The sequence below is a fragment of the Emys orbicularis genome, chromosome 5 (genome assembly GCF_028017835.1).
Source record: "Emys orbicularis isolate rEmyOrb1 chromosome 5, rEmyOrb1.hap1, whole genome shotgun sequence".
Lineage (NCBI taxonomy): Eukaryota > Metazoa > Chordata > Testudines > Emydidae > Emys > Emys orbicularis.
In genome coordinates this window covers 111,658,856-111,801,445 of record NC_088687.1, presented here as the reverse complement: position 1 = coordinate 111,801,445, position 142,590 = coordinate 111,658,856, and the positions used below count along the sequence as shown (strand labels likewise).

At 42.3% G+C, this 142,590-nt stretch overlaps 1 protein-coding gene across 1 annotated transcript; it reads left to right on the top strand.

Moving 5' to 3' along the window:
- Positions 1 to 34,815: 34,815 nt before the first annotated feature.
- On the top strand, positions 34,816 to 84,593 carry LOC135879685 (cytosolic beta-glucosidase-like). Its single transcript, XM_065405734.1, has 5 exons — positions 34,816 to 34,933; positions 42,639 to 42,866; positions 48,357 to 49,162; positions 49,842 to 49,965; positions 84,382 to 84,593. Exons 1-5 carry the CDS (start codon positions 34,816 to 34,818, stop codon positions 84,591 to 84,593), a joined length of 1,488 nt encoding a protein of 495 aa, XP_065261806.1.
- The last annotated feature ends 57,997 nt before the right edge of the window (positions 84,594 to 142,590 follow it).

The window sequence follows — 142,590 nt, the reverse complement described above, 5'->3', positions numbered from 1 at the left end:
TTTAGAAAGTCTTATTTACACAAAGGAATAATTTTGCATAAATAATTTTGTCTCATTTTGGGTCTTTGTTCCTCATTGCTCTCCATATTTGAGAGTTGGCAAACTGAGAAACATGCAAGGCTATGGAGGAGGGGGCTGGAGAGCTGAGCCTGAAGAAAATGGTTGAATTACATATATAAAAGTGGACTACACTGAGAGAATCCAGTTATTTATTCTAAAAGTCATAATTAGCCTACAACAAACTGTAAAAATGATAAAAATAAAAGAACCCTACCCTATCTGTGCCTTAGTTTTAAAATACATTTATTTAGAAAGATACTCAAAAATACTATAATTTGAAATTTTACTGTTATCTCTACAAAATACAGAATAATACATCCAGCATGAAAAGAGATGGAGATGCCCTTTATAGAATCTTACATTTACATTCACTCAGCTAAAATATGATGTAATATGCATTATAATAAAGTGTTTTACATATTACAACTGTCATTTTGAGGTCTTCTGAAAACACAATTGTTCCATTTATCAGTAAAAGCAGTACATTGTCTGTACACTTATCACACACTGTTTGTAAACTAATAAACAGTTGATCAAAGTGGAAACAAAGTATTTATTCGTTCTATCCAAAGTTACCTTTAGCTAAATACTTTAGACCCTACTGCAAGCAGTAGCCACAATATGCACAATTGTTTAAAAAAAAAAGTGTAATTGAAGAAAACAAAGGCTAACTACTTTATTATTAACACATCAATTCTTATAATTGAAAAGAGGAAGGAAATGGTATTCATAGATGGTGATGATTAGATTTTGTGGGATGGGAATTCGCATTGTTATGTGAAAAGTGCATTTGAAAGAAAAGGTGTCTGATGCTTAAGAATTCAAATGGTTCAGAAGTTAAACTTTCTCATTGTTCTTCTTCGAAGATTGCTTCTCATTCCCTAATCCTGTCACTTTAGATTTTACAGAACATTACCTCTAGAAAAGTCCAAATTTCACTGCTGAATAATGGTCCCCAAAACCAGAGATTTCTTTTTTTTTATTCTCTCTGGCTCAAACAGAAAATTCAGAATGAACAGATTTTTGGTTTAGATTTTTCATATACTAGTTAAAGAATGTGAAAATGGAACATTTGGCTAGCAATGGCAAGAGGCAAGTTACACACAGAGTGGAGGCGGACAACAGCTATGCTCAGACATGCTATTGGAGCTCATCCTCAGGAGTAGGCAGAGGGAGAAGGCTGAGAAGAAAAACCCTATGCTCTGACAGTAGTCAGAAAAAGGCAGGCATAGTAATTGCCAACAGGCCTTGGGCAGGGGAAAGTAGACAAGAGGTGAAGGATTTATAAGGGCATCAGATGTGGGGAGAAGAAGACAAACGCTTGGAGAAAGAGAGGGACAGGAAGAGAGAGACTGAGGGGTAAGAAAAATGGAGTTAAACACAGTAATAGAAATGCACAATGTTTATTTCTCAGGTAAATGTTTATTAAGTAAATTTCACTTGCCATAAAGGGGAGTCGAAGGGAGAATTTTGTCATAAACTAGTGAACATCAGTTGTCTGTCAACAACTTGGCCAGTCCTTATTTTAGTCCATTTTAAGTGCTTATTTCAGTGTGGATATTTCCTATCTGGATGGGATCTGAACTATGGCAAAAACTGGTGAATTTTGCAATGTATGTCTGTCATTTCTGGACTCTTGTAGGACAGTGGTTGCCAAACCATAGTGGGTCCCCACCACTGTCATCTGTTGACCATTAATAGTCTACAGAAAATTGGCTGGTCACATGGTGCTGTCTCTGTTCCTTTATTATAACTGCTGAACTGCACTTAACAGATGCTTCCCTAATTATTTTCCATGCAGTGTTATTGATTTTCCAGTGGGAGGTGGTCTGTTCATGAATATGAGGGGAAGTGCTCCAGGAGACTGGCTCTGTAAGATGTGGTCCATACTATGAGAAAAGTGTAAGCTTTGTTCTAAAAACTTTCTTCTGGAAAGAAAGAACTTATGCCAGCTCCATAATAGACAGCATTTAAATTGTCATTACAGGTCTGTCTCTCAAAAAACAAAAAAAAACAAAAAAAAACTAAAATAGCACATTTTAAAATCAGAATTATCAACATTATGTCTTCTGCACCATGAAAGATTATTCTAATTGATATAAAGTCATTTTTTGTTGGAACTTCTGCATATGTGCTATGCAGTAGTCAAGGAGACCTTTTTGTGATATAGGGCGCCTAGATAATTCACTTTTCCTCTTTTTCCAAGAAAGTAGGATTATAGGACACTGGCATGCATGATAAACACATGGTCTACTTTTTGTCTTTTATTTCCCAGAAACTCCTTTCAATTAAAAGTCCCCAAGTATTTAATTTGGACTTCATAAAACAGTTATTGCATATTAAATAAATAAAAACTACACATTAAAGGGATATTTGCAGAGTATTAAAAACTATACAATAGGTCCATATCAGTTTCACAGTTACAAATCTATTACATAGTTTTTAGTCCTTGGTGAATGTTTAATAATCAGTATTCAAATAACATAGATTAACTGTCCTATTAAATCTAAATTAATTGTGGTTTTGGGAACATTAATTTAAAAGGTTACCTATTTTCCCTGCAGATCTGATCTTTCTGTATCACATTTTTTCATTAAAATTAGTGTTAAAGACTCTGTGTAAATTTGTTTCATGTTTCATTTAGAATATAGTTACCAGGCACTCTGAATACCTGTGAAATCACATTCTCCCAAGCTTCACTGCTAATAGAGATATTAAGATTCTCTCCTATTGTCTTCTAGTGTAATTAGCATTACCTGGTGGTAATAAAGACTTCACACATTTGTTTAAAAAAAGGTAATCCCTGTTGATTCAGGAACTGACATTCAGCAGTTCATCAGGACCAATGAGTGAAGATCTACCTCTGGGGTATGCACATTTTGAATTTACAAAATGGCTAATTTGCAGCAAAAGATCAAAAATTAGAAATGTAGTGAATATATTAATTTTAGTTTTGCTAAAAGAATTAGCATCACTACAAAAAAAAATCTACCAGTTACTGTATCCCTTGCAGTTCTTTGCCTAATAAGCAGCATTTGAAATTCTAGGATAATGCTGATTACAATTATTTTGACTCAATTACACTTGCTAAAAACTACACATTAATGTCAGTGATGATTGTCACAGCAGTTTTTTTGATCTGTGAAGTGAGTTGTTTCTTTTGCGGCAAGAAGCAAGATTCATAGAGTTTAAGACCTGAGGGGACTGTTACATCTAGTCTGACCTCAAGTATAACACCTGCCATTACATTTCATCCGGTTACCCTTGTATTGAGTCCAATAACTTGTCTGACTAACTAAAGCATGGATGTCTTCCAGAGAGACACCCAGATTTGATTTGAAGACATCAAGTGATGGAGAATCCTCCACCTTCTTTGGTACTTTGTTCTAATAGTCAAGCATCCTCACTATTAAATTGTGTCTACATTGAATTTGTCTGACTTCAGCTTCCAGCCATTGGTTCTTGTTATGCTTTTCTCCACTAAATTAAAAGGCCCCTTACTATCTAGTATTTTCTCTGTGTAAATGTACTTATACAGTGTAACAAACTCACCTCTCAGTCTTTGGAAATGTCTACACTTGGAGCTGATGGTGTTATTCCCAGCTCAAGGAGATATATTCATGCTAGAGCTTATTGAGCTAACATGCTAAAAACAGAGTGTAGCCATGGCAGAGTGACCTGTAGGATGGGCTAGCTGCTTTGAGTATGTGCCTATCCAAGACCCTAGGCATGTACTTGAGGAAGCTAGTCCATCCCACAGTTCGTGCTGCTACAGCTTCACTCTATTTGTAGCACACTAACTTGATGAGAGCTTGTGCGAATCAGTCTCCTCAAGGAGGAAATCACACACCCCAGCTCCAAGGCAGATATACACTTTTTAATAAGCTACACAGATTGAGCTCTTTTAGTCTCTTACTGTAAGGCATTTTCTCCAGCCCTTGAATCATTTTTGCGACTCTTTTTGTGCTCTCTCCAAGCTTTCAGTATCCTTTAAAAATGTGGACACTAGAAGTGGATGCAGTATTTCAGTATCAATCTCACAAATCAAACACCTACAGAGGTAAAATCACCTCCCTGCTCCTACTCACTATTCCCCTGCTTATACAACAAAGGATTATATTAGCCCTTTTTGTCACAGCATTGTACTGGGAGTTGATGTTGACTTGCTTGCTCTACTATGATCCCGAATCCTTTTCACGATCACTGCTTTCCTGGATATAGTTCCCCATTCTGTAAGTATGGCCAGCATTGCTTGTTCCTAAATGAATAACTTTGCATTTGTTTGTAGTAAAAATGCATTTTGTTTGAATGAGCCCAGTATAACAAGTGCTGGGTAATAACATCAGACTTGCTTTTGCTCTTTATTAAAAGAACAATGTACAGAAATGTCTCAGGCCTGGTCTACACTACGAGTTTAGGTCGACTTTAGCAGCGTTAAATCGAATTAAGCCTGGACACGTTCACACGACGAAGCCCTTTTTTTCGACTTAAAGGGCCCTTTAAACCGGTTTCTTTACTCCACCTCCGACGAGGGGATTAGCGATAAAATCAGCCTTAGCGGGTCGGAATTGGGGTAGTGTGGATGGAATTCGACGTTATTGGCCTCCGGGAGCTATCCCACAGTGCTTCATTGTGACCGCTCTGGACAGCACTCTCAACTCAGATGCACTGACCAGGTAGACAGGAAAAGCCCCGCGAATGTTTGAATTTCATTTCCTGTTTGCTCAGCATGGAGAGCACAGGTGACCACGCAGAGCTCATCAGCACAGGTAACCGTGATGGAGTCCCAGGATCGCAAAAGAGCTCCATCATGGACCGAACGGGAGGTACGGGATCTGCTCGCCATATGGGGAGATGAATCAGTGCTAGCTGAACTCCGTAGCAGTAAACGAAATGGCAAAATATTAGAAAAGGTCTCCAAGGCCATGAAGGACAGAGGCCATAACAGGGACGCACAGCAGTGCCGCGTGAAAATTAAGGAGCTACGGCAAGCCTACCACAAAGCCAGAGAAGCAAACGGAAGGTCCGGGGCAGAGCTGCAAACATGCCGCTTCTACGCGGAGCTGCATGCCATTCTAGGGGGTGCAGCCACCACTACCCCAACCGTGTGCTATGACTCCCTCACTGGAGAAACACACAGGGAAGCGGGTTCGGGGTATGAGGAAGATGAGGATGGAGATAATGTAGATAGCTCACAGCAGCAAGGAAGCGGAGAAACCGGTTTCCCCAACAGCCAGGATATGTTTATCACACTGGACCTGGAACCAGTAACCCCCGAACTCACCCAAGGTGTGCTCCCAGACCCTGAGGGCACACAGGGGACCTCTGGTGAGTGTACCTTTGTAAATATTACACATGGTTTAAAAGCAAGCGTGTTTAATGATTAATCATTAATTTGCCCTGGCAATTGCGGCCAGTACAGCTACTGGAAAAGTCTGTTAACGTGTATGGGGATGGAGCGGAAATCCTCCAGGGACATCTCCAGAAAACTCTCCTTCATGTACTCCCAAAGCCTTTGCAAAAGGTTTCTGGGGAGGGCTGCCTTATCCCGTCCGCCATGGTAGGACACTTTACCACGCCAGGCCAGTAGCACGTAGTCTGGAATCATTGCATAACAAAGCATGGCAGCGTATGGTCCCGGTGTTTGCTGGCATGCAGACAACATCCATTCCTTATCGCTCTTTGTTATCCTCAGGAGAGTGATATCATTCACGGTCACCTGGTTGAAATGGGGCGATTTTATTAAGGGGACATTCAGAGGTGCCCCTTCCTGCTCTGCTGAACAGAAATATTCCCCGCTGTTAGCCACGCAGTGGGGGGGAGGGGTGAAGTGATCATCCCAGAGAATTGGGTGTGGAGGGGGGAGGGGAGTTAGTTGGGTTTGTGCTGCATGTTAACCCGGAAACTGCAGCCCCTCCTTTTACATTGCAAACCCATTTTAAATGGCCAACCCAACGGGTGCTTGGTATGGGAAATGAGAGCGCTACTGTTTGAAACCATTCCCACATGTTAAGAAGGTTAAAAAAGCCAAAAGACTGTGTCTTACCATGGCTGCCTGCAAGCCGAAATCTGTTACCTGGCACTGCGTGAGTGATCTCTCACACCAAACCGGCATGCCCTCAATATAAGAGGAAAAATGCGACCTTGTAACGAAAGCACATGTGCTGTGTAATGTGAACAGCAAAATTTAACGTGAAAGAGTGTACCCATTGTTCTCTAAAATGTGTCTTTTTTAACCACCTCTCCCTTCTCCTCCACCAGCTGCAAATGTTTCTCCTTCACAGAGGCTAGTGAAGATTAGAAGGAGAAAACGGAGGACGCAGGATGATATATTCACAGAGCTCCAGATGTCCTCCCACGCTGAGAGAGCACAGCAGAATGCGTGGAGGCAGTCAATGTCAGACTACAGAAAAGCACAGTATGAACGAGAGGAGAGGTGACGGGCTGAATCGCGGGATGAACAGAGCAAGTGGTGGGCTGAAGATGATAGGTGGCGTCAGCTTGCAGACAGAAGGCAAGAGTCGATGCTCCGGCTGCTGGAGCATCAAACTGATATGCTCCAGCATATGGTTGAGCTGCAGGAAAGGCAGCAGGAGCAGAGACCGCCGCTACAGCCCCTGTGTAACCAACAGCCCTCCTCCCCAAGTTCCATAGCCTACTCACCCAGACGCCCAAGAACACGGTGGGGGGGCCTCCGGCCACCCTGTCACTCCACCCCAGATGATTGCCCGAGCATCAGAAGGCTGGCCTTCAATAAGAGTTAAAGTTTTAAACTGCAGTGTGTCCTTTTCCTTCCCTCCTCCCCCACCCATCCCAGGCTACCTTGGCAATTATCCCCCTAGTTGTGTGAGGAATTAATAAAGAATGCTTGAATGTGAAGTAACAATGACTTTATTGCCTCTGCAAGTGGTGCTCGAAGGCGGGAGGGGAGGGCGGGGTGGTTGGTTTACAGGGAAGTAGAGTGAACCGGGTGGGGGGGGGGGGGCGGAGGGTTCATCAAGGAGAAACAAACAGAAGTTTCACACCGTAGCCTGGCCAGTCACAAAACTCGTTTTCAAAGCTTCTCTGATGTGCACCGCACCCTGCTGTGCTCTTCTAACCGCTCTGGTGTCTGGCTGCGCATAATCAGCGGCGAGGCGATTTGCCTCAACCTCCCACCCCGCCATAAATGTCTCCCCTTTACTCTCACAGATATTGTGGAGCGCACAGCAAGCAACAATAACAATGGGGATATTCTTTTCGCTGAGGTCTGAACGAGTCAGTAAGCTGTGCCAGCGCGCTTTTAAACGTCCAAATGCACATTCCACCACCATTCGGCACTTGCTCAGCCTGTAGTTGAACAGGTCCTGAGTACTGTCCAGGCTGCACATACTCCAGGACAATGCGCGTGGTGTTCATAGTGCTCATAATTGCCGCGGTGATCTGAGTGGGCTCCATGATCCCAGTGCAAGCTATGGCGTCTGGTCTGAAAAAAGGCGCGAAACTAGTATCTGACGGACTGGGGGAGGGAGGGAGGGAGGGTCGAGTGACGACATGGCGTACAGGTACAGGGAATTAAAATCAACAAAGGTTGCTGTGCATCAGGGAGAAACACAAACAACTGTCACACAGAATGGCCCCTCCCCAAAGATTGAACTGAAAACCCTCGGTTTAGCAGGCCGTTGATTTCACGGAGGGAGGGGGAAGCAAATGAATACAGAACAAATCTATTTTTTACATCTTAAGCTGGCAGACGACGGTGCAGCATGACTGATAGCCCTCGGCATCTTCTGGGTGCTTGGCAGAAAATACTGGGCGCTTGGCAGAAAATAGCATACTACGACTGATAGCCATCATCATCAAGACAGTTCGATAGGACTGAGCATGTCTGCCCAGGTGCCCATGATTGACAGCCACTGCAATATGATTATGATGGATACCAGTCGTAATATACCATCTTCTACCAAAAGGCAAAAGGCAAGGGGCTGGTACAATGCAGCCCTACGGCTGCCAGCCCCACGGCTGCCAGCACCCAGATCGCCGATGAAGGTTACCAGTCATGCTGCACCGTCTACCGCCAAAAGGCAGTTAGCTGCTGCTGCTGTGTAGCAATGCAGTACCACGTCTGCCGGCACCTAGATGACATATGGTGACGGTGAGCTGAGCTGAGCGGGCTCCATGCTTGCCGTGGTATGATGTCTGCACAGGTAACCCAGGTAAAAAGGCGCGAATCTATTGTCTGCCGTTGCTCTGACGGAGGGGGAGGGGCCTGACGACATGTACCCAGAACCCCCCGCGACACTGTTTTGCATCATTCAAGCATTGGGATCTCAACCCAGAATTCCAATGGGCGGCGGAGACTGCGGGAACTGTGGGATAGCTACCCATAGTGCAATGCTCCGGAAGTCGACACTAGCCTCGGTACTGTGGATGCGGTCCGCCGACTAGAGCACTTAGAGCATTTTATGTGGGGACACACACAATCAGCTGTATAAAACCGGCTTCTATAAATCTGACCTAATTTCGTAGTGTAGACATACCCTCAGTTACAGCTAGCATTAAACCGTGTGCATACAGACTGCCCTCCTGGTGCCTCATCCAAACTCTTCCCTCCTGTAATTTATGTTCCTCTCTCTAAGTTCCATGTAGATTGCTACACATGTGATCCTGACCACTTTGTATAACTGCTCTGTCCTCATAATTTTTTTTTACCATTCCACTAATTTTTGTGTCATCTGCAAATTTTATCCACAGCAAATTCATATTTTCTTCCAGATCATTGATGAAAATGTTGGATTGTGTTGCGCAGAGGCCTAGTGCCAATCCCTGCAAAATCCTACAAGAAACACCCCATTCAGTGATGTTTCCCCATTGATTTCTACTTTTTGAGATCTGTCAGTCAACTTGTACTCTATTGATACTCTATAATGCTAATTTTTTAATCAGAATGTCTTGAGGTTCTAAGTTAAATGCCTTGTAAAAGTCTAAGTATATATCCTTTTCACAATTACCTTTATCAACCAAAATTGTAATCTCAAACAATGAATTCAGGTTTACTTGACAAGACCTATTTTCCATAAATCCGTGTTAATTGGTATTAATTATATTCCTATCCTTTAATTCTTGATCAACTGAATTCTATATCAGCTTTTCCATTATTTTGTCTAGGATTGATGTCAGTCCACCCAGTCTATAGTTACTTGAGTCATCCCATTAGCCCTTCCTGATTATTGGCATAACATTAGCACGCTTCCTGTTGTCTGGAATTTCCTCATTATGCTTAAGATTTATTAAAAATTAACATCAGCAGGCCAGATATCCTCTTTTAGGACACTTGGTCCTCCTGATTTAAAAATGTTTATCCCTAGTAGATGATGTCTAACATCCTTCTCATTTACTAATGATTTGGAAAGTACGCCACATCCTCATGTGATACAAGTACGTCATCTTGCTTCTTTCCAAGTCCAGAACAGAAATATTTATTGAACACTTCTGCCTTTTCTGCATCATTAGTAATTTTACCATCTCCATCTAGTAATGGACCTATACTATTGCTAGGATTTCTTTTGTTACTAACATACTTTAAACATCTCTTTCTTATAGTCCTTAGCCCTGCTAGCCATGGATTTTTCCCTGGTGAGTTTAGTTTCCCTTATCAGTTTTCTGCACTTCATAACTTCATGTTGGGTGTAAAGCCACAAATTCTTTTAGAAATTTATACCAATTACTGGAATGGAGAGGACCTGGTATAGTGTTGGAGTGGGTCCTTCTGAAGAACCATTTGGATCCATTTCTGTGAGGTAGTAAAGTTGATAGGAGTTGAGAGCACTCTGCACCTGGCAGGATCAGTCCTAAAGCACTCTCTAAACTAGGAAAATAGTAGTGTTCAATGTTAGCTAGCATATTTCAATTGCTTAATCCCTTGGGTCAACCTCAAATTTGCAGAAGGCGTTAAACCTAATCTACACTAATGTTTTAAAACCTGTTAGTTAAAATATGCTAGCTAACACTTGTTAAACACTAACTATTTTCCTAGTCTAGATAAATTCTAAGTCAGCTTTTCTTCTGTTGCTCATCTGATGCTAGTTATACTACATCCTCTCTGGCTCCATTCCTCACTATAGTGTTTGTAATTTTTATTTCTGCTCTTCACCCCCCAAGCCACAGTGGGGTCTATAAAAAGAACAGGAGTACTTGTGGCACCTTAGAGACTAACAAATTTATTAGAGCATAAGCTTTCGTGGGCTACAGCCCACTTCATGATCTATGTTTTTAATGCAGCTCTTTCCCTTCCTTCCTCTACTTCCTCACCCCATCCTCACTCCTTTCTCCATTCAAATTAACTGTTGATCAAAATCCGATTTTGCTAGCAAAATACTATTACTAGCATTTACTGCTATTAAAAATCTAACTGCACTGCTTTGACTCTGACAGCCAAGGGGAAATTGAAATTATGTACCCATTTAAAAGTAGAGGAAAAATGCGGGAGGTGGAGGGAGAGAGACAAATTATAGGCCACTAAATTTAACTTCAATACCTGATAAATTACTAAAACAATTAGCAAAGCAGCTGCAATCAGTCTGTAAACAGCTAGAAGAAAATACTGCAATAAATAAATTGTTACCATGTTTGTAAAAAACACAAATGAAGTGAAACCAAAGTAATTGATTTCTTTGATGCAATAATGAGCTTAGTGTGTAAAGTAAAAGTAGTAGACGTAGACTATCTTGACATTAGTAAGACACTAATATTAGTTCCACATGACATTCTCAGAAGGAAACTAAATAAATGTGGATTAGATGGAACCATTGTAAAATGAATACACAGGTAAAATAAATCAAACATTGAGAATGATTATGAATTGTTCAGCTGCTAGTTCAGAAGAGGTCAAAAGCATTTTGGATGATCAAACACCATACAAAACTCAATTTAGTACAGGAGTAATTTTTACAGCATTTAATATAAGAAACACCTAAATAAAGAAACTCAACGGACCAGCAAAAATTGACAGCCATTTCAGCTCTAAGCCATCACTAGAGTTTTTGCTACTCTACTGCATTTTTTTATTTAGGTATTTGATTTATTAAACGTTATAAAACATAACCTAAATTGAGCTTTGATTAGTATGTGATCATCTAAAATGTGTTTTAACTGCTGACTTTGGTTTTTACTTATTTGAATCCACTTATATATAAAAAATAATTTTGCTTGAGTTAAGGTTTGTGGCTTTTTGTTGTGACTAAGGGACAAGGTGTCTCGTGGAATCAGATTCATTTGGGATCAATTGTTATATTTTCATTAATAGGTTAGCAGAAGGAATATTATTTATTTGTATTACTGTAACACTTAGGAGTCCCAGTCATGAACCAGGACTCCATTTTGCTAGGAGCTATAAAATCACAGAACACTATTACTTTCCCTGCCTCCAACAGCTTAATTATAAGACAAGAGATAATAGATGAGTACAGACAGATGGGGGAGTACAAGGAAACAATGAGACAATATGAGTCAGCATTCTGGACAATGATCTCAGTATACCAGCCGCCTAACTATTGTCAAGTTTTTTTGTAGACATCATGGAAAAGGGGAGTTTTGAGTAGGATAGCGAGTTAGTTTTGCAAATGTTTACAGGGAGCTCCTCTCATGTGTGAGGGGCAGAATGGGAAAAAGCACAAAGGTGGAGAAAAGAACACTAGTCCAGTCTGAGGATTATAAGAAAATATGTTAAAGATTAGAATTAAATATTGTATGGGGAGCATAAAAATTGGAGAAAAAAGTTTAAATCCATAGGAGAGTGAATGAACAAATGTGACTAACAAAGTGGCTTACATATGTGTCATCAAATACCTTTCATGCTAAACATTTGCAGGCACAGGAGCTAATAATGTAATTAGGGTTGGAGGGATTAGATTTTTATCAGTCAATGTCAGTAAAAGTGGATTTCATCGTACACATACAAACAGTTGGAAAAAAAATTTCCATCAATAATAAAAACGTACAGATAGGCAAAATAGGAAAAATGTTGCTTGAGAAATATTAGGGCTTGATTTAATTATATTTATTTTGTATATTTTGGTGTGTGATGTTGACAATTTGTTTACCGGTTATAAAGCTTTAACTTACTGAGCGTCAGCTTCAAAGTTTGTCTCTCTCATCAACAGAAGTTGGTCCAATAAAATATATTACCTCCCCCCCTTATCTCTCAGAGGGAAGAATGGCACCCACAACCTTGCTAACAGTATTTACTGCAGCATTCTGGGATTCCCCTACAGATTTCCTGTCCAGTTACTGGCCTTGCCTAATTTTTCTTAGCTTGAGGTGACTTGGTTACAGTCAACTTTTAAAACTTCATGCTTGAGGGCTTAAGCCAATCTCCAACTTTTGGCTTTTAGGCAGGGGTGGCTCTAGCTTTTTTGCCACCCCAAGCACGGCAGGCAGGCGGCTTTCAGCGGCATGCCTATGGGAGGTCCCCGGTCCCACGAATTCAGCGGCATGCCTGCGGGAGGACTGCCTGTCCTGCGGCTTTGGCGTACCCACCGCCGAACTGCCGCCAAATCCGCAGGACTGGTGGATCTCCCGCAGGCTTGCCGCCGAAGGCTGCCTGACTGCTGCCCTCGCAGGGACCAGCAGGGCGCCCCCCACGGCTTGCTGCCCCAGGCACGCGCTTGGAGCGCTGGTGCCTGGAGTCACCGCTGCTTTTAGGATGAGACCTAAAGTAGGGGCAGATTATCCAAGATCTACATACTGCAGAGTTCTTATCTTTCCTCTGCGCATCTGCTACTGGCCGCTGTCAGAGACAGGAAACTGGACTAGATGGATATTGAGTGTGATCTGGTAATTCCCATATTTGTAACTGATCACAAGTGTTCATTACAATAAAAAATAGTGATGGAAATCTTAAAGAAACTTTGTAGGTCTGATTTGCTTGGATGATTTTCTAAAGCTTTATCCTAACTTTGCAAAACTCTCCCACAGAGTTTCCAACAGCCGTCCAAAAATCCACACTATTAAAAAGGCAATTGGGAAGCACTACTAAGTGGTGACCGTATGCCTGGCATTGTGCAAGGCACAAATGTAAAGACAGTGTCTGCTTCAAGGTGCTCACAATCTTTTTTTTTTTTTTTTAAAGCTCACTTCAAACAAATCTGCATCCATTTCCCATGTAACCACCCTTGTCTGAGCCAGTATATTTTAGTCAAATTTTATATGGCTGTCATCACTCAGACCGCTGTTTAGTTTTAATGTTTGGAGCATCACATTTGTCTGAAAACATATCCATATTTAATCTACCACAGATTGAATTCATGTTGTTCTATACAGTTGAACTACCAAATCCTTTGTGGCTTGGGAGCTGTGTAACTGAGATAAAAATCCTTTGTGTTATCCTACCAGTTGACATAACCTGGGACACTTGAGATGACAGCTCTTAGGCTATGGACACACTCAATATGGTCCCTGAGCAACATAAATTACACCTACCTAAGCGCAGCGTGGACAGTGCTCTGTCGGTAGGAGAGCTTCTCCAGCCAACATAGCTACTGCTGCTCACCGGGACTGGAGTAATTAAGTCGATGGGAGAGCTCTCTCCTGTTGGCTTAGAGCGTCTGCACTAGCAGCAGCTGCCCTCTGTAATGTACACATAGGCCTAGATCTGTTTGGCTAGGGGCAGAACTTTCTCAGTGAAAGGCTCTCATTTCTGGCATTTGCTCCCCCAGTTGTCTGACGTAGCCAATGTAACTTAACCTTCTGAGATGCTGCAAGGCCCTTCAACTTCCCAGGCTTTCTCTGATGGGGTTGATTAGTATTTCAGGGAATAACTTTGGCATCATAAACCAAGTCCACTGTTGATGATACTATTGTTTATTAACCTCACCTACTTTATATAATGTACCTCTTGAACACAAATGTGAAAAACGGAATGCTTATTTTAGTGTCTTGAGAAGATGCACAGCTGAACAACTCCTTGCTCCTCTAAATGCAAATGCTATTAAAATCACTTTTTCAGCAATTAAAGAGCATTAGGTAGAGTCTCAGTTAAGATATATTTACCTCTAAAATGTATTCATCACTCTCTTCAAAAGTAAAGCCTTAGAGCAAAATGCATGTAGTTGCCAGCAGCTTTAGTTAAAGCTAAAATTAGCCATGCTGATTAAATGGATTTTGCATAACCTTAACCATTAATCCTTCATATTGGTCTTTTGCTTTGAAACATCTTGAAGCACCAATAACTTAAAGGTGGCTTACTGAGTCACTTTTTAATGCTATTTAGTTAAGATTTAAACCTTTGTATAGTAGTTAATATTGACACCTTCTTTTACAACAGCCAACCACTTCTTACATGTGCTTGACTAACAAAACAGACCTATTTATTTCAAGGAAAGACTAGCAGCACATGCAGAGCAGATAACTTTAATTTAAAGAATAAAAAAGCATACTAATGAGAAGAAATTAGAGGCCACAATAATATATTCTTCAATTTTTGCCATTCTCAATGTACAGCATTCCCTTAAAACTTGCAAATAATATTTCCTTTCATGCTAAGTTTTCATTTGTTTTCACTTGGTGAACATAGGTCCTTATTTTCTAATGGCTAGATTGTCCCCTTATCTGTCTTGGCCAAGCAGGGGAGTAAACCCCATCTGCAGACTTCCCTGGAACTGGAACTTGAGGCTAGGTCTGTTGTGGAGCATAGCTCCTGCTATCCAGATATTCCCTGTGAGCAAGCAGGCGGTGGGGAGGAGGTTGAGCTTTGGATCCTCCTCCATCTTCCAGCCAGACATCAGAGTTGAATTAAGCCACTCCCATTAAAGCCTGCATTAACTTTATCTCACCCTAAACCAGAGCAAGAGGGGAGCAGAAGAGGAATTGTACCTCTGAAGGATGTCAGAGGGCACAATGCCTCTTGGGGTGGTGCAACTTGTGCATCTGCTCCTTGCTCAAGCTATGCCTAATGGAACAGTCTAGCTCTATCTGAGCTCCACAGCTCTCTTGGTAAGACAACATTATCAATAATGGCATCAAACATCAAGGAACAGCTGCGCATGTCAAGGAACAACTGTCACAGACAGCCTCACTTGGGAGTTTCCATATTCCTGATAGTTATTTTTTCATCCTTGAAATAACTGCGAGCAAGGCTGGGGGACTAACTGATTCTCCTTCTCCTTCACCTTATACACCTTTAGAAAATGTCTAAAAGTGAGCTATTGCAGTGGGGGTAATGATTATAGATCCCAAGTTGGTTTTGCAAGTCAGGCAACTTGAAGAAGTCAATTAGCAAGCAAATTATTAATTAATTGAGCACTTGGTGTTCTTAGTTTTTTATATCAATTAGGTTTTTCCCCTCCATGTTCAAGCATTACTTCATTATTTTTTTTAAATATCACTTAATCAGCAATGAACTCAAATCAGCTGACAGTTGCATTTTGTTTATATATTTAATTAATCAATACAACCAGCTGAAAACCTCCAGCAACATTTATCATGTTATGTTTTGCTGAGTAACTGGCCAAATGATTCAATGGTTCAAGGGTCAATTCAATAAGAAACTGAAGTTAGCTGAAATAGAGGATTTTCTGACTCTTCAGTGGGTGGCCTTGTGGATGATCCATGGTCATATCACTTCACCTTTGTGTGGGGAATCTATCCCTCTGTGCTATGCCCATTTGGAGGGCGGGCAGGGATTCTGCTAGTATAGCTCCAATGAAGGGACTCAAGTATCAGGGGGTAGCCGTGTTAGTCTGTATCTACAAAAACAACAAGGAGTCTGGTGGCACCTTAAAGACTAACAGATTTATTTGGGCATAAGCTTTCGTGGGTAAAAACCTCACTTCGGTTGCATCCGAAGAAGTGAGGTTTTTACCCACGAAAGCTTATGCCCAAATAAATCTGTTAGTCTTTAAGGTGCCACCAGACTCCTTGTTGTTAATGAAGGGACTGTGTTGGGCGGGAGCTGATACTGAGGCACAGAGCCTGTGTGTGGATGGTCCAGCTTCCATTAGATCCTGGAGATGCAAGCTGATCATGGGGAATCTGAGGGCAACACTCCCTGCTTGTTGCAGTGTTTTCTTCCCCTCTGGCCTGCTCCTGGGCTTTTCTACAAGACAACTTAATCTGGACCCTCATTCTTATTTAACACAAAACACATAAGAACCTAAGATACCATTAATATGCTGTTACATGTTTAAAAAAATTCTATATTAAGGGGGAAATAAACAAATGGCTAGAAAATTAATGGCCATAAAGTATTCAATGAAAATATCAAGATCTTGCCGGAAACAAAGGAAGTTGGAATAACATTAACCAGACCTTCTCATGAAATGTATTCCCAACCTGCTTGATTGAATTGATATTCATAACTTTCCTAGAAGAACAATACTTTTGTTTTGTTTAAATTCTCTCCTTGTATAGCCATTTACAAAGGTATGCTGAATGCAGTAATCCAGCTATATAACAATCACAGGCTTTATAAGCAATATCACATGACAGAGCATGCTGAAAGACACACATATCTTCAGTCTGTTCTAGACATTACGCCAAGTTTGAGCACTGTAACTACTAGAGAAACATAGATCTCTTAAAGTGTTCACACACATCCTGAAGTCTTCAAAAAAACCTTTAGAAATAATCTGCATTACATGAATCTGCCTTGAATAGTTAGTAGACTAAATCCTGAGAATGTGTTTAAAAAAAAAATTTAAGAAAACTTGTACGCCAGCTATCCTGGTAGTATAACCATGCCAAATGAAACCATTTCAAAAATTTGTTTTTAAAACATCAGCTTCGGTGTGCAGAGGAGAACAAGTTAATAAAATTCAGGTGTTTTAATATGCTATGACTCTGCTTCACTCAATGGTTCATTTTGCTCTTATTTAGGGCCTGAGTCAATTTCCATTTAAAAATCAATGGAAAGGCTCCTGTTGACTTCATTGAGGGGGGTTTGGTCAGATTCCTATCCCATCCATATTCCAGATTGGGACATCTTCATTCTATTTGTATGAAGTTTATTGTTAAGGAAGCTGATGCCCTTTCTGGGAAATGTGACAGCTATATAGAATAGGAACCATGTGTGCTTAAAAGAAGAGATTAGTAAACACAGGAAGAGGTGGTTTAAAAGAGCAACATGACTGTAGTTTTCTTATATACACAGTAGAAAATTTTGATGAGAATGCGTGCAGATAGTAAAGCTTCTTCAGGGCCAGACAAAGAAGCATTTACACAAGAGATCATCACAGAGCTGACTACCCTGATGCTATTCTTCAGCCCATATATTCAAAGAATGAAGTCTTCTTGAACAACTTCTTTAGTGTAATAGACATAAACATGTTTTTCTGTTGTCATGTTGGCAGGGGTGAAAGTGAGCCAGTACGGGCCAGTATGGCATACCGGTTAGAAGCTGGTACCGGCCCATATGCAGCCGACGTTAAAGCGCTGCCACGGCATCACTTTAACATCGCTGCCCCTTTTGCCCCCCCCTTTTGGCCGCCCTGCCGGTAGGGACCCTACCGGCAGGGCTGCTGACAGGGCGGGGGTGGGGGTGGGAAGGGGCAACAACGATAAAGCGCTGTCGTGGCAAAGGACCCACCTTAAAGCGCTGCCACGGCAGCGCTTTAACTTCATTTCCCCTTTTACCTCCCTGGCCACCAACAGGGGGTAAAAGAGGCAGCTGCCCCAGGGCCGATCGCCACTGGAGCCCTGGGCGGCACGGGCCAGGCAGCACGGATGGGCTGGCTGTGGGAGGCTGACCCCAGCCCCGCCCCTTCCGCCCGAGGCCCCGCCCCTTCCAGGGGCCCAGAGCCGGGCCCCTGTACTGATAAAAATTTAATATTACTTTCATTCCTGCATGTTGGTCCATCTTTTCTCTGTGCCTAGACTTTTCTTCCTCTTACTTGAAAAAACATATTATAGGTGCCACAAGTAGTTAAGGTTGCCTGAAACTTTCCATTATAAGACCCTGTTTTCAATTGCTTATAACTTTGCTAAACTTTTAACTATTTGGGCTAACCTTCTCATGCCAGGGGTCTGCCTAAGGCTGCATTTTTATTTGGGGGGGGGGCAAGTTTCAGCTAAAATGTTCAGCCATTTCTGACAGCAAGGATAGGGGGAAAATACTGTTGTTTTGCCCATCTTAAAAAAAAGTCCTACAAATTTTTTGCTGAGGAGCTTTAGTTCCTCCATGACTATGAGCAGAGACTTGAAATTTGGTCCCTGGCCACCCTGATATCAGGAAGTATCTTTTGCCATCCCTGTGAAAATTCAGCCAAATTTGGCCAAAATATAAGCCTTTGAAAAATCACAGTTGACACATGCTCAGTTAATGCTAGAGTAGAGCAGCTAAATTCTCCAAAGATCCTGTCTGCACTGAGCATGCTCCATCCCTTCACAGCTGCTATGTGTCAACTGGATTGTTCATGAACTATCCCCATAGAGAGATTGAGCATGCTCCATCCCCAGATGGCAGGACTTTTCCTGTGACTACCCCTCTTGCTGGTGCTCAATCAGCATGGAGGAGAAGAAGGAAGCAGCCTGAGTGGAATGCAGATGTGGGAAGTGTGGGGCTGGGACAGGGAAGAGATGTGACATAGGGGCACCAGGAGCAGGAGCTTTAGAGAGAGAGAGAGAGAGAGAGAGAGAGAGAGAGATTAGGGCCTGGAGCTAGGAAGGTGGTGTGAAGGATAGGAGTAGAGGCAGGAAAAAAAGAGTGGGAGCCATGGGGACTGTTTGTCTTTGTTTAGACTGCTCACAGGATTAGGCTCCATACAGGGTAGGGTAAACTAAATAGTTTTATTTACAAGGTTTTCAAATACACACTCTGCTCTCAACAATCCAGCCTAGCTCAGCATATACACATGCATGCGTGTACAAACAGACCCAGTATATGAGTCCCTTCCTGTGCCTCTTGAAGGGACGATGCACCAGTTAGCTAACAGTGCATGAATGCATCAGTTTCCCCTGTCAACAGAAGAAGGTGGGGGATGCCATTATTAATGCTCCTGCTTAATAATGGTATTAGGTCATAGTTCTTCCACTCTTTGGTTTTAAATCTTCTCATATGTCTGGAGTGAGTGTTGCTTCCTGTATTTGTAGGCACAGCCGTAGTGCCATCTGGTAATTCTGCGTGTGTTGGTTGTAACTATGTTGTCTCTTCTCTGTGCCTGGTGGGCAGTTATAAAGGGCTTGTTTGTATTGCAGTTAGTATTCTTTTCACCTTCCATTTCAGCATCAGGGGCTGTGTTTTCTCATCAGGCGTGGTTGCACTAATAGGAACATGCCTCAGGGTCTGCGATTTCACCTAAACCAACTGTCCATTCTTGGTCTGTATTACATATGACTTGGATTGTTCCACTGGTTCAATTATTGTGCTGGTGTCACTGACCCCTTGAACTTTGCATGTTATGCTATTAGGTTTTTGTCATGCTCCTCTCTGGTTACTGCCATAGACCTGAATGTCATCAATGATGATTTCAACCCCTCTCTGACCCTCTAGTGTTTTGTGCACCTTTTTCTGGAATATCTTTTGTGCAGATGATATATCAAAGGGCATTCTTTTGAAGCTCCATCTTCTGAATGGAGTGTTGAAAGTAGGTAACTTGCTATTCTCTTCATCCAGTCTGATCTGCCAGTATCCGGACTGAACATCTAGTACACTGAATACATTGGATGTGGATAGCTTGTGAGTGATGTCACCTACGGCAGGGAAGCTGTAGTGTTCCTGCAATAATGCTTTTTTGCGGTCTTAAGGGTCTATGTGTATTAGGATCACACAACACCAGTGTTTTTCCTTTCTACTGCAATCATCGAGATCACCCATTCTGATGGTCTCTCCACCTTTTCAGTTATACCCAATTGTTTCATATGCTGGAGTTCCTTATCCACTTTGAGCCTCATTGTTAAAGGCAGTCGTCATGATGTGTATACTACGGGCACTGCGCTTGTAGACAGCTTGATTTTGCAATATCCCAGTAGACATCCCATGCCTTCAAACAAAGCAGGAAATCTTTTCTTAATTTCCTTTGCTGTGAAAGGTCCTTTTATGGATTCTACTACCCTGAGGATTTTTATTGAGTTTATTGATTTTAAAGCTGTCAGTCCCAGTACTGGTTTTGCTGGTGAGTTTATTACATAGAAATTTAGATTTTAGACTATTTTCCTTATACCTGCATTTAACATTGCCTTTCCCCAGTATATGGAATGGATGCTCTGTATATCCTGATAGTCTTGATGACACCGGATATTAGTGTCCTGGTATGGGCTAGATTTTTCTGATATTCTATATCAGGGATGCAGTTTACTTGTGCCCCTGTGTCAATTTTCAAATTGAATGGGTATTTTTTCTGGATCCATTAAGATAGTTACATATATTTCATCGGTGTCCTTTTCCTTACTCTGTATTGGAGCCAAAAATAATGTTGTGTCTTTGTTATGAAACTCATCTCCTTGGAGCTGTTCTTCAATTGTATGAATTGTGTGCCCCATATTTTTCTGTTGGCCTGACCAGCATGCTCATGCAAAATTATTTGCTTTGTGGCACTTCATGTATATTTTTCCTTCTTTTGGATATTCCTCTTGCTTTGCATGCTGCAGTCCACATCGCTTGCAAAGCTGCTGTGCTGTGTTTTTGCTACATGCTTCTCTTTTCATGCTGTGTGAGATTGGACTATCATGATCAGTGAAACTGTTGTCAGAGCATAGGCTTAGACTGTGTGGGTGCTCCAGGGCTGGGTAAACTAAATGGAAAAAAAATAGTGGGTGCTCAGCACCCAGCAGCTATTGATCAGCTATTTGGTGGCCTCCGCCGACCAGCTGTTCGGCAGTGGGGGGAGGCGCTCGGGGGAGAGGGTGGAGTGGGGGCAGGAAGAGGCAGAGCGAGGGCAGGGCACTGGTGAGAGGGGGCAGAGAAGGGGTGGAGCATTCACCCAGAAAAATGAAAGTCGGCACCTGGGAGTCAGAGGGCCCATGTTCCCTTGAAGGACTGTTATTGATGAGAACACAGGGGACACGGGGAGTTAGGCTGGAAGCAATGCAGCCACATGGACAGAGCAATGTACAGGGTTTAATATAGTCCCACCTGTTCAACTTAACTGCATTCAGCTTCACTCTTTGCTACCGAAACATGGTGGCAGCAGTGGAGCTGTGCGTTCTCTGCAGTGCAGTCACTGGCAGCGTGAGCCATAGAACTTGGTCTGAAGCCCCCCAGAGCTCTGGATTTTGCAGACACAAACCTAGCCTGATGGACCAGGTGGGAGGAGTTTGAGCTGTACATGGACCTGGCTATTCAGGAGGACAATAGCAGGAAAGCAAAATTATTTAACCTTACTGGGGAACAAAGCAGAGAGAGCTGCACCACCGTGAAGCTCGCCACTGCTTCAAGCCTCACAGCAGTCCTAGGAGTGGGTAAATGAGAAGTGGCCCAAGCTAGGACAACAAAGCAGGGAATGTGGCATGTTCAACCATTTTAGTCGTGCGTGCAAGAGCAGAAGTAGATCTCAGAAAGATTCAGTCAGACTTATACAAGAGGGGAATGGCACATCAGATAGTGATGACCACATTACGACTCCTTGAGTCAGATAGTGTAACAGAGATCATTACAGAGCATAGAGACAGAGAGCCATCAGGAGCCCAACCCCATAGGGAGAGAGGAGATTCCACAGAGAGATAGTTTTCTGGAATCAGAGACAGGTGACAGGGAGACAGAGATAGGACATTCACAATGTGGTCACCTGTTGAGGAGACCAAACTATCTCAAAGACTACCTAACCTAACCAGCTGAGTCTGTGGTAAAGATGTGATTCCAACTCAGCAGTCTGCTAGCAATAGGGCTATCACCTTTGAAATGCAAAAAAACTGCCTCCCCCCACAAGGCAAGCCTGCTGCAACCTCACCCCCAAACACAAGGCAACTCCGCAACCCATCCCCTTCAAGGGCCACTTATCTAGAGAGATAAAACAAACAGACATTTGTTATCAATGATGTTATCAGCACATTTTGCCAGCCAATCTTTAGTCTGTTTTGTTTAGCCAGTTGTCATTGAATGTGCAGTTTCTGATGCAAGCTTTTTTTTTCTTTCCAGGGGGTATAGTAGGATCACTCGCACCATCACCCTGATCTTCCATTATTAAAAATGCCTCACATGTCTACTCACTCTTGTGTGACTCATCCTCTCTCTCTCACACACACACTTGCATATTGATGGGCAGACAGCTCATCAGCCAGGAATCTTAACTCTGGTTTGGGGGAGGGGGTGAAGGGATCAATAAGGTCTCCCTGCTCCTCCAGCAAATTGATGTGATATGTACATATTTCGTGGCGCTGGCCTGGTAGCCGGACCTCATAATTGACCAGCCCGATCCGCTGAGTGACTTCAAAGGGGCCCTGCCACTTAGCCAAGAGTTTGGATTCTGTTGAGGGCAGCAGGACTAGGACCTGGTCTCCATGTTCAAAGCTCTGTAGCTTGGCTCCCTTGTTATACTGTTGTGCCTGTATCTGCTGCGCCTGCCTCAGGTTTTCTCTGGCAAAGGTCTCTAGCATGTGAAGCCTCTCTCGTAGCTATAGCACATATGGACAACCACCCTCGCCTGTGTCTCTTGCCCTTCCCAGCCTTCCTTCAGAAGGTCAAGGATGCCATGAGGTTGTCTCCTGTGCAGGAGTTCAAAGGGGGAGAACCCTGTTGACACTTGGGGTACCTCCCATATGGCAAACAACAAGGCTGGGAGTAGCGTATCCCAATGTCGCGGGTCCTCTTCCATAAATTTGCATAGCATGCACTTCAAGGTCTTGTTAAAATGCTCCACCAATCCATCTGTCTGGGGATGGTATAGGGAAGTTCTGAGGGCTCGTATATCTAAGAGATGGAAGAGGTCGGCCATCAAGCGGGAGGTGTTTCCCTGGTGTGTTAAGATTTCACAGGGTATCCCCACCTGGGTGAAGACCTTGATGAATTTGGAGGCTATCTTAGAGGAAGTGGCAGTCTGTAGTGAGACTTCTTCTGGGTACCTGCTCGCATAATCCACGATCACGAGGATATATTGGTGGTCAGAGGCACTTTTTTCTAGTGGCCCACCAAGTCAAGTCCTATTCGCTCAAAGGGGATCCCGACCACGGGGAGGGGGATGAGGGATGCTTTCGGCACTCCTTTTGAGCCCGTGTGTTGGCACTCTGGGCATGAGGCACAAATAATTCTTCACCTCCTGGTGGATACCTGGTGGATAGCCAGAAGAACTGCCGCACCACCCTTTGGAGAGTCTTTTCTCTTCCGAGCAAGGTGTAAAAGGCCCTGGCGCAACTTCCAAGGAACCAGCAGCTGACAGAGTAATTCTCGAGTCTGTGGCCCTTCCACCCGCTGATAGAGGCAGTCTTGTCATATTTCGAACCATGGGCCTTGGGGGAATATCCTCCCCCTCCCCTTGATCTCTAGCGGTGGCCTGCTCTCAGGCGTGACTAAGCGTAGGGTCCTCTCTTTGTTCCTGGATAAAGTCACCATCACGTTCGAGCTCCAGCTGAGCATCATTGACGGAGGAGTCCATTTGGGTAGGCGGGGGAACCAGAATCAATGTGGACTCTGAGGGCCCTTCCCCCAGGTCATCATTCCAGTCCCTCCTGAGTAGCCCCTTTTTTGTTGGCCCTTTGCCTTCTCCTGTTGGAGGATACTGAGTGAACTCTTGCAGCAGTTCTAGGAACCACGGCCCCCAGCCCCGTCCCAGAATCACTGGATAGGCCAGGCTGGGGGGTCACACTGACCGAGAGGTCTGCGCTTTGGTGGCATATCTCCAGCGTCACGCAGGCAGTAGGATAAGAATGTAGGTCTCCCTGGACACATTGTACTTGGATGGGGGTTGCATCTGGCTTGAGGTCTGGTACCAGGTTGCCTCAGATGAGAGTTTGGCTACAGCCAGAGTCAATCAGCACTGTAGTAAGAATCCCTTCTATGAGCACCAGGACCCCAAACTTCCCTGGGCCCCTCTTCTGAGCCCGGAGACAGGCTACACAGGCCTGCCTGTCATTGCAGTCCCTATAGAGACAATCACACCAAAAATGCCCCTCTTGACCACATTCATAACAGTGGTCTCTTGCCCTTCCAGGTGACAAGTCCGTTCTGGTCAGGTCAGCTCTGTCATAGTTCTCCCAATGGGGCTGGGTGGGGTTTCCCCCAGGCTGGGCAGTCTTTCCCCTGGGTTCCTCAGGATTGTGGGGTTGGGGTTCCGTTGTTTCGGCCGCCAAGTAATCCTCCATCAGTCCCACCATTTCTGTAAGCATCACGGGGAAGCGTCTAAGCACCCACCCTTTACCCCCCGGCCAGGAGGATTTGGGTGGACTGGTCCAGAATTACCGCTTCCACCACTTGAGCACCAAACTGCTTGTCGGGTCCAGCCATTGCCAAGCGCAGTCCAGGAGACATTGAGCCACCACTTGTGATCTAGCCGCTAAAAGGTACCGTTCCTGATGGAAGCGCTGGCAGTACGTCTCGGGGCTGATACTGGTCTGGTCTAGTATAGCTGCCTTCATTTTTTCATAGTCCAGGGCATCCTGGTGGTCAAGGTAGTGGTAAGCTGCCTGGGCTGGCCTCATTAAGTAAGGGGCTAAGAGGGTGGCCCAGTGTCCTTCGGGCTATCACGCAGAGGTGGCCACCCTCTCAAAAGTCACGAGAAAGGCCTTGGGATTGTCCCCGGGCCTCATCTTCGTGAGCTGTAGTGGGAGGCCCGGTGGTAGAGATCCTGGGTCGGGTCTACTAAAGGGGTGACTGAAGGCCTGCCCAGCTGTAGTAACGCTGCCATTTGTTGGATCAGCCTTTCCTGTTGGGCTTGATGCTGGGTGACCAACTCCCACATCATCTGCTGTTGTTGGCTAGTAACCTGCTGCAACAGCTACGCATGTTGCTGTTGTTGCGTGCTGCTTGTTGTTGCTGGCTTTCCAGAAGCCATTTCAAGACCTTGTCTGATTCCATGTTGGCGTCCACTAATTTCTGGTCGCTAAAGAGCTACGGTGGTCGAGTGAGGATGAGAGTGAGGATGATCAGGAAATGATCCCCAAGATTTTGGAGGTTCACCCAGTAGTAGTGTTCTCACATCTTTATGGCAGTGCCTTCTTCTGGGTGTTTGTCGGTTAGTAGCCAAGAGCAAGCCAAAAGGGTGGCTGCAGCAGCTATTACTAGGCCTCGTCACCAGCACAAATTGCAAAAATAGCAATTCAGAGAGAGAGAGAGAGAGAGAAATGGATGCAAAGAAAAACCCAGTTTAACTATAAACTCCACTTTTCATTCCATTATATGTTTATAAATGTCTTTAGTACTTTATCAGAAGAGGAGAAATGTGTATGATTTCATCTTTACTATGCAACCATTCAATTTTCTCTGAACTGAACTAAAACATGAGGAAAGATCTAAAGAGCTGAAATTGAATGAGATGATGTATTCATCCAAGTGACTTTTTTGTTAAGTAGACAACCTCTGTGATGATAAAAAGGCCAATGCCATACCATTATACATACCATATCCTTTAATCTTTTTTCATTTATGTTTTTAAATCAAGCAAGAGACAGCCATGTCAAAGAGTGGATGTATTGCATTTTTTTCTTTTGATTCTATTTGTTTAGCTTCAGGGTCAGGTATGTGTTTTGTGATATTTCCAGAACATCATCATCATCCCCAGACATCACTGCATGTCTGTAGTAGCGCTTGGAACAACAACAAAAATATATAGCATAAGTTATTTGAAAAATAACCTGTATTTACTGGATTCCAAATAGGTATTTAGATTACTTTGTCAAATTAAAGTACTGCTGTGCTACTTATCTCACATTCCAGGTGCTTGCGATGGTGTTTGCTAATATTTTGCAGGATAAAAATGAAGAGTACAATAAACAAGTATTTCTTGCAAAAGCAAAAAAATATTTACAACATAACGGCATAGCACAAATCTTTTGAAAAGTAATATCAACTACTCTCTCTCATAGAGTGCTGCTGCTTAATAGTTGGTAGCATCATCTTGCTGATATATGGAAGTGAATTTTATGTAAATACAGTAAATAAATGTACTTATATAATGGGATTGCTTAAATCTGACTGGTGGCAGAAGTTTTTCAAGTATATTCTCTGAAGTGATAGTCAGCGTCATGAGTCATAGTCAGTGTAATTAGAAATAACATTTATATGAGAAAAGAAAACAAAAGATACAGTTTCACTGCTATAAAAACAAGCCTCGCTATTTATATCTACTTCTGAAAATGTAGTGACTTTGCAATAAATGTAAAAGATGCTGGGATCATTCTTATTGGTTATATTCAGAGTTTGCCCATTGCTGAATCAATCTTAGCAGGTTCCTTTGACTAATATAGCTAAATATGTATGACTTGCACTTGAAAAATATATATGTGAAAGCATATAAATGAAATTATTTAAAATAGAAGTGAAGAGCAGTTTTGTCCTAGGCTGCTAAACTTTGGTGAGGGAAGCTAACATTTCAATAGTGCTCATTGCATATCTCTAGTTTTGGGAATAATTTTATATTAATTGAACATTTATTTTGCTTTTATATTGCAGCAGTTCTTAGCTAGCTGAGATTGGGGTGCCATTCTGTTTAGGTCAGGGTCGGCAACCTTCGGCATGCAGCCCATCAGGGTAATCCGCTGACGGGACGCAAGACATTTTGTTTACATTGACCGTCCGCAGGCACGACTGCCCGCAGCTCCCAGTGGCCACGGTTCGCCGTTCCCGGCCAATGGGAGCGGTGGGAAGCGGCGGCCAGCATGTTCCTGTGGTCTGTGCCTCTTCCCGCAGCTCCCATTGGCTGGGAACGGCGAACCGTGGGCACTGGGAGCTGTGGGCAGCCATGCCTGCGGACGGTCAACGTAAACAAAATGTCTCGCGTCCCGCCAGCGGATTACCCTGCTGGGCCATGTGCCGAAGGTTGCCGACCCCTGTGCTAGGTCCTGTAAGACAGACCCTGATTTGAAGAGTTTACAATGTAAAAAGATAAGGCGGACAAAGACTGGGGGGGAGGAACAGAGGCACCGAGTTCATATAGCAAGTCAGTGGCAGAGCTGGGAAAGGAGCCTAGATTTCCTGAGTCTCAGTCCAATGTCCCATTCACTGGAGCATATTACCTTCTCATGCAAGTGATCTGCTTAAATCAATATCTTCATACTCTAAATCTACCAAGGGAATGTGAGGGCACTACTTAGAACTAAAATAGAACAAGGTTTCATAGGCGAAAAAAACTTGCCCCAAACACAAGCTGCTACTTACCTGTCAACAGAAGTGAAGCTACCCTTCCAAAATGACCAGCATGTTAAATAGTGACAGATACTAACTCACATTCCAACAAGTATGTATGTTGTCAAAGTAAAACACTTCAGCCTTTATCTCAGTCACCAGACCTAAATATTTAAAAAAATGTTTTTATCATAAAACACAAACAAAGCATCCTACATATCTATACGTTGGACATGTAGGATCAAATTTTCAATAAAGCCCACACCCGGCCTCCAGTTCTGTGCAGATACTTGAGCTTTGAGCTTATGCTCAGAAGTGATGAACTCTATCACTTGCATGGATAGGAGACAGCTTTCTGAACTGTAAATGTGATGGTTCTCAAAAATGAGAATGCAAATTACAAATCATAAACAATTTGTATGTGTGGTGCGCATGCATATCAATGGAGGTCAGGTTTTGAAAATTTGGACCATATGTCAAATACATAGACATTTTTTATGTTTAATTCCTCATTCTTTCCAAGCAAAGAATTAAATATCACAACCTATGTGATAAGCCAAAATCACTGACCTTGATTTTCAAAAGTGCTAAGCACCCAACAGATCCCGACTGGAGATTAGGGCACTTCTGAAAATCCTAGGAGAGGGAAGAATGAGCTATGGGTGCTTTTAGGCACTGTCCAATGTTAATTGTAAAAACATACTATATTCACATCTTTTTTCCCTCTTCCAAAAAGGAAAGAGGATTCAATCAAATCCACTTAAGGCTTTTAGGTTTCCTTGTACTCTTATACATGGAAATATGCTGGGTGTAACAGGTTTCTAACAGATCATCATAGCTGGTTACAGCAGCACACATGATTAAACACAGCAGATATTTTCCTTTAAAAGTCACATCAAGCTAGTTTGCCCATGCACTTCTACCAACTGTTTGTGCATGCTTGGAAAATCTAGGCAGCTAACTCATCTAGCCTTAGCAAATGGGTGTTGGCCCAGTGAACAGTGATTTTTTTGGTTTTGTTGTTGTTGTTGTTGTTGTTTTTTTTTTTTCCAAAAGAGGACCCTTCCCCTGGCCACCAAGGATTCTGGGATGTTTTGCATTGATTCTCAAGTCCATCAGCTGTGCTGTACATTGTTGACACTTTTAACATGACAATTCATTGTTGTTTTTATACTTGATCACTTAGAAGGTGAGCAATCCAGAAATGCTAGAAAACAGGACAATCTGAAGTGGTATATAAAAAAAGGATGGGTCTCCACATGCAGGGCTTTGTGTTTGATCTATGCATATGGAAGACTCTGGACCAAAATCCAGTTCTACCTATTAGTGGAATATTATTGTGGCAGTAGCAACCACCAGCCAGTCCCATTTTAAACTTCAGACAGAGGAAGATAGCCCAAACATTAACAGAACAGGACCACTCATTTGGGAGTATCAGTTCAAGAACAATCATGGCTTGTGAAGGCTGATTACTAACATGGAATACCACTTTGTGGCTCCTACATTTAGCATTTCAAAGTCCAGGCTAGAACATAAGTACAGTTTGTCTAGTGGTACTGAAACATGTTGTGATCACGGGCGCCGACTCTGCGAGTGCTCCGGGCCTGGAGCACCCAGGGGGGAAAAATGGTGGGTGTTGAGCACCCACCGGCAGCCCCTCCTATCAACTCCCGCTGGGCCCCTAGCACCTCCTGCCTGCTGGCGGGCCTGGCTGATCAGCGCCTCCCCCTTCCTCCCAGTGCCTCCCGCCTTCCACAATCAGCTGTTTCGTGGCGTGCAGGAGGCTCTGGGGCATAAGGGGGAAGGAGTGAGGGCAGGCACACTCGGGGGAGGGGGCAGAATGACCGAACAAGAAGCAATGATCTCAAGTTGCAGTGGGGGAGGTCTAGGTTGGATATTAGGAAACACTATTTCATGAGGAGGGTGGCGAAGCCCTGGAATGGGTTACCTAGGGAGGTCGTGGAATCTCCATCCTTAGAGGTTTTCAAGGCCCGGCTTGACAAAGCCATGGGTGCGATGATTTAGTTGGTGTTGGTCCTGCTTTGAGCAGGGGATTGGACTAGATCATCTCCTGAGGCCTCTTCCATCCCTAATATTCTATGATTCTATGAATGGGGCGGGAAGATGCGGGGCGGGGGTGGAGCAGGGGCGGGAAGAGGCAGGGCAGGGGGGGAATAGGTGGGTGAGGGTGGGGCTTTGTGGGATGGGGTGGAGTGGGGGCAGGGCCTGGGGCAGAGCCGGGGATCGACCCCCCGGCACATTGGAAAGTCGGTGTCTGTGGTTGTCATTACCATTAGGATAACCTTCCTCAGCTTTCCCTATCACCCAACCACCTTCTTGATCCTCTCCTTCATTGGCAGGTGGTCTTGCAGCTATGTCTCCCAGCTTTCTGAAGTACTTTCTGACAGCTAAACATGCCTAGCTCATTTAAATTTTCTTCATAAACAGATCCCTCCAGCTACATAACAATTTGTTGCTGTTCTCTGGATATCCTCCTGGTAGTCTGTTTTTCTGGTTGTAAGTTGCCCAGAGCTAAATTCAGTATTCCACTTTCAGTGGCACAAAAGCTGTATTAAGATGGGCCATTACTTCCTTGCTCTGTGACATGACTCTGAATACACAGCCTAAAGTTTCACTGACCTTTTTGCTGCCATATTGGATTGCAAATTCGTATCTGATTTCTCAATATTCTTATCTCTAAATCTCTTTTCGCATTATTACTCTCCAGATTTCTACCTCTCTCTAAATATTTTTCAGTTTTTTTACCCAGATATCATTTTGCGATTTTCCAAGCTGAATCTCATTGTTACATTCTGCCCATGTTTCTAATCTAACTCTGCCCCTTTGTATTTTCTCCATCTTCAGTAGTGTGCTCAGCTCCTCCCATTTTAATATATCTGCAGATTTCATTAATGTACCATTTACTCCCTCTTCTAGCTCATTATTGAAGCTATTAACCAGGATTAGAAGTAATTCCAATCTGCATACTGCACTGAACAACTCCCCTCAAAGTTATTGTTTATTATTACTCTTCACTGCAGTCAACATGACTTATCTTCAAACCAATTTGAATTAAGTTTTGAGAACAGGATTTTCAAACACTATTGTGATGCTGACAGGCCAGATGCCAGCTCTTGCCCAGGCTGCAGACATTAGCTAAGAACTAACAAACTCATAGCTGAAGACCAGACCAGTTCACCTGTATTTTAATTTTGCTTAAAGTAGGTATTAGTCTTATAAGAATGTATTTAGTGCTTAGACTCTAGGAAGTGCTTGTAAGTTGCTGCATACATTAATTTCACTTGTAATGTCGGTATTCCATGCTATAAGAAAATATGTAAATTTTGCTTTATAACTTTGAAAATGTTTGCTCCGAACTTGTGACCCCAGGCACTGGAATCATTCCCCCTGCCCATTCACAAGGATTATCAAAATCAAAAGAGGCCATCAAGGAATATTGCAATACAAAGGATTGGTTAATGGCCCTATTGCACCTTGGAAATGTTGCATTCAAGGAAGCTCATTCTGTGAACTTGAAAGCTTAATGAAGGAAATAAAACAAAGACACAGGAAAATTTTCCATCTTTCTTTGCTGTTTTGAACTCTGATAGGACTAGAGACTCTAAACTGAGTCAGAGATCCCCAGGAGTTAAGTCTGGGTCTGCCCTGAACTTTGAATTGACGGATCATTACAACTCTGTCACTCTTAGGATTAGGTAATAACTCATTTGTGTGTATATGTTTGCTTGCTTTAACCTGTAAATAACTCTCTATTTCTTTTTACTAGTTAATACACCTTTCAATAATTTATTACTGAATTGGCTACAGGCGTTGTCTTTGGTGTAAGATAAAGGGTAATTGATCTGGGGTATGTGACTGGTGTCTTGGGACTGGAAACAACCTGAATATTGTGTGATTTTAGGTGTAAGTGACCATTTATCACTAAGTCCAGTTTGTCTGGGTAGCAAGATAGACTGGAGAGCCTAAAGGGACTGTCTGAGACTTCCATGGTAAGACAGGTATAATGATCCAGGAGTGCACATCTGTTACTGGTTTGGTGATATCTAATTATAGAACACACCACCAGTTTGGGGTGTTTGTCCTGTTTTTGACAGTCTGCCCTGAGATTGGCACTCACAGTCGTGGGCCTCTCCAGACAGTGTGACAACTATATCATAAAATTTACTAAAATTCGGATACATTACAGTTTAGCTCCTGCTTGCCATTCATTAATTTATGCAGAATACAATTGTTTCTCTGGAAGTCCTGAAGATATTTAGTAACTTTGTTTTCTCAAAATCTGTTCCATTATTTTACCAGGAATAGTAATTAAACTTGAATGGCAATTTCCACTTTTCAGACAAGCCTCAGGATCTGTGAATGTCCATATTCAGCAGTTTCAGTAATAAAGTCTTGCTTCATAAGCAACTCTGGGTCTGTTCTGTTTTTGGACTGGAGAGTTGAGGAGAAGAAACTTGCATTTCCATACCAGCATAGTGAAGTGTCTGTCTAATTGTGTCATGATGAGAATTAATTTTTTTTAAATAACAATAATCTGGGATTAGAAAAGGCAGATCCAATCAGGGATAGTTCATTTTAAGGATACATCTTTGTTTATAATAACCAGTTCAGCACAACCGTACAGACAAGATACCAAAGCAAAACTCTGCTGCCTTCATCACAGAGCTTGTCTACACCTAAAAGGCTTCAGCGGCGTAGGTGCACTGATGCAGCTGCACCACTGTAGCACTTGAGTGAAGACTCAACCTATGCCAAAGGGAGGGCTTCTCCCATTGGTGTAGGTACTCCACCTTCCTGACAGGTGGTAGTTATGTTGACAGGAGAAGCCCTCCCATTGACATAGCACTGTCTACACTGGGATTTAGGTCCGTATAACTGCATTGCTCAGAGCTGTGTATTTTCCACACCCCTGAGCAAAGTAGTTATACCGACATAAATTGTGAGTGTAGACCAAGCCCTAGTGAGATACATACATACTTGATTGGGTTGGTGACTAGCCCTTCAATTAATTACTTTCAGGCCTCACTGACTCAATAAGAAAAATACCTATCTGGGTACATCGAAGTAAGGACCAGTCTAGTTCTGGGAAAGCCTGGTTCAAGTCCATCCAGCTGAACTGTGGTCTGTGCCACTGCAGGTTTAAAAACAAAAAGGAGCCTGGGCTGGAACCAATGTGAATTTGGGTATGGATGTGCAAAGTTACTAGTTAGATTCAGCTCTGGATTTGTATTAGGCTCCAGACAAAACACTGGAATATTGGATTTTGCATTGGATTGGGTTTGCTGGAGTGGGGAAAGAAAAAGCTGGGAGTGAGGCTGGAACAGTTTGCTACTAAATAGCATGGGGGCAAGAAGAGACTGTCTCCAAGTCCTGCATCTTTCTGTCTCTGCCTACTTTTCAGACCTAGTTTGTTATTTCATCATACCACACCCACTCTGATTGATTAATGATGGCAGATTTAGTGGCCTGTCTGTCCTCTTCTACCACAGCTATGTCCAGGCCCCTTTCCATGCTGCCTGTTGTACCTAGGATACCTTCCTTAAACTGGTTCCCCATATCACTGCCCTCCATGGGTTCAGATCCTTCCTTAAGACCCACCTCTTCCACAACACCCACAAGAGTCAATAGTGATTCTTTCTTAAATAACCTATTTTGTATGTTTTACAGAGCTGCATATTCTTACTCCAGGGACAACTGTCTGCCATTTCCCCACTCCCATTGTTTAGTTCCCCACATATTATGTCACGTATGAAATTGAATTGTGTGTTCTACTGGGCAGGGACTTTGTGCAATCTACAATCTTTGTGAGGCACCTAGTGTAATGTTGACTGTTGTAAAATTATACATAGTTATTCTGATTCATGCACACCCATTAATCAAGATTTATTATGTCCCATGGTGAGTTTCATAGCTAACACCTAATGCTCACCTTCTTGGATGTTGCAAGGTGCTATCTGGTATTAACTGCTGTGAACTTAAATTAACACTTTAACAATTTTATCAGTACATTTCCAAGAAGGCTGCTTCCACGGGAAGAGTTGCTAATACATTGCATCATTTCCCCCCCATTTATATAAAATGTGTAAAGGAGAATGGATGTTTGACAATACCATATATCAGCACATGCTTTTGGAACATGTTTGTATGAACTGCCTCAGTCCCCCTTAGTTCCTTTGTATTCCAGGGATATTACCTCTAAAGAGTGAGCAAAACTTTGAGAGATATTTGAGGAAATGCGCTCCTGTTGTGAAACGATTTATTTTAAATTGTATCAGCACAGTCTGGCTCTATAATGTGCACTTTTGGAATTAATTCAACTGTTCTACAACTTTATCCTGACCTTTTTTCTGATAAAAGTTGCTTGTTTCTTTAAAAAAAAAACAACACCAACAAAAAAACAGTTTTGGTAAGAGATTGCACATAACTGCATACATGCTTTTCAGGCAATGTCAATTTTTTGTCTGATTTACAATGCTATATAAATTATTATTATTGTGTATGATGCATTGCACGGGTAGATCTGTTTGTAACAGATCCCCACCTGGAAAGGTTTATAAATCAAAGGGTACAAGCAAAGGCAAATAATGCAACACAAGACAGAAATACAAAGAGCTGGGTGTCATGGCTAGCATCTGAATTTCTAGAAGGCGTATGTAGCCCAGTGGTCCAATAAATGGGGATACTGACCTTAGCGTAAATCAATATGTGTTTACTGTAATCCAGAGAGGGAAAACAGCTCTTGCAGTGCCTGAAAAATAAGTTGCAATAGTGCCATCTAGTGTGCCATGTCTGAAGTTTCACACATTTCAGTTAGCTAGGGGCTTATACTTTCAGTCTAAGAGTAAGGGAGCCTCTCTGGGGTGCGAAAAGAGGCAGAGGGCAGCAGTTTTGAGTGCCCGTCTATAGAGGGCCTCCTCAGACTCTCTTTGACCAGGTGCAGTGAATACCTAACCCTAGATAAATAGAGGAAACATGCAGCAGTCACAAGCCTTATAGTTACAATTCCACACACTGGGGGCAACGGCCCTTACCATGTGCTGCAATGTGATCAGATCAGACCAGATCTGGGCCAGGTACGGAGTGGGGACGTGGCAGGGACTCAGTGCCAGAAAAAGAGTGGGGTCCAGGTTTGAGTGACTTACAGGAAAGTGGGAGGAGCTTCTGTCTGGGTGGCTCAGAACCTTATTCTGAGTAAGTAGCTCTAGATATGGGTAGTCTGGCAGCTTACATGGGCAGGGAAGGACAGAGGCCTGATCTGGACAGCCCAGTATCTTGCACAGGAAGGAGCTACTTGTACGCGAGGCCCTTGTAGCTTGCTGCACTGCTGTCCCTCCCCTTTCAGTGTGCGTGGAAGGCTGAGCTAAGCCTCTGTGTTCAGATCATGAGACATGCAAGATATGGTTGCACCAATTTGTCCTTCAGAGAGTGAAGCTGCTCAGGGTTTACGTTTCTGTGTTTGTATTTGATACAGAATCTGTGTATGACAAGTGGAAGAGCAGTCCATCCAGGAAGCGCGGTGTCAGCCCCACAGGAGGCCCAGATCCACCAGCCACATGGCTTCAGCTGCTACTGCCTCCTTTGCTCCTGCCCCTTGTGGCTGGCACCCAGAAGACATTTCTTTCCCCAGCGGATTTGCTTGGGGTGCTGCTACAGCAGCTTATCAAGTTGAAGGTATCAGATTTCCACGTGCCAAAGGAAGGAAGAAGGGGGGTTAAATAGTTTTAAAGCACAGATGGGACCCAAGTCATGAAGTCTGGATCCAAAAATCAGCAATATTGAGAGGACAGGTGGAGGGGATGGGATTCCATGTTCCATTTTGGCCCATTGCATAGTTTTTAAGTCTTGTGTGGCTCCATGTGACATTTCTCACTTAACTGCTCCTTGCCCTGAACAGTTGGGGTGGGAAAACCTATCCCCAAACCCCAGAAACAAGACCAGATGGCAGGTGGGGAAAATAGGTGTGCGTCCTTCCTCCCAGTGATCAAGGTGAGAGAAGGAAGCAGCAGCAGGTTACATTCCCACTAGGCTTTCACTCCCTCCTTTCTGTTGGGGTAGACATGAGCAGATTGCTTGGCTTGCAAGGGCCTCTTCATGCCCTAAGAAGTGAGAACAGGTGTGCATATAGGTGACAGTCATAATTAATTCCCCAGAAGCAGGTGTTGGGGGGAGAGTCACAAGTAAGAACCCATCTCCTGGAAGCATGAAGGACAGCAAACTGGAAGGTCAGTGCTAAGCCTTTGGGATCCCCTTCCACAATGGGCAGGATTTTCCTGTGCTCAGAAGCAGCCTTGCCTACATTTGCTGGGACTTCCATGATCACAGGGAAACTCATCCACTGGTGCCGAACTTCTTCTGGGACCTGCTTTTAGTAAACAGAGCTCAGCCATCCTCAGTTTGTGAGTATGTCCTTCACATAAACATCTATAGTACCTATTCAGAGGACTGAATGACGGTGATCATCTCTGGTGAATCCCCATGAACAGATGGAGGGTAGGTCACTGACCATTCCATGAGATTGTGAGAGGGTATGGGATAAGGCTCCCAGACCTCCCACATGTTTGTGGGTGTAGCTGGGGCTTGGGAGACCAGCAGGGTAGGGACACCAGAGCCAAAGCAGTTGTTGGCTTATGGATGAGGGAGCAGTGTAAAGTAGAAGGGCCCAGCAAGTGTTTGTTAGTTGGCACCATGGGGAAGTTGGGGGCACATGGAATCCAGTGTTAGTGAGAATGATGTGTACAGAGGAGGCTAGGGGAGCAGGTTTGGAGTATATGAGGTGGGTATTGGAGGCAGTGGGGTTTGGAGAGAGACAGTGTCCCTGTAGAGATAGGTGGAAGGAGACAGTAGAAAGCAGGTTGATGAGAAGATGACAACACTTCAGGGATTTGGAGGAGCCTCAGGCAAGTGATCTGACTGGGGCAACTGGAGGAAAGGCTGCGGGGGAACCCTTGAAGACCAGAGAGTGATAATCAAAACTTGGAGCAATGGAGGGAAGGAGATTGGGGAACTATGACCTCTTCACTCTCTAAAACCCAGGAAATACAATATCAGGTTTAAAACACCATCCTTGGGGCCTAATTCTATATCCTTTTTGTATCCCTCAAGAGGGGCAGGTCTCAAACCACAGAGAGGGAAACAGCATAAATTCAGCTTTACCTGCAGGTTTGAGGTGGTGGGGAACTTGGGGAAGCCCAGCCTGCTGTCTCTTTCTTACCCATTTTCTCCTGCTGAGGACAGCTTCCATGGGCCCTGGGGAAGTGTAGGAACTACTCCTTTATTCTCTGGGCTGAAATTCACATGGAAGCTTAGTAATATATCACATCCTGCCTTTTGAGTGGCTAGATGAGTATTGGAGCAGCACTGGGTCTGCAGATTCCTTGGGTGGCAACTGGTGCCATGCATGGCATAAGAAACACTTGGTGAATCATGAGCATCAGAGGCCCACACACACTGCAGAATTTACCACCCATGGAGGGCGCCATTGACAGGACATTGCTAATTCCTGATTGATCTGGACATACTACTTTAATCTGGAAAAGATACAAGAAAGTTGTCTGTCAACTAAGTGGAACTCCAGCTAGATGCTGCTACAGATCCTGTTTCCTTATGCTGGTCCTGGTCCTGACCCCAGCATTTATCTCCTGGCTCTGATACCAAGTTTATGATTTGGTTTTGCCTTCTGCTTCTTACTCCTGGTTACCTGACTCTAGATTGACAAATGACTCTGATTCCTGATGTTTTGCCCTGTCTTTATCCACCAGGCTGGCTTTTTCTTCTTCTAGCATTTGTAGTGCTTGCTAAGCCACCCGGAAGAGGCTTCATCTGCAGAATGAAGGGCCCTAAGGCCACCATGATGTGACGGGTTGGACTCCTTGGGAAGCCACCTGATATGCTGAGATACCACTGAGTCTACCTCTTCTGCCAGCATGGGCCCCCTTTAACCTGAGCCAGGCTCTTAAAACCTCCTCTAACACACACACAGGCAGGGCCACACCCAGCTGCAGATCAGCTCTGGGAAGACTCAGCTTAAGGGACTTGCTCCAGCACTCAGATGTCCACCTCCCTTGGAGTGCAGACCCAAAGATGTATTATGAAATTCGCCCGCTCCCTCAATGTGGAGAGAGGTGTACACACTTCTTACCCCCCCAGTCAGAAATTACAGAAACTGAGTTTAATAATAAACAAAACAAATGTTATTAACTATAAAAGGTAGATTTTAAGTGGTAAAATGGGTAACAAACAGAGCAAAGCAGATTTCTAAGCAAATAAACTCAAACACCAAACTAAGCTAGTTTCACTAAAGAAATTGGTTACAAATAATATTTCTCACCCTAGATATTGTTACAGCAGTTTGCAAAGTTTCTGTGGTTCAGAGTTACAGTTATATTCCTTTTCAGATTAGACCCCTGTTTCAGTCTGGACTCCCCCCTCGCCTTTCCTTTTGCAGTCTTTCTTCTTGGGCAGACAGGCCATGGAGAGGAAGAGTCCTGTTTGCCTTCCTCCCGACCCTGAAATAGTTTCCCAAACTTGACCTCCCTTTCCTTACAGTGGAAAGTTACAAGAAGTCCCAGGTAATGTCTTAGTATCAGGTGGCAAGACCACCTGACTCTGTAGGATCACAGTGTCCGTGAGTCAGTGGCAGTATGGCGTGTCCACAGAAAGGCCAAGCTTTTCACAGTCCATTGTCCTCGCTGATGGGCCATCCGCCCTGTCTGGCTTTTCCATTGTTGTACCTGAAGCGTTAGCAGTGGGCATCACCCAAAGTAGCATAGTTGAAATACAGATACATAGTCAATATTCCTAACTTCAGATGCAGGCATACAAATTGGATAATCGCATTCAGTAAATCATAACCTTTCCAATGATATCTCACATGAGCCATCTTGCATGAAGTATATCTTATTTATGGCATATTCATATCATAAGCATATTCTCATAAAGAATATGGAATGACACTCGCACATGAAATTTAGTCGATAACATGCACCATACACTGATGAAGGCCACATTGACAAAGTGGGTCATCACGCATACCCCAGGTGTAGATGTTGGCTGCGCATATTCCTTCACCAGTACAGAACCTGTTCAGCAGAGTCCAAAGGTGATGTGGCAGGTCAAATCCCCAGCAGTCAAATGGTCAGATCAGCAACAAGGAAACTTCTTCAGCTGACCACTCACTGCTCCATAGGGTTGCTGTTGACAGATTCTGATCTGGCAGTTGAGAGAACAATGGACACCTCAACTTAAGTTGTCCTCTGGGGTAACTAAAAATGTCTGTGTACAGTGGGAGTCCTGGGTTGGCACGCAGCTTCTCCACCAGTCTGGCTGTAGACTCTCTGCAACGAATGTGTGGAGGGGCTATGTTGCTCAGAACTGGTACGGTACCTGTGATGGTATGCCTGGTCAAGCTCAATTTGACATCAACCAATTTAGTGTGAGGTGAACAACACCACACAGGGGCACAGTATTCTGCTGAGAAATAGCACAGTGCCAGAGCTGATGTGTGAAGTGTCTGTGTGCCTGTGTCCCAGATCGAACCGGCTAATTTGCTGATTCGATTATTCCTAGTCCTGACTTTGGCAGCAGTGTTTTTTAGATGGTCATGGAAAGTCAAAGTGCAGTCCAATGTGACACCAAGGTAGACAGGTTTTGCCTCATGTTTCAGTTGTTTGCCATTAAGGAAGACGTCTAACTCACCTTTAGTGCTTGTGTTGTGGAGTTGGAAGATGCTCAAAACTGTCATGGTCATACCTCATTGGAGACACCAACTGCTTCAGTAGGCTGCCATCTTGGCTAAATCGGTGTTCAAGATGTTCTCCAATTTGGTGAAAGAGAATGACTGGGTACCACAGCAGATGTCATCTGCATAGATAAACTTGCATGACTGAGTCAGTGGCAGGTCATATGTGTACAGACTGAACAGGGTGGGCACAAGCACGAAGCATTGGGGTAAGCCATTGGATTATCTTCTCCATGCATTTGTTTTGTCTCCCATATGTACCAGAAAATGATTGCCACAAAGTAGAAGTTCAACAAAGTCCACCACCCATGCTGGAAGAACTCCTAACAGTTTTACCAGAAGTCCAGTGTGCCACACTGTATCATAGACCTCTGTCAGGTCCAAGAAAACAGCTCCTGTCTTCAAATTCTGTTGAAACCCATTTTCTATATATGTAGTGAGGCCTAGGACTTGGTCACATATGCTTTGACTCTTCTGGAAGCCAGCTTGATTGACACTGAGAGTTATCTCCACCTCTGGAGACATACGCTGGAGGATAAGCTGCTCCAGGACTTTAAAGATGACAGATAGCAGAAAGATTGGTTGGTAGCTTGCTGAATTGCGTGGGTCCTTTTCGGATTTTAGAAGAGTGATCACTTTTGACATCCTCCAGATTCAGGCTGGCTGCCCATGACCCAGCCTTGACAATGAGCAACTTTAATGTTCTCTATACTTTTTGATGGAAATTCCCAGGGTTTTATTAAAAAATATTTTTAAAAAATCTATAATGTGAAAATATTCAGCTAGACACTATAGGAAATACCCTATCCCCACAAAACCGAAGAGGTCCACAGGGGTTAACTCACTCTTCAAAGCCTAGGAGCTGTGCAGCTTTTACCTGACAAGGCAGTGTGACTGAGTCAAGAGTTCTTGTGGAGTCCCAACTCAACTGTTGCACATATCACAAGTTGCACAGTGAATGAGGTGAGGTCTCAGAGTGTACTTTATTTTTCACTGTCAGCTATGTATTTATGCACAGTTCAGCCTACTTCACTCAATATATTTCAAAGTGCTAAAAAAATCATACCAATTGTACTCTGTATGCTCAAAATGCAGCTTTCAAAGGTGCATGACTCAGTCAAATCAAAATCAATTTTCACCAGAACACTCCAAGGCACTTCTCCTTACGAGGGCCATTTCTATGCTAAATTTCATCTCTGTACTAGAGCTCTTAAAAAAAGAGAGAGAGAAATTGCAAGAATTTTTAGTAATGGTAAAAACATATTTTCTTCACTCACTCTGTATGAGCGAGTTGAGCTATACTAAGCAGATATTCACCTTTGGGTGGAGACCAAGTCTAGAAAACTTCAGCCCAAAAGGTGAAGGTTTTGGAAAGGTACACTTGAGTGCAAAGAGATTAGTCTGGAAAAGCACATAAAACCTTAAAAGTAGTGGGCACTGATATTTCTGCTGTAACTTAATTTTTAAAGGAGAACTACTCCAATGCATTCCATTTTAATAATTGTAAAGACTGAGGTATGTGCATTGAAATATAAATGGTCTATAATCATTATTTTAAATATTTGAGGGCATATTAATATAGTCTAGAGTGATTTGGCCAATCATCTGTGTGTACAATAGCTGAAATGTATGACCAGATCCTGACCTTTGCTCTTGCTCAGTCCTGAAGCTGGCCTGGAGGCCAGTTCAGCCCCGGCGTATCTTATAGTGGCCTCAAACAGCTAGTTTGTAGCAGCCCACTCTGGGATGCTAACACTGGCTGAGAACCACCAAGGTGCTTCTGCCCTATCCCATCCAATCCCTGGCACTCTCCCACTTGCTGAGTAGACCGGATAAAGAAGGTGGTAGAGTTTGTGCCAGTTGGGGATTCCTACATGCCAGGGGAATTCTTAGCTGCCAAGAAGAGCACTGCAAAGGGGCCATGCTATGGCCCAGAACTGGGCACCTTGAATCTGGTTTTGGGCAAACAGAATCTGCCTTTTAAATACTCTCAATCCCTTAAATAATACAAAATAATTACTCTTTACTTTGAGTGTTTTCCTGCGAGAATAATTTGAATCTTTACTTAAAATGTAACTACTAAAGTCAAATACTACCAATGGAAAACTGTCAGTACTGTATATATCTGAGAATACTGCAGCACTGAGTCATTGTGTTGTAGGAAAACTTGAACCTTAAGGGACACTCAGAGTTGTTAGATCTAAAAATGGACCTAGTGTGAAGGCTGTCCCATAGAAGAGCTCAATTTACTGAATAACCTTATGTAGCCGTATTGGTGCTTGTGTGCTGTTACAAAATTCCGTAAAGAACATGAAATATGACAATGATCTTTCAGAAACTAGGCTATAGAAATGATATTACAGATTCTAGTAACGCTTTAAATTAAGTGTCTGCAATATGCTTAACCTTGCATTAAACTTAAATTTAACAAGACAGATGTGCATTAAGTACTGAATCTACTTTAGGGAGCAATCTCACATTGGCAGGGGATGGACTGGATGACCTCCTAATAGGGCTCTTCCATCTCTAATTTCTATGATACTAATTGATTATTAAAACACTTTTACTGAGGATTGATATGTAGCTATTATGTAGGTATTAATCTTACAGCCAACTGATATTTAATTTATACATGATTTTAACCTACAATGTCATTTTAGTTTTTAGACAGTAACCCAGGAAACATGCATTAACTGGAGCTTTGAAAAATTTTGCTTGTAAAGGAAACAAACGAGAATTTTGGCATATTCTGAGTTTTGTGATTTGTGTTGCAGGGATGGGGATTTCCAGGACTTTTCACATTAAACATTTGCACATATTACAACATGGTTTTGCAAAGACTGCAATGATTGTCATAAAGAAATCTGCATTTACTCAGTTTATACACCATGGTATCTCAGATCTCAAAATATGGCTAAATACTGAATTTTTAATGGTGATTTCTGTACCTCAGTTTTCAAAAGCACTACAAAATATCCCAGCATAATCAGAATGCAGAAAATGGTGCAGAGATTGTGAACGTTTAGTGTAAAATTTAGTTTAGTGGAAATCTTTGCAGTTTTTCCGTGAACGTTTGTCTAAGCAAAAGGCAGAAGTTTCACAGAGCTTTGTTATTAATTCATGTTATACATGCCTAGGGCCATGGCTCATAATGGCATTCCTTTCTTCTTAACAGACTGTCAGGACTTTCAAAGGACATCCAGAAAGCCATAAGTGCCTATTTGTTGGATGTATTTTTCATATCCTAAAGGCTTTCTTTGATATGGACAGATCTTTTACATTCATGGGTGGAAGTTGCATTAGCAAATACTTTTTGTTAATATCTCAGAAGATTCACAAGCATCTGATCTTTGGCTAAAAATAATATGCAGTGTGTCAGAACCTCTGTAAGTGCTGTTTGAAACAGATTTTTCAAATAGTGAGCAGTGACAAAACCATGAATAAATGCAGAACTTAATACAAATGTTCTATAGCTTGAGAAAAAACTATTCATTTTAAGTGAAAGAACTGGAGAAAGCCCTGCTTGATTTGCTTACAAGGTACTGAGATTCTTGTGTCTACTTTATGTGATAAATATTTACATTCAACATATGTCTTTTGATGTCAAAAGTGTAATGATTCAGTTTTGTTTTTAATCAGGAGGCTGGAATGCAGATGGAAAGGGCCCTAATGTTTGGGACACATTCACTCATCAGGGAGGAGATCGAGTTTTCAAGAACCAGACTGGTGATGTAGCTTGTGGCAGCTACACTCTGTGGGAGGAAGATTTGAAATGTATCAAACAGCTTGGATTGACTCATTATCGCTTTTCTCTTTCCTGGTCACGTCTGTTACCTGATGGGACGACAGGTTTCATCAACCAGAAAGGCAATTGTTTCTTAAAAATAGAAGGTTGCAGCTTTAATTCAAGGTTATTGCTGCAGTCTGGCATAATTAATCCAGTATGCTATTCTGCAGTGTAGCTTTGAAATTGCAACTTTTTTTCAGAGTAATTATGGGATGATTTTTTATAGGTTTGCAACAACTTCCTAATTAATACTCTAGATCCCCTTGGATATCGTGATCTTTTGGGATGGGATGAGTATTATGTTCCCTACCATGTATTTTTTGCCTGTTCTAAATTTTAAAAAAAGTGATTATAAGTTGTTCTATTTCATGGGATTGTGTAAAGTTACAATGAACCCCTGCAGAACTTGCTAAGCAAATAAGAGGAAAAGTTTCTTATGGAATATAAGTAAACAAAATCAGTCAATCCCATATTTGACAGTATTGGCAAATGCATGTGGATAGTGTATCAGCATAATCTACTGACATTCTGAATTGCACACTGAATAGCATACATTGTCTAAGTAGGACAGACTTTTCTGCAGGTACTCAAGCAATATACTCCTTAGCTGGCCAATGAGAGGGGATCTCACAGTTCATTTTTATTATTTGTTTTCCAGTAATGGCTGTAGGTTCATTCAGGACAGGGTAGGCATTGTGCTAGATGCTGTACAAACACACACGAGAAAAAGAGACTACAAAGAGCTCCAAGGAGACTATATAGTGTAAGACGGCAGGACAGGAATAGGGTGGGAGAAAAGAGATGCAACATATACAAAGACTGATCAAATTGATGGTTGGCAAATATGTTGGTTTCACATTTGTTCTGCTTTTTAATTTCAGAGAGAATCGGCAAGGGGAAAAGGTCATGGCTGAGTTAATAAGCAAAGGAAGGGAAAGGCAATATTAAGTGCATAGGAAAAGGAAACAGGGTGAGGAGGATTGGAGGAGAATGCGAAGACTAGGGGGAGTGAAGCTACATCAGAGAGACTGTGAGGAACAGAGTAAGAGGAGGGGTCTGAACAAACAGCCATCAGCAGAAGGAAAACGTCCCTAACAAAATAAAAAGGAAATAGAATTGGATGATAGCTGTGTCTGAAGCGTTCCTCACCCCTTCCTTGTTGCTACCTGGACTCCCCACTCCTTCTGGGAAGATGTCAATCTTTGTGCTCTTGGGGCAGCCTTCACCCTGGGTGTTCTTTCCTCTCCCAGTTCAAGACAGGGAAGGGCTGGAAATAGAATGAGGGGGGAAATTTATTAGCAAATTCCCCACTCCAGGGCTGTGCAGATCCATACACACACAGAACCAATAATGTTCTGCTAAGAGTGTTCAGGTTGCAGAATTTGGGTTGCCCATGCAGACCACTACTCACCTCTTGCATTCTGCAGATCACAGCTTCTGCCATAAGGAGATGGTGGACATGCAGGAGCCATGAGAGTGGGTTGATGCATCCATAGACAGCAGACCAACCAGCCATTTCCTTCTTCACAGCATGATGCAGGAGTAACTCCAGCCATCCGAGGAGAAACCACATCTTTGGGGTGTTCTAATAAGGACCAATTTGGCAGCAGGAGGAGGGGAGGAAAATGCACTTCATGTCACCAGCTGAATGGGAAAGGGATGGGAAGATTCCTTCCCACCACCACCAGAATTTCTAAGCATGAAGCCTGTGCCACGGGGCAGGATTCACCCTTTAGTTTGGATGCTTTTTGTGGTGTATGGAAATTAAATTTGACTGAGTATCCTTAGTTTTTCCCCCCCAGAACACAATATATTTCAGGTAGCACTACAGGCGCTATTCATGTGCCACAGAGCTGCCTGTTGAACAGGCTTTGTTATTTAGAAGAGAGGGTGGGAGATAGTGAACAGCCATAGAGTTGGTAAGAAAAAAAGCTAACAACATTTTGACCAAATTCAACTAACATTTTTGAAAATGTTCACTTGATCCCTCTTTTAAACAGCTGCCTGATTAATTTTATGAACTTTACATTTAGCGAAAGGGCACTAGAAGGGCGTTTCATTAGGCAGGAGCTCACTTGTCCTGTGCAGTGATCTGTTGAAGCAATTGTAGCTGCATATCATGGAAAGGCCACTATCTTCTGTATAAACATTTCTACAAAGAGCATGTGAAGAATTAGAAACCTTAAAGCAATGTCCTTTCAAATAAAAAACATTCACACGAACTGATTCACTACCAATTTCACACCTAAAACATGGGACATTTGGAAAAACCTTTAACATTTGTTTTCCAATTGTAAGGGGGTTTTCTTCTAAAAGAGCAATGTTGTAGGGGTTTTACTCCTATCAAATGTCAGGTTTAAACCTACTGTGAGTTTATTTTGTTTTTTATGTAGTGGCTGGTTTTTGTTTTGTTTTACAATTCTCTATGCCCTGTGTCCTCCAAGGAGTGTTGTGTATTAGCTGCAGAATGGCAGATTGCAGTGAGGAGGGAGCCAGAACTGGCAGACAGCGTGTGTGGTTTATTGGACCCAGAACATAATTCTCTTCTGTGCCTGACTTCAACATTAGAGTAGGACCAGGAGAGAAGGAGGCAGAAAAGAAGAGAGAAATGGGGCCTGTATCCCTGGCAGAATGGGTACCGCCCCCAATCTCAGAATCACATGGCAATCCATACCAGCTCCAGTGACGCGCTCTGACTCTCCTCCGGGCCTTAACCTATTCCTTTCCCAACCAGCTGGTGATATGAAGTGCATTTTCCTCCCCACCTCCTGCTGCTAATTGGTCCTTACTAGAACACCCCAAAGATGTGGTCACCCCTTCGAACACATACACACAAATTGCCAGAACTCTATATGCTGCCCTTCTTTGCTCTTTTAACTGATCCATAGGTACAAATGTAAAAATGGAGTCATCCCAGTTTTAGCATTATCAGGTCACCAGATATTTTTATGACACCGATGATTTCCAATGATATAGCTGCATTTCTCTTTCTGAATCACACAAGATTATAAGCCGTTTTCAATAATTAATTGAAATCTGAAAAATGGATATTTGATCGCTTTTAAATTTCCCAAATTCTACTGAGTAATCTGTAAAATTACACAGGCCACCTCTTATCAATTTCTAGGGAGTTTTGCTGTCAGTGTTAAAAAGAGGATGCTGTACCAACAAAGGACTTCTGTTTTGCCAACTAAGGGCTAGATGTAGAAAACACTTACTCCCACCAGAGAGACCCACATGAATAGCCCCGTTGAAGCCATGTGAGTCACTGTCACCAATGGGAGTAAAGGATTCACAATCTGGCCCTAATTGATTGTAAATTTGAACTTTGAAATTATTTTTTCAAGAATTAAAGGAACATTTTGATGAATTCTGCCCCCAGACAGACACATGCATCTCCCCAAATTCTTATGGGGTTGCAGCTAGAGAGGAAAAACAATCTGCCTGCCAAGCTTATTGTAAACAAACCCATCAAATCTTGCTGAGATAGTGAATGTGCAGGCACTGGTCTGCTTGCAAGAAGATGCACACTAAGTCTGGGGTTCTCAGTTTATTGCTGCATCAGATGTTGGATTAAAAAACAGTATGAGTAGAATCCTTGAGACAAGACCAACCATATGGTACAACTGTGAAAGCAGGATAATTTTAAGGGCTAACACTGACAATGACAATGTAGACCAGGGCATCTGTGTCTGCATTTTTTTTAAACGTTAGCACACACTGATTCCGAAAATCAGTGCAAAGAAGTAGTTAGCATAGTACCAACCCATTCAGTCACTAATACAGGTGGCCTGTTAGTGATTCATTAACATCTCCTGTTACTATATTAAAAACAAAACAAAACTCTATGAAGTCTCCAAATCATACACTTAGCTAATATATGCAACCTTATTGTCTGCTCCTTTCCTCCATTGTGTTCAAGTCTTCAAACTGTCAAGTCTTGTCCCAGGGCCTAAGTCCCATTTTCAAAAGAGATTTAGGAGCTGATGTCTTAATGACGCGTAAGTGCCTAAATCGCTTTTGAAAATGGAACACCAGTTCCTAAGTCACTTAGGCAATTTTCAAAAGTGAATCCAAGTCTCTGAGGCAAGTTCTGCCTTTTGTCTGTATGGCACCCGCATAAGGCACCCTCTGTCCTGACTGGACCCTTTCAGTTTAACTGTAATATAAATAATAATTCAAAGTTCATATTATTAGTAGGAATGCAATTGGGAAAGTCTAAAGTCAGATGGTTCTTGTGAAGGAGCAAGCTAACTGTTAGCTCATGTCTGAAAAAGTAACACCATATTTTGCATATGATGCAAGACCCAGCATTCTAAGGAGGCTTGAAAAAATCTATTTAGTTTTATTTATTTATATTTAAACAAAACTAAAAAAAATGCCCATACAAAAGCACCAAGTGCCTGGGCAGCAACTTTAATTTACAATGACCACCCAGTTGCATAAAAATAATCATACAGGAGACACGTTAACTTAGCCAACTGATAAAGCCCAGTAACTGAAAATCCCCATTCACCCTCCAGAAATATCCTCTCAAGCTTTGCCCCTAAAAGCCTGTCAAATAAATGCCTTTTGTTGCTTTCCCAGGTGATCAAGTTCAGGCGAGTTCAGTGGTGGGGGAAAGGTTCAGAGTGCCAGGATCCTCATAGCGAATGACAAACTGGCTGTCCCCTCTCTTTTATAACCAGAGGGATCTAGCTTGAGTGCCTGTGCTATCTGCAGCTGTGGCAGTGTCACAAGGAGGGAGTTAGTCTCTCAAGTGGGCTAGTCCCAAGCCACTTAAGTATGGTAGCTCAAGACCAAGACCATCTAGAGACCAATAGTAACCAATGAAAAGCACCAAATGTCAGATAGGCCTGACAAGATGCCCAAGTTAGAGAGGGAACTGCTGCATGCTGCCCCAGCTTCAGTCTCCAGATACTTGTAAGTTGTAGAATTCATTGCAATTGGCTAATCTGGAGTTGAGAAAGTCAGGGATAAAAATAGCAAGGCCCACATCCAACAGGAAATGGCTCACCCTACTGACCAGGTGCAAATCATAAAATGCAAACCGGTTACTACGTGCCTTGATCTTGGTGAATATTGCACTGCTTGCTTTTTAGTGGCTGTACAGTTCTCCGGGAGAAAAATCCCTCCATTAGACCTAGCTTTGGTATTGATCAAACTATACATTGGGAGTACACTTTTCAAAAGAGCTCAGCTCCCACATTTAGGGCCAGATTTTTGAGAGCTTAGCTCCCATTCAGCCACTAAATGAAGAGACCAAATTTTCAAATGTGATAAGCATCCAGCAGCTCCCACTGTTCTCAGTGGAAGCTCCTGTGCACTGATTACTTCTGAAAACATGGTCCCGTTTGGTGCCTAAATAGCAGCTGTTGGGTGCCCACAACTTCTGAAAATCTGTCCCTACCGTTTTAAAATAGATTTAGCATACACCTTTGAGATGATACATAATACAGAGACAGAGAAAAACAATGCTGTGGTAATAACATTATTATTTGTAAGTGAGGTTTCTGCATTTTTAAGGTAATAAAATATGAACCCAACCTTTTTTCTTTTAACTTTTTCAGGAGTTGATTACTATGACAAGATTATTGATGACCTGTTGGCAAATGGCATTGTGCCCATGGTGACATTATATCACTTTGATTTACCTCAACATTTAGAAGATCAAGGTGGCTGGAGCTCTGATGCAATCACTGAGGTCTTTGACAACTATGCACAGTTTTGCTTCAGAACATTTGGAAACCGAGTGAAACTGTGGGTCACTATTAATGAGCCTTATGTTGTTGCTAAAGATGGCTATGAAAAAGGCATTGTGGCTCCAGGAATAATGGAACCTGGTATTGGAGCTTATCGGACAGCTCATAACATGATAAAGGCTCATGCTAAAGCCTGGCACAGTTATGATTTGTTATTTAGAAAAAAGCAACACGGGCTTGTGTCTATAGCTCTAAACTCAGATTGGGCAGAACCCCTAGATTCAACTTGTCTGGCAGACCAAGAAGCTACTAACAGATATATGGCTTTTTGCTTAGACTGGTTTGCTGAACCCATATTTATTAGTGGTGACTATCCAGCCATCATGAAATCCCAGATCTCTGTAATGAGTACAAAGCAAGGCTACCTATCATCAAGGCTTCCAGAATTTACTGAGGAAGAAAAGAAGATGATCAAGGGAACTGCTGACTTTTTTGCCCTAAATTATTATACTACTCGCAAAGTAAAGCACCAAGAAAATACACGCAGTGAACCAAGTGTTTCTGGGGACAGAGAAGCTGAACAAATAGTGGACCATTCCTGGCCTTTTGCTGCTGGCAGCTCATGGCTGGCTGTAGTTCCCTGGGGTTTACGTAGATTACTGAAATATATCAAGGTATGGCGTGAGGCTCACTTGATCATCCAGATTTTTAGTTAGCTAACCACCACCAAGGAAAAGGATTTGTGCAGTGCAATATGGGTGACTCAGTTATTGGGAGGCACCCACATGCGGTAGCAAAAGGCACCGTGCAAGAGTGTAAACAAGTTGACTTGGAATTCTTTGTTTCATTTTTGCATCATAACCACTGAGAGAGTTGAAGACTTCGGGATTTTTTTGTTGCTATTATACTTGACAACTCATATTGAGCATGAGTTACAATTTGAAATGATACGTGAGTGTTCTATCATCTGTTGAACTTCAGAAATGATCTTTTGGATGCCAGCAGTCAGGTTTTCCTGGCATGCAACTCATTGCTGACAGTGGGACATGCTGTGACTGCTAGTATCAAAGGGTTAAGGAGCAGTGACAATACGCAGATGCTAATGCAGGAAAGATATTTTTGTATTCTTATTAAAATAAGTCATTTCACTGTCTTCATGGATATTTGCACAGTTTTGCTTTTCCACTGTTAGTCATGAAAGGTCAGCACATGGAAAATTAAGTTAATAGGGTCAGTACAATTTGATGAAAACTAGTTTTGGGTTGTAGCTTAGAGAAGATAGAGGCTAATGCACCTGTTTTTATGGGTTTTCTTACATCTGTTCTGAATAAAACTTCTGCTCTCTTGTTCTAGGATACATATAATAATCCTATAATTTACATCACTGAGAATGGGTTTTCCCAGAGTGACCCTGCTCCACTTGATGACACTCAGCGCTGGAAGTATTTTAGGCTGACATTACAAGAAATTTTAAAAGGTACATTTTTAAATGATGAAAGATCAATTGTGCAAACTTAATATAATTTTCCTGTGTGCCTATTTGCATTCAGCAATGGCCATTGATTCTTGAAGCTAAAACTCGTGTAAATCAGAGTAAAGTAATGTGATTAGAAAAAAATGTTTGGCAGAAAGGAAGGCAGAATATTTAGCAGAAAGGTAGCTTTAATCCTACTTCACAATCTTGGAATGGAATCAAATGAAAATGTTCAGCACTGTGTATTTTGGAATTGTACTCTTTTGATATCTTCATAAAGCAAAAATGGTGGATTTTCTATTTTCTACTTTTTTATGGCCTGCCTTGTTTAAAAAAAAATGCACTTTCAAAACTGCACATTCTAGGGCCAGCTTTGCTCAATTTCCACAGCACCCACAACTGGGGGAGAGAGATTTAAAACTGCTCAGCAGCCAGCAGCTCTCATTGCAAAGAATGGGAATTGCTGCATGCTGGGTACTTTTGAAAATCTGGCCCTTAGATCTAATATATATTCTTTGTTATAGAATACGATCCTGTTGCATATAGCTTAAGGAAGACTGCATGCAATTAGCTCCATGCAGTGTTTGGAATGTTCACACAGTGAAATTCACTCCAGTGCAGAGCTAATGCATCATATCAGTTCTGCTTCAGCCCTTAGGTGGGGATTTTCAAAAGTGCTCAATATTGGCATAGCTCTGCTTGTATTTGTGCCATTATTCTCCTCCCCACTCCCTGCCCATTCCAAATCTCAATTTGATCTGACCCTCCTGACTCAACAGGACAGGGCTTGGCTTCTGCTGAGACTTCTGGAGAGGTTGTAAAGAGATACACAGTAATAACACTTAGCTCTCTTACATTGTAAGCTGTTTGGGGTTAGGACAGTCTTTCACTGTGGGCTCAATCCAGCAAAGCACTTTGGCCCAGATCCCCAGATGTATGTAGGCTCCTTACTCCCATTCAGATCAGTGGATGTTAGGCACCTAAATACGTTGAGGATCTGGGTCTAAGCACGTGTGTAGTCCAACTTAAATCAATGGGACTACTCTTAAGAACATAAGAACGGCCATACTAGGTCAGACCAAAGGTCCATCTCGCCCAGTATCCTGTCTTCCGACAGTGGCCAATGCCAGGTGCCCCAGAGGGAATGAACAAAACAGGTAATCATCAAGTGATCCATCCCCTGTCGCCCATTCCCAGCTTCTGGCAAACAGAGGCTAGGGATACCATCCCTGCCCATCCTGGTTAATAGCCATTGACGGACCTATCCTGCATGATTTTATCTAGTTCTTTTTTGAACTCTGTTATAGTCTTGGACTTCACAACATCTTCTGGCAAGGAGTTCCACAGGTTGACTGTGCGTTGTGTGAAGAAATACTTCCTTTTATTTGTTTTAAACCTGCTGCCTATTAATTTCATTTGGTGACCCCTAGTTCTTGTGTTATGGGAAGGAATAAATAACACTTCCTTATTTACTTTCTCCATATCAGTCATGATTTTATAGACCTCTAGCATATCACCCCCTTAGTCATCTCTTTTCCAAGCTGAAAAGTCCCAGTCTTATTAATCTCTCCTCATACGGCAGCCATTGCATACCCCTAATCATTTTTGTTGCCCTTTTCTGAACCTTTTCCAATTCCAATATATATTTTTTGAGATGGGGCGACCACATCTGCACGCAGTATTCAAGATGTGGGCATACCATGTATTTATATAGATGCAATATGATATTTTCTGTCTTATTATCTATCCCTTTCTTAATGATTCCCAACATTCTGTTCATTTTTTTGACTGCTGCTGCACATTGAGTGGATGTTTTCAGAGAACTATCCACAATGACTCCAAGATCTCTTTCTTGAGTGGTAACAGCTAATTTAGACCCCATCATTTTATATGTATAATTGGGATTATGTTTTCCAATGTGCATTACTTTGCATTTATCAACACTGAATTTCATCTGCCATTTTGTTGCCCAGTCACCCAGTTTTGAGAGATCTTTTTGTAGCGCTTCGCAGTCTGACTGGGACTTAACTGTCTTGAGTAGTTTTGTATCATCTGCAAATTTTGCCACCTCACTGTTTACCCCTTTCTCCAGATCATTTATGAATATGTTAAATAGGACTGGGCCCAGTACAGACCCCTGGAGGACACCACTATTTACCTCTCTCCATTCTGAAAACCGACCATTTATTCCTAGCCTTTGTTTCCTATCTTTTAACCAGTTACCAATCCATGAGAGCACTTTCCCTCTTATCCCATGACTGCTTACTTTGCTTAAGAGCCTTTGGTGAGGGACCTTGTCAAAGGCTTTCTGAAAATCTAAATACACTAAATCCAGTGGATCCCCTTGTCCACATGCTTGTTGATCCCCTCAAAGGATTCTAGTAGATTGGTGAGGCATGATTTCCCTTTACAAAAACCATGTTGACTATTCCCCAACAAATTATGTTCATCTATGTGTCTGACAATATTGTTCTTTACTATAGTTTCAATCAGTTTGCCCAGTACTGAAGTCAGGCTTACCAGCCTGTAAATGCTGGGGTCAACTCTGGAGCCCTTTTTAAAAATTGGCATCACATTAGCTATCCTCCAATCATTTGGTACAGAAGCTGATTTAAATGATAGGTTACTGACTACAGTTAGTAGTCCTGCAATTTCACATTTGAGTTCCTTCAGAACTCTTGGGTGAATACCATCTGGTCCTGGTGACTTATTACTGTTTAGTTTATCAATTTGTTCCAAAACCTCCTCTAATGACACCTCAATCTGGGACAGTTCCTCAGATTTGTCACCTAAAAAAAAAGTCTCAGGTTTGGGAATCTCTCTCACATCCTCAACTGTGAAGACTGATGCAAATACTTCATTTAGTTTCTCTGCAATGGCCTAATCATACTACCTTGAGTGCTTCTTTAGCATCTCTATTGTCCAGTGGCCCCACTGGTTGTTTAGCAGGCTTCCTGCTTCTGATGTTCTTAAAAAAAAAAAAAAATCCTATTACTTTTTGAGTCTTTGGCTAGCTGTATTTCAAATTTTTTTTTGGCCTTCCTGATTATATTTTTACACTTCATTTGCCTGAGTTTATGTTCCTTTCTATTTTCCTCACTAGGATTTAACTTCTACTTTTTAAAGGATGCCTTTTTGCCTCTCACTGCTTCTTTTACTTTGTTGTTTAGCCAAGGTGGCTCTTTTTTGATTCTCTTACTATGTTTTTTTAATGTGGGGTATACATTTAAGTTGAGTCTCTATTGTGGTGTCTTTAAAAAGTTTCTATGCAACTTGCAGGGCTTTTACTTTTGGTGCTGTACCTTTTAATTTCTGTTTAACTAACTTCCTCATTTTTGTGTAGTTCCCCTTTCTGAAATTAAATGCTACAGTGTCGGACTGCTGTGGTATTTTCCTTGCCACAGGGATGTTAAATTTAACTATATTATGGTCACTATTACCAAGCTGTCCAGCTATATTCACCTTGTGAACCTGATCCAGTGCTCCATTTAGGACTAAATCAAAAATTGCCTCTCCTCTTGTGGGTTTCAGGACTAGCTACTCCAAGAAACAGTCATTTAAGGTGTCAAGAAACTTTATCTCTGCATCCCGTCCTGAGGTGATATGTACCCAGTCAATATGGGGATAGTTGAAAATCCCCATTATTATTGAGTTTTTTATTTTAATAGCCTCTCTAATCTCCCTGAGCATTTCACAGTCACTATCACCATCCTGGTCAGGTGGTCGGTAATATATCCCTACTGCTATATTCTTATGATTAAATGGAATTACTGTCCATAGAGATTCTATGGTACAGTTTGGTTCATTCAAGATTTTTACTTCATTTGATTCTACGCTTTCTTTCACATATAGTACCACTCCCCAACCAGCACAACCTGTTCTATCCTTCCAATATATTTTGTACCCTGGTATTACTGTGTCCCATTGATTATTCTCATTCCACCAAGTTTTGTGATGCCTATTATATCAATATCCTCATTTAGTATGAGGCACTCTAGTTCACCCATCTTATTATTTAGACTTCTAACATTGGTATATAAGCACTTTAAAAACTTGTCACTTTTTAGCTGTCTCCCATTGCATGATGTAATTGAATTAGACTTTTTTCATTTGACTGTTTCTCATCAGATCCTACCTGTATTTTATCTTCCATGCTCTCCTCCTTACTAGTACACAGAGAATCTCCATTAGTAGATCCTTCCCTAAGGGATGTCTCTGTCTGAACCACATGCTCCTCCACACCTGTTGGCTTTCCCCCAGCCCTTAGTTTAAAAACTGCTTTATGACCTTTTAAATTTTAAGTGCCAGCAATCTAGTTCCATTTTGGTTTAGGTGGAGCCCATCTTCCTATATAGGCTCCCCCATTTCCCAAAAGTTTCCCCAGTTCCTAATAAATCTAAACCCCTTCTCCCTACACAATCGTCTCATCCACGCATTGAGACCCTGCAGTTCTGCCTGTCTAACTGGCCCTGCACGTGGAACTGGAAGCATTTCAGAGAATGCTACCATGGAGATCCTGGACTTCAATCTCTTACCTAGCAGCCTAAATTTGGCCTCTGGGACCTCTCTTTTATCCTTCCTTATGTCATTGGTACCTACATGTACCGCGACCACCAGCTCCTCCCCAGCACTACACATAAGTCTATCTAGATGTCTCGAGAGATCCGCAACCTTTGCACCAGGCAGGCAAGTCACCATGTGGTTCTCCCGGTCATCACAAACCCAGCTATCTGTGTTTCTAATGATCAACTCGCCCATTACTAATACCTGTCTCTTCCTAATAACTGGAGTTCCCTCCCCTGGAGAGGTATCCTCAGTGCGAGAGGATACCACAACATCATCTGGAAGGAGGGTCCCAACTATGGGATTGTTTCCTTCTGCTCCAGTTGGATGTTCTCCTTCCATGAGGCTTTCATCCTCCTCAACAGCACAGAGGTTGTCAGACCAGGGGTGGGACCATTCTACTGTGTCCTGGAAAGTCTCATCTATGTACCTCTCTGTCTCCCTTAGCTCCTCCAGCTCAGCCAGCCTGGTCTCCAAAGCTCGTATATGGTCTCTGAGGGCCAGGAGCTCCTTGCACCAAATGCACACATACGCCACCTGCCCATAGAGCAGGTAATCATACATGCTGCATTGGGTGCAATAAACTGGGTAGCCCCCAGTCTGTTGCTGGACTTCTGCCTGCATTATCTTTTTACTCCTGCAGCTCGTTTCTTTGTTTTTGTTTTGTTTTTATCAGGGGGTGTTTATTTGACGTGTTTAAGTTTAAAGAAATTTAAGGAATGTTAAGTGTGTCTAGCCCCCCACTCTCCCACTCCCCCCTCTCAACTCCCTCACAAAACTCCCCTGTTAGCTGCTCCTGGTCGCTAGCTCCTCTGGTCACTTAGGAGTGGGCTTTCTAAAGCCCCGTTCTTCCTGAGTAGCCCTGCCTCCTGGTTAAGGGTTGATGGGTGCTAAAGGGCTTAGGGATCAAAGCCTCATTAAGAAGTTGTCAGCTCTCAGCCTTGCCTAGCAGACTGCTAGGCTCAGCACCCATACTCTCAGCACACAGTCCCCCAAACAAACAGAATACACAGTATATTTCAGTCCAGCAGCAAGCACACCACAACAAACACAAACACACACACACCAGACAATAAACTTACCCCAAGGGTCACATAACTGCTCCTCCTTCATCTGGAGAAGTCCCTCACAAAACTCCCCTATTAGCCGCTCCTGTTCGCTAGCTCCTCTCATATGCTTAAAGTTATTGTCATGGGGTTTTGTACCCAAAGGCAGCAATACTGCCTAGTGGTGATACTCCAGGCTATTTCACCCAGTGGCAAGAGTCAGTGGCTGCCTTGCCTAGTGGCTAGCATCTGTGGAAGTGTTGTCCAAAGGTGAGAGTCTCTGGCCATCTTGCCTAGTGGCTAGAATCAGTGGCAAGATCACTCCACAACTGTGGCCATCTTACCTAGCAGCAGGATCAGAGGCAAAGTCACCCAAAGGCAAAAGTCTGTTGGTGCCTCGCCTAGCAGCTAGAGTCAGTGGTAATGTCACCCCACAGTGAGAGTCTGTGGCTGCCTTGCCTACTGGCTAGGATCAGTGGCAGTCACCCAATGGTCAGAGTCTGTGACTGGGGTTGAGGAACCCAAACCCACCCTGCTCCACTGGATTCCAAACCAGGGCCCTTCAAAATAATGGTTCCAATACATGGCCTGGGGCAGATGCCCTTACGCCGGTTCCCTGGGTCACTTCCTACCCCTGCTTCTGTTCCTCCATCTGTGCCACCCCTCTGTCTTAGTGTCCCCCTTGGAGTCCTCTTGGGTCATTCTCTGGAGTGTCTTCCCCTTTCGGCAGTGGCTTGTCATCCTTGGCCGCTGCAGTTGAAAGGCCTGCGGTGGCTTGACTATGCAGTGCAATCCCAATCACTTGGAGCCCCAGCAGCTTCTCTACAGGAGGCTGCAGCACCCAACTCTTCTCCTGCTTGATCCATCCAGACTGAGCTGAGTTGCTCCTTTTGAATTCTCCCTCCACTGGGAGCAGGCTCTGCAGGAATGAGGGGATGTGGCTTCCTGCATCCAGAGCAACTCCTTAAGCCTCACTTCACCGTGTGGGGTTGGTACACCCATCACAGTTATGCATATGCATAAGGGCTGTGTTAAATCAATGCCTATGTTTGTACAGTGCCAAGCATGATGTATCCCATTTTGTTTGAGGCCTCTGTATAGTACAACAATATAGATGTTAAATACAATAGAGCCCCTATTTTACAAATTAATTGGGATTGAGGAGTTCATAAAATTGAAAAGTTCATAAAACTGAACATCTCGGAATTACAGTAGCTAGATTGCATTTGCCAAATGGTGCACTGCATTGCTCCTTGTCCTTCAAACCACTGCAAGGTGATTTCCAATGCACTGAAGGCATTGGAATTTGAAGGGATGTTGACTTGTTCTCCAACATCACTTTCATTATGTGATTTAAAAAAAAATTCCCATCAGGAAAAATTGATTTCAATGGGAATTAGGCACCTAAGTACTCTGAAAATCTTACTAGGCACCTGTCTGCATCTCTAGACCCCTACATATATTTTAAAGTCTGGCCCTTAGAAGCCTAAGTCTCATTCAAAGTCAGTGGGATTTAGGGTCATCAGTGCCTAAGTCACTTTTGAAAATGAGACTTAGGGTATGTCTGCACTATGAAATTAGGTGGATTTTATAGAAGTCGAGTTTTAGAAATTGATTTTATACAGTCAATTGTGTATGTCCACACTAAGCGCATTAAGTTGGTGGAGTGCGTCCTCACTACTGTGGCTAGCATCGACTTACGGAGTGGGGCACTGTGGGTAGCTATCCCACAGTTCCCGCAGTCTCCGCCGCCCATTGGAATTCTGGGTTAAGCTCCCAATGCCTGATGGGGCAAAAACATTGTCGCGGGTGGTTTGGGTATATGTCATCAGTCGCCCCTCCCTCCGTGAAAGCAATGGCAGACAATTGTTTCGCACCAGACACCAGGGTGATTAGAAGAGCACAGCAAGGCACGCTGCGCATCAGAGAGGCTTTGAAAATCAGTTTCATGACTGGCCAGGCTTCGGTGTGACAGTTGTGTGTGTTTCTCCTTGATGCAAACCCACCCCCTTTGTTGATTTTAATTCCCTGTAAGCCAACCACCCTCCCCCCTTCGAAATAAAGTAAATATTGTTTTGAAACCATGCATTCTTTCTTTATTAATTAAAAAAAAAAAGAGATAATGGACAAGGTAGCCCAGGTGGGGTGGGGGAGGAGGGAAGGACAAGGCCACATTGCTTATTGTAGCCACACTGTTTGAATGACAGCCTTCTGATACTTAGGCCATCCTTGCAGTGGAGTGGCTGGGTGCCCGGAGCCTCCCCCCTGCATTCTTGGGCGTCTGGGTGAGGAGGCTATGGAACATGGGGAGGAGAGTAGGCAGTTATACAGTGGATACAGCGGGGGTCTGTGCTCTTGTTGGCTTTCCTGCAACTCCAACAGATGCTTGATTATGTCCGTTTGCTCCCCCATTAGCCTCAGCATCGCGTCCTGCCTCCGTTCTTCGTGCTCACTTAATTCTTTCCTGGCCTCTTCCACTGAATGCCTCCATGCATTAAGCTGTGCCCTATCAGTGCAGGAGAACTGCATGAGCTCGGAAATCATGTCATCGCGAGTGCGTTTTTTTCGCCTTCTAATCTGCGATAACCTCAGGGACGGAGATGATAGGGGGAGCGTAGAAACATTCTATGCTCTACAATTCTGGGGGGACTGCATGGTCACCTGTGCTGCTGAGTTCACCACGCTGACCAAACAGGAAATGAAATTCAAAAGTTCCCGGGGCTTTTCCTGTGTACCTGGCTAGTGCATTGGAGTTCAAAGTGCTGTCCAGAGCGGTCACAATGGAGCACTCTGGGATAGCTCCCGGAGGCCAATACCATCGATTTGCGTCCGCACCACCCCAAATTTGACCCAGAAAAGTCGATTTTAGCGCTACTCCCCTCGCCGGGGAGGAGTACAGAAGTCTATTTTAAGAGCCTTTTAGGTCAACGGAACGGGATTGGTTGTGTGGACGCATTCATTTTTAAATCGACCTAACACGGCTAAATTCGACCTAACCCTGTAGTGTAGACCAGGCCTAAGGCTATTAAGTCACAGAGGTACTTTTGAAAACTTTACCCAGATAGACTAAAGAGTAGACAACAAAAGGACTGATATGCTCAAGTCCAACATTTAGGTGCCACTGAGATCCTAAATTTGTCCACTTAACTGCCACCTAACTCTGAAGGCACCTAAAATCCTTAGGTGCCGACAAGTCAGCTGGTAATGTCTCTTGGGACTTCTGAATCTGCCAATGAGCATGTGCACAGCTAACTCAGGCACCCCTGCGCCTAGACCCATACCCAAGCCTCAATGGGTGTGACAGATTAACCCCCCCTTCTGAGATGGTACCTGATGTACTGGGGTTTCACAGAGCCCCTCCTGCTCCACCAGCCTGGATTCCCTCTCTCTGTTTTGCTGAATTAGACTCTCCGGCCTCTTGCAGCACACATGGGTAGGACTACACCCAGGTGCAGACACAGACTAAAGTCATCTCTGTGTGAGAGGATTCACCCAGCACTCACATGGGGCAATAAACCCAAAATAATACTGTCTTGCAGTATAGAAAGATCTGCACAGCGCAGACTCATAAAAATTTGCCTCCCCCCTCAATGTGAAGAGAGATATGCACAACTTCTTGCCTCCCCAGTTATAAATTGCACAAACAGGGTTTAATAATAAACAAAACAAAATGTATTAACTATAAAAGGCAGATTTTAAGTGACTATAAGGGATAGCAAACAGAACAAAGCAGATTACTGAGCAAATAAAACAAAACATGCATACTAAGTTTAAGATCTTAAAGAGACTGGTTTCAAGAAGTAATTTCTCACCCTAAATGTTATTTTAGGCAAGTTGCAGAGTTTCTGTAGCTTAGAGTTCCAGTTATTTCTTCTTACAGACTGGATGCCTGTTTCAGTCTGGACTCACCCCTGCCTTTCCCCTCAGGTTAGTTCCTTTGTCTCTTCAGGTATTTTCAGCACTTTCTTCTGGGATAGGCAATGAAGGAGAGTCTAGATTAACCCCCTCCCCTGCCTTAAAAAGGATTTACCTGAGGCGGGAAGCCTTTGTTTTATCCCCTACAGAGGAAAAGTACCAGCAGTGTCCAAGGTGGTATTTTGTATCAGGTGATCTTATCACCTGACCTTGCAGTGTCAAAGCAACTATGAAACCAGGTTTATTTGCAATGTCCACAGGAAGGAACACCAGGCAGATGGGAGATCCACATCTTCAAAGACTCATTGTCTTTTTCTAATGGCCCATTAAGTCTGATTGCTTACTGTCTGGTGGGCGTTTCCCCAAGTACACACACAGTTGTAATTGTTACATAGTCAATATTCCTAACTTCAGATACAGAAATGATACATGCATACACATTGGATAATCACATTCAGTAAATCATAACCTTTCCAATGATATCTTACATGAGTCATCTTGCATAAAGTATATCTTAGTTAATGCCATATTCATATCATAACCATAATTCTATGAAGAGTATGCGGTGTAACGTCACAGTGGGATCCTCAAACTGGGCGTTCCCCTGCCTATCTCACCTGTGTGGCCCAAACTGGTAGGCATACTCAGAGGATGCATAAACTGAGGAGGAGATGGTGCTGCTTGCTTCCCCCTTTATCATCTTAAGCCCAATGGTGAGAGTACCCACACAAGATGTAGGATACCTGGGTTAAATTTCTCCTTCTGCCTGAGATGGAGAAGGGATTGGTCCATCTGCCTGGAGAGTGCTCTAACCACTGGCATATAGACTACTCAGTTGGGGATTGCTCTCAGTCTCACCTGTTGAAACTGTTCCCCTTTGTATAAATAATTAGTCACTGGATCAGAGTGAAAGAGAATGATAAACTATCCCAATTGTCAGGGCACTCACTGGGGCAGTGGACAGACTCATTGTTCCAGTTCTCCTGCACCAGTGAATGAAGGCAGATGAAGCCATTCAGAGTGGCAAACAAGGGAATTTGGATCTTTTATTCAGCCCACTTCTTTTAGTGGTGGAAAGAGTGAGTGAGAGAGAAAGGAGAGATTCAGGAGTGGCTATAGAGACAAATTATTATGTATTTGGAAAAATCAATGTTTTGAACCAATTGGATGTTTGTTTGATAAATTGCTACCTACATTTCATATTAGTTACTTTTTGTGATGTTTTTGTGATATCCTATTTCACTGCTTGCTTTAATGAGACTTATTGTCATTCCAAAGGTCTCAAGATGATGTAAATGCAAGTGTACATAGAGAATATTACAATGTCAAAATGAAGCAAAGTCATTGCAGTTCTATGTATATGCTCTTATAGTGTCAAGATAAAATGAAAAGAAACCACATTGATCAATAAAGCAAAGTATCAGAAGTGATTGGATAAAATGCAAACAATGCATTATCTCTAATGAAGTTTTACTAATATTAAATGAAAATAACAACTGTAGTATGGTGTTATGGCTAAGAATTTGAACTCCCAAATGTCAGGGCATGTAAAGCCATGATTTCCACAATATTTGTAACTCAGACACAATGCATGTATATGTTACATCTATGCCCTAACTGTATATACATACAATATTACCTACTTTATAATTTCCGTGGGAGTCATGCCTTTACATATTTTGGTTCCTCTGTTCAAATTCTCAACCATAACAATACTGTAGTTTATTTTCATTGAAGTTGCTCTTGTTAAAAGATTTTACACAATTTTATATAATAATAAATAGCAATCTTAATTTGTAGATTTCAGAGCACTTCACAGAGCCAGGTAATTATTTCAATCTCAATTTTGTAACTGGGGAAACACAGGCAGTGAAAGTGCAAAGTAACTATCCCTAGGTCAAGGAGCAGATCAGTGGCAGAACTGGAAACAAAACCTTAGTTTCCTGATTCTGATCTAGTGCCCTAACCACTGACCTATATGGTATGTATGTGAGTATAATATATAACTGAGATATAGATATTTATATACACAACATGCATTTTAAAATAAACACTTGTTTATTTCAGAGTGTGGTGGTCCAGATATACACACTGTATTAGAATGTCTTCATCTTACTGTATTAAAAATATTGAGTGGAAAAATCACATACTGCACCTGCATAATCGCTGAAAATTAAATATATTTTTTTTTAACATGTCAAAAGCACTTTTCCTCAGTGAAGCAAGGTGGATGTTTACACGGCATATTTTGGGGAATTATTAGGTCTATTAGACTAGAATAATTTGCCTACGGAAGGGTAGAAGAATCCCCATTTCTGAGTCTTTGAAAATAAACCTGGCAAAGGTATTAGAATATATATAGTAGGGTGCAATCCATCACAGGTAAGGGGATAAACAAGATATTATAAATCTTTCTTATCTTAGTTTGTATGATTATATAATTCTCTGCACAGAACAATTTGAAAAATTTGAGTTGGAAAAATACCTTTTTTACTCCTTCTTCATGCTGGGATAATCAAAAACTAGACAAATGGAGTTTTGCTAAACTTTGCAAAAGAATATCTTTGGGAAGAAGAAATAAAAATAAAAAAGAGTTTCAATCTAAAGGGTAATTAAATTCTTCATATCTATAAATGCTTGAAAAGAAGGCTTACTTCTCCATACAATTTCCCTACAACAGTGTTACAATTAAATATGGTTTCTACTGATTATCCCCTGCTGGGAGGAATTTTTTGTTGTTGTACTATTTTATTTTGTAAAAGTGAAGCCTTTAAAGATCATTTTTACGGTAATTTTATAGTCTACTCACAGTTTATCCCTGGGTGTTAGTCAGCACATACGCACAATGTGAAATTGGCTGGGAGCACCACAGAACCACTGAATACTCTTTTAAAGAAAAAATTGGGTGGAAAAAATTATAGGAGAGAAATAAAATAAAGCTGGAGCAGAAAAGCTTAACAACTGGCATGAGAGGCATTTTCTGGTGTAGTGCTCAAGGGGTTAATGTGGCGTGTAAATTATGCAGCTGCATGTTACTCTAGGTCACATCCAGAAAAAGAAGAAACTGAGATGGCTGTTAAAAGCAAGGATCAGGGTCAAACATTCATCTTACGATCTTTAATGGAAAGAATGCATGGAAATTTCCCCACCCAGTTGGTATTTGTTTCAGTCATTAGAAATAAGCTTCTGACTCTGGCATGTGATGTAGAGGGCACACTTTGGACTTCCTTCCCAATGCCAACAGTTCTGCATAATGAAAAACCTGAACATTAAATAAGGCTGTTTGTAAATCATAAATCTCTTCCTTCAATAAAGCATTGTTTTCACTGCCAAAGTTCTAGGTCTTGCCAGATTTATTGGGGTTTGGGTGACATTTGGCACAAAATGATTCAATCAAGGAACAAAGTTTGTAGAAATTAGTGGTTACAGGTGTTTTGGGGGTGCTTTGGTTAAGCAACAACAAAAAAGTTTTCAATTAAAAAAAGAAGGGGGTCAATTATAGTCCTTATAAGTCTTAATTGTTTCAATGCTTTAAAAATATAATCAAAAGATCAAGATATAGAGGTGTAATAACATACAGTACTTCGTATACTCAATTTCTTACTAAGAAACTTCATAAGGGATGTTATGAAAAGCTTAAATATATGTAGAGAGAGTCTACACTTATAGAGAAGTAGATTTTACCTGTTCTATATAAGGAATCCCAGTAAATAGCAGGGCTGCTTGAAAAAAAGTAAATAGAGCCAGTGCCTTCAATGAAGTTCTAGTCTAGTGTAACATAATACCATCTAAATGGACTAATACAGCCAAATTAATAAGAATCCTTGTGCTACAGCAGCTGAAGCGTCCATGTAGTCTTCAAGGTTATCCCCATGCACAGTGTATTGCAGAAACCAGTCTAAAGATTACCGTGGAATGAATAACCATGGCAAAGTCTAGAGCCAGAGATCTATCCCAAGTGTCTTACTTATGTACAGAAAGGGGGGAAAGTGCTTTTGGCTTCTGACACCACTTAAGACTTTAGTAGCAGGAATTCAAAAGCACTCACACACTGTAGACCTCTTCTGATTGCAATTCTGTACTGTACGGCCCTATGTATCTTGGGTCATGAGTCTCAGAATCAGGGCCGGCTCCAGGCACCAGCCCAGCAAGCAGGTGCTTGGGGCGGCCAACCGAGAGGGGCTGCAGGTCCGGGTCTTCCGCGGCGGGTCCCTCGCTCCCTCTTGGAGCGAAGGAGCAGCCGCCGAATTGCCACCGAAGACTGAAGCGGCAGCAGTAGAGCAGATCGCGATCACGGCTTTTTTTCTTTTTTTTTTTCTTTTCTTTTTCTTTTTGGTGCTTGGGGCGGCAAAAACCTTAGAGCCAGCCCTGCTCAGAAGGTCTGCCTTCTTCAGATGTACTGCTCCAGCAGTTTAGAGCTGAAGTAAACAGTCCCCAGATTCTACATTCTGCCTTTGTCTCAACTTCTATGGGTTTTGGAGGAGGGCCCTTGACTCTGGAATGTTTGCTTCTCTGGTTCACAGAGCCAGAGTTTGATCTTAGGGCATGGTACAAGGCCAATCTATTTCCTCAGACTTTTGCCAAAGGGAGAGAGGATTGGGTTAAATACTGCATGTGCATCCTGAGGCTTTTAAGATTGGGTTCATTTTATAAACCAGTATAAAATAGCTTATCAAATCCACCCTTCATTTTTACCCCTTTGGATACGATGGAACCTTTCAGACTTCTTCTTGCTTATATTCTTTTCCCTGCTAGTGTCAACCAACTTGGCCAAGAGTGGTGATTTGGCAAGTTCCACAAGCTGGGCCACACTTACCAGCAGGCCCATCCTGGTTTCCCTCAGCAACTTTAATTGTCCATGTTTTACAGTGTGCTGATATTCAGGAGAGTCCAGATGGGCAAACAGGGGACCCCTTGGACAACCAGGAAGGGTCACAATCTAAATAGTACAACTCTAAGCCTGTTTGGGTGCAATATTACAAGTATATCTCATCCACTCCACCCTCCCTTTGCAATTTTTGCAACTGTCCCCAACCAGGCAGGCTTCCTCATAGGGCCTGACCTGAGACTGTCTCTGTCTACCCCCATTTACAAGTGTTGGCTACTGTGACCACTCACACATTATGAAAGCGTAATATTGAGAGATAGCATTGAAGCACCCATTGGAATTCTAGGCCCTGCTTCTTTAGAATAACAGGGAAAGATGTGCCCCAGTAGCACACTGCTGTTGGTCCTAACCTGCCTTCCCCTCTGACACCCATTATAATATATGCAGTCAGTGATAGGTTTTTAAATGACTGTAACAGCTTTATTTTTAGCACTGACATTTTAAAAGGGATTATCACATTCAACAAACTTTTAAAACTAGAATCCTAATATTATAAGACCCAAGATTGGGGCTTTGATCATTTTCCTTGGGAAACTATTCCACACTAATACGTATCACTGCAAGAAATTTATCCTGTTATTCAGTGTAATTTTCCCTTTCCTTAATTTCATCCTATTATTCTTACTTCTACTCCAATGTACCACACTAAATAATGTCTCTCCCTCTTTTGTGTTTACACCCTTCAACTATTTGTAGACTGTTTCCTCTCCTTCAGCCTTAGTCATCACTTAACCAAGCTGTACATATTTGTCTTTTTTAAGCTTTCCTCATAAGTCATTCTCACCATCCCAAATCATTTTTGTTTTTCTCTGAGCTCCATCCAATTTCTCAATGTCTTTCTGGAAACATCATGCCCAGAACACAAGACAACATTTGCACCAGAGCTGCATAGAGAGTGACTGTTGCCTCATTGCTCTGACAGGTGATGTATTTGTTTATGCAGTCTGATTTTGCAAGCTCATGTCTAATTTATTGTTCACTATTAAATTCAACATTGTGAATTTAAATGCAGAACCTTTAATGCCTACCCAACCCACCCCTCCTCCGTGTATTGTGCTAAACATCCTCTCATGTCCTCATGCACATAAGGACAAACCACACTCCTCATTCACATCCATTACCACACCAGCCTTAACTCTTCCCTCCATCTCTTGTCCTCTCTACACATGGGCAGAAGAACCCCTCTCATGTTCTAAATAACAGCTTGATATATATATGGCCAATACCTCCCTCTGTGTGTGGGCAAAAGAGCCTCACTACAGCAGTCTTCCAGTGTAGGCAGGAGAACCAGCTATATTTTCCATACAGGCCACAAACCCACTTGCTCTGACCTTGAGACCCTACCCCTGCTCACACCCCTGAAACATCAGGGTGGGTTGGGAAGAGATTTATATTATTTCCCAAAATATCTTTGTCATGCCTGTATGCAAAAAGTAGTGAAGTTTGGTATGGCAATGGGGTTGAGGGGCAGAGGCAATGGGTTTATCTTGTGTGTATATAAAGGGTGAATTGGATTACGTGAGGAAGCATAGACTTAGCAGTGAAACTCTTAATTGACTATTACATGACTGTGAGAATTTCACCATGTCAACTTAACTTTGTGTTAACACAATTTTTTCTTTTCTGTGGGAATTTATATGAAGATAAAAAAATTATCAAACTGTGATCAAAGACAGAAATATGTCTGTAGGTCTTCACAAGCATTCACTTCCCTTCAAACTCTGTGTCTATCACCAGAGCTCACTTGTGTTTTCCATTTATTCTGCATCTTCTCCGTCTCTCAATTCTTGTGGGTGTATAATATACACTATATATACTGTACAAGAACTGTAAACTGGAGATGGCAGTGTTCTGCTACATCCATTCCAGATTCAGTTTTAGTCCTGGAAAGTCCACTTTAATTCTTTCAGCCCTAATCTACTGATTTTAAATCAGCTAAGCATGTGCACCTGTTGGAAGGTTGTAATTGGAAAGAAAGATTAAAATGATATGAAAAAATGTCTTTACTTAAACAAAAAGCTTTTCCGGAACCTTAGTTTTATTAATATACATGATGTTTATAAATTACTGTATATATATAAAAAACCCATCTAGGATAACATCAGTTCTGTATGCAACAAAGGCAAGTCTTGTTCTAATGCAAGAGAGACATCCCTCTTAGTCAGGGATAGATAGGAGATATGAATATGCTGCATGGTTGCTGTTTTTTCAGAAGTCTTCAATATATCTACAATCTATAGGCTGTAAAAAGAAAGCACTGTGTTTTAGCTTCCCTGCCAGTAATAACCTTAGCCCTGCTCCAGAGGTGACCTCTCTTTCCCTCCTGGGGTGAGAAGTAGTTCACTCTGAGTACTGAACAGAGACTGCTAGTCTTGCAGAATTCTACTAATTGTGAGAGATTTTGCAGGAGCAGAAGATTAGTTGTAGCTGAGCTAGAGGAATAAGTCTGTTATAAGATTCAGTTATAAGATTCCCTGTGCTTAAACACAACCCTGACTGTTCGATCCATGGTACAGGGTACCAGAAAAAAGAATGAAATCGTGGTATGTCTTTTTTTAATCTAACCAGACCAAATATTTAGTGTGTCAGAAGCTAAAATACACTAAAACATAGATCTGTCAATGTAATATATCTATTCACATTTTCAAATTACATCTTTTCTTTACCAACTCAAAGTGTAGGACCAAATTTATCCACTGATGTAAATTGGTGCCTTTCTATTGCCGTCACTAATTTACACCAGCAAAGAATTTGGCACATATTTCCCTTAAAAAAAAATCTTAATCCTTGTAACTTCTTGCAATGGCAGTCTCCAAACACCCCAACTGGGCTGTATGAAGTCTGTTGGAGTAAAAGCCCTATTAACAAGTATAGCTGTTTTGTTCAACTAGTAATTTGTTTAACAGGTTTCCACTGCAACTGCTAAACGATTTCACTTTAAAGGATGCTGTGAAAGTTAATTAAAAACATTCATTAGGGTTTTAATAATTCCTTAGAGGCTTGAAACTCAAATCTGTTTTCATACCAAAAATGATTTTCCTCTTGCCTTCCTGCACTCCCTGGCTTGTGGGATGTTATTTTAGGGTAACTAATGAGTGCTGCTGAAGTGCTAGCAAAGTTTTCACCCCTTGCTTTTAGAAATAGAGCTTTAATATATTTGATTGGCAGTGGAGGAAATAATTGTTCTAAAATCAAATTGATGTATGTAAAATAGATCTGTTATAAGGGGACAAAAAGAAATGTCAAGTTCTGAGTGTTATTTGTGACAGTGTCCCTTTAAGGAATCAGTTTTCATATCACAGTGGGAAAAGATGTATTCCCTTACCCATTCAGTATAACCATTGAAATGTTACGTTCTCTACTTTCATCTTTTCAGAAATGCAAAGGAGGTATTCCATATTTTCTTTTGCTAAATTTATCTGAAAATCTAGACACAGGGAATGTAGTAAAATGAGAACCCCCCCCCAAACCCCAATCTTTTATCAGTTCAGACATATTTTATTAGCATGTTTGCATAATGTTGGTAGCATTGCAGGATTTTATGGTGACCTTAAAGTAATTGGGGGAGTTCCCTCAGTTATACCAATACAACTCTCTTGACCCCTCTGGAATTGTAAAGTGTAGTGGATTGGCGGTCGTCCCTCGGTCCCTCAGGCTCAGATGGACGCCACTCTGCCTCATCCGGCACAGCGGTCAAAAGTCAATTAGCAGAGGATTAGCAAATCACCAATCTATAGCCCTAGCCCCTTGGGCAGGGTCTAGCAACAATCAGTCTTTATCCTAGTCTCCTGGCTAGGACGGAAAGCACATACAGTCCATTGCTCTGGCCCTCTGGGCAGGGATGGAGCAAGGAGCAGGATTTAGCCTGGCCTCCTGGCTAAGGCAGATAACAAATGCAGTCAGGCTCAGCCCTCTGGGCAGGGCAGCACAATAGCAGGAAACTCATTGGACAGCAGTCATGGCAGCTGCTCCACGGCTGGGGGTTGTTGAAACTCGGTCCCTGCTCCAGGGGGCCAGCAGCAAGGCAGAGGGGTATTTTTTTTCCCCTGGTTCTTGCCCAACTGAGTTGGAGACCCCACCTCTTATACTTCCTGTTCCACCTCTCTGTTGCCGGTGTGAGGGCGGGACCCGGCATGGCTCTGCCCACCAGGGGCCAGAAAATGGTCCCTTTCCCGCAGGCTCGGAGGGAGGCCACGCTGCCTCACTACACCCTCCCCTCCCAAAATCCAGCTGTCGGTCCCCGGGGCTGGCATCCTCGCTTTCCCCCCCAAGTGTGACAGAAAGGCCACATTCGCATTGTTCTTACCCACTCAGTGAAAGCATGTGGCTGGAGGGTGAGGTACGAGTGCATCAGTCTGGTGTTGGTGCCCCTCATAGTGGTCAGCCAACTCAAGGGGGCATGGTCCATTTTCAACACAAAGGGGCCACTTAGGAAACAGTACCACTTGATGGCGAGGGCTTCCTTTTCAATGACAAAGTAGTTTCTCTCTCACCTCCTGGGAGAGGATGGCCCTGAGTCCCACCTCGGAAGCATCCGTCTGGACGATGAATTTGCAGTTGAAGTCGGAGCTAAAGAGCACTGACTCTTGGCATAGGTGGTCTTTGAGGGTCCGGAAGGCATCCTTGCACTTGACAGACCACCACACCCATCGTGGGCTGTCCTTGGTCAGGAGCTCGGTCTTGGGGGCTGCGATCGAGGCAAATTGAGAACGAACTGTTGATAATATCCAGCTAGCCCCAAGAACTGCTTCACCTGTTTCTTTGTGGTTGGAGCCAAGCAGGCCTTCAGTGCTTGGACCTTCCCCATGAGGGGGTGTACTTGATCTCACCTCACCACCCAATCCAGTACTTCTTCAGGTTTTGCAGTTAGCCCAGCAGCTCGCAGGACCCGAAGAGCGGCTGCCACTTGTTTCAGATGGTTTTCCCAGTGGTGGCTGTACACCACTACATCATCTAAAGAGGCCACAGCATACTTGGTATGGGGCTTCAGGAGGCAGTCCATCAGCTGCTGGAACATCATGGGGGCTCCATGAAGGCTGAAAGGCATCTGGGTGAATTGATAGAGCACAGTTGGGGTGGCAAACACATTCTTCTCTCTGGAGCAAGGGGAATCTGCCAGGAGCCCTTTGTGAGATCAAGAGTTGCGATGTACTGGGCCTCACTGAGCCAGTTGAGGAGTTCATTGATTCAGGGCATCGGGTAGGCATTGAACTTTGAGATCTCATTCACCCTCTGGAAGTCGATGCAGAATCAGAGGGTCCCACTGGGCTTCAGGACCAGCATGATGGGACTGTGCCACTCGCTCAAACCGCGAAATGACCTCTAGCTGTACCATTGCCTGTACCTCCTTCTCCACAACCTCCCGCATCCATCATAGGAGAGGCCGCATGGTTTCCCGGACCACCTCTCCTGGGTTTGTCAGGACAGTGTGTCGGATGAGGGTGGTTTGGCCTGGTATGGCAGTAAAGGGCTTGGGAAAGGCCTTTCACAGGCTCCAGGCTTGTTTTTGCTGCTCCATTGTGAGGGTGTCCCCCTAATTGTGTTTTTTCAGGATCAGTTGTCTTGGGGACCTGCAAACCCAGATCCAATTCGGGGTGGGGGGGGGAAATGGGGTAATCAGCAGCCCCTCTTGCTCTCACCATGGCTCAGGAAGTTCACCTGATAGATCTGTCTTTTCTTCTGTCAGTCCAGTTGTCTAAGCTCATATATAATTGGGCCCATTCAGCGAATTACCTCATAGGGGCCTTGCCAGCAGGCCAGGAGTTTTGACTCCTCCGAGGGGAGCAGGAGGAGTACCCAGTTGCCAAGCTTGAAGGTGCAAATCTGGGCTCCCTGGTTGTAGGTCTGCTCTTGTGCCCCCTGGGCAGCTCCTTTGCCAGATCCCCAGCTCAGGTCAGGCACCCCTCTAATTGGCAGACATACTGTAAAAGCTCCTGGACCGGTGACAGGGTGTTTTCCAAGGCTTCCCCCATTAGGTCTAACAGCCCTCGGAGTTGGCAACCATACAGTAGTTCAAAGGGAGAGAACTTCATGGAGGACTGGGGCACCTCCCTAATGGCCAACAGTATGGGCAGGGATCAGCTGGTTCCACTGGCAGAACTCCTGTGTGGGAAACATACGGAGCATCTCCTTTAGCGTCCTGTTGAAGCGTTCAACCAGCCCATCTGTCTATGGAGGCCATCACTCCTCCAGGGCTGTGGCTGGGCAGGGGGCCAGCGACAAGGCAGAGGCATCCAACTCCTTCCCTGGTTCTCTCGCCCAACTGAGCTAGAGGCTCCGCCCCTTAGACTTCCTGTTCTGCCTCTCTGCATCCAGCATGAGGGTGTGGGCCCAGCCTGGGTCTGCCCAAAGGGGGTAGAAAGTGGTTCCTCCCCCTCAGGCTCGGAGGGAGACCACACGGCCTCACTACACACAGGTATAGCGGGGGCAGAACTTGGCTCTGTAACTTTTTTCAGACTGGGTTCACTGATTTTGAAGCCACTTGAATTATGATGTTAGGAAAAAATTGTGGCCTGCAGATCTCTGACATGACACATGGGTGAAAATACCAATTAAAGTAATGGGTATTTTGCCATTAACTTCAGTGTGACCAGAACTTAACCCCAGGTGAATATAAAATCTGTTCAATAGTTATGCTATATTTTCCATCTGTGCCTCACAAATGGAAATAAATATCTTTTGACTCTCAGTAAATGTTCAGCATTTTGAACTTCCCTACAGACTTTCCTTTGGCGGTATTTACTGTTTCCTTCAAGGGACAGACAAACCTATTTCAAATGTTTAAACGTTCTTTAGACTACAATCACAATTCTATCTGGGCTATTTTTGCCTGTGACACCCTTTTGATAGCAAGCCAGGTTTAACTTTCAACCAATGTTTCCTGAATGTAAATTTATTCTTGGATCTTTTCCCTGTACTTTTTAGTTCACTTTATTGAATGCATAAGTGTCAGCCATGATAACTAGCTCTACTGTTCAAGTTAAAAGTTTTCCCAGGCATAGATCGGCTTAATTTTATAACTCTGGCCAGGTATGTTGAGGTATAATAATGTACATGAGCATTAAATTAATGTTGTTTCTCATTCGCTTGATTAACAAACATCTATTTAAATCAATATATATCATTTGCCTGTTCACTTGATTTCTACTTTTCCATTGCTGCATGATTAAATTATTTTTCTGGCCAGTGAGAGAGATTTTGTATGCAATAATGTTCTAGTCCCAAAAGTTTTGAAGGAGAAATATATTTCATAGTTTCCACTTTGCACTCTACAAGGAATTTTATTTTCCAAACAAGTTCTGATTGCAGATTAAAGAATACTGCAAACCTGAAAGCATTCCTTTTATTAAAAGGAATGCATTTGATTGTTGGTGGACAGCATCTGTGGCACTGCAACAGAAGATAAACACTTTGGGACGTGCAATTTAATAATTGTACTTGGTTTAAAGTATATATTGAAACTAGACAGATGCAAATGTTGATGTTCAAGTGGCAAGCATGTGAGAACTACACTACTGGAAGACTTGCATTGAAAACAAGACTTGAAATATGTTTTCATATTTCATGTTGCCATGTTCTCTTTCTTGCACACTTGACAGTGTTGCCAACTGTACTGGCAAAGACCAGCCCAATCATTGCTTAAAACAACCGAACACAACAAAATAATGTGAACTTATTAGAAACTAATGAGCATGTTCAGAACAAATACTGTAAACAGGCCCATTTCTGTAATCATTTTAAATCATCTCCAGTGTATTCTCATTGGTTTATGCATGTGCAACCTCTCCAATTAAATCTTCAATGCAGAATAATCCTGATTGAGCATCATCTAGTGTTGTTCAGGTGTTAGTAATAACACCTTAAAAAGCTTTGAGTAGCTGTGAAGGCACTCTAAATTAGGGCGACCTTAAGTTGCTTTATATATTAAAAAGGCATTAAAAATCCATCAAATGTCACAGGAAGCACACATCCAAACTTGTCCTTAGTGGGGGCATTTTAGCAGCCAGCCTATTCCCTTTCCCCTCCCCCACCAGTTAACCCTCAGTACTGTAGGTGTATTTCTGCTCATCGGCTCTGAAATTGAATGTTGCCTAGTTGGAGCTTGAGGTCACATTCCTTACAGCAAGTGACTGCACGAATTTCTTGCCAGTCATCGGTTCTGGGTCTTCACTATTCTGGCAGCACATGAGAATGCCTGGAGCACTTTCACTGATTGCCAGTTAAGCCCCTAAACTGTTAAAAGCTGGAGAATTCTAATAAACAGGTTTATTGCATTGCATCCAATGTTGTCCCCTACTCTTTCTCTTATTAATATGCTGAGTAGTTCATTGAAAATGTCTGCTTCCATACTCACAAATCGTTTGCTTGGCTTTCTGCAGACATTAGATGCTATAAAGTTGTCAGTCTTAGAAGAACACTTTAAAAATGCTATTCTTAAGATATTCCCTGGTACTTCTCATTAACCCTGTTGATTGATGCTTATGTGTTTAACTTCACTGTACCACCTTTAATAGGAAACAGGAGGTAGAGGAAAATGTAAAAAGTTTGTCAATAATGGTATTTGAAATCTACTTTGAACAACCAGCAGCAGATTTTAAGTGCTTCAATTCTGTGGGACAGGAGAGTTGGTGTCTCAGGGAACTGGTAAATTGATATGGGCCCAGATCCACAAATATGGCTACATCAGTTTATATTAAGAAGTCTTTCTTTGTAATCATAAGGGCTAAAAGTCTTATTATTTAAATAATAGGTTTCATTCTGCAGAATCTGAATCTGTCTTGGAAAACTAACTAAACATCAAGTGAACTGGAACTAGCCTGCAGACTGGGAGTTTGACATTCAGGTTCAGATTGTTAGTGATGTAATTTTTACAGGAGAGGAATCAGTGATTAGCACAGAATGCAGCATGCAAAAAGAAATCCTATAGCACATTCATGAAGACACGAACTAAGCAAAACCAAAGCCCGAGAAATCTTTTACTAGCCTGGTCTGAACACACAGATTGCTGATATTGTTTTGAAGTATTAATTGTGTCAAATGTATTGATCACATTGGCTCAAAGAATAGTTATATTCTGAACAAGTACAACCACATTCTTTTTTCAGATATGGTCCCCAAAAGACCTTAGCAAAATGTATACACAAAACTCACTGACTTAATGCGAGCTGACGGAGGGATTTGCGGAATGGGGTTTATTATAGTTGGAGCAGAAACAATGGTTAGATTGAAGAAGGAGTGGAGGATGAAGGAGATGGGAGAGGAGGAGTTTACAGTGGTTCAGGTGAGAGGGCGAGAACTAAGAGGTGAAGCAAACTTTAAGCAGTGGGGATGGAGAGGAAGGGAAAGAGGCTAGAAGTGTTGTAGAGAAAGAAGTGGAGTGAAGAGAAAAGCATGAGGAGAAGGCAAATTACCCCAAGGTTGCAAGCTTCAGTTATTTGGAGGGTAGTTGTCAATGATAGGTAAAGCTGGAAGCAGAGACTGGATATTCATTTTTAGCCATATAACATTGGAGGAAGTGATGGGAAGTCCAGGAGAAGATATCACAGAGACATGTGATGTAAGCCTGGAAAAATGTCAGTGGTGGAGAAGTAGATTAAAGAGTCATTAGCCTGTGGAGATAAGAGAGACTGGGGGAACAGACAAGGTCACCCAAGTGATGACTGCAGAGAGGAACGATGACAGAGCATGGGAAATGCCAGCAGAGACAGGAAGGGAAGGAGAGGATCCATTGTAATACTGAAGGAGTTGTCAACTAGGTGAAGAAGGAAGTAGCCAGTGTTGCAGAAATCCAAGGATGAGAGGATGGTGGCGAGGTAGGTGGCTTATGGTGTCAAAGGGTATGTCTACACTACGGGATTAATCCGAATTTATATAATTCGAATTTGGGAAACAGATTGTATAAATTCGATTGTATGCGGCCACACTAAGCACTTTAATTCGGCGGTGTGCGTCCATGCACCGGGGCTAGCGTCGATTTCTGTTGCGTTGCACTGTGGGTAGCTATCCCATAGTTCCCGCAGTCTCCTCCGCCCATTGGAATTCTGGGTTGAGATCCCAATGCATGATGGGGCCAAAAACATTGTCGCGGGTGGTTCTGGGAATATCCTCCCCCCTATCCAGGAAGCAACGGCAGACAACCGTTTTGCGCCTTTTTCCTGGGTGAACAGTGCAGACGCCATACCACGGCAAGCATGGAGCCCGCTCAGCTCAAGACAGCAGTCATGAACATTGTAAATACCTCGCGCCTTATCGTGCAGTTTATGCTGAACAAGAACCTGGAAAACCAGGCGGCGAGGAGCAGGCTACAGCAGCGCGGCGACGAGAGTGATGAGGATATAGACATGGAATTCTATCGAACCGCGGGACCCGGTGCTTTGGAGATCATGCTGTTAATGGGGCAGGTTATAGGCATGGAACGCCGATTCTGGGCCTGGGAAACAAGCACAGACTGGTGGGACCGCATAGTGTTGCAGGTGTGGGACGATTCCCAGTGGCTGTGGAACTTTCGCATGCGTAAGGGCACTTTCATGGAACTTTGTGACTTGCTTTCCCCTGCCCTGAAGCGCCAGAATATCAGGATGAGAGCAGCCCTCACAGTTGAGAAGCGAGTGGCAATAGCCCTGTGGAAGCTTGCAACGCCAGACAGCTACCGGTCAGTCGGGAATCAATTTGGAGTGGGCAAATCTACTGTGGGGGCTGCTGTGATGCAAGTAGCCAAAGCAATCACTGAGGTGCTGCTACACAAGCTAGTGACTCTGGGAGATGTGCAGGTCATAGTGGATGGCTTTGCTGCAATGGGATTCCCTAACTGTGGTGGGGCGATAGATGGAACCCACATCCCTATCTTGGCACCGGAGCACCAGGGTACCCAGTACATAAACCGCAAGGGGTACTTTTCAATGGTGCTGCAAGCACTTGTGGATCACAAGGGACGTTTCACCAACATCAACGCGGGCTGGCCGGGAAGGGTTCATGATGCTCGCGTCTTCAGGAACACTACTCTGTTTAAAGGGCTGCAGCAAGGGACTTACTTTCCGGACCAGAAAATAACCGTTGGGGATGTTGAAATGCCAATAGTTATTCTTGGGGACCCAGCCTACCCCTTAATGCCATGGCTCATGAAGCCATACACAGGCAGCCTGGACAGGAGTCAGGAGCTGTTTAACTACAGGCTGAGCAAGTGCAGAATGGTGGTTGAATGTGCATTTGGCAGTTTAAAAGGTCGCTGGCGATCGCTACTAACTCGCTCTGACCTCAGCCAAAGAAATCTCCCCATTGTTATTTCTGCTTGCTGTGTGCTCCACAATCTCTGTGAAAGTAGGGGGGAGACCTTTATGGCAGGGTGGGAGGCTGAGGCAAATCGCCTGGCTGCTGATTACGCGCAGCCAGACACCAGGGCGATTAGAAGAACACACCAGGAAGCGCTGTGCATCAGAGAAGCTTTGAAAACCAGTTTCATGACTGGCCAGGCTACAGTGTGAAATTTCTGTTTGTTTCTCCCTTCATGAAAACCAGCCCCCTTTATTGACTCATTCATTCTCTGTAAGCAACCCACCCTCCCCCTTCCCCCAGCTTTCTTTCAAAGGAAATAAAGTCACTATCGTTTAAAAATCATGTATTCTTTATTAAGTGATTATAAACATAGGGAGAGAACGAAGAAGGTAATCTGGGTGAGGTTTGGGAGGAGGGTAGGAGGGAAGTAAAAGGCCACTGAACAAATTCAATATAATGACAGCCTTTTGGTTGGGCTGTCCACTGGGGTGGAGTGGGAGGGTGCACGGAGCCTCCCCCCCCGCGTTCTTACACGTCTGGGTGAGGGGGATATGGAACATGGTGAGGGGGGAGGGAAGTTATACAGCGGCTGCAGCGGCACTCTGTCATCCTGCTGCCGTTCCTGAAGCTCCACCAGACGCCGGAGCATGTCCGTTTGCTCACGCAGCAGCCCCAGCGTTGCAGCCTGCCACCTCTCATCTTGAGCGTCCCTCAAGACCTCACGTTCACTGGCATCTTTCCTAAATTTAGATACAGTGTCCTTCCACTCATTCAAATGAGCTCTTTCATTGCGGGTGGATTCCATTATTTCTGTGAACATGTCGTCTCGCGTCCTCTTTCTATGCCGCCTTATCTGAGATAGCCTTCGGGACGGAGGAGGGAGGCTTGAAAAATTTGCAGCTGCTGGAGGGAGGGTTGAAAGAAAGGAGAGAAGTTTTTAAACTGATACATTTTACAGAACAATGCTTATACTCTTTCATGGTGAAAAACACTATTCACATTACATAGCACATGTGATTTCAGTACAAGGTCGCATTTTCCTTAATATTGAGTGCCTGTGGCTTTGGTGTTAGAGATCACAGATGCAGGTCCGGGCAACAGAATTCAGCTTGCAGGCAGCCATGGTAAGCCATTGTCTTTCGGCTTCTGCGCCCTCCTTTCCCACATACCAAGCAAAGCCTGTTGACTGCTGCGGTTTTCCTGTTAACCTTCAGCAGCAGAAAACAAAGTAACCCCCCCACCATCCAATTCTCTGGGATGATCGCTTTATCCCTCCCCCCACCGCATGGCACGTATCAGGGAAGATCCCTGCAGAAACCAAACTAACCCCCCCGCCCCCCCCCCCCGCCATGAATTCCCTGGGATGATCAATGTACCCCTCCCCCGACCGCATGGCTGGTAACAGGGAAGATCCCTGCTAGCCAAACGCGAAAAGCTCAGGGCCAATTCCCCCCCCCCCTGTGCTTGGCTAACTGCAGGGAAGGATTTCTTTTCAGCCACAGGCAAACAGCCTAGTAGGAACGGCCACCTCTGTCCCCTTAATTAAGTTCCCGTATTTCAACCAGGTTACCATGAGCGATATCACTCTCCTGAGGATTACACAGCAAGATAAAGAACGGATGTTGCTTGAATGCCAGCAAACACCGGGACCATACGCTGCCAGGCTTTGTCAGGCAATGATACCAGATTACTTGCTGCAAGCATGGCGTGGTCAAGTGTCCTACCATGGAGGACGGAATAAGGCTGCACTGCCCAGAAACCTTGTGGCAAGGATTTTGGAGTACCTCCAGGAGAGCTTCATGGAGATGTCCCTGGAGGATTTCCGCTCCATCCCCAGACACGTTAACAGACTTTTCCAGTAGCTGTACTGGCCGCGAATGCATCCCAAGTCCTCAGGGCAAATTAATCATTAAAAAACGCTTGCTTTTAAACCATGTTTTATATTTTAAAAAGTAAACTCACCTGAGGTCCCTTCCATGGGGTCATGGTCTTGGCTACTGGCTTGGGAGGCTTGGGAGGGTACTTCAGTCAGGCTGAGAAAAAGATCCTGGCTGTTGGGGAGAACGGAGTGCTGGGTGCTCTCTGCAAGCTCGTCCTCCTCCTCCTCCTCCTCTTCCCCATCCGCAGAATCCTCAGGTGTAGCTGATGAGACTATCCCCGACCCGGAATCCACGGTCACAGGTGGGGTAGTGGTGGCGGCCCCCCCTAGAATTGCATGCAGCTCGGCGTAGAAGCGGCATGTCCGCGGCTCTGACCCGGAGCGACCGTTTGCCTCCTTTGTTTTTTGATAGGCTTGTCTGAGCTCCTTGACTTTCACGCGGCACTGATCTGAGTCCCTATTGTGGCCTCTCTCCATCATGCCCTTGGAGATTTTTTCAAAAGTTTTGGCATTTCATCTTTTCGAACGAAGTTCTGCTAGCACTGAATCCTCTCCCCATATAGCGATCAGATCCAGTACCTCCCGTGCGGTCCATGCTGGTGCTCTTTTTCGATTATCAGCCTGCATGGTTACCTGTGCTGATGAGCTGAGGTATCTGTGGTATCTGTGGTCACCTGTGCTCTCCACGCTGGGCAAACAGGAAATGAAATTCAAATTTTCCTGGGGCTTTTCCTGTCTACCTGGCCAGTGCATGCAAGTTCAGATTGCTGTCCAGAGCGGTCACAATGGTGCACTCTGGGACAGCTCCCGGAGGCCAATACCATCGACTCGAGGAGCTCGGTTTGTTTAGCCTAACCAAAAGAAGGCTGAGGGGGGATATGATTGCTATCTTTAAATATATCAAAGGGATTAATACCAAGGAGGGAGAGGAATTATTTCAGCTCAGTAGTAATGTGGACACGAGAACAAATGGATATAAACTGGCCGTGGGGAAGTTTAGGCTTGAAATTAGAAGAAGGTTTCTAACCGTCAGAGGGGTGAAATTTTGGAACAGCCTTCCGAGGGAAACGGTGGGGGCGAAAGACCTTTCTGGCTTCAAGATTAGGCTTGATAAGTTTATGGAGGGAATGGTTTGAAGGGATAACGTGATTTTAGTCAATTAGGCATTAACGTGCCATCGCGGGTAAAATGAGGGTCCGGCTGTAGAATCTTGCCTGTATGCTCGGGGTACTGCTGATCGCCATATTTGGGGTCGGGAAGGAATTTTCCTCCAGGGTAGATTGGCAGAGACCCTGGAGGTTTTTCGCCTTCCTCCGCAGCATAGGGCAGGGGTCGCAGGCTGGAAGATTCTGTTGTGGGTGGGTCAGCTTTTGTGGCCTGCATCATGCGGGAGGTCAGACTAGATGACCATATTGGTCCCTTCTGACCTTAAAGTCTATGAGTCTATGAGTCTATAAGAATTGCGGCCACACTAACCCTAATTCGAATTGACAAAATCGATTTTGGCGCTACTCCGCTTGTCGGGGTGGAGTACAGAAATCGATTTTAAGAGCCCTTTATTTCGAAATAAATGGCTCCGCTGTGTGGACGGGTGCAGGGTTAATTCGATTTAACACTGCTAAATCCGAATTAAAGTCATAGTGTAGACCAGGCCAAAGGTAGCAAAGCTATCAAGGAAAAATGAGTACACAGAAATAACCCTACAAGGAATAGATAGTTAATGTGAAAAATGACCAGACAAATTAGATACTTGGCAGTACACCTAAAGGATCTCCTTCAGCTATTGTGGCCACCCACATTGGCAGAGTAATTAGCACAACTTCCAGTTATGGTGATTAATGGCATAATGGGGGCAGAGAGATCTATGTCTATTTATATCGTGCCTGACATCATAGTATCTAGACAGCACAGCAAAGATTAAAAGAGGCAGTTGCTATCCAGTCGTGGTCTGTTCTCTCCTAACGTGCTTAGATGAGTCCAGTGTAAAAAGATATCCTAGGTGAGGAAAAGCTTGTCAGCCCTGTCAAAACTGGAAAAGGCCTTAGTAAAGAGATGTGTCTTGTCCTGTGCTCTAAAGGTGGCGAGAGACGAATTAATCATAATTGTTAGAAGCATGAGGTATTTGTATTTTGAAACTGCAGTGAAAATACTCTTTATTGAACTTTGGGAGGGACTATCATTTACCAAAAAAAAAAAAAAAAAAAAAAAAGTCTTTAATGGTCTGTGCAGTATAGAGAGAGTGCACAGTTTAACTAGAAATGTTGGGAAATCGTGCTCAAGGCTTAGAAATAATGAGCTCCTAATGTGTTTTCTAATCAAAGTATCGGCATGAAATTCACTATTTGGAGAATGTCCTATTATCAAGGCAGCAGTGTATCAAAAGTTCACCATGGATATTATTTTTGTCTTTCATCTTTTTATTTGACTTGTCTTCTCCTCCCCCTCCCTTTTAATAGTTTTAAGTCAAAAGCACTAGAAACACAAGAAGAGCAGTGCTTATCACATTTGTTCCAGCTTCCTTGGACCAACAGCCATCCCTGTCAGTCTTAGTTATCTTTGTGTGCAATGCTGTTTTGAGCAGAGATTTCATACACAAGTTCCCCCCCCATCCAAGATTTAGGTACCTCATAAATCAAATTGACAAGTCACATGATGATGTTTCGTTCCCTATTTTGTCTATTGGACGCAGAAAGACATGTACAGTAGGTTCCTCAGTGGTTTATTTCCTAACAATAGCACAGCATTGTGTAGTTCAGAGACTATGTCAGACTCTTTTTGGATTGTACCTAAGCAATTCTATACCTAAATATTTTTCTGTGACAAAAAGCAGAGGCATGTTCCCACTATTGCTTCTGAATATTCATAACTGCTGTGGAACTAGTGGCAATTTAAAAGATTACTTTTTCCCTTTGGTTTACAGGAGAAACAGCATTTATTGTTGATACACTGATTTTCTGTTACATTTTGTTCAAAAATTATGCAAATATATAATTAGTGACACACACAATTATGGTTCCAGGAATATGGAAGAAAGAAGCAGATTAGTTTTGTTTTATCTTCCCAGTTAAACCAATCAAAGGAATCCAGGTTTTCGTATACTTAATTTTTGCTTGCTTTTTGATTATCCAAGTTATATGTGCATTATCAATTTTCATGCAATTGCTCTTCATATTTTATTCAAGGAAACCACCAGCTAGTCAGACAAATTATCACTTGATTATTTTTTCAACCTTTTTCTCTCACGTATGTCCCTGCATCATGTACAACTGCAGCAGAGGTCAGTCAAACAATGAATGGTAACTTTAGCTTTGGTTCAGGAAATATGTATGTTGCATATTGAAGAATTTAGGATTTAAAATATTGTTTCAAAAGTAAATTGTGCACATTATTTTCCTGCTGTTGTATGTTATGTGATCACATTTATGCGCAAGTGGGCAACCTTACTCAACATGGCATATATACTGTATGGAATTAGAGAACACTTTAACACCCAGTCTCTAAATCAATGAGTCACTTCTGAGGGATTGGAGGTGTTAGATGTGAAAAGAGGAAAGAGCATGGCATATGTTCTAGGTTTCAGGATTTTGTTTTATAAGGAATTGTTTGAAGAATATTTTTCACTTTCTTGGCCTGTCAATTTTAATAAATTAAGACATTTTAAATAGTGAAGGTCTACACTGGGTATTGTCTTGTATTCACCTTAGAGCTAGCTTGGTAGAATGCAGCCAAAGAGGCTCCTATTGTCTTGTTATAGAGAGTTCCACATAAGGTCAACTGTCCTTTTTGTAGTTTAGTGAGTTGTAGTGACTATGAAGGTGTGAGACTGACAGCAGTGTATAGGACCAAACATTGAACAGTAAAGCACTGTCATATCCAACTCTGCTAATGCTTCTCTTTACCTTACTGCCTGGGATGCTCCAGGAAAGTAAAAGCAGACCAGTTCTCTGAGCTACTATCCTGGCAAAGAATATATCTTTTCATGGGCTGTCAGTATTGATATTTACATAGTTGTTGCCATAGCAGGTACTGTCAAAAAGTGGAATATAAAAAATTCAGTTAATTGCAACGTAAGAATGGCCATACTGGGTCAGACCAAAGGTCCATCCAGCCCAGTATCCTGTCTACCGACAGTGACCAATGCCAGGTGTTCCAGAGGGAGTGAACCTAACAGGTAATGATCAAGTGATCTCTCTCCTGCCATCCATCTCCACCCTCTGACAAACAGAGGCTAGGGACACTATTCCTTACCCATCCTGGCTAATAGCCATTAATGGACTTCATCTCCATGAATTTATCTAGTTCTCTTTTAAACCCTGTTATAGTCCTAGCCTTCACAACCTCCTCAGGCAAGGAGTTCCACAAGTTGACTGTGCGCTGTGTGAAGAAGAACTTCCTTTTATTTGTTTTAAACCTGCTGCCCATTAATTTCATTTGGTGGCCCCTAATTCTTATATTATGGGAACAAGTAAATAACTTTTCCTTATCCACTTTCTCCACACCACTCATGATTTTATATACCTCGATCATATCCCCCCTTAGTCTCCTCTTTTCCAAGCTGAAAAGTCCTAGCCTCTTTAATCTCTCCTCATATGGGACCCGTTCCAAACCCCTAATCATTTTAGTTGCCCTTTTCTGAACTTTTTCTAATGTCAGTATATCTTTTTTGAGATGAGGAGACCACATCTGTACGCAGTATTCAAGATGTGGGCGTATCATGGATTTATATAAGGGCAATAAGATATTCTCTGTCTTATTCTCTATCCCTTTTTGAATGATTCCTAACATCCTGTTTGCTTTTTTGACTGCCACTGCACACTGCATGGACGTCTTCAGAGAACTATCCACGATGACTCCAAGATCTCTTTCCTGATTAGTTGTAGCTAAATTAGTCCCCATCATATTGTATGTATAGTTGGGGTTATTTTTTCCAATGTGCATTACTTTACATTTATCCACATTAAATTTCATTTGCCATTTTGTTGCCCAATCACTTAGTTTTGTGAGATCTTTTTGAAGTTCTTCACAGTCTGCTTTGGTCTTAACTATCTTGAGTAGCTTAGTATCATCTGCAAACTTTGCCACCTCACTGTTTACCCCTTTCTGCAGATCATTTATGAATAAGTTGAATAGGATTGGTCCTAGGACTGACCCATGGGGAACATCACTAGTTACCCCTCTCCATTCTGAAAATTTACCATTTATTCTTACCCTTTGTTCCCTGTCTTTTAACCATTTCTCAATCCATGAAAGGATCTTCCCTCTTATCCCATGACAACTTAACTTATGTAAGAGCCTTTGGTGAGGGACCTTGTCTAAGGCTTTCTGGAAATCCAAGTACACTACGTCCACTGGATCTCCCTTGTCCACATGTTTGTTGACCCCTTCAAAGAACTCTCATAGATTAGTAAGACATGATTTTCCTTTACAGAAACCATGTTGACTTTTGCCCAACAATTTATGTTCTTCTATGTGTCTGAATTTTATTCTTTACTATTGTTTCAACTAATTTGCCGGGAACTGACATTAGACTTACCGGTCTGTAATTGCTGGGATCACCTCTAGAGCCCTTTTTAAATATTGGCATTACATTAGCTATCTTCCAGTCATTGGGTACAGAAGCTGATTTATAGAACAGGTTACAAACTATAGTTAATAGTTCCGCAATTTCACATTTGAGTTCTTTCAGAACTCTTGGGTGAATGCCATCTGATCCTGGTGACTTGTTACTGTGAAGTTTATCAATTAATTCCAAAACCTCCTTTAGCTACACTTCAATCTGTGACAATTCCTCAGATTTGTCACCTACAAAGGACGGCTCAGGTTTGGGAATCTCCCTAACATCCTCAGCCATGAAGACTGAAGCAAAGAATTCATTTAGTTTTTCCGCAATGACTTTATCGTCTTTAAGTGCTCCTTTTGTATCTCGATTGTCCAAGGGCCCCACTGGTTGTTTAGCAGGCTTCCTGCTTCTGATGTACTTAAAAAACATTTTGTTATTACCTTTTGAGTTTTTGGCTAGCTGTTCTTCAAACTCCTTTTTGGCTTTTCTTATTACATTTTTACACTTAATTTGGCAGTGTTTATGCTCCTTTCTATTTACCTCACTAGGATTTGACTTCTACTGTTTAAAAGATGCCTCTCACTGCTTCTTTTACATGGTTGTTAAGCCACAGTGGCTCTTTTAAAGTTCTTTTACTGTGTTTTTTACTTTGGGGTATACAATTAAGTTGGGCCTCTATTATGGTGTCTTTGAAAAGTGTCCATGCAGCTTGCAGGGATTTCACTCTAGTCACTGTACCTTTTAATTTCTGTTTAACTAACCTCCTCGTTTTTGCATAGTTCCCCTTTCTGAAATTAAATGCCACAGTGTTGGGCTGTTGAGGTGTTCTTCCCACCACAGGAATGTTAAATGTTATTTTATGGTCACTATTTCCAAGTGGTCCTGTTATAGTTACCTCTTGGACCAGATCCTGCGCTCCACTCAGGACTAGATCGAGAATTGCCTCTCCCCTTGTGGGATCCTGTACCAGCTGCTCCAAGAAGCAGTCATTTAAAGTATCGAGAAATTTTGTCTCTGCATTTCATCCTGAGGTGTCATGTACCCAGTCAATATGGAGATAATTGAAATCCCCCACTATTATTGAGTTCTTTATTTTGATAGCCTCTTTAATCTCCCTTAGCATTTCATCGTCACTATCACTGTCCTGGTCAGGTGGTCGGTAATAGATCCCTACTGTTATATTCTTATTAGAGCATGGAATTACTATCAATAGAGATTCTATGGAACATGTGGATTCATTTAAGCAAGCTATATATGTTCTACATTTGTAAGGTTACATTTGTTGTGTTAATTTCAGCCATCTCTCTTGATGATGTCCATCTTAATGGATATTTTGTGTGGTCCCTCCTTGACAACTTTGAATGGACTTGTGGATACAGCTGTCGATTTGGACTTTTCCATGTTGACTTCGAAAACCCAGCTCTCCCTCGTGTTCCTTACCAATCATCAATAGAATATGCCAAAGTTATCTCCAACAATGGACTAACAAAATCAACTGAAGAGCTGTGATGATCTGCCTTTTGGTACCAAGAGTTGTCTCCTTCCTAAGAAGCCATGTATGGTAAAATAAAAAATATAATATTTTAGAAAATGCTGACTAGTCTATCTGTTTTTATATAATAATTAAACTGACAGGTTCAGTTAGGAATACATGGTTTTCCTTGTTGTGTAAGGAGGGAGGAAGTAAAATAACTGGCAAGTTACTTTGTAGTGGATTTGGCAACTGTGTTTTAAACTGTATGTTTAAAGGAACACTGTCAACTTGAAATCTAATTAGTTTTAAATGTGAGCTACAAGTAGTTTCAACTGCCTGTGACTTTCCTGCCAGCTCTTGTAATTTTACAGCCACCTTCTCCTGTGTTCATATGCTTTTCTTTCTCCTGAGGCTGCGTGAAAGCCCCAAACAAGCAGAAGAAAAGGATTATAGTGAAAACGATTATACAGAAAGTGTTGACAAATGAAGAAAGCAAATCAACACAAGTATAGGATTTAACACACACACACACACAGAGACACACACACACGCATGCACACCCCTTCTAATTCTTTCAGTTTGAGTAATCTTATAAATATAATTACTGCCCCCACCCTCTCCCAAGGAGAAGGGGCAGCAGCATGGGAATTTCACCTCAGAAGGACCTCTCTCAAGCACAGTGCCTCCAGGGGTGGGGCAGGTTCCGGACCAAGCTTTGTGCAGGGCTGTGCCAAAAGGCACAATTTGGCCCACCGTAGGTAAAAAGTTGTCAGACAGAAATGTGTATCTTGAAGTTGATGGGATCCCTTTAAAATGTATTCACACGGCTTTGAAAATTTTGTCAGTATACTCTTGCTGTAACAAAGCTCACATCTGAGCCAAAGAAAAAAGCCCTGTTATAGCAAAGGGTTCAGTATACAATACCAAACAGCCTTCCGCCTCTAACAACGGGGAGAAAAAAGTTGAAATCACTCTTTATAAAAAAGAAGCATTTGCAATAGGAAAAGTAATATGAAAAACTGCAAACCTTTCCTAGAAACGAAATACACAGCTCTGATGCTTAGATTAAAAACAAGTTGTTTTGCTCTTACATGTGATGCGTACAATGTGCAGCTGTTCACAAAAGACCAGAAGACTTAATATATAAATGAGTAAGATTGCTGGCTTTGTTCCTTTTTTATTATAAAAGCCACATCTATTTTACCTGTTCCACTGTTATAACAACGTGCTCTGGTAGGATTAAGACTTTATTTTTCTCTCTTTGGCATTTGTGTTGGGTGTGAACAGAGGAGCGAGAAAGAGAGAAACTAATAACACTTTGCTGTTACTCTGTGTAGTGTCTTTCATCCCAGGATCTCTAAGTGCTTTTCAAAGGATGGGTACAGTAGGTATTATTATTAATTTTCCCATTTTACAGCTGGGGTAATAGATTAATGAAGAATAAAAATTTTATATTCAGCTCTTATGTTGAAGTTAAATCTTACACATGCTCTATTTTCACGTAGGAGTCGCATACCTCCTCTCTAGATTGTCCAGCTTATCAGGATCTAACAGGCAAAGTTCATAATAAACTTCAAGTTGCAATAACATTTGAATATCTGCTTAAAATCTATTTCTGTAAAAATTAACCTCCTGGCCCTTGACATTAGAGATGGAAGACTTGGTCTCACTAACTGCAGTGTGAGGGTTGTTGGCAGCAGCAGCTTTCAGAGCAAAGCTGGGACTGCAGTTATGCTCCATTGGTGTGATTTTTCTCTCCTCACCGTGGAGTAAGCTTCTTTTGTTCTTTTTCTCTTCTCTCCTTTTGTGCCTGACTGCTTTGTTCTAACTTGCATCAGTTTCAAGGAACATTTTATTCACTTTCTTGTTTGCATTAGGCATTTTTTTCTTTAATTTTCCAGGATTGCTAACATCAGTGTAACTCCACCAATGGTGGCAATATGGAGAACCTTAGTGTAGACAAGGCAACACTGGCTGCCAGCATTTTTACTGCAGCATAGCATAGACTGAGATTAAATCCTTGTCTACACTCCCAGTATTACCATCATTGGCTGCTAGATTGGTCCCATAGGGCCACTAGCATCCAGCACAAGATAGAGATTCTCCCCTGAGTTATCCTGTGTGCACTTCAGATTCAGCCAAGGAGATGGGTCATAAACTTTTGTGGCTAATGTCTGTTGCTTATCAGGGTTATTTACAGCACAGGCATGTTTGAAACAAAGCAGGCCAGGGAAAGTCCTGAGGAGTCCTTTCAACCAGACTTCCTGTAGTTTTTTATTGAAATAAAAGCCAACTATAGAGAGTATGATCTAACATCACTCTCAAGCATATTGTGTAAGAAGGACTGTGTGCAACTCTTGATATTAATGCAAGGTGAAGATAGGGCTTTAAGGCACATCATAACAATAGCCCAAATAATATAAAGTGTAATTGAATCAGCATTTTTGTTAGTAACTAATCACTTCTGCACCATGCTTGACAGTTCCACTTTGGCACTGCATAAACAGTCAGTGAGATTCTAACCAATCCAGTTTTTTATATTTTCATGCAGTGTGCAGGCTTTTTGATTCAGTGGTTTTGGATCTAGATCCCTGAGTAGATCTATTGAATGCTTCAAGCCTCTCTTAATTTGGGTTTCCTGCTTTTGCGAAATGAGATCATTGGCTTCCCATAGCAGGAGATCCTACCGCTAATCCATAAGTCAGGGACAGCATTACTTTCTATTGTAAGAGAGCCCTACTTGGATTTCTGGTATGTCAGACCTTTACAGCTGTGTTCATGGTATACCTGCCTAATGAACATCATAAATCGGAATTCTATAATGGCATTACACAGTTCTTCTGGGATTGACCAACTCCACCTAATGAAATAATTTTCCTTCACTTCTTGTTGACTCATACATCTGAAACTATTACTTTCCACCCTCCCATTGTTATAGCTGTCTAAGCATGTGCATATGTACAATATAATAGCTGGCACTGTCTAGTGCTCTGCTTGCATAGGAAGTAAAGTATGACACATTTCATTCCCAGTCTTTTTAAAAAGCCAAAAAAATTCCTATCAGTGGTCCTGATCCTGGAATATGCCACACACCTCATAGAATATGACGTATACCCTCAAATCCCGCTGACTGTATGTTGCAAAATTGAGCCCCGTATCATCAGGAAAGTGCTGTAATGGTAGCCCAAAAAGAGAATTAGGGCTCACTTGTTTGCATAGATTATAGTGTGATCACTAAGGGTGCTCAGCCTGGCTGTTAAATCAAAGTCTCCTTGAGCTTATGTTACATTTCTGGATGTCTTTCATGTTCACTTGAAGATAGTTTCTACGCAATGAAGATACCCTAAGTGACTTGGGATAGAGGGTTGAATAGCCCTAATGTTAATGTTAAACTGGATTTACGTTAAAAAAAAAAATAAAAAGGTAAAATATGAATGATTTAATTTTTATTTAATGTTTTGTACTTTGTCAATTGTTAATATCAAATAGCACAATAAAAGTTCTTAAACCACATTTACTCAAAACTAATGTATATTGTTTATTTTATTTGTGTTTCTTATGCAGTCTTTATCTTATTTGTGTTTCTTACTCATTCTTCCTTGTTATGTTTTATAGTATATCTTATTTACAATTTACCTTCTCCTCCTAGTCCTGTAGAAGATAGGGGTATTTTCTTGATTTTAATTAGGACATTGGTAGAATATTATTTTATTCTACAGGGCAGATTTATAAGTTTTACAATAGTACAAATGGGCAATGCATTTTTGTCTGCAAAAGAAATTAATAGTTTTCATTGTAAATAATATATTCCATCACATTTGGTCTACCAGGTGAAATAAATATTCTGAGTGCTGGCATGCAGGCTTACTGAAAGTGCAGTGACCATCTGCATCTCTCTGTTGGGCTTTAAAGGCCAGTTCTCCCTTCCAAAGATTTATAATACAAAGGGCAATTCACTAATTAGTACTGTAAATTAGTGTTGCCATGAGGTTAAAATAAAAAAAAAAACCCTAACAGCCCCTGCAGTATTTCAATTAATGTTATTTTTAATTGCTTGTATTAGCATTTGAGACAAGATTGATTAGCTTTTGACCGCCAAAAAAACCAGAACTTGAAGAAGTTAAATACTGAAATGGAAGTTGTTAATTATACTTAAATATCCATAGATACTGTACATAGAAATCTGGAAGGTCATCAGAGTGCTGGAGAGGGTGCATTTTATTTCTGTTTTATTTAAATGAAAACGTACATGTTTGGATAGAGCCACATTTCTTTCTCATGTTCTCTTAATTGATTACAGAAATTAACACCCCCAAAATCACTCTAAGACAAAACAGCTTTACTATTGCATCTGCTTATTGAAAGTAATTTTAGAAGTTGCTAAACTTTAAATGATTAGTTAATTCTCAATTTGTGATTAAAGCTGCCAGCATGAAAACTCCTATTAAAGCTGTCAGTTATCCTTTTTAAGGCCCCAATTCAGTAAATGGTCCCTATTCAGAAAGACATTTAAGCACCTGTTTAGTCCCATCAAAGTCAATGAGGCAGATCCTCAACTGGTGTAATTTGTTAGACCTCCATTGGCTTCAACTGAGTGATCACCATTTGCACTAGCTGAGGATCTACCCCATTAATGGGCTTTACCACATACTCTGCAGAACTGGGGCCTAAATCTTTATACATGAGAGGCCTGGTTGTTCAATGGGAGCTGAAAGTGCCTAACACCCTTACAGTACCTGTCCATAAATGAAGGATATGAATCTGCCATGGTAACAAAGACTGAAGTGTTCATTGACACTGTTGCTATGTCTTCTCTGTCCCCATCCTGACCCACTTGCTTGTGTCATCCTGTCACATCTTGTCTTTAGACTGTGTCTACACTTCAGGCTGGAGATTTAATTTCCACCTTGAGGAGACATACTTGTACTAGTGAGCTAAAAATAGATCTCCAGCACCTCCTGCAGTGGTACAATATTGTAAGCGGGTGCAAGGCAACCCCTTATGCCGCTGCCCCTTCCCACCATGGTAGCAGTGTGGGAGGGAAGCAGAGCTTTCCACACTTTCTTACTGGTGTCTCACTTTTTGCAGCTGAAATAAAAGGGAGAGAAAGGGGAGAAAACTCTGAAAATCCAAACACCCAAAATGAAAAACAAGTCTTTCATTTCCCAAAAACTGAAAGGAGGAAACAGTGTTTTAAGTCAAAATGAAACAAAAATGGTTTTGTTTTGAAATTTCAATTCAAGCTAAAGATTTTGTTGTCTCAAATTTTCCAATTGGAAAAAAAAAATTACACTGAAATCAACATTTTCTCAAGAAATTTTTGATATTGAGAAACTCACATTTTTCAAGAGTAAATATTTTCATGCAAAAAAATGTTGACCAGCTCTGTTAAAACTGAAGGGGATTTTTTTTTGTCAATTTAATAGAGGATCCGGGTGTTTTTTTTTTCTTCCTTTTTTAATATTAGAGGCAATACTTTAGATTTAATTTGATTAAGTAATGAGACTATGGTAAGTGAAGTGACTGAGGATCACATGAGAAACAGTGATCACAAATAGACAAGGCTGCAAGACTCAGTCATTAACTTATGTATATAAATGAGCAAATTCTATATACAATGTTGTATATAAATGAGGATATCCACAGTTAATACACTAAAAAAAATCCCCAGCATAGTGACTAGCACAGAAGTTGTTTGATAATTCTTAAAAGCTGTTGTTGAATTTCTAGATGCAGTGTACAAGCCAAATAGGATGCTGTGTTTCATTACTAGAGAAGCAGATGATAAATCAAGTTAGATAGAATTAATTCTGTCTAATACTGGATTACCATATTTGGTAGTGATCACCATATTTTAGGATATAATTGTCTTTAGTGGCATATAATACAGAACATAAAGTATGAAAAAGCTTTTAAAAAGTGGAGAGGAAAGATGATAAACGTGAGACTTAATTATTTTAAAAACTGAATGAGTGTTTTTATCTTGGAGGGTTTTTTTAAAGTAATTGTACATGGACTTGTACAATCATAACACAATAAGGTGTGTACTGGTGCAAATAAATGATGCTCACCCATCAAGAAAGGAGAACAATAATCTTACAAATGTTTTGCATTTTTCCACAAGAGCCGTGGTATTTCCAAGAAAATAGCACCAAAAGTACTTGGGAAAACTGGTTGCTTGGGTTTTTTTCTGTTTTGTTTTTTAATGCTTTACATTTGGACTTCATTACTGTGAGTTATTTACATCTTACCAGGATTGTGGCACACAAAAATTGATACCTTAAACACATTTTTTTTTTTGCTTTTTGTTACCCTTTTATTGTATCTAGAAATGCAATGGGATTCCCCCCCCCCCCCCCCGTCCTGCCCCACTCACCACCAAAGAGACATCTATGCCTCAAAATTGGAATAATTCCTTCTCAGTGAATTCCACAGACTTTTAATTGGACCTCAAGTACCACTTTCTAGAGTCTGTTGCCATAGTTGTATATTGTGCTGTAGTTCCCCCAAAAAGGGCAGCATTGGAAGCTCCAGTCAGGCACTGATGAGTTTATAAGTGTACACTTATGCTTCTTGCAAATTTCATGGTATAGTGCCACAGGTACAAAATCTTGAATAGAATTACCCTAAAAAAAAAAGTGATAATGATCATCTTGCTCTCACTACTTTCCCCAAGGTTTAGAGGAGTGAGCACAAGCTGGCTACAAGGAAGTCCTGGGTTCTCTTCCATTAGCTGACCATAATACTTTAAAAATATTATTTAGTTTGGCCACAGATAACCACTGTGAAGTAAACAGTTATGATTCCCACTTTAAAATGGAATAACCAAGGGAGAAAGAGAGAGAGAGAGAGAGTGTGTTTTAGGTAATTTTTCTCACACAGTAAGTGCTTATTGGGGATTTGATAGGCAGATGCCTAATCTACAGTATCACTGAGGGAAATCCCTTAACATCTGTTTCTCATTTTATCCATTTGTATATTGGGGTAATATCTACCTATCTACGTATGTGAACATTTTATTTCCTGTATATGTTTGGATTTCACCATCTATATAAGGGTCATTTCTTCCCTTTCTCACACACTGCTAAGTCATGTATACCCTCTCTGCATCCTCATCTGTAAAAATGGGGCTAAAATACTTACTTCATAGGGACAACCCTGAGGATTAATTAGTAAGGTGCTTTGTAAATGTAACATGCTACATTATGGAGAGAAGGTCTCACCACAGTGAAGGTTGTAACTAACTTTCCTTTCAGTGCAGTTTTGATATGCCCACACCCTTAATTCCAGTAAACAGATATCAATTCACCCAGAATGGCTAGTGGGTGAGAATGTATCACCCTCTGGTTGCTGACACCCTAAGGGTAATCATCCTACTATGACAAATGACTGTTCGCCTTAACCTCAAGTTCTAGTGATTTGTAGCTTGAGAAAGAGCAACAAACACTAGGAGGAACAGGTGAATGGTTAGATGAGGATTACATCTGAAGAAGTGAGGTTCTTACCCACGAAAGCTTATGCTCCCAATACTTCTGTTAGTCTTAAAGGTGCCACAGGACCCTCTGTTGCTTTTTACAGATTCAGACTAACACGGCTACCCCTCTGATAGATATCCTTGATTCTTTAAAGCACCAGGAGACCCTTGGGTGGAAGGTGATACAGAAGTGTTATTACTTCTATCAGAGGTGAAATAAGAATCAGACTTTTCCTGTAGTAGAATTTTGCTAATGTCTTTATCCACCATTTTGCCTTGCCAATGGGAAGGAAACTTCTGTAAAGAATGACCTTTTCACAACATGTACTGTATACAGATAGAGACAGACCTGAGAAACCAATATGCTGAATATTACTGCTAGCAGTGTTATGATTTAGGAGCTGCCACTCTGGGAATCCAAGCTCAAGCCTTTTCATGCAGTTGGCTTTACATGCCTTTGTATATTAAGCCAGAGTATCATGCAGAACTGAAAACATTTTATTTACCACTATAGCCGCAATAAACGAGACCGTGATGGGAATTCTACATTATGTTTTCAGTTTTCTTGTAAATGTGCTTTTACTCATAAAATATAATATACAGTTCTTATTTCTTTAATGGACTGTGAATGGATTTGCTTGCACTGTAGAAGCAGTGAGAGGGTGGCTTTGACTGCAAGAAAGATGTCATTCTCAAATTTGATTTTTTACAGCAGAACGGGTCATGGAAAACCTTGCAAATCCTATACATTCTGATAAACCATTCTCCTATAAGACTGCCTGATACCAGTCTTCACCTTATTGATTCTAAATTACATTTAATCCTGTTAGGATCACCTTTATTGAAAGACAAAGACCAGTTTGTGATGACACTGAAAAAGGGCTCCGGAGCAGAGAGAACAGATTGGCAGAATGTGAACCCTTTTGAAACATTCCAACACAGTAACTTTACAACATTGTCATGCTGTGTGGGGCCTCAGCTGACAGTATTGGGGAGATCAGTACTAATAATTCTTTTTGCACAGGAAGTACATTCTGTACCACACAGGATAATACATGATGTGCCCAGTGAGCTGTAAGCCATAGGCCATTCTGTTGGAGATGGTGCAATTTGATTAACGGAGATACCTTTCGGGGGGGGGAAATGCTGTTGCTGTGCTCAAATTAAAACAACATGGCTGCAGGGAAAATATCTATATGGAAGATGTTGGGGGTAGAGCACATAATAATAGCCTTGTCATGTTAGGATCTAGGGTACCAAAGATATAGGAGCCTTTTATTACAGTTCACAGGACCTTCTTTACTAAACTTTTTTATTAGCAATAAATTCTGGTTTGGATACTAATTTGATGCATTTGAAAACTATGCCAAAGCGCACTTTTGTTCTTGTCATGAAAATATGGGGAATAAGGTCTACATATCCCTGCTGTGGCAAGTTGACACCTAACAAGATTTATACTATTTGAAAATCCTATTCAATGCATTGCATAGGTAAGTTCACTACAGTTTACTTGGAACATTTCTGCTACAAATAATGTTAATATCTTTGTTTTGATGTGACACACACAATTTATTTAATCTGGTATCTCATTTTTCAATATATTCATGAAAAGTGTTGAATGGGGGGGGGGGCAAGTCTGCCAGTACAAATGGTGTTCGTTTTCGTTATGACAGCGTTCACAAGTCCCAAGAAATGTAACAATTAAATAGATAATGTCACATATCGTAGCATTATTCGGATGGTGTGATCTTCTTATTGATTGGACAGCAGTTGCAAATTTAAAGCTTATGCTACATTTCACTAATCATAGAATCATAGAATATCAGGGTTGGAAGGGACCTCAGGAGGTCATCTAGTCCAACCCCCTGCTCAAAGCAGGACCAATTCCCAACTAAATCATCCCAGCCAGGGCTTTGTCAAGCCGGGCCTTAAAAACCTCCAAGGAAGGAGACTCCACCATCTCCCTAGGTAACGCATTCCAGTGCTTCACCACCCTCCTAGTGAAATAGTGTTTCCTAATATCCAACCTAGACCTCCCCCACTGCAACTTGAGACCATTGCTCCTTGTTCTGTCATCTGCCACCATTGAGAACAGCCGAGTTCCATCCTCTTTGGAACCCCCCTTCAAGTAGTTGAAGGCTGCTATCAAATCCCCCCTCATTCTTCTCTTCTGGAGACTAAACAATCCCAGTTCCCTCAGCCTCTCCTCATAAGTCATGTGCTCCAGACCCCTAATCATTTTTGTTGCCCTCCGCTGGACTCTTTCCAATTTTTCCACATCCTTCTTGTAGTGTGGGGCCCAAAACTGGACACAGTACTCCAGATGAGGCCTCACCAATGTCGAATAAAGGGGAACGATCACATCCCTCGATCTGCTGGCAATGCCCCTACTTATACAGCCCAAAATGCCGTTAGCCTTCTTGGCAACAAGAGCACACTGTTGACTCATATCCAGCTTCACGTCCACTGTGACCCCTAGGTCCTTTTCTGCAGAACTGCTACCTAGCCATTCGGTCCCTAGTCTGTAGCTGTGCATGGGATTCTTCCGTCCTAAGTGCAGGACTCTGCACTTGTCCTTGTTGAACCTCATGAGGTTTCTTTTGGCCCAATCCTCTAATTTGTCTAGGTCCCTCTGTATCCGATCCCTACCCTCTAGTGTATCTACCACGCCTCCTAGTTTAGTGTCATCGGCAAACTTGCGGAGAGTGCAGTCCACACCATCCTCCAGATCATTAATAAAGATATTAAACAAAACCGGCCCCAAGACCGACCCTTGGGGCACTCCGCTTGAAACTGGCTGCCAACTAGACATGGAGCCATTGATCACTACCCGTTGAGCCCGACGATCTAGCCAGCTTTCTATCCACCTTACAGTCCATTCATCCAGCCCATACTTCTTTAACTTGGCAGCAAGAATACTGTGGGAGACCGTATCAAAAGCTTTGCTAAAGTCAAGGAATAACACATCCACTGCTTTCCCCTCATCCACAGAGCCAGTTATCTCATCATAGAAGGCAATTAGGTTAGTCAGGCACGACTTCCCCTTGGTGAATCCATGCTGACTGTTCCTGATCACTTTCCTCTCCTCTAAGTGTTTCATAATTGATTCCTTGAGGACCTGCTCCATGATTTTTCCAGGGACTGAGGTGAGGCTGACTGGCCTGTAGTTCCCCGAATCCTCCTTCTTCCCTTTTTTAAAGATGGGCACTACATTAGCCTTTTTCCAGTCATCCGGGACCTCCCCCGATCGCCATGAGTTTTCAAAAATAATAGCTAATGGCTCTGCAATCTCATCCGCCAACTCCTTTAGCACCCTCGGATGCAGCGCATCCGGCCCCATGGACTTGTGCACGTCCAGTTTTTCTAAATAGTCCCGAACCACTTCTTTCTCCACAGAGGGCTGGTCACCTTCTCCCCATATTGTGCTGCCCAGTGCAGCAGTCTGGGAGCTGACCTTGTTTGTGAAGACAGAGGCAAAAAAATCATTGAGTACATTAGCTTTTTCCACATCCTCAGTCACTAGGTTGCCTCCCTCATTCAGTAAGGGACCCACACTTTCCTTGACTTTCTTCTTGTTGCTAACATACCTGAAGAAACCCTTCTTGTTACTCTTAACATCTCTTGCTAGCTGCAACTCCAAGTGTGATTTGGCCTTCCTGATTTCACTCCTGCATGCCTGAGCAATATTTTTATACTCCTCCCTGGTCATTTGTCCAATCTTCCACTTCTTGTAAGCTTCTTTTTTGAGTTTAAGATCAGCAAGGATTTCACTGTTTAGCCAAGCTGGTCGCCTGCCATATTTACTATTCTTTCTACACATCGGGATGGTTTGTTCCTGCAACCGCAATAAGGATTCTTTAAAATACAGCCAGCTCTCCTGGACCCCTTTGCCCTTCATGTTATTCTCCCAGGGGATCCTGCCCATCTGTTCCCTGAGGGAGTCAAAGTCTGCTTTTCTGAAGTCCAGGGTCCGTATTCTGCTGCTCTCCTTTCTTCCTTGTGTCAGGATCCTGAACTCGACCATCTCATGGTCACTGCCTCCCAGGTTCCCATCCACTTTTGCTTCCCCTACTAATTCTTCCCTGTTTGTGAGCAGCAGGTCAAGAAAAGCTCTGCCCCTAGTTGGTTCCTCCAGCACTTGCACCAGGAAATTGTCCCCTACACTTTCCAAAAACTTCCTGGATTGTCTGTACAATTCATTCTTTGACAATGAAGAGCATGAGCAATGGTCTGTCAAATGTGTGAAAATTGCGCCGTGCAAGTAAATAAAGGCCCTGTTCATAATTCTGTGAATGGATGATGGTAACATTTATTCTGGAATTAAGCAATAATGAAATACAGGCTATGCTTTGTGCTCTAACCTAACATGGGGTTACAATGCAAGAGCAACTCTTTCATTACCAGTATTAGGAAATGGCTAAAATGTTTAGCTTCCCACCCCTCCATTGTAAGGAGATGACTTCTAAGAAAGATAAACAGAGAGATCATTATTGAAACGGTGGTCTGAAATCTCAGTAGTTACCAACCATTTAGACAGCAGGCATTTTATGCTGTTAATTAAGAGTGAGTAATAGTCAAAGATTTTCTTAGTAAAGAGATACAATTTAATTTGTTTTATGCTGTTATCCATTATAGGCTTGAGTGAAAGTCCAAATAATTCTACTCAGATTTTAAACTGCACCCCTCACTATGCTATTTATTTATTTATTTATTTTTATTTTATTTATGCTATCTGAGTTCTGAGCAATGGTGCATTAAGCAAGATGACTAGAATGTGTTACAGGTGGTTCCTTCTTCATTCCTCTTCCTAAGGGGAAAAATGTATATGGGTGGTTAGTTTATGTACTTTGAACTTTAATTTGTGAAGGCAAGGCCAAAAGGTGTACCTTGGCCTTGGATCAAAAAGCAGTGCTCATCATATGGAAAAAAGTATTCCTATTTATGCTAGTAGTGCCTAGAGGTCCCAGATGAGACTGAGGCCCCATTAAGTTAGGTGCTATACAAACATAGTTATAGACATTCTCTACCTTAAGGAGATTCCAATTTAAATTGACAAGACAAAGCATGGGAGGGGAGATAGAGGCACAGAGAAATAAAGTGACTTTCCTAATGTGACATCGCAGGTCAATGGCAGAGCCAGGACTATGAACCCAGGTCTCCTGAGGCCCAGACTGCTGTCCTACCCACTGGACCACACTGTTAGTTTTTTTGGGGGTTTTTTTTGTTTTTTTTTTAATTACTTGTTTTTCCTAACTTCTGATACATCCTCAGTAGAACTGGTTGAAAAAGGGGGAGTCAGTGGAGGGAGAGGGGAATTCACAAATATTTATGCATTTTTTCCTTGAGGGTTTGTAACTTTTGATTTTGAAATGTCATTGAATAACCAGCTCTAGTGCTTAGTTTTCTATCCGTTAGCCTAAAAATGTCCACTTGAGAGTCAAGTTTTCATTTTATTTATACATGATTCTGAACTCTTACCTCTGATTTCCTTATTTTCTATTCACTTTTAAAATATTGGAAAGAAACTACCATCCTTGATTATAAACAGGTTTTTTTCCCCAGGCCAGTTCAGGAAAACATCTGGACCCACCATAAACTTACAGGGCCTGAATCTGATCTCATTCCAGCTGATATGAATCAGGAGTAACTCTGTTGAAGTCAGTGGAGTCAAGCTAGTATAAGAACAGTGAGGTTTGAATCCGTACAATTGCAGTCAGAATCAGGCATCTGTTTTCCCACAACCCTGGGAAACAGGAACCAACAGTCCTAATTCTAGTCGCCTCCATGACAAGGAAAAAGGCTGAAGACACCTCTGTCTTTCTATTGTATATAATTCCCAAGATCGAAGTAAGCAATTTAAGCCAATTATATATGTGCTACAAGTAATTCTACTATGTGCTTTATAAGTGATATTTTTACTCTCCCGACAGAGTCTATATGGGGGGAGGGATAGCTCAGTGGTTTGAGCATTGGCCTGCTAAACCCAGGGTTGTGAGTTCAATCCTTGAGGGGGCCACTTGGAGATCTGGGGCAAAATCAGTACTTGGTCCTGCTAGTGAAGGCAGGGGGCTGGACTCGATGACCTTTCAAGGTCCCTTCCAGTTCTAGGAGATGGGATATATATTCTCCTGCTACATCTATTCAAATGGGTTATGACTTTCTTTTCTAAAAACAGTAAAATAAGACTCCCTCAGCTACAAATGAGGTCCAATATTTTTACTGCTGTCAGCTACCCGGTGGGATCTATCTTTAGTCAAAGCAGCATACCAACCATGCTGTGCAGTAACTCCATGAGAAATATAAGATTTCAAGCTTATGCCAAAATTTTAAGTTGTATTCACCCTAGAGTCACATCTGTGGAATGTGCTGGGAGAACAGCAAAACATATTGCCTCCTCTATGGGGTATCAAGGAATCCTTTATCTTGCTATTACCATTCATAGACCCTATCACTTTCAGATGATGACAGAAAATCATTGAAACTAAACTCCCTACTGTCCAGCAATGACAAAGAAAACATCTCAGCGTATCAGTTGTCTTGTAGCAATTGTCATTGGGCACTGACAGCATGCAAAGTGTAATGTCATCCTAATAATTAAAAGGTCTTTTAGACAAACCTGTTTTTCCCAGTGGTAATTGGTGTCAATTTATTTATCAAGTTTTCTTTATTAAATTGAGAAGAAATATTGCCACAGCGAGATGCATAGGCATTTCATAGCATTCCCAGGGAAAAGAAAACAACAACAACAAAAACCCAGAAAAGCAGACAAAATGTGTCTCTAGGAGAATGAGATACCTCATTCTCTTTTGATTTAAAAACTTCACATAAGGAAAGTTTTACTCAGAATGTTAACAAAAAAATTGAAAAGTGAATGCATTGGATTTTTTATCTGTATTATCAAAGACTAGGGTTGGTTTTGATTCAGCCTTTTCTTTTTCCCGATGAAATGTTTCATGTTGTAATGTAATAGAATTGATAAGATCTGAGACACTGACTTTTAATGGAATTTCATTTTTTAAAAATAGGCACATAAAATGTCTCCATAATAAACTCAATTAGAGAAAATAGAAGATTGCATTATTTCATCATTAATACAAAGAGCTGGATAATTAGGATGATGTGATATGCAGATTGATTGAAATTCAACCCTCCCTGCACAAAACTGGAGAAATCGGGCCTTGTGTGGGGAACTCTCCGGGGCTGAAGGACAGACTTCACCTCCCAACCTGTAGACTCACTACAGAGCTGCACTTTACATCCCAACTCACAATGACCATATTTACAACGAATGAGGCGCTTCATGTGTACAGTACCTATGTGAGGATCATGTGCCTTTGGATCTGAGGAACTGCAGACCCAATAGGCCTGTCTCTACTGATTTTACTTATGGCCAACATTGATATCTGCCCCTTCATGGCTCTGAGGGCTGCACAGACCGCTGCTCTTGTCCACACCGAGAAGAGGCACTGAGGGCTAAAAGTGGCCCAGCACCTCTGTATGTATCCCTCCTCATTTGGGGACAATTTCATCTTAATTAAGAAATTACCTATATAAAAGATGAAGAACATTATGACAAAGCTCTCTTGTTCTGTCTTTTTATAACCTCACGATGCTGGTGAAATCATTTGGGCCAGATCCCAAGGTGGTGTGACTCAATGTCGCTCCATTGCTTTCAGTGGTACTCTGGCAATTTCTGCCAGCTGAAGATCTGACCCACTATCTCCTGTCTATGTGTTTCAATAGCATTCTATTTCATTTTCTTTGTAAGCTGAAAATTTCCTGTTAATTATTTTGTTCTACCTCTTGCTGCAGCATCATGACCTCCTAACTACAATGTACTGTGCTACTAATTCAGTCCTTTTATGCCATGTTTGCCCCACCATTTTCTCTTCCTTTATGCAGTTCCCCAAGCTATTTCCCAGCCTTTAAGGGCACTTTGCTTTCTTAGCACTAATAATTTTCCAAGCATTTGTCTTCATATTTTTGTACTAGTGTATCTTAATGTGTCTCACCAAATGTTATTGTCAAGGTCTTTCTATTTTATAGTTTCCAGTCGTGGCAGTTGAAATACTGTACATGTCAATGCCTCTACCAACTAACCATTTTTTACTGATAAAAAGAATAAAAACCTTTCAATCAATCTGAAACCAGTTTATTCCTGAATGTACTATAAACTGTATTGTCCAAAACTGCACTTTTATGAATGAACCAGTTTCTGATTTGCTGAAGCACTGAACAAATTAATTTTCTGATACAATCAGAATGAAAGGGAGTTTTTCAAAACTCAAAGGGTGAAATTCAGCTCTCTGCTCAGCACCTGTACAAGCACTTAAATGGGACTTAACAAATGCATGAGACCTTTATGTGCGTTTTCTGTATTGGAGTGAAATTTACAGAGCTTCATTAGTTCACTGTGGTACATTAGTACCCATTGGAATAAGCTAAGGCTTTGACTGGTCAGATTTTTATTATCTCACACTGTTCTCTGTCTTATGATTTATGAGAATTTAACACTGTCAAGAATGGTGTGCTCCTAAATTGTCCCTTATTTGTTTAAAAATTTCAGTCAATATGTTTTAAAATAAATGTTTTACATGATTTATGTATTAAGATTCCCAATATCTAGAATTCATGAGAAATTGTATAATGATAAACCAGTGGGGCAGGATTTGGAGAAAAAAATAGTTAAGGAAACATATTTCCATTTCAAGCTTCCAAATAGTTGTTATAAACAACTATACAAATGTTTTGAGAATGAGGAAACGTGTCTCATTTTTCTTTCAAACTGACGTGCCTGAGATGGCTCTTGAATTCTTTTAAAATTAATTTGGCTTCCATGGAATGCTGCATTGTCAGATTTCCCCAAGTCTGCCAAGTAGCTTATTTATTTCATTTTTCTTAAGCTTATAACCTTGGCTGCTATGACACATGGCATGGGGCTTACTAAGCATTCCTATGCTAACATGTGGGCACATCCCAAAACTACCACACCAGACACCATCTCCCCTTCCAGTTGCAAGGACCCAGAATGCTCACAGGGTTTAGTGGAGTCCATGACCTTAGTCAAACCACCTATCTTCCCGTGCTTGCAATCGGCATAGGGGCAATGTTCCTTTATGTCCCAGTTTCCCACAAAAAAAATCCACCAGACCCTTCTCTTGTGTATTCTTCCTATACTCTAAGTAAGCACCTTTTATTGTTCTCTCCCTCAAAGTCCCCATTCCCTTATTTCCCCCCCGATGGCTTGTTGGTCTGTGTAGCTGTCCTTCAGATTTAGCATACAGCTATGTCCACAGTGGTATCTTCAGTGGCCCTACGAGGTGCTAACACACTCCACAATCTCCCAGGCACGGCACTACGAATTGCTCCAATATCAAGTCCATTCATTTCCATATTGTTTGGGTCTCAGACTTGAACCAGCCAGCTGCCAAGTCTGTCAGGTGCTAGCAGGGGTGAACGTAAGGCGGTACGGGCCGGTACGGCATACCGGTAAAAAGTGGCCGCCGGTACCGGCCCCTACCACCTTACTTTAAAGCGCTGTTGCTTTTGTGCCCTCCCGTTGGTGCCCCTGCCGGGTCTCTAGCGGCAGGGCCGCTGATGGGGGAGCGCAAAAGTGGCAGCAACATTAAAGCGCTGCCGCGGCAAAGGACTCTGCTTAAAGCGCTGCAGCAGCAGCACTTTATCGTTGCTGCCCCTTTTGCCCCCCCAGGCTGCCAACGGCCCTTCCGGAAGGGGAGGGCAGAGCCGGCCCCCATACCGGTAAGTTTTCAATTTTACTTTCACCTCTGGGTGCCAGGCAAAGGAGTAGAGCCACATACCTAGAGAAAGAGGATCACCTTGAAACCATTACAGGGATTCTTCCTCAGAGACGCACCATCAGTTTCATGGCCTCCATCTGTAGCAATGTCCTCATCTCAGGTCACATAAGCGGCTTGTGCACGCACCATAAGAGGCCAGACAAAGAGATCAGAGTTCCCACTGAGCTGTAGCAGCTACATACTCTTAAGTGAATGTCAGCCTCTGGGTCCTCTTCTGATCCTAGCGTGGATAGCGAATGGCTGGCTTACTAGCAGCATCAATGGTTAATAACTTTCTGAAACAGTTGGTGCTGGAACAGTTTACACTGCTGGGCTGCAGGCTTATTGTGTGTCCGTTGTTGTCAGGGTGGTCTTGCTGCTCCTTTGTAAATTGCTTCAAGGCCTGTAGTGCTGCAGAACAGCACTGTCAGTTTGTAGTGCCACCAGAAGTTCCACGACTGCTTCTATTTCCTTCACTTTGTGCAGAGAGGTTCTAGAAATCCTGTTTCTTGTACTAATGTTAATGGCTCACTCCCCACCCCATCTTCAGCAGAGCATGCAGACTTACACTGCTTTCCTGCAGGTTGGCTTTATTGATAACAATAGAACAGCATAAACTAAAGCTTCTAAGCTCCTTCCTGAGTTTAGACATCACTAGACCAAGCCCTGAAGGGAAAATTCTGTTGCTTGTCTACCCAGAGACCCACTCACACCTTCCTTATATCTTAGGTGGAGTTGAAAAGCCACACCAGCCACAAATAGAGCAGCATAACATCAGCTGCTTCATGCAGGATTCTAAATCCTGCTAACAGAATGGGGAAAAGGAAGCACCTGTGACAGCCAAGATGCCTTGGCTTTGCCTCAGTATTCAACTTCCAGCAGCAGAACACTAGCTTGCCACAGCATATAATTCAATTAACATTATCCGTTATATTCTTCTATCTGCAGAATTGCTCAAACTTATTTCTTGTTTACTCCTGTGATCCACTTTATAGCTTTATTTCCTATTGCCATCAATCTCTATCTTTTTATTTCTTTGCTAGAAACCATATAATTCTTATCAGCTCCCATAGTACCTCATCCAGTCCTCCTTTACTTTATATTGTACGGTGCTATCAATAGTCCATTCTTATATATATTTTTAATCCCAGACAATAGTATCGTATCATCTTTACTTTGGCTCTGATAAAAGAAATATAATATTTTGGTATGAAAACTACTTTGTAATCCACATGAATATACAAGAGATTTGGTTTCTGTATTGTAAAAGGGTCTTTTTTTTTTTTTTTTTTACAATATCTTTAAATCTGATGGAACACTAAATTTTTTTTACATGTTTTTCTCCTTTAAAAATGAATGTAGTGCTCATGAAAGCTGCCACATTGAAAGCACTGAGAAAAGAAGACTGTTTAATAGACCATGGAATAGATAAGTAGCGACAATGTAAATTTCAGAGAGTGCTTAAACATTGACCTGGAGAAGCTACCTGATCCTTCTCCCATTCAAGTCAATGGTAAAACTTTCTCACTCTTAGTCCTTGTTCTTGCTTCTAAGACTGAGACCGTGGTTTATAGGGAATAGTATATAGATACCTTTCCAGTAAGATCTGGTCTGTGCATATGTTATAGAACAGCAGTCAGATGGTTATACCTCTGTCACTATGGAGCTGGGCTAGATTCAGATCAATTGGGGATAGGTTTTGTGCCCTGTTACCAGTCCTCCAAGCCATCCAGTCCACCCAAACTGTATTTAAAATAAGAGTGGGGTACTGTTAACGTTGGCTGCTATATGATGGGTTTCCATTAAATGTTCACATTTTGGCTATAAAAGCTGGCTATATAGGAATCTGAAAATGAAGGATTTTCTCAATATAGGTGATACAGTGACTATCCTCATAATTTTTAAATGTGATGGCCAGAAGAAATCCTTGAAATTTTATAAACAGATGGATCCTTTTTGCTTGATTCACTAATGTTTTACAATTAACTCATTAACAGGTTTATTGCCAAAATTGGCAATAAAAAGTGTTCACGAGCTTCGACCAAAAGCAGCTTTTTGCAATTATATAGATACAAAACAATCTGCATGATAGTTTGGGGCTAAACATTGCTCAGATCAGAATTTTACCTGCTGTTTTCAAATAAAAGTTGACAAATAGGAAACTGAACCCTGCAGATTCCCTCAGTCATTTCATGTCTGAGAGCCTCAACCTTAATTAATATTAATTACAGGTAACAGCAACAGATGAGTTTGAAAGGCTGGTTGGATCTGTCCATCTTCATGAACAAAACTGCTCACTAGACTAGGAGGCTATGATGGAATAACTTCTTCAAGGCTTCTTTAGTTATATTTTTCTGTACCTGAGACCACCATGCTTTCCATGTTATAAATAACATTTGGTTTTAAAGTGCATAATATCATGTAGAAATATTGTACATGAGACATTTCAAACCCAATTCTTTAATAATCACTGCTGGTCTGGGACTGACTTAGGAAGTGAAAGGAGATTACAGCCAAAATTTTCAAAATGGACCAATGATTTTTGGACACCTCCATTTTTGGGTGCCTGATTTGAGACACCTTAAGGGGGCTTGATTTTTCAGAAAATACAGAGCACCTTCTCTCTCTGAAAAATCAGGCTCCTCAACTGAGGCACCCAAAAATCACTAGGCCCTTCTGCAAACCTTGCTCATAAATGTTTATTGTGGATTCAGCTTCAGGATTGATAAGTGGAGACCAATCTTTCTCTTCTGACCAGATAGGCCAAAAGGAGAAACACAAACCAAAAGTACAAAATACAATGATGTCAACTAGATAATATATTGGTTCATACAGTATACTGGGTTGGTGTATGTGGAGGGTGAAAGCCAAGCAATCCATATTGACTTATTGAAGATGCATTGTACTTATCCAGCAAAGAGTCCTGTGGCACCTTATAGACTAACAGACGTAAGGGGAGCATGAGCTTTCGTGGGTGAATACCCACTTCTTCGGATGCAAGAAACAAGAATTCACCCACGAAAGCTCATGCTCCTATACGTCTGTTAGTCTATAAGGTGCCACAGGACTCTTTGCTGCTTTTACAGATCCAGACTAACACAGTTACCCCTTTGATACTGTACTTATCCAATGTATAATGGACTTTCTCTAAAGACCAGTATACCCTATGGCCCACTACACTTTCTCCTTTGCATTGTTGTATCCTGGACACTAGTTAGTTTGTTTGGATATTTGAAGAAGTAAATGTTTACATTAACATTGCATTACACAGAGCACTCAGTCTTTAGTGCAATGGACAGATAATTAAGTGTAAAGCTACTATTATTGAGAATAGGAGTTTTTAAACATGCTTCTCTTGAATACTGCATTGAAAACATGCACTGTCATTTCATCCCAGTTTCTGCTGAGGTATAGCAAAAATTGCTTAAATAATTATAATTAATAAAGAAATGGCTTATAAATTATCAGAAGAATAAAATAGCTTTCTTTTACAGGAAGCAGATAAATAAAATATGCCATATTGTGTGGACTTAAAGAAACTCAGAGGTTTAGTTACATGCAGAAGATCTTGGTAGCACCATTAAACAAGCACAATAACTTTGCTATATATGTAATAATGCGTGTTGGACTTTGGAAATTGAGGTAAGATTTCCACTCTGTCTCCTACTTTCCCCAGTGGCAATTGCTGAGACTTAAGCTGTGGACTGTGCACCTGTTGTCTTAAGTGGGAGTTATGAGCATTTTTGTGAAGGCAGAATTTGATCTCATTTTTATTTTAATTCCCATTCACAACAAAGTGAGTTAAGGACTGTTTCCTGTTTTTGACTTTCTTGTTTCTATGGGTTTAAAAAAAGTGTGTTTAAAAGTTTAATCTTGCTTGTGCAAATGATCCTTAATATTACTTTAAGATTCATTTCTCTTATTTTGGGTGGTATATTGAAGACTATTATGAGTGATCACATACATATCTTGCAATGACTTCTCTGGACCTGATACATCTCTTATGTCTACACATAATGATGAAAGAGTCATCTGCATGATAAGCCATAAAGTTGTTGCTGGGAGTTTGTATATTTAAAAAAAACCAAACCTATATATCAGATGGACTATACTGCACATTCAGAATGAGCATATGTACAAAAAGCTGCAGTTTCAATTTATAGTGATTTTTTAAATAGAGGATGTTATAATTCCCTAAGAAATAGGGTTTATAGCAATAGAAGCATTGAAAGACCCTTAAATATATCAGAACTAGTGGGCACCAGTGTAGTATACAATTTATCCTATTTGATACTTGTTAACAAGGTCAGCGATCCATGAAGAAGAGTCTTCTTTGAGTTTTGGTGTCTGAGAGTTTAAATTAATGGTTTGGGAGTAGAGTCTATTACCATGGGCTGTATAGCTAGCAATCATTTAAATTCAACATAAACTACTTACAGACTGAGGCATTCAAGGTGCCTAGTTGTACCTGTGATTGGCAACCAATCATTTCTTTCTCATTCTCATTACAATATGTCATCAAAAATACAAGTTTGTAAGATGTTTCCTCTGTTTACCATATGTTTGATATTCATGACCCAGCTGCAACAAAAAAGGAGTAACTTGGTAATATTGCTATCTGTTCCAAATATGAAATAAGTACATACCTCAGTTTTCAATCTAGCTGACCTTAAAGACTAGTAAAGGAGAAACAGACATCAGCAAACAGCATCTGAACCTTTAGGGATAGTTGATGCTATCCTATGCCTGTGTGGCCTACACAGTAATATAACGTTTCCCAAGAATAATACAGATATTATGTCAGTGAAACAGAAATCATAGAATGATGATCTGAGGATCAGCAAGAAGTAAGGCTTTGACCTTGAAGGGGTTTAAGAATGCCTTACGAACAGCTATCTGGGACATAATTAAAGGCATTTTAACATCATAAGCCCTGAAGAATGCAAGCCATCATCAGTGCACATTGAGGAGTAAAAGATATTGCTTTTATAGCTGTGGAGCTTATGGTCAGAAGTGAAATGAAATATTAGAAATGTGACAGTTTTATAATAATTTTATACTTACTTATTGTAATTTTCATTTGCAGCTTTTTGCCTCTGACTGTCTGCAATAGCATTAAGTATTTCTCACTGCAGCACGTCTTGCAATATCAGAGACTTTCTGTGGTCTTCATTTTTGTCATTACAGTGAGCATAGCAGCAATGAGCAAACAGTTAATGATGTTAAAATGATGCAAATTATTCATCCTAACAAAGAATAGGAGATGAGAGTTCTCAAAGACATCAGGTTATCATTTATTTTAACTTCCTATGTTAACAATACTCTACAGGATCTCTGGGACCCCAAACAGAAGAGTCCAACTGGACTATTTTGAGCTGGATAATAAATTAATAATTAATAGTTGTTGACTTTTGCAAACTAATGATTGCCCCCCAAAAAAATAAAAATAAGAAGATGAAGAGAAAAATAGAGATATAAGGAAATTAACAGACCATTTGAATGTTATTTAAAACTCTGGAGCTGTGTGATGCTATGGCCCTCCTTGGAACACATGGAGGACACAAGGAAGGTTAGGTCATCTGAAAAACAGGGTACACCATGTGTCTGCAAGAGCTACACTGAGCATATGTCTCAATGAACATGCAAACCAGTGACACTTTTCCAGTATGAATTTGTCAACTCTTGGCATGCATGGAGGAGCCAGGAGTGCAGAAAGGCCTGTGTGGTTACAACAGAGGTAAGTGCTTTTATTATTAATAACCTGGAAGTGATACAGATCATCAGCACTACATCTGGGTGTAGCGAGTCCTACAGCATGAACTCTTAAAGTGCTCCTTTAACATCTCTCCTCTTTCACCTATAGAAACACACTAAAAGTTATCTGTTTAATTTCCCTTATTGCTCTGATATCCTATTGTAAGACTACATCTTCACAGTCAAAACAATAGACAGTAATGGAATACCAAAATGAAATAAATGCAAAATCCTCACTTATGTAACAAATATTTATGGAGTTTTTTTTAAGTTGTTGCATAACTCTGTAGCTAGCATTGCAAACCTAAACTCGGAGGAAAATTCATACTGAATAGATACAGATCCAATTCTCTCCTCACCTAGACCTTGATTATTTTTTAATCAGTGTTGTAAAGTGGCCTGGAGGGGCTGGTTACTTGGAAAGCTTTGATTTGTGTAGGTCAGCTGTTTTTTGAGTAATCTTTATGCCAAAAATGTCTTGAAGTCTTAGCACTAAAGAAAAACTATATTATCCTCAACCTCAAAACTGGAAGAAGGGATTTTGTTTAAACGTTCAAAAACATTCACCTTTGGGCTAAGAGCAAGCCTGGCAAATTTAATCTCAAAATAATTTTTCAGAGAGCTATAAGCAAGTGAAAATGAGTTTATAATGGATATATGTGTGTAACCTTAACTGCAGCCTTTGCTAAGCAAACCCCATAATAGCATATAATCTTTCATTAGGGATGAATTCGACTCAGAGAGGAGAAGTGAAGCCAGTCACAAACAGAGCTATGGACAGAAGTTTACACAGGGCCTAGTCACAAAGGGGCCCAATTCTGCAAACAGATATTAATGCACATCTTCTAATGGATACACACGTCACAGGAGTAACAATTTGAGCCTGCACTAAAACAGTCAATGGGACTTTTAGCGGTGACTTCAGCCACAGGAGGATCAAATCCTACCTGAGAACAGAAATGGGCTTCATATCCTGACTCTGTGGGATGGGGGCATGTAAATAGCTCCCAGTAAATAGATAATTGCTATCAACCCCTCACTTTCCCAAATATTACATTCACCTGAAATATGTTAAAAGTTTTTAGCACAAAGTCATCATTTGCTTCTATCAAATTTCAGTAAAGGTCTCGTAATTGCATCCAATTAGCCCCATGTTCACAATACCAGCTAACTAGGACCAAAATGAAAGCCACCATATTAATTTATACTCACTAGGAATCTTTAAATTGAGTCACTTGACCTAAAGCTATAAATTGGTTTCTGAGATGCCAAATTAATCTGAAAGATGCTGTAAAATCTTGCATATAGATAAACTGCAACAAGTAGAATGTAACAACTGTAGTAGTCCCTCTGAGATGAGGAAGATTACTTCCCTTGATCAGTTTTTTATTGTTCCCTGCTGATAAGGCCCTTTACTACCCGTAGGGTATTTCTCTTCTGTTTAACAGAGAATAAAGCAAGCTATTTTTATCACTGAACAATATTTAGTTCTGTGTAAAGAATATTTTTATAATGTTTGTAATACTTTGAGCTTAATGCTTGAGAGAAAGCCCAGAAGAAAGACTAGCTATTTTCAATGTATCCATTCATGTGGCTCAACGGAAACTTTTTGATTTCCTTTGTTTATTAATCTTTAAATCTCTGCTCTGAATTTTAGTGAATGTGAATGCCATTCTTATCTCTTATTTATGTCTGTGTTAACCTCAACACTGATATACATTGCTAATTAAAGATGCATGACATTTATTTTATGTCATGACAAATACACTGCCAGTTTCTTCAGCTTGTAATCCATAAGGCTGGAGTATGTTTAATCACATTATGGGCTAAGGTAACAGTTTGCATGCTACACATTGGTTTCCAATAGCCATAAAGGTTACTGCACTGAACTGGTGGGAAGCTGCAGTATTTTCCTTCCAACATCAATATTGCTTCATAATTTTGACTGTTTGGAGTTTCCAGTTCTTTAAGAAAAATCAGCAGCAGTGCTATTTAATATTTCTAACTAATTATTATTTCCCCTCCTTCCAAAATGGTGGCAAGGTTCAGATTGTTTGACACTAATAAAATCAAGTAGATGTTATTTTTTTAAAGGCAGCCCAAGAATATAACTTATTTTCAAGTTATTTTATATACTTACAGAAACACAGTTTTGGTTTCTGTGTTGCTGCTTTTGAAAGGACAATGCTGACTACCACATAGATATTGATTTGCATGGTGTCTCTCTGAAATGTTCCAGACTGAGACAGATGAATGAGCTCTGCTGCATTTACCCACTCCCCCTGTTAATTTTCTGAGGAAAGGAGACTCTGTGTTTAGTCTGAACTAAATCTAGGTATTCTCTTGCACTGCGCTCTCAACATTTTTGTATTGAATGGCCCAGTCTCTGGATCTTGCTTATATAGGTACCAAATACTAAACAAAGTTTGTTGGGACTAGGGGAAAAAATTGATTCAACCTATTAACTTTTTTATTGTGTTCTGTTAATTCTGACTGCATTACATCTCAATTAAACTTTTAAGTTAGAAACAGTGAACTGTAAGCTTTCTGGCTACATTACTGAGAATGTCACGTTTAGTGCTCACAAGGCATGTAATTGGTATGTAGTTGTCCTAAATGTCAAAACTAATGACTTTAATAGTGTTGCCCCTTTCTTCCAAGTGTTTAGCCTACATTTGGAACCTTGCAGGTTTGTTTCCAAGAGAATAAGAAACTGATGATACGAGTCAGGTATGTACTTGGTGTATTCCTGTTTATTTTCAAAAATGCACACTTCATCCAGTTTTGCTGAGCACAGTAGAAACTGTGGTTTCCTTGCTCAGAAACCCCCAAGTATGCCACTCTAATGTTCTCTAAACCCCAAAAGCTCTGTCTCTTTGCTTGTTCTCAGGGTCACACTCACACACCTTCTAGTTTACTGCCTCTAACACACATAGACTCCAACCCAATCTCCTAGCCTCTGGGTTTACAACCAGGGAAACCCCTTAGTCCACATAAGTTAGCTCTGACCTGCCATGCAGCCTATGGCCTTGGGCAATCCCTCCATTGGTTGCAGCTGTCTTTACTACTTAAAGGGGATTGATTGCTTCCCTGTTGAGAATGAAAGATGGTGCTTGGCAGATTCACCTGATGGCAGGTGTTAGCACCTTTCAGCATACCAACGTAATTATGAGTCACACAAAGAAGCTAAAAATAGAGACAAGTTACAATTCAGGTTAGTGGGAAAAGATCTTTAGACATATCACACCACTGTTGTTTGAGTAAACTCCCTATTGAATCCCCTCTGAAGACACTAGAGGAAGAAAGTATACAAGAAAAGTATACAGGCAGCCTTTTCCCAGGAGAAAACTCAAAGAAGTGACAGTGGGAACCTAAAGCATATTGAGGAAGAGGAGGAGGTCTCAGGCAGTTCTGGGAGTGATATTCAGTTCAGTGGTGGTCTGATTCACAGTCCAAAGGTCAGCCAAATACAAACAGCATCTGAAGATCAGTTTATTTGCTCATCTCTTTTAAATGACATTCTATAAATGATAAAGATCTTAGAGGGCAAGCCTGACCCTTGAACATTAAAGAAACAGTCCTATGCAGAGCCTGAATAGACGTTAAAAATAAAAGCAGAATCAAGAAAATAACAGTTATAGTAAAAGACAGCATTGCAGCCCATTATACCAAGGGGCCACTCTGTGCTCTTGATATTTAACAGGCCAGCAGCCAAAGTCCATTTCAAAGAGAAAGCTGCTGTCTTTTGGAAAGTAGCTGTTCCACTGCTATGGCTGGATTTTTATCAAGACTGAAATCTTTCATTAAGACCAAATAAGTGGAGATGTTTACATCATTGTGTTGTTTCTCAATGGCCTTCTTTAAAATTGTGGAAAGAAATGGATACCAAACTATACATGGAAAGACCATACAATATGCTGGAGGGGGTTGGGCTTTGATTTAGTTTAATCAGAGGGCTAATGATGCTAGACTGCAGTGGTGTGTGAATGGCAAGTCCCTCCCTCCGAGGAATTAATATTATTCATGAAGATTTAACAGAATATGGAAATCTGTTCATGTAGCAATCAGAAGTTTAGAGGAACAGACTTGGTGGTAGTAAAATGAAAGCATTGCAGTTGTTTTGTTTTGTTCTTTTGTCTGCAATGCTATGCTTTAATTTTACTACCACCATGTCTGTGCCTCTGAATTTCTGTTGCTACATGAGTAAGGTTAAAACTTCCCTAGAGCAGAATCTATAAAAGGATTTGATACAATCAGCAAGATAATTATGTAAGACTAGTTTACAAGGTAGTTGCTCAGAATTAGAAACAAGGCTCAAAGAGGCAACAAAGAGAGAATTCTCACTTCCTCTTCCTGTCAAGTTAGCTGCCGCTGCAATGGTGGGGCTGAAGGTGACTTTTGTTCCCCCCAGTAAGTTGTTTGGATGTGATGGTGGAAGAGTCTGTTCGTCTGGAGACTGATGTAGAAGTTTCTGTGCACAGGCTGGTGGATGCTGTGGTGCTATCAGCCAATGTTGTGAGCCTTGTTCCTGTGGTGCCTGGGGTTTGTGCCCCCAGGCCAAAGGTACCTGTGGGGTAGCTGACTTGGGAACTGTATGGGGGTGGGGAAGGATTTGGGGTGAAGAGACAGGCAGGAAAAAGAGTTTGCTTTGCAGCCTCATGTTGTTGGGGTGCAGCTGCCAGAGGGAGCCCTGAGTATGGAGGTGGTGGAACTATATGTCCCCTTAATCTGAGAAATGGTTGTCAGGATGTATCCTCCATTTCACACTCTGTATAGGGTCTTGAGGAGGGGCAGGAATACAGTGGAGCTTTGCCACACTTGTGCTGTATCAGTAATGTAGGGAGGGGTAAAGGGCAGTTTAGCAGCCACAACTGTGGCTTCCGCTTGCCCTGTAAGTGGAGAAGAGGCTAATAGTGGAGTCTCTTCAGTTGCAGGGGGTCCATTCATTTTAAGAACTCCACTCAGTTGACCAGAGGGAAAAGTGGCTGAAAAAAACCATTTTTGTAATAATGTGAAGTGGGGTCTCCTGTTCTTCTTGACCTTGGGGTTTCCAGCATCACAAAGGGAAGCCCCAGTGTTAATGGTTGAGCACAATGACCTGTCATGAATGAGTAACTGAGGAATAGTGACAGTAAGGAAGGATTTGAGGTACCTGTTTCCAACCCTGAGTCTCCTGAAGGGCCCTCTGGGAAGAAATCCAGTGCAGGAGTCAGAGCCAGTCAGGATTAAGCTTCATCCCAGTGGAAACATCATGCTACAATACCTCAACAGGAATATGTAATTTGATTGTGCTACATGGGGGACATGGACAAATGTCCCGCTAGGGATTTTGTTGTTGGGACTCTTGTTAAAAAGCTTTTGGATTCTCTCCTGAACAACAGAAAACTGTGATTCACCTGCCAGGTAGCAGAGAATTTGACATCCTCTTTTACTCTTATGGTGAAGGGGGATTTTTCTGGGAGCAGTTTGGAATTAAGAAGGGGACTAGAGGTTGAGATGATCTAATAGCCATTTCCTTATCCCAACCTGCTATTAAGACTGTGACAATTTTCTGCCTCAATGAAAATATACATGAAGCAGATGTTCTGCACTGAGTTTCATGTTATGCTAATGTGTTGCAGCCTTCAGTTAAAGTTTATGATCAGTTTAGGGTTTGGAATAGTGAATTGAAAGGCATTGTTTATTTTTTCAAGGTAAGTAATCAGTGCAACATCTTCCCAATGTAATTTACTTAGGTGCTGTGTGGAGTTACTGTAGGTATCCCAGACAGCCATGCATCTGGTCTTACCTGTGGCTCTACAGAGATTTTAGGGTAGGCTGTGGTGTGAGGAAGTGGTTCTAATGCACACTACATTGAGGACTGAAGGGACTTCATTAGATGCAACATGAGTGGAAGGAAAGTGCCCAAAGCCATGGCACAATAAAGACATCAACCCCAGCCTATTAAGGACCCTTCCTTCTTCCATGACCCATCCTTGGTTAGAGGATTCTAAGCAGCCCTGCAAGGGTTGATGAAGTCCCCATTCTGAGTGTCAGGGCCTCTCTACCTTTGGGGGAAGGACTGACCTTGTCATTTCCTGATAAAAGGTTAGGAAGGGGTCAGGGTGGGGGAGTGGGAATCACTGAGGCTTTGTCTTCACTACCCGCTGATCCGGCGGGTAGCAATCGGTATATCGGGGATCGACTTACCGCGTCTAGTGAAGACGCGGTAAAATCGATCCCTGATCGCTCTGCCGTCGACTTCGGAAATCCACCTCGGCAGGAGGCGGCAGCGGAGGCGGCGGCAGCGCGGCAGCGGTTGACTTTCCCGCGTCCTCACCGCTAGGTAAGCCGACCTAAAATACGCAACTTCAGCTACGGTATTCACGTAGCTGAAGTTGCGTATCTTAGGTCGGACCCCCGCTGCAGTGTAGACCTAGCCTTATAGTCAGGACAATACAAATGGGGACATGAGCACTGGTAATATGGGGGAGGGTGGCAAAAGGAAAACTGAAGAAGGAACATCCGCAGGCTCAGTTGGTTATGCATGAATCCCAGTCACCAAGAATCGATAGGCAGGCTTTGGATATGTTAGACTTGTTAGTTGGGGAGTTGCTCAACTTCAGGAACAGAAGAGTTTCTTGAAATCAGACAGAGGGTCCAAGGAGAATGCTGGGATTATAGTAATTTAGGGTGGCCTATAGACATCCAAACCATATAGAATTTTCATATTTCCAACACAAAACAAGTTTTCTGTATTAGACACTGTTGCGGATGGGCGAGAGCAGAGAGAAGAGCCAGTTAATGTGTTACAAGCCTATTCGTTGAGGGAAAGGGACACGGGTTATTGGGCTTGAGTAACTTCAGAAAGAACTATCGGAGTTGGGATTGGGATCTGGGGTCTCAACTCTCCCCATCCTTCTCCTCCCCCATTGAGATAATGAACTATTCAGCAAGAAATAAAGGCCAAAGAAAAGAGAAGAGTGAGAGTGAGGAGGAAGTCAGTGGGTAGCAGTGACAAGTTGGTCAACTATTTAAAGATTGCGAGTACTTGTGATGATTCAGACTGGAGCCTTTATCTAGGTAGTACTGAAAACTGCAACTTGGAACATGCACTCCATCCTGAGTGTGCATGATGAGCTTTGTTTTTTGTAAAGGCAGGATTTGGATGTAATGGGGATCCAGGATACAAGACTATGTTCTAGGCGTGATGTTATGGTAGCTCAGAGGGATTGAAGGAGAGACCCAGCTTTTCGGTCCAGAGGGCCTTGAACTTATGATGGAGTAGGGGTATTGGTGCAGAGGGTGGTAGAACTGCAGCCAGGAAAGGGGCTTTAGTTGATTTCTATTATTTGGATGTTGGATATAATTGTGTCTCCTGTAGCCCACAGTGTCAGAAGCTGAGGAAAGATCTTTTCGTAGAGGTTGCTCTTTTCTTATTAATTTCTTAATAGTTTTTTTAATGGGGAATTTTAATTGTTTAGTTGCAGTGACTGATAGAGCGAAGCAACCTAAAGAGTTATGAGCTGATGAAACTTATTACAAGCAGTGTGTGATGCTACTGGGTTAAAGGATGTTTTTAGGAATCCTCATTTAATAAATAAATAAATATATGGAGATATACCTATCTCATAGAACTGGAAGGGACCCTGAAAGGTCGTCGAGTCCAGCCCCCTGCCTTTACTAGCAGGACCAAGTACTGATTTTGCCCCAGATCCCTAAGTGGGCCCCCTCAAGGATTGAGCTCACAACTCTGGGTTTAGCAGGCCAATGCTCAAACCACTGAGCTATCCCTCCTCTTAAGAAAGCAGAGGGCATTTAAATTTTAGAGGGGAATCAGGTAGTCAATAGGGCAGGGTGTATGTGCAAGCTATCTCAATGACCGGATGATGTACAGTGCAGCGCAGCCTGCAGACTTTTCTGACTACTGCTTGGTCTGAGTTGAACTCTGGGTGTACAGGACAGTAACTTGGTTGGGGTTATTGGAAACAAAATATGAGTTTATTCAATATAGTTACAATTAGGTTTAATCTTTATGGAACAAGAAACATTTCAGGAGTTTTATGCATCTCAGATAGAATGGTGGGAATTGATGAAGTAGATTGTGGTGATCTCTCTACGTTTCTTTTCAGGAAGTCTGTATACAACTGATTGCAAGCATTATTTAGCATTGCAGAGCCATTTGTGAGCTCTTCATAGTTGACTGCAAGGTGGAGAATGCAGCAAAATAAGGGTATCGGAGGAAGTTAAGAAGGAAATAGTTCAACGTCAGAGGGCAGCAGGAATCAGCCACATTTGCAAAGGACTGTGGGATAAAAGCTTGGGGCAGTCTCCTCTGATATATTCGCAGGATAATAGGAAAAGAGACTACAGCAGGATATGGTGGGTTATGGGTCTGTAATACTGGGCAGGTCTGCCGGAACCCTGTTGTTGGGTTGAGGCTAGTTCAGGAATATTACAGTGAGCTCTTTTGAAGACAAAGTTCCATTCCTCCTTTCTAACAGACATATTGCAGGCTTTCCAACATTGGCAGACAAGGAATGGAACTTGCTTGTGAGACCAGTCGAAGAGATGGAGATTCACAAAGCTGTTTTGTCACGGATGAAGGGAACTTCCTCAGGTGTGGACAGTTTGACAGTGGAATTTTATCAGAGGTTTATGGATCCTCCCCTTCTGTGGTGCTCTCATGTGCTTTCAATTATGCCTTGATTAGAGGCACCCTGGGATCTTCCTTTTATGAAGACTTCCCCCTCCCAACCTCCGCAAAAGGGAGACTTGGAGGAAAATTGGAGACTTATTGCCATATTGAACAGTCACAGGGGAAGAAATGGAGTAATTGGTGGAGAAAAAGGGGATGCAGCCCCCCAAAAGGAATCACTTCCTGCGTTAACCCAGCAGGCTCCCTCTTACATACCAGTTGCTTTAAGATGTATATCCTATTGGGAAATTCAGGCGACAGAATTCCAGCATGGTAGCTCACAGTTTAGTGCTATACCAGAGGGTGCCTAAGGAATATCTTTCAGAATGTCACTTAGCAGTAGTGAACTGTCCAGAAGATTGTCTCAGTGGGCCATTTTTGTACCTTTGAAATAACAGAGTTCCCTTCAAGTACAGGGATACATAGTAGTGGGTATTTCATGGTAAATTGTATGTCAGAGGTAACCTATGAAGGAAGCACCTAGGAGATAAAGGAAGCCTGCTCTGCACCTTTAACCTCCACATTTTGGGATTTGTTGGACTCAGAACTGAGTCCCACTGTTGCATGGCCAGAATTGGCTTTTCGGACTTTTTCAGATACCAGAGGATTCAGCGCTTGCAGTAAGGAAGGTCAGACACTTGCAGTGCATATTCTTTGAGATTTTGGCAGTTGTCAATGCAGTCATTTTACACTACCTATGGCAGAGCCACTGGTTCAGCTTGTTTTCACGCACATGGCGACTCACCTGAAACTCTAGCTCACACTATCTGTGCGGTTGGATAGCTTCTTGCTGTCTGGATTGTGACTGTAACTTTTTTGGGTTTTGTTTTGAAGTGTTTATTTAAATTTACATGAACAGAGGGAGAGAAAAGGTTTTCCTGGTGTGTTAAAATGAAAGAGAGAAGAATGGCCTTATTTTTAAAGGTGGTGGTGAGAGGGTGAAATGAGCCAAACTCTCACAGGCATGAAAAGATTTGAAAGTGCTGCAGAAGAGTACTATATTGCTTTTGGTTAAAATAGATGATCTACCCACAAAATAAAGCTAAAAGGCAGCATTTGTTGTGGTTAATAATGTCAGAGAAATGGGAAAGTTTAGCTGTAATAACTACGTCTGTGTTCCTTCAAGAGTTGGATATCCATCAATGGCCTACAGTCCTCCTTGTGCCTGTATCTGTTTGATCTTCATTTCAGGATCAAATTGTCTAAAATAGGGCTTTTGGAAAAATGGAATGGAACTTGGTGCTCGGCTTAGCATCTTGTGCACAATGAGATTTAAAGGGGCACTCTCAAGAAGTGATGAGCTCAAAAGGAATATCCTCTAGATTGTAATTATTTGTTTTAGGAAGCTATTCACCACTCTGTCATGGAGAACTAAAAAACATACTAGGACAAATTCTACTAGACGGAAGCCTGGGACAGATAGAAGTGCTCACCCTAGTGAGTAAAAGTGTCAGGTTTCCTTCTCACCAGACAAGGACAACAGAGAAGACTGGGGATAGGCTGAGTGACAGCAGGCACAGCACCTCTGAGCTGGCAGTCAGGGAGGAAGGGAGAGGAGGAGGAATTGAGTAGAGCAATAGAACTGAGCTGCCAGTGTGACGAGAGTCAGATAGGTCTAGTCACTGTTAGTCATACAAACGGAGAGAAGGAATTACCTAAATCTTAGCCTCAGGGCTGATCTTCACACAAACTTGCATCGAGATAACTCAGTCTGTTTTAATTAACACCTCTTATTTTGGTGCAAGTCTCCATGAGGACACTTATTTCAGAATAATAAATCCCTAAAGATTTCAAGTGTCCTTTTAAATGTGCAACCCTGCTGCCAGTTGTCGATTGGCAGCAAGAAGGACCAGAACCAGGACCAGGACCAATGTCTAGTTGTTAGAAAATAACTCAAACCATGGCTCAAGCCCCCACCCAGAATCTTACTCTTATAACACCTCCCCTCCCGGTCACCCTTCGCAGGCAGTTCTTCCCCACTCTCATATTTAGGGCCCTACCAAATTCACGGCCATGAAAAACACGCCATGGACTGTGAAATCTGGTCTTTTGTGTGCTTTTACCCTATACTATACAGATTTCACGGGGAGAGGGGGGGCGGAGAAGGGAGCAACGTTTCTCACACTGGAGGTCCTGACCCAAAAGGGAGTTGTAGGGGGGGTCACAAGGTTATTTTAGGGGGGTCATGGTATAGCCACCCTTACTTCTGTGCTGCTGTAACCCACACACCTCTTGGGTGTGTTGTTCTGTCCTATCTAGTGGCACCAAGACCACTTAGAGAGAGAGATTAATGAGTTTGCTCTACAGCAGGGGTCGGCAACGTTCGGCACGCGGCTCGCCAGGGTAAGCACCCTGGCGGGCCGGGCAAGTTTATTCACCTGCTGACGGGGCAGGTTCGGCCGATCGCGGCCCCCACTCACCGCAGTTCGCCGTCCCGGGCCAATGGGGGCGGCGGGAAGCGGTGCGGGCCGAGGGATGTGCTGGCCGCGGCTTTAGCTAACAGCCAGTTGGCTTTTAGCTCATGCAGTAGAGGCTCATGCACTAAGCTCCAGAGGTCCCCGGTCGTCGGCAGGGAGGATCAAATGGGGAACCTCTGGAGCTTAGTACATGAGCCTCTACCGCATGAGCTAAAAGCCAACTGGCTGTTAGCTAAGGTTGTAGAGCAAACTTATTAATCTCTCTCTCTAAGTGGTCTCGGTGCCACTGAATGGGACAAAACATCACACCCAAGAGGTGCGTGGGTTACACTGCCTTCAGAGCTGGACGGCTGGAGAGTGGTGGCTGCTGACTGATAAACGCAGCTCTGCAGGCAGCAGCGCAAAAGTAAGGGTGGCAATACCATACCATGCCATCCTTCCTTCTGCACTGCTGGTGGTGGCGGCGCTGCCTTCAGAGCTGGGCTCCTGGCCAGCAGTTGCCGCTCTCCAGCTGCGAAGGCAGCGCCGCCGCCAGCAATAGCAGCACAGAAGTAAGGGTAGCAGTAGCAGAACCCTCCCTACAATGATCTTGCAAACCCCCCCCCCCCCCAACACACACACACACAACTCCTTTGGGTCAGGACCTCTACAATTACAACACCATGAAATTTCAGATTTAAATAGCTGAAATCATGAAATTTACGATTTTTAAAATCCTATGACCATGAAATTGATCAAAATGGACCGTAAATTTGGTAGGGCCCTACTCATATCTATTTTGAGACATAAATGACATAAATGATCAAATCTCTGGGGTGGGAGATTGGGAAGGAGGTACACAGCCAGAAAGGGGACACTCTTCGGGCACTTTTGTATAATAAACAATAATAAGAGAATGAAAGCTAGAGGATGAGTTTAACAAATATGTATGTTTTTCAAAGCATGAATGTATGTATGTATGTATGTATGTTTTTCAAAGCAAAGTATGTTCAACAGTTAGCTGAGAAAGAACCTTTGTTGATTCTTCAAACTATTTAGCCCTTTCTTTCTAGCATAGGCAGAGATCTATTTAGTTGGCATCTGCCTTGAACTTCATATATCATTGTAACTGTTTTCTTCCCAGACTGACTGCTACTTAAGGGATAATAGGAGGGATGCTCTGTTTTACTAGACAATAATCTGGTTCCTGCTTGAATCAATTACAAGGCTGAAGGGAACCTGATTATTGCCAGAGAAAATGGGGCATCCCTCCTATTGTGCTTAATATACTAGAAGTGAAACAATAAAGTTTATTTTCGGATACAAAGTTAATTACATTGAAAAATCAGCTGCAATCCAGCTGATGAACACTGCTCTTAAACACCCAGAAGTATACCCATTTAGGCCTGTTATTTCCTATTTGTAGGAATTAGGGTCTCTATAAAGTTAGCCAATCAATTTCATCTTAATTGTTCCCTTATTATGGAAAGAAGTATAGAATGGGGCTAATACTTATGTACCTATCTCACAGGAGTGTCACGAGGATTAACTAGTTAATGCTCTTACAGCACTTTGAACATGTAAAGTACTATGTAAATGCTATTCATTATTAAGTAATGATTAGAATTAAGTAGAAGTTACCTAAAGAGGTACCGCAGATAGATTTCTCATCCATCTCACAATAATTTCCGCTCCCTTGGGGTGAATCCCAAGGGATGAGGAGACAGCTGGCACAGGAAGATAGCTTACACATACCTGCACTCGCTTCAGTAATTCTGGCCCTATGGCTATCTCTTTCTCCATCCCATAGGTAAAGAAAAGGCTGAGGAGGATTGATCTAAAGTTTGTCTTCCAGCAATGCAATGTACAAGTGAGGTATGCATACAATCCAGGAGAAGAGGTGGGGTGTGTTACAAAATGGAACAATTCACTATTGATTGTAATAAAGACTCTCCACCTTGCAGATCTAGGCCCTAGATGATGTATCAGAATTCAATGTGACATAAACCTACTAGGGAAAAAATGGGCTAAATTCTGTCTAGCAATGCACAAACTCACCTGTCAGAAAACCTCTAGAGAGCAGGAGGAGCATGTGACAAAACCTGACCTTACTGCCTTCACTGGTCCTCTGTAATTGATGTGATTTAGTGGTGCATTGGGAAGTGAGTGCAGTATGCATGTTGAAACACATACAGATGTAAGACAGCTAGATTAAACAGTGTTGGTACCTACAGAACCACATGCAAATTACTACTTGTAGTGCCATTCTCAGGTGAAACATGGGGTTATCAATGTTACAGGGTGTGTGTATGTGTGCACGCGCCTGCTTTCATGAGGGGGTGAAGAGGAAGAAGGAGGGTTATGGCATTTCCATCTCAGTACCTAGATTTTAAATCAAAGTGTATGTATATAAAATTATGGATGTGGTAGGGGGTTAGTGGCTGAGGATTCACAGGAAGGAAACTGATGACAATGTAAAAGAATTTATCAGAAAAGCAGTCATTTGATAGAGACACAGTCTATCAGCAGCTCTGGGTTGTTTTCTTTGGCTGAGAGTCTCCACTTGCACCGAAACCTATATAATCTGGCCAGAAATTCCTGGGGAAATGAAAGAGACAGTATTACGTGCTCCTGCCACACTTCGTTACATCACATGAGCAGGTCATCAGAGCTTTGAAATCTGAAGTTAATAAATTCTGTACACAGTTATACTGTAGCTAGGCCTGGCAGTGGGGGCCATTTAGCTTAGAGAAAAGAAGGGAGGGAAAGGGAGAAAACTCTCCCATCACAAGGGTGAGGGGTAATATTTCAAGGCCTTGTTTAAAGTACCATGTAGTACTCAACACACCAGGGGCCAAATTCTCTCCCTGTGCAAAGGCAGAGTACATGGGTTGTAGTCAGGGAACTTCTACAATGGCTGGGAAGGAAGGACCCACCCAAGGCCATGGAACAATGTCAAGGCTCCAGGGAAGCTGCATTTTCTCCTTACAAAGCCCCACTGGTCATGACCTCCACCCTGCCATAAGCACACTGCATATCAAGCCTGCACAGAGCAACAGTTTTATGCAGAACCATAGCCTGCTGCCCTGCCTGGCAGAACCCTCACAGTGCAGCTGACTCTGGTGCTATACATGCTGGGGTTGGTGGGGAAAGAGTAGGATGTTATGCAGATTATTTTTTTTCAACATGATCTGCTTGCCTCGGAAAACAAATATTCTCATATACTTGTCTGAATTATTTAACTATATCCTCAAATTTTAGCCAGCATTTATCCTTTGGCTGCACTATGTTTCTGTAACATATATTCTTTATGTGAATTTTCAGACCTAACACATCAAGTGCTTTTTATGAATGCAAGTCTTTTGCTAGTCAGAAATATTAGTAATTAAATTCTCTCAAATACGCCAGTGTAAAGCAGAGGGAGAACACCCCAATTCTATCAGTGCTGGCGTTAATTATTTTAGGCAAGCTGTCATTTATGTTTTCTAAAGTGGATTTTGTTCTTGCAGTCAGGAACATTGCTTAGTGCAGAATTAATTAATCATTATAAATATAAAACCTGCAGTATCAGCTTCTGCGTTCAGTAAGATTTCAAGAGGCAAGGTTGAAGGAGTCAATAGGCTGCTGTGGGGAATCATAGTTTTTTCATCTGATACAAGGACAATTAAGTTATGCACTTAATCTTTACAGGGTCACTTATTTCAAGTATCATTGCAAAAAAACATTATTGATACCTTGTGGTAACTGAAATTTTCTAGTATGCAATGTTGTTAAAAAAATAATGCACATAAAACAAAATTGGTTGTGTCAATAGCTGAAAAGTTAGATTTACCAGAAACCTAGACATTATCTTTTAAAGCATCTTTATTGTCTTAACTCTTCAGTAGGGGGTCCAAGATCTAGTCACAAAAAATTGTCCAAAGAAATACAAGCCCACAAAAATAAATAAATAAAAGCCCAACCTTCACCTATGGTGTGTTACATAGGAATTAAGAATTGGTGATGATAAACTGTGGAGATGGCAGTGCTAGAAAAGTCCAAGATAGGTTGACAGCTCAGTAAAATTGGAATTGAGATAATCTTGGGATTTCATTTCCATAATTGACAGAAATGGTGCTGGAATTGCCACACTCTCCCGCTGTTTCCCCCTAAAGAAACAATTGAGCCAAATTCTCTGTCAATGGGCACAGTTCCATTGACTGGGAGTGGCACTCATTTACACCAGCATTACTTGGCCCATTACTTTTCTCCAACTGGAATAAAGAATTGGATAGCTAACTACTAACCATTTCTACTGAAATGAATGCAATAGTCATGGTGCATGTCTTATTGTTCTGAGATTTAGATTTGCCAGTGCGTAATCTCCAAAAGCAATGTTTAGTCTGGAGCCATGGAGGGTCAAAGTTCTTCTGTACACATGAACCTCTGAATCCTGCTTCATGTATTCTGACCTCCTCTTCAAATTTTACTTTCTATGTGTCAATGGCATCATTTCAGCATATCTACTGTCCATGATTGAAAGGTGTGGGTCTGCCTGGGCAGTCCATAGCATTAATTATACAAGCTTCCTCACTTTTATAGTTTATTGTAAAATATTATTTTATGATTTGTATCACTACAATTGTTCCTAATGGGATTTTAATTGATTTTGAATCCAATTAAAAAATCCCTATTTTTAAAGCACACCTCAGCTGCTGCCACTTTGAATCTGTGCCAAGCTAGCAGACTGTAACTCATCATGTCATCATTTAAATGTCTTGCTGCAGTGCTGGCTTTAGGGATTTGGAAGTGACCCACATTTAATGCATTCTCTTAACTGTTGTAATGGTATTTGAACTTACTGATGCTGAAATATTAACTACACCCACTGCAGACCTGGTTAGCAAACATTTTGTATATGATGATGATATTTCACTTTTGTCTCAGTACTTGAGTTGACAAATAGTCCCGATTTTGAGTGTGGTTTTTATTGGGTAATCATTGCTTTTCATTCTATATTCTTGGAGGTTGGCCTAACCCCAAACCCATCTCCTCCAAGCAGTCCCAGACTTTGGGATGAGATTTCATCCACCTTCCAATCTGGATCAAAGCCACAAATTGGCCTCTTTCTTAATAAATGAGCGTAACCAAACCCCTAAAATCCCCAAACTTTGTATTGCTTACAATATGAACACAGACTTCTCAATTTGGGCCCCTGTGTTTTCATATAGTTTAGGCATGGGTGGTGGGAAGGACATATGCATAAACTGATTATCATGCAGGATTTGAGGTGATTAAATGTCCATACTTGATAGTAATAAGTCGTAACAAACAGTAGTTGCTTTATACATGTGTTAAACCTTTAAAACCATTGAGGTAAGTTCAGATATGCTTATCTGACCAAAAATATGTATTGCCCCCAAACTGAAACAACAGGCTAACAGTCCCAGTGCAGAAAGTAACAGTTCACCCAGCAAGATCATGCACATTCTGCTGTTACTGCCATTGCTGAGAATCTCAGCTTGTATTTCAGCCCCTCTGTGTTTCCCAGAAGAAACTTTCTATTAACCTCCCCCCCCCACGCCCAATCCAAAAAATGTTAATTAAACAAATGCTGACTGGGTTTCAGGGGAAATTGCAGTAAACTGTAGGCCAAGGATATTAAAGCTTCCGGAGACTGGCTTCATGCAGTATTGTATAATCTCAGGAACGGCTTTAACCTACAGGCAATAGTTAACTGTAGCTGGTCTCAAATCCAGTCAATATTTTGTATTTACTATGTCACTCTATGTCTGCTTATTTTACTGTGGGGGAGGAGGGTATATATAGTACTACTGAAACCCCAAGATGTGCCTAAAGTGAGTGACCTTATTGCTGTAATCTTTGTCCTTCCTCATCCCATCCCCTTCATTCTATTTTACCTTCCCCTCCCACACTCAATATATTATAGGTACAAGGAGATTTTAAGATGTCTGGAAGCACAGTTTTTCTATTTTTACTGTAAAAGCATCAGCACACTTTTGGCATCAGATATTACAGGGAAGGGAGCCACTTAAGTATGTACTTAATGGGCAGAATTTCAAACAACCCTTCTATTCTGTGCTCATGGTTCTGAGAGCAGGTCCTCCAGCAAGACCCAAATACTACATTTGCAAGTGCAAACAGGCATTTGGGAGTATGCAATAGGTCACCATGTGCATAAGTGCAGCTATGACTATTTTAGGATGTGCTTGTGAGGATTTTCGTTTGAAAATTTTGCCCACTGTTCAAATGGTGGTCCTGCTGTAAACCTATGCAACTCCACTGCCCTACAGCTTCAACCTCTTATACCAAGCCTGAATATAGGCCAGTGCATCTCTTCTTCTCAAAATATGTACGTGTAACCCACTGACTGAAGAATAGCTGCCAATGCAATTACTCATAATATTAGCACAGATTCAGTTATGGGGTTACTAATATGTCTAAATTAAAGAGAAGGAAAAATTTCCTCAGAAGGAAAAATTATATATATATATATTATGATATATTTGGATTTTTTTAAAATCAGAAGTTTTATAAATTGGTTCTATAGAACCTGCACAAAATAGCATAAAATAAGTTTGTTAAATTATTATTCCAGTTAAGCTGGCTGATGGCAAACAATGGTACCCACCAACTTAACAGGTAGCTGAGGTAGCTGAAGCATTTAGACACCTGATGGCAATCTTTCCTTAAATCTGATGAAATATGATTTGTGCCTCCTACTATACAGGAATGTCTCAGGTATAACATAATACAATTTATTTTTGTATAGCATTCTTCAGACAAAGTATAACAAAATGTCTTATAATGAGAGAGAACGCTTCTCAGAGTCAGGTTCAGTGGTTCTCAAACAGGCAGCAGATGAAAAAATGATGTAAATTGAAAGAGTAAAAAGAAAAAAGCTGAAATTTTAAAGCAATAAAGATGCAATTAAGCATTTTGCAGCCTAGCTAAAGTGAAAGGAGAATGAGAGACTGTTGCAATGGGAGGGAGGAAAAGGTGAGTGAGGTTTATACTGTGTTAACTAATGCAATGTAAACTAATGCCATGCCTGGACTGTGTTACTTCCAAGACATAAACAGATGCTGTTTAGGCTTGATTTAGGGCTGAATGTCCACTGAGCTACACCACCACTATTGCTGTGCTAAGTATTATAATTAAATTAAATTTTATTTTTGCAAAATGAATGTGACTGTGTATGACACACATCTTACCCTTTCCTCTATATGCAGACCTCTCAAATGCACCAAATTTTGTGGCATGCTCCACCTTGAAGGCTGAGAGGAAGGTGCTTGGGAAGGGAAGCTGCATTGAGCTGGAAGCCAGGAGATCATGATGTCTGGGCTCAGTGCTACTGACTGTCATTTATATTTCTGTGCAGTTTCCAGACTGTATTGCTGAGACTTCATAATCCTACCCTAAAAGGCAGTCAGTATTAGCCTCCCTTGCTTTACAAATAAGACAATGGAAAGGTTTCACAAGATCACTTCAGCCAGAGTTGGAAATAGAAACCACGTTTCTAATAGGGCAGACCCATAGTTATTTTTATAAAACTGGATAAGCCAACTCCACCATATGCAGCTATAAGGTCCCCCCAGGGGTATCTTGAATCCTAGACCTTCAGATGCCCAGAACAAGACTTCTATTACTTGAGCTACAGAAGACATTGTTATCCCCCATGTTGACCAGTCACTAGAAGATGACTTACACACTTTTAATTTTTATACAACAGTGAGAACACATCCTTTACAACAAGGGTTATAGTTAAAGACATTATGATCTGTCAGTTATGGCGTGATACACCACAAAATGCAGGCATTCTACACTTCAGCCACTTGTCACCTCTATTGATTGCTGGTATCAAACACAGGAAGACGTGAAAGTTGTAAGTCCACAGGGGCTGAAGGCCCTGACCCAGTGGAACTTCTGAAGTTCTGCTGTACGGCACTCACAGTTTGACAGAAGTCTGCACAGAGGAGAGCCACATATCTCAGCCCCAATAGGCTCTTAGTGCAGTTGCATGTAGTAGCTCTGTGGGGCTATAATGGGGCTTCTCCTGTTGGATCCTTAAGCCCTTCCTTTACATGGAACAGGGACTGAATATCATTCTGTTGGAGGATTGGCTGTGGAGTAACTCATTCCTGTTCCATTGGTTTTGGGTCTGTGAGTGAGTAGCTGAACATTAATTCATCTTTCTGTGCCCCCTGTACAGGGCCGGCTCCAGGCACCAGCTTACCAAGCAGGTGCTTGGGGCGGCCACTTCGGAGAGGGGCGGCATGTCCAGCTGTTCGGTGGCAATTCGGCGGACTGTCCCTCACTCCTGCTCGGAGCGAAGGACCTCCCGCCGAATTGCCGCCGCAGATCGCGATCGCGGCTTTTTTGTTGTTGTTTGGCTGCTTGGGGCGGCCAAAACCCTGGAGCTGGCCCTGCCCCTGGAGACACTCAGCTCAGTTGCTCAGAATAGGCACAGTGAAGAGGGCATTATACTTGCACTGAGTGCCATTCTATAGCTAAAATACACATATTGTACGAATCCATTTTCCTATGCAGATGGGCACCCACATTGCCTAGGAATGAACATCAGCATAACTTCAATTTCTAGCTGCACTTTCTTACAGTTTGCTTCAGTAATTCTGGTCACTGAGAATTAAACCCACTTTAGTTTTCAGAAGATGGTAGCAAAGGCTCTTGAACCAGGCCCTGGTGCTGTCTCATAGGGAATGAAAATTGTGGAGAACTTCATTTCTTATTGTGAATGATTGATTATTGATCACAGATAGGATGCTTGGCACTGTACAGATCATGGAATCACCTTATGCTGGAGGAGTTTCTCTAACTAGTGCATCATACTTGGTGTATGACCTGTGAAGTATTCAGGCAAAAATGCTGAATTCTAAAATGTCTCTTGGTTTTGACAAGAGATATTTTCCTTTGGATTGAAAGGAAAAGCTGAAATTTTGAAAACCTTAGAAAAGACACAAAGGTAAAGATTAGTATAGAAAAAAGTGGAATATGGTTTTGAGTATTTGACTGTTCTAGTTACTGTAACCCATCTGATCCTGATACTTTGTAACATGTTGTTGAGTCACAAAGTCCACATTTCCATGATAAACAAAGCATCTATTTTATAATCCGAATAAGATACAATTTTAAAATTATGTTGGAAATCTCTCTGTGAGTAGTTCTCACCTCTAGGACATACATAAAATATATCTTTTTTTTTTTCATTCCAAGAAATTGCTTCTTGCTTCTGTCTTCTCAATGAAATAGCTACTTCGTTTTATATAAGCTAACCAAAATATGTGTTAGAAGGTTAATATAAACAAACTCAATATTAACCACTGTTTGTTTGTCCGGTCTCCTCCCCGTCCTCAACAAGGCTTCCTACAGTCGATACAGATACCGATGTTAATATTGTTTTAACTACACTATGGTCAAATTTGACTTTCTTCTAAAAATCAGGTTAGAAGATATAGAACTTTTAAAATTGGATTCATAATTAAAACTTGACTCTGATCAGTAGCTGCTGAAGCCTTCCTCACCCACCCCAGAGTGTCTTGGCAATAGTCTTAAGCTCAGTCTTTCACTCGTGGTTGAGGCAAGGTGTTCCTGCAATAGCGACTTCCCTCTTCCACTGCACCCCCCCCTCACTGTTTGTTGTCTGGGGATAGTGGGGTCCAGAGTTTGGACAGGTCTATCTCCAGCCCCTAAGGAAGTGCTGGCTGGCCTACTCTAGGGACTGTGTCACCTAATCCAGCTGTAGTGATTAGCACTTTGATTGCTGGATAGTGGGGCCCCTCACTGGGGCTTTGTCTTCACTACCCGCCGATCCGGCGGGTAGCAATCGGTTTATCGGGGATCGGCTTACCGCGTCTAGTGAAGACGCGGTAAAATCGATCCCTGATCGCTCTGCCGTCGACTCCGGAAATCCACCTCGGCAGGAGGCGGCAGCGGAGTCGGCGGCAGCGCGGCAGCGGTCGACTTTCCCGCGTCCTCACCGCTAGGTAAGCCGACCTAAAATACGCAACTTCAGCTACGGTATTCACGTAGCTGAAGTTGCGTATCTTAGGTCGGACCCCCGCTGTAGTGTAGACCTAGCCTGGAGTTTCTCAGTGGTACTGCTACCCTCTGTGGCTTCAGCAAAAGCCATGTCTGTACCACTTCCTGCCTCAAAGCCACCTCTCATTCTCAGAAGCTGCCTTTTTGCCAACTTTGGAGAGGGTCAGTAGCATGTAGGACTCTGAACAGAGTGCTTGCCACCAGGCAAGGGCTCCTACCAGAAGCTGAGTGCCACTGCCTCTTTCTTCTGTCCCCTGTCTGGTTTGTGTCAGTGATGGAAGTCTAAGGCTTTGGTCAGGCACATCTGGTGCAGTTCTCTTGTTGTTTATTTCCCAATCTGGATGATACCATTTGATTACCCCCAAACATAACTGAGTTTTTACCCAAATGCCCCCAAACTATCCTGTAAAAGAAACGCTAATGAGGTCTGGTCCATTCAGTTGTTTCTCCTTACTCACTAACTGATGCTGGCAGACAGCTCCCTCCCCTGTGGAGCTTTTGTCCACGAGTTCTGAAGCAGCTTTGAGCTGCTTTTTGCAGTGGTGAGCTCCCTACTTTCTTGGGCTTCAGGCCAAAAGCCTTACATAGGAAACAAATAAAACATTGCTAAGAGCATTATTTAATTGCAAATATCCGTTATGATGGGCCTGTGGATGAATGATCACTATATTAACATCCTCTTGGCAGGCAGGCTGAAGGGACATGTGTAGCTGATGCTCTCTCAGAGCTCTACTTCAATTTGATTTTTTTTTTAAGTTTCTGTGTTGTTTTTCCCCCAAATGGCTTAATTTGTGTCAAGCTGAAACGCTGCTGTGAAGATTTTGAAACCCAAACTTGTCTCCTCTAAGGAAAATATCTTTGATCTGCCTTACTTGGAAGGATCAGATGTTAGCTGCACTGTTTCTGTAGTGTTTGATAGGGCTGGGAATCTGGTCTGTAACTATGAAAGAGAGAATATGGCAACAATATGGGATCTCTAGGTAAGAGACTTGAGTGTTCTGGTGCTCTTTAAAGACAAGACAAAAGCTTTTGACAGAAGTGGAGCTAAGCCCTTTGCTACAGCTATGAGGTGTTTTTTTTTTTTTTTTTGGCTCATCCAGGATCATTTATTTTATTTCATTTAGATGTAAAATAATAGTCTCCTACCCAATTATATTATATTTAATTATATTAGGGCACCTAATTATACAATAAACACAATCAAATTACATTTAATTTAATTTCAGCAGCATTAAAATAATCTGTTCTGCAGGAACTCAGCCAGCCACCTACCCAGTTCCACTTTCTAGGAAGGATACTCATAGCCCTGTCCCAAATCCTTTTTGGGTGTCTTTTTCAGCATTGTCTGGAAGATCACCAAATTCAAGCTATTTCAGGCAGGGGAAGTAGGGTGTTTAGGGGAGCAGACTCCAGAGGCTCAGAGGCCTCTCAAAGAATGCCCTACCAGCCATCCCCCTCTTGTATAACAAGAGGCTTCCAGACCAAGTGTACCACTGCTGACTGCAGATATGGCAGTGTGACACTGGGAGATAGGCAATTTCTCAGGTCAGCCACTTAGCATAAACCACTAATACAGAGATGTTGAAGGTAAAGGCATGAAATCTATCCTCCAGGCAATATAAACTCTGGAGGAAATTGCAACTACATAGTGTATCAAAGAACGAGATTCCTGAGCACTGAAGATGCTTCAAAGCTGAAGCTGGAACCTAAACCCCTTCTAACTTTGGTGCAGGTGAAGACATGGTTCTTGTAAGTTAGAGCTAATTGAAAACTCTGGAAACAGGCACATTTGGAGAAACTAGGTTGTAATTAATTAATTAGTTTGTTTATAACTGTTACAATTATAGTCAGGGCCAGTTCAACTGCTCAGGTCTTTCTTAAGTACTGTACTATAATTGCGAAATAAGAGGTAACTATCAATCATCCCTATTTATGTACAGTTAATTTGCATATTTCAATTCTAATAGTTGAAATGAGTCAGTGGGGATTGTGTACATGAGTCAAGTGTACTGAGCGCTAGATGTCTTCATTGGTACACAAACAGAACACTGGTTGGCTCCATCTCCTAAGGTCCTTAGGAGTAAGGCCTCATCTTCCTTCCAGCTGCAGTTTTGTCTCAGTGGGAGGGTCCCTTCAAATGCTGCTGAACTTCTCCAGTGGCATAGGTTTCAGCCTCTTGTCCACAGGAGGCATGTAGTAGTAGCAGTTCTGAGATTAACACCCTCCAGTTACCTCCCCTGTGAACCAGCAATAGCTGTTCTGATGCCTCAACCCTCTATCCAGCCTTTGCAGCCACTAGTTCTGCCCCAGCACTCCTTCTCTACTTCCAGAAGCTCCGCCCTATACCAACACCCCTGGCTTGAAGTGATTTCCATCACATACAGGGGTTGTAGTTTGGTTCAATGGCTCTCAGCACCCCCCTATGCAAATTGTTCCAGCAGCCTCCAGCACCTCCTTTATCTTTTCCTCCACCCCTTCTTGTCACCAAATCCTGCCTGCAACTTAGTCTTGCTGTCTCCAGCAGCTGCTTTCCCTCTTCAGCAGCTGTCCACTGGGTAGGTAGGAAATTTTGATGGGACCCTGCAATAGAGGAACCCAAAGAGCTGCCTGAGACCATGCTATCTGTAAGAGCACATTGGCCAACGCCCCCAAGAACTTTGTTAATGCTAAATCTGCTGCTTCCAGCTGGCTCAAGAAGGCAGTGGTTTCAGGTGTGATTTGTAACACACTGAACACTTTGATTCACAGGGAGAAATACATTATACGTTTTTGCTAATTGCTTTATTAAGCCTGTTTTATATTTTCATATTCCAATGTTTCTTTCAGGCTCAGTTGTTTTTGTCTTTGACACATTATACGTATGGTTTTGCTTTGCTGTGTCTTCTCCCTCTAGCACTAGCACTAACTCATTTGTGCACAATAAGCTGATCACAAAACAATCTGATTCACATTTGGACTGTTAACGTTGCAGAGCATGGAGATGAAAGTCTATAAACGAAGTTGACCAAGTAGTCTTCATAAGGAAAACTTCATTGTTTGTAGCTCAGGAGTACAGGACCTGAGCTCTGCTGGGATAACGTCATGCCATAGGTCACGCCCAAGGGCTGACGTTATCTCTCAGCAACACACACTCCTGGAGTGCCCATTAATTATGTTTAATTACACGATGTTTTTCCAGCAGATACTGGGCTATTATACAGCTGCAAAACAAACTATAGTAACTTTCTTTTTTTTTGTTTCTTGGTCTCTCAGCAGTCAAATGCTCACCTTTTATCTCCATTCACTCTCCACTTTTCTGGGCATGCCACTTTCTTTCCATTCTGCATTGTTTATCTATGTCTTCCTCTACCTGTCTATGTAAGAAATTGTATCTACTATTTCTATATGAAGTTCTCCTCTGTGGGCAGTATAGCAAACTTATCTCAGCTGCGATGTCTACCAAAAACTTGACAGTGGTTAGGTAGCTGGTGTCCTGCTGATAGCTGCGTTTACCCAGATGATGTTCGTCTCATTGTCCCCTGGTGCTGCCTCTGTCTGTTATATCCACCTGTTATCACTAGTCTTATACTTAAATCGTAAGTTCTTCAGGGCAGGGATCATCTCTTTGTTATATGTTTGTGCAGTGACCAGTATAATGAGGTTGATGTCTCTAGGTGCTGCCACAATATAAATACATTTAAAAGTAGCAGCATTTTTTTTTAAATGTACTCACCTCTTTTCACTTACTTTGATAATAGTAGTTTAATGTTCTAAAATACATACTCACACTGTCAAGTAGGTTAATACCAAGATTTAGGTCATGTTAAAATGCACATGTATGGTGGTAGGTGTTTGTTTACAGGCATTTTAAAAATCTGATTTCAAATAGTATTTAGGACACCCACCCACAAGACAAAATTGGGATGATGCTTAGGTATTATTTAGGCAAGACTCCTATTGGTTGAAGAGGAATTTGCCAGAGTAAAGACCTCAGGACTTGAGTCACAGTTTTGTTAGTATTTCTGTGTGTTAAAATCAGACAGTCAAGATGACATTAGGGACTGAGGCCTGGTCTACACTAGGAGCTTATATCGAATTTAGCGCCGTTACATCGAATTAACCCTGCACCCGTCCACACCAGGAAGCTACTTAGTTCGAAATAGAGCTCTTTTAAATTCGACTTCTGTAATCCTCGAAAACGAGAGGAGTAGCGCTAAATTCGAAATGGCAATATCGAATTAGGCTAGGTGTGGATGGAAATCGACGGTAATAGCTCCGGGAGCTATCCCACAGTGCACCACTCTGTTGACGCTCTGGACAGCACTTCGAGCTCGGATGCTCTGACCAGCCACACAGGAAAAGCCCCGGGAAAATTTGAATTCCTTTTCCTGTCTGGCCAGTTTGAATCTCATTTTCTGTTTGGACAGCGTGGAGAGCTCAGCAGCACTAGCAACGATGCAGAGCTCTCCAGCAGAGTTGGCCGTGCAATCTAATAGAAAGAGGGCCCCAGCATGGACTGATCGGGAGGTGTTGGATCTCATCGCTGTCTGGGGCGATGAGTCCGTGCTTTCAGAGCTGCGCTCCAAAAGAAGGAATGCAAAGATCTATGAGAAGATCTCTAAAGCCATGGCAGAGAGAGGATACAGCCGGGATGCAACGCAGTGCCGCGTGAAAATCAAGGAGCTGAGACAAGGCTACCAAAAAACCAAAGAGGCAAACCGACGCTCCGGATCCCAGCCCCACACATCACGTTTCTACGAGGCACTGCATTCCATCCTAGGTGCGGCCGCCACCACTACCCCACCAGTGACCGTGGACTCCGAGGATGGGATATTGTCCACGACCGGTTCCTCCTCGGAAATGTTAGGTGACGGGGAAGATGAGGAAGGAGATGAGGAGGACGAGGCAGTCGACAGCGCTTGCACCGCTGATTTCAACGACAGCCAGGAGCTCTTCATCACCCTTACCGAGATCCCCTACCAACCGTCCACAGCCCTTACCCCGGACACCGAATCAGGGGAAGGATCAAGCAGTGAGTGCTTTAAACATCTAAACATTTCATTTTAACATAAGTGGAATATTTATATTGTTAAGAATGGGCTTTTCAGTCACTCAGTTAAACATAGAAACTTTTATTTATAACAAAACAGGAATAATAACTATTTCAGTAATTTGTTGTTCATGATTTATTTGGCTTAGTAAACTTTTTACTACTAACTATGTATAGAAAATCAAGTACTGTCCGGATATTCATGATTAGTCCACAACACGGCCCCTCCACTCTGTAGTCCGTTATGCTCAACTTAAAGGAAAAGGCGGTCAATGTGCCCGGGAATGGACAGACAGTCCTCCTGGGATAGCTCCGCATAGCTCTCCTGGAGGTACCGCTCCAGCATGCGCACGAGGTTCAACGGCAGGGCAATCTTGTTTGGTCCCCCGTGGTAGCACACGTTCCCACGCCATGAGTCCATGAGGTAGTCGGGGATCAGTGCGCGGCACAGCATGGCGGCATATGGCCCAGGCCTCTGCATGCATTCACGCAGCATCCTTCCCCTCTCGGTCTCCGAGATCCTCATGAGGGTTATGTCACACATGACGCCCTGCTTTAAATTAGGGAGGGGAATGTTAGTATTTGGACTGCTTTACAGCCACGCGGTGGAGGCGGCAGAGGGGCAGCATACAGGGATCTTTCCCGGGGACAGCCGCGAGGTGGTGGGACAGGGGCAGAGCTCATGCTTCCCTGATTGCTGCCAGCAGAGAGTGGCCTTGCATTCAGTGCGAAAGGAGCCCAGTGCTACTATTACATGTTTAAGCTGCCACAAGTCTACGGCTTACCATGTTTGCCCGCAGCAGAAGTAGAGGTGTCCTGCAACGCTTCTCTGATCGCAACTGCAGGACCCCAGACACATAAGGCGAGGGCCGAAAATTCGACCTTGTCCTGAGTGCGCATGTGAAAGGTGCAGTGCATGGTGTTGTTCACAGAGAAAGACTATGCTCTTTGTTAGCAACTTCATTTATCTGTCTCAGGAATTTACTCCCTTTTTCCCATTCCCACAGACACATCTGCGACTGTCTCCCAACCCAGCCTGGCATCACACTCCCAGAGGCTAGCGCAGATTAGAAGAAGGAAGAGAAAAACTCGTGAAGACATGTTTTATGAACTTATGGAGTGCTCACGAGAGCAGGCAGCCCAGACGACACAGTGGAGGGAGAACTTGTCACAAATGCACAGAGCAGTCATGGAACGGGAGGAGAGGTGGCGCCAGGAGGACCAGCAGGCTACTCAAACCCTGCTTGGACTAATGAGGGAGCAAACGGAGACGCTCCGGCGCCTAGTGGATGTTCTGCAAGACCGGAGGCAGGAGGACAGAGCACTGCTGCTGTCTATCTCTAACCGCCCTCCCCCGCCACCAAGTCCCACACCCCCCTCACCAAAAGTACAAAGAAGGAGGGGCGGCAAGGTCCGTTAAAACTGTCAGTCGGCCACTGCACACTGCTGCAGCAATGGAAGGCTCTCGTTCCAAAGTTTGAAAAGTCCTTTCCTACCCATCTCACACTAGCCCATGTGCAAGTTTCCTTCCCCCCCCCCCTTTTCATGTGCGGTTCGTAATAAAACATCGGTTTCTGTTAAGTACTGTTTCCGAGAGTGTCTTTTGGAGGGGATTCTGTCTGAAGGGGGGGAAGGGGTTTGTTACTTGGACAGGACAGTCACCTGTAGCAGGCTACAGAGGCGGGGGCAGGTCCAGCATCAGGACACATACACAGCACAGTCACCAGTTACCCTGGTCAGTCTGGGAGGCGGTTTTCTTGTTCTGGGGTGCGAGGGGGATTGATCTGTGACTTTGTGTCGGGGGAGGGCAGTTAGAGATCCTATGCCGCGGTCCTTATCCTGGATCACAGAGCCACGCAGCAGGGGATCTGTTACCCTCCGCCCCCTGCCAGAAAGTCACTTGGCCGACACATACATCCAGTCCCGCCCAGGACTGCTGGCAGGCTGCGTTGAAACAACCAATGCAGCACTGCGGAGCCTGTCATTCCCGGACTTTAGAAGCATCATTTGCATCAAAACAGTAAGCCCGCCCCCCGCCACAGTCTGCGTCCCCGGTTTAAAACATTCCCGCGAAAACAGTAAAAAAGAGAACCTTGTTCATTAACAGAACAGAACAGATTTTATTTGTTGGGAAGGTGGGGAAGGGGGTATGTAACTTGGAAGGTTAGTCAACAGTAACTGGGTAAAGAAACGGGGGCAGGTTCAGCATCTGTGTCCACAAAGTAAAAAGTCACTGGAGACCCTGTTCAGTCAGGAACCTGGCTTTCAAAGCCTCCCTGATGCACAGTGCGTCCCGCTGTGATCTTCTAATCGCCCTGCTGTCTGGCTGGACGTAATCAGAAGCCAGGCTATTTGCCTCAACCTCCCACCCCGACATATAGGTCTCCCCCTTGCTCTCACACAAATTGTGGAGCACACAGCAAGCAGCTATCACAATGGGGATATTGGTCTCGCTGAGATCACAGCGAGTGAGTAGGCTTCTCCATCTGCCCTTGAGACGGCCAAAAGCACACTCCACCACCATTCTGCACTTGCTGAGCCGGTAGTTGAATAGTTCTTTCCCTGAGTCCAGTGCGCCAGTGTAGGGCTTCATGAGCCAGGGCATTAGCGGGTATGCAGGGTCCCCGAGGATGACTGTAGGCATCTCCACATCCCCAACAGTTACTTTGTGGTCCGGGAAGTAAATACCTTCCTGCAGCCGTCTACACAGACCAGAGTTCCTGAACACCCTAGCGTCATGAACCTTGCCCGGCCATCCAACGTAGATATTGGTAAAACGTCCCCGATGGTCCACCAGTGCTTGCAGCACCATGGAAAAGTAGCCCTTCCGGTTGATGTACTGGCTGGCCTGGTGGTCCGGTCCCAGGATAGGGATGTGAGTCCCATCTATAGCCCCACCGCAGTTTGGGAATCCCATCTCGGCAAAGCCATCTCTGATGAGCTCCACGTTTCCCAGGGTCACTACCTTAGATAGCAGTAGCTTGACGATTGCCCTGGCTACTTGCATAACAGCAACCCCCACGGTAGACTTGCCCACGCCAAACTGGTTAGCGACGGACCGGTAGCTGTCTGGCGTTGCGAGCTTCCAGAGGGCTATGGCCACTCGCTTCTGGACAGTCAGGGCTGCCCGCATCCGGGTGTCCTTTCGCTTCAGGGCAGGGGACAGCAACTCACACAGTTCGAGGAAAGTCCCCTTCCGCATGCGAAAGTTGCGCAGCCACTGGGATTCATCCCAGACCTGCAGCACTATGCGGTCCCACCATTCCGTGCTGGTTTCACGGGCCCAGAATCGCCGTTCAACAGTATCAACAAGACCCAGTGACAGCGAGATGTCCTGGGCGCTGGGTCTCATGTTCTCAGAGAGGTCGGAGCTAGTGTCCGACTTCATGCCGTCACGGTAGTGCCGTAGCCTCCTCTCATGATTGATCTGCAGCTGCCTCTGGTACAGGTGGAGGAGAAGCTGCGAGGCGTTGAGAACTGCCACAACTGCAGCGATGGTCGCAGCGGGATCCATGCTCGCACTGCTGTGGCGTCCGCGCTGTCAGTAATCAGAAAAGCGCGCGAAATTATTTCCCGCCGGTGCTTTCAGGGAGGGAGGGAGGGAGGGAGGGCTTGAGTGACGGACGGATGACGACAGGCGCCCAAAAGCACCCTCGACACATTTTTTTACCCAGAAGGCATTTGGGGCTCGACCCAGAATTCCAAAGGGCAGGGGGGACTGCGGGAACTGTGGGATAGCTGCCCACAGTGCACCGCTTCCAATGTCGACGCTTGCCCCGTTAGTGTGGACTCACAAAGTCTCACAAAGTCGAATTACTGTCCTTAGTGTGGACACACACGTTCGACTTAGTAATATCGATTCCACATAGTCGAATTAACTAAAATCGAAGTACTCTCGTAGTGTAGACAAGGCCTGAGACCTACATGGGAAAAAAAATTGGGCCCCCCCCAAACGGAAGTACCAAAATTAAAAAACACTTTTTAAAATCTGGGCTATGCTGTCCTAGCTATGTGAAATGCAAAAATTAAACAGAGAGCACAAATTACAATCTGTAATTTTTGTATTGAATTTGCTAATTTGGGGAAAGGGATTGTCTTTTCCCATTTGACTTGGCAGCTCTCAGTGAAATTTGGGCACTTCCATAACATGAATGATAAATACAGGATCTGTTCTTGCACCCCATATTCATATGGCCAGGATCCTTACCTAACATTCAAGATAAGATATTTGATTCTATATTGGATTTTCTTTATGTTTGAATATCTACAGGAGACTAGTTTTGTGCAACAGACTGTAGACAGTTGAGGGAAATAATGAATTAATTGAGAAGAACCTGCTTAGAAGGAATATGGACTGTGTTGTGCTAACGCTGTGAAGGGCTATTCGTTATGTGCTGTAAGCACAGCTGCAGAATATTCAGTTGGGAACACTCACTAAGCCCAGAATATTTTAAAAACCCCAGAAAAATAAATTCAAATTGTGAGTGTATTTGATTTGTTTTTAAACATATGTTAGATACCTGTCCACACAAAGTTAGGTTCTTATAAAGAAAATACTTCTCTTCCTCCACCCATCCCCCACTACCCTTCATAATATTTCCATTAGCACAATGAATGCCTATTTTTAAAATCTGTTCCTCTTCATAACATGCACAATGTTGGGCTTTCATGAACACTTGAAAGATGCTGTGCAACCTACTTACCTGTAAAATCTTTTCCTTGTAATAACAGATCTAAATGTTCTGACTCATAAAATCATTTTATTGAAAATAAGAAATAAAAAAGTTTAAACAGATAAGAAGAAAATGAGTGAGATATTAAAAAAAAAAGTTTGAGCTATTAAACAGTTTCTTTTCATATCATATTTTGTGGGTGGGCAAGATTTTCATTTTTGTTATTTTAAAGTTTCTATGTTTCAGGGAAGGAAAAAAGAGAATATTAGAAACACTTTCTAGCAAAGTTTAGATGACTTTTTAACTAATATCAAAATTACATGTACTGCTGGATTTAACTAGATTTCTTATCCTTCCTGCTCAAAACAAGAGAAAAATAAAAAGGGTGCAATATGTCATAGAATTTCCAGTTTATCATCCATCCATTGCAAAAGAAGCTCCGTCTACTTAGTTCATCCAAGGGAGTCACCTCTTTACCTTCTATCACTGACTACAAGTACCTACACAGGGAAGAGATTTCTGACAGGTACTTAAGGCCAGATTTTTAAAGGTATTTAGATACCTAGCTCCCACTGAAATCACCTATTAGTGCTTAAATTGTCCGAATTCAAAAGAGTTCATTGGAAACAACTAGTGCTCAAGCACTTCACAGAATAAGCCAGTTAAGGATCTTAGAGTCATTTTAATGCTGTCACTGGAAACACAGAAATATTGCCCTGCTTGCCCCCAATACAAATCTGAAAAACTGAGGTATAAAGTGCTGCTTTGGGTCTTCTGCTATATTGTCGCTGCCTAGCCTCATCTCCCTGCATCAGATTTTTCACCTGCCCTGGATATGGCTGATAGATTTTTCCTTCCCCATGTGTAATCTCGGGTCTCTGGTTATGTCTGTCAGTGCTCCCAGTAAGTGTTACACCATTAGTTTAGTTTGTGGATAAAAAGACTTGCCATTTTCCACTTGGACATGGGGTAGCTTCTGTGAAAGGATTTCAATGTAATGGTGTCTCGTAGCCTCATCTACTCTCTGACGTTGTGTGGGTTTTCTCCCACAGCCTTGGCTTTCTGAGTGGCTGTTCCTTGGCCTTGGCCCTCAAGTGGGTTCTCTCACACACGGGTGAATATACCTTCTTATATATTGCATGAGTTATGTGGACTAGCAATAAAAATCATAAGCCATGTAGAGAATACTTTGTTTATCCAGTTGGCAGCCCCTAACTACCACTCTGCTGTGCTTCGGCATAACAGAAAGGGACAGCCACAGGGAGCCAGTTGTACCGCCTTGATTCAGGGCTGCTCAGCCCCAGAGCAAGTTAGGGTTCCCTCAGGGGCTTTTTGATTGTGGAGGATTATGTATAACAAAGCTCTGCTATGCCACACAAACCACCCCACAGAGCCACCCATGACCCAGCTGGAACATCCCTGGGATGGCCCTTACACTGGGATGGGCTCTGGCAGAATCATCTCTGGCAGTTGTACGCCAGTGGAGAATTTCCCTACACATTGCGAATTTTCCATTGTCTGCTGGAGAATCCAGCCTTGAGCATGGTACCTTTGATGCACCTGATATCCAGAAGCAGGGATCAAAAGAGTCCTCTGAAACCTGAGAATCCCAGAAGCAGGAATCAAAAAGATTCTCTGAGAGTCTCCCATAGCAGAGCAATATGTTAACCTTCTGATACCAAGCCAACCAAGAAACCTGATCAAAGGATTCCCCACACATCTACTCCTGTTAAATGACTTGTAAATATGCAAATTGTAAAGGTTATGCTTATTTTACAAATAACGTGCCACATAATATGCCAGAGAGGATCATATGTCCTTTTCTAAATGCAAGAGAGAAGATGTATCGTGGATTAGTGCTAAAGCCAAAAGCACAGCATCCCTCTTTAAGAACAAGTTAATTAGCTTGGTTATTTTTGAAAACTCATCTGTCATGTGAAAATGTACAATGACATGAAAAGAACCTTCTAGAGAAGATTTGTCTTGTTACAGACCTTTTAGACTCAAAGATGTAACTGAAAAATATATTTCAGGTTAGATAAAAGATAAATCCTGAACACCATTCTTCATAAATTATTTTCATGTGTTACTCACTCAGTTGGTGCATACAGAAAGATCCCTTTATGAAGAGGCAACTCTTATCAGCTATAGTATTTATAACTGCCTATTGATGACATACGGTGTTCTATAATGACAGTGCTAAAACTGGCTTTTACTTCCTTAAACCATCATTGTATTGAACCATGTAACCAGAAAATCACAATGCAGCGATCTTTCTATGCTAATGCTTCTATGAGAGCTTAATGACTTGTCTGTTCATCTTGGAGATAATAAACTTCGCAATGAAAGCAATAGCTGTCTGGGTGACTTTGCATAAATCATTATTTGTAAAAGTGAAGGAAAACCTATACATAGAAGCTAAAGTGATGTGATTGCTCACCTCTTAAGGCATTAACTCCGATAATTGCTTTTAAAGCATCAGTAAAGCAGTGAATAAACAGATACAAAGCAAAAAATAAATATTATCTCCAAGTGTAATCAACATGATCTCCTACATGGGCAGTAAAATTATTAAATAGTATACCTCAGAATGATTGACCTTTCCTATGCAGAACCATGCTGTGCACTTGAAAATACTGTAGCTAGTTAGAGGATTTGAGAATATAAAACTTATGGAAGAAGCAAATGGAGTTTAGCAATTCAATAGCTGAAAACCAAGGTACTTGTTAAAGTTTATTGTTATATTAAAATGTGAAAGATCTGGGATATTTTAAATTGAGGAGCGCCGAACATGGTAGGATACATGTTTTGTGATTTACAAACTGTCTGTAGAAAATAATGCTTAGGAAATCTCCCAGAGAAAACATATCTGTAATAAATTGAACAAATAATATAGAAAGAGCAGCTACTCTGGCCGTAAGAAAACCTAATCCTTAAGGAAAATAGTTCTGGTGTGTATGAGTTGTGAGTGCTTGGACACCCATTCAGCCTACATTGTCTGGGTATACTGCAAGAAGGACAGGAGACTTGTTACGGATTTTAATCAGACCGCAACTTTATTATATAGATGTCTGGGACTACTCAGCAGATAAAGTGTACAGTGCAGGCAAATCCATGCTTATTTAAATCGATTCTCCGGGGCTTTCACCAGCCCCCCTTTGTTTAATCCATGCTTCAGTTTTCCGGGGCTTTCACCAGCCCCCCTTTGTTTCCATCCAGGTGCCCCAGCTGACCCATGCCTTGGACCTTACCATCTACCAGCCTCATGAGAGGGTTTAGGAGGGTTATGAGAATGGAGGGGGTTGGCTCCCTGATATGCCAGTCATAGGAGTCCCCGAACCCCCTCCCCCGTTCTGTTCCTTTATCCAGGACTTCCTTTTAAGTCCTTTACCAGGCCATTTATCTGGTTCTGGCTGCCCTCCCTATGGAGTACCTGCATTGAACATCCGCCACAAGGAGGCGCCAGCCATTTGCTGACACCCATTCAGCCTACATTTTGAACAGCAGAATAGATAAAATTAGTTGGCAACTAATTAGTGGGTTGGATCACAGAAACCCCCCTGGGAGCTGCCAACTGATGTGCCAAGACTACCCCTGCTCCTATTTTCCCTGCCAGCTCAGGACTCCAGCACCCTGTCTTGCTGAGCCAGACACTCCCGTCTGCTCCAACACAGACCCAGGGTCTGAATTACTTGCCCCAAAGCTGCAGGTTTACCTGAAAACAGATCACAGAAGTGTGCTTGTCTTTAGCACTCAGATGCCCAACTCCCAATGGGGTCTAAACCCAAATAAATCCGTTTTACCCTCTATAAAGCGCATACAGGGTAAACTCATAAATTGTTCACCCTCTATAACACTGATAGAGAGAGATGCACAGTTGTTTGCTCCCCTAAAGCGCATACAGGGTAAACTCATAAATTGTTCACCCTCTATAATACTGATAGAGAGAGATGCACAGTTGTTTGCTCCCCCAGGTATTAATACATACTCTGAGTTAATTAATAAGGAAAAAAGTGATTTTATTAAATACAGAAAGTAGGATTTAAGTGGTTCCAAGTAGTAACAGACAGAACAAAGTAAGTCACCAAGCAAAATAAAATAAAATGCGCAAATCTATGTCTAATCAAACACTGAATACAGATAAGATCCTCACCAGTTCCAGAATGCTCCCTT

Bases quoted from the DNA above. Each gene is read 5' to 3' on its own strand.
- LOC135879685 (XM_065405734.1), top strand. From the start codon at position 34,816: ATGGCTTCAGCTGCTACTGCCTCCTTTGCTCCTGCCCCTTGTGGCTGG. The intron at 42,867-48,356 runs GCAATTGTTTCT...TAACTTTTTCAG, and splicing joins AGGTTTCATCAACCAGAAAG to GAGTTGATTACTATGACAAG. The intron at 49,966-84,381 runs GTACATTTTTAA...TGTTAATTTCAG, and splicing joins ATTACAAGAAATTTTAAAAG to CCATCTCTCTTGATGATGTC.